General features: G+C 42.9%; 1 protein-coding gene and 1 long non-coding RNA gene across 5 annotated transcripts; one reads left to right on the top strand and one right to left on the bottom strand.

Moving 5' to 3' along the window:
- Positions 1 to 49,171: 49,171 nt before the first annotated feature.
- LOC141983268 (uncharacterized) lies at positions 49,172 to 121,990 on the bottom strand. 4 transcript variants are annotated; one of them, XR_012638332.1, is made up of 3 exons: positions 121,741 to 121,990; positions 72,675 to 72,877; positions 49,172 to 52,648 (listed from the first exon to the last, which is right to left on the bottom strand). It is a non-coding gene; the product is annotated as an uncharacterized LOC141983268 (long non-coding RNA). The 4 variants fall into 4 exon arrangements; XR_012638334.1 differs by lacking the exon at positions 121,741 to 121,990 and adding an exon at positions 108,585 to 108,636; XR_012638333.1 differs by lacking the exon at positions 121,741 to 121,990 and adding an exon at positions 91,272 to 91,383.
- Positions 121,991 to 137,348: 15,358 nt separating this feature from the next.
- On the top strand, positions 137,349 to 143,556 carry FZD8 (frizzled class receptor 8). Its single transcript, XM_074946228.1, has one exon. It carries the CDS (start codon positions 138,105 to 138,107, stop codon positions 140,112 to 140,114), a length of 2,010 nt encoding a protein of 669 aa, XP_074802329.1. The 5' UTR covers positions 137,349 to 138,104; the 3' UTR covers positions 140,115 to 143,556.
- The last annotated feature ends 623 nt before the right edge of the window (positions 143,557 to 144,179 follow it).

Below are 144,179 nucleotides of genomic sequence, written 5' to 3'. Positions count from 1 at the left end.
AGTGGATGTGGACTAGTAATTAGGGTGGGCCAAAACCTGTTCTTCAACCAAAAAAAGGGGAGTTTTCAACAAGACAAAATATTTTCTGCAAAAAATATCTGCTTTAAATGGAAATTTTCAAGTTTTTGTCAAAAAACAGAATTCCCAGAAGCTGAAATATTTAATTTGAAATCTATTTTTTTAAAAATTGGATATACTGCTGCAGTGCCTCATGGGAGTTGTAGTTTAGTTGTCTCGTGTCCCCATTCTCCTCTATGGGCTATGCTCTTCAGCCAAACTACACCTCCCATGAAGCACTATAGCTAGGGACTGCCACAGATTCACAGTACAATAGAGGGTTCCTGATGATGAGAATTGGCTAAGTTAACCAGGACTAAAATAGTTCATGAGCAATATCTGCATTCATGCCGCCTATGTAGTCATAATGACACCTGGGCCCACATTGACCAAGTCAAATGGAATCTTATGTTAAATTTTTGATTATTCACTTATCCCCAGGACCCAAAAATGTTAACATCGATTTTTCTATGTTTAGGTCTGCATGAACAGATGAAATCCACATGTATATAAGAAGCAGCCTTGCTCAAGTCTGGCAAATAGATCTGAAATTTTGCCAGTTTCCAGTTTTGAGAACTTACAAGGCTACAGATGGGAGCATGGGGAAGAATAGTCTGGAGGAGCTAATATGGGGATGGGCTGTAGCTCAGGCTCCTGCTGCTGCATAGCAGCATTGGCTGTGACTCAGCCCTGCCGGAGCATCACAGCCCAGAGTCAGCTGCAGGGGAAGGAAGGAAAGGGACTTCTTCAGATGAAAAATATTAGTGTTTTAATATTTAAACAAAAAATGTTACTATTTATGTAGTAACATTCTCCTGGAGTTCAACTAGTATTACTGGCCTGATGACTCACACACTAAGTACATGACAAAAACCACATGCACAGCATGTTGTCTTATACAAAATGCCGATGCATAGGGTAGCCATGGTATTTTTCAATCAGCTGTGCCAGCTGTGTAATAGCAGGTGCATTTTTTACCAAAAAAGGAATGTCGTTTTCTACCCTGCACTGCAGCCCTCGACCACGGTATTCACAAATGATGTCACCTTTCAACAGGACTTCACAGCAAGCAGCAGCTCCAAAAATCAACCTAATTTTAATTCCAATCAGTTTGTTTTTATCAGTGTACTATCCCATTGTTCTTTAGACCAAACTCAAAGGGTGCACGGTATTTTGTGGAGACAGCAATTACCAACAGAAAAGGGAACAGAGCTTGGAAGGCAGGAGCACTCCAAGTGCCAGGCCTAACTCTGCCACTGACTTGTTGTAAGACCCTGGGAAAATACTTAGGGTTTCTCAAAAGTGTGTAAATGACTTAGGAACCCAAGTTCCATTTTTAAAAGTGGCTTAGGCTCAGACTGTTAAAGGTACTTAGGCAGCTAACATCCATTGATTTCAATGGGAGTTAGGCACCTAAATACATTTAAAAATCTAGGCCCAAATCTTGTTGAAAGTCAGTGGAATTTAGGCTTCTTAAGGGCCAGATTCTCAAGGGTATTTAGGCATCTAATGATGCACATAGGTACATAGTGTGGTTTTCAAAATCACCTAACTCCTATTGAAATCAATGGGAAATAAAGTCTGATCTCAGTTACACAGGCATAAATCTGGTGTTAAGTGCATTGAAGTAAATACTCACTCCAGAATTACATTGGGGTAAATGATACTCGACTCTGCCCAGAGGATTTTAATATCCCTACTGGTATGCCATTTTAACCATACAGATTTTGGGGTCTCTGAGTGATATTGGTTGCTCATCAACCAATATATTCTATACTTTGAGACAAAGAAAAAGACAGAACTGTCCATGTTAAAACCAGTGCTGGAAAACAGAACTTCCTTAGTAATGCTCAGTGTCGGGAATCAAAGCTCAAAGAAACTCCATAGCTAGGTTGTAACTAATCTTCCATTATAAGTTTGAATCCTGCTCTAATGTCCTCTTAAAAATCTACTTCCCATCTGAAATTGCTCATGCACGTTCCATAACCAGAGAAATGTTTGTTTGGTTTGTTTTTTCTGCAAACTCTGATATGAGCTGGACAAGATATCTTACTATAAATTCTGAAAATGTTTAAAATTAATTGGTATGTATTAATAACCTTAATCCTTTCTTAAAGGATTTATTTTGGTTTTGGTCTGAAAAGCTATAGTTTGTGGAAAACCACTTTAAAAAAATACCTATTAATTGTAGTTAAAGTTTATAGAAACATTTCTTCAGACCCTTGAATGAAAGCTGTTACAGGAGGGCAAAGAATTGTTATTTACTATTAAATATTATTGGGAGAATAAAATAGAAATATAAGACAATATGGTGAAAAGATCTGGTTAGTTATAGGGAAGGGTATAAAAAAAACAGATCTGTACAAATCTCAGCTGGAAGAGTATACATTTGTAGCTTCTTTAAAAGAACCATTGTGCTTCAATATCTTATGCTGTAGTCTAATCTTACTTACAGTAAAGTAACACTATTGATTTCAGTGGAGTTACTCCTGAGTTACACCAAGATAAGCAAGATCAAAATTAGATCCATACTTTCTACACCATGTAGGTTTGAGTAACTCCTCTGGGTATATTTAGGTTAGGAAGAGAAGGGAAGAGCTCCATAGCCAGTGCACAAAGTGGCTGGGGTTAACACGTGACAAACCCACTAGCCCAAGGGAGTGCTTAGCTTGAACTATATGGTATGACAGCTACCACTCCTCTGACAAAGCTGCTGCCTGATATTTAGGAATCCTTACAGTTCAGGAATTAGCACATTTCTCTTCCATGGAGGAAACATAAAGCCAGTGCTTAGGTCTGCATTAAAGTGTAGTTGTGATCAGAAATGTATCCATGTAAAAATGGCACCTTCTTACTCATTATATTTGCTTCCTGTGTGTCTGAGTCATATCTGCTTACTTTACTGACAAAATCAAGTTTTCAATAGTTGGTTGCAAGTTGTCAGTGCTCCAGGGCCAAAAGGTGGATTTTATTCTGCCTCATACATCATCAACAATGTGCTCAGTTAAGTTTAATTTGCAGGCTCTTTGTTACATGTGACAGGGCATGGGACAGAAAGACCTAACTTGATTTTCTGGCACATCTGCAACACTTTCCCATTAGAAAAATCATATGAGCATATATGATGTGGAAGTTATTGAAAAATAAATATGGAACTCTGCAATATCATTGTTAGAGTAACTTCAAAGTACAGTCAATGTCAGACAATGCAGCAGCTATTCTTTAGCTGTGCAGAACAGCAAGTTAGTGTGGGGAGTAAGAGTAGGAAAGTTTAGAAGGGCGTTTACAGCACACCCAGATTCATTGTCTGACACCTCTTGCATGTTAGCATTTAAGCTGCGTTTTTAAAATAGATATTCATTTAATTATCATTATTAACAATGATCTGATTGAATTAAAGCAACATGTAAAGGCCCCAACAGAGATTGGCACCCCACGTGGTAGGCACTGAACACACAGTAAGAGGTAGCCCCTGCTCTGATATGTTCATAATTGAAACAGACAAGACAAAGGGTGGGGAGAAAGAAGTATTATTACTCCAGTTGCACAGGTGGGAAATTGAGGCACAGATGTAAAGTGGCTTGCCCAAAAATCACACATGAATCTGTGGCAGAGCCAGGCATTGAATCTAGATCACTTAAGTCCCAGTTCAGTGCTCTAATTTCATTCCTCACCAAAGACTGGCACTGGATTAACACGTACTATTAAAGGCATCAATTTTTTCCATTTTTCCTTATTTGTCAAAAACTAGGAGATACATTTTTGGCATCTTTACTTGATGCAGCAAAGCAAAATTTGGCAGACAATACTATTTTACTCACTCTTCAGTTCTGCTCCCAAATTCTGCAACATTGACCCTAAGTCCTGTGCCAGTAAGACATGTCCACAAGGAATTCATTAGAACCAGTGAAATATCATCAGTGGAGGCAGAGAGAGTAGAATAAACCCCAGTCTAGGATTCTATTTTCATCACATAGTTTCCATTTACTCTAACTGGAATTAATCACCCACCCTGAGAAGGAAGCACACCCCTTTGTCTCCACATTTTTCTTTTGGTTGCAAATGTAATAAGTTAAGTTAATTTGGGGTCATGTGAAAAATACTCAGATGACTACCCCAGAAGATGGAAGTGCTCTCAATCCACCGGACAGCAGTGCAAGCTTCCCCACATGCCATCCAACCTCTGTCTCATGGCCATGGTCTGCAGGGACACATTTCAGGGCTTGTCTACACTGACAATTTACAGCACTGCAACTTTCTCGCTCAGGGATGTGAAAAAAACACCCCCCTGAGCGCTGCAAGTTTCAGCGCTGTAAAGTGCCGGTGTAGACAGTGCACCAGCGCTAGGGGCTCCCAGTGCAGGTAGCTATGCCCCTCACGGAGGTGGGTTTTTTATAGCTCTGGGAGAGCTCTGCACCACGACTACGCAGCCACACTAAAGCACTGCCGTGGCAGCGCTTTAACATTGCTACTGAAAACATGCCCTCCAATTGAGGATAGTTTCGTTTCCATGCCGTTAGTCTGTCTGCCAACGTTACTATTTAGTGCAGACTCTGGTAGTGGTTTGTAATGTGGACATAGGCCATTAACAGGTCATCAGATGATTCATCAGTTCATAGATTATAGAGGCCAAAGGGGACAATTGTGATCAAATAGTCGGATCTCTTGTATAATGCAGGCCATCTGACTTTCCTGAATTAATTCCTTCTTGCACTAGAGCAGATCTTTTAGAAAAACCATCCTACCTTGATCCAATCCAATGCTCCAATACAATTGGTGTACAGGCAATTAAAGAATTTCCTCTCTTCCTGTACCTTGGTGCCTTGATTAGATTTGTTCTCAGCATAGTGATTTTGTTCTAAATGAGTGTCCTTTGTTCCCTCTTTTCATGCTCCCTTTTGGTTGTTAAATGCACTTCTAACGACTCTAGCCAGCCTGACCCTAGAAGATTGTCTTCCCCTCTACTGAGATGGACATCATCCAAACTGGCCCCTCTCCATGGGCAGCAGATATCACAGGCTGGAGGAGGCTGTGCCTCCCCAAACAGCCACGCGTGACCCTGCCCATGCTCTGCCCCCAGGCCTCTTCCTGCTTCCTGCTCTGACTCTTCCCAGTTCCCCTGTGCTGTGGCCCCAACTCGAGCCTGGGGCCACACCACCCGCGCCCTCCCAACACTCTATTGTGCTATACAAAGCACTCGGGATCTTTATAGGTAAGAAGGCAGCATGCCGCATTTATTTAGAATACAACAGTTAGCATATGCTTTTCAATCTCTCTCTCTCTCTCTCACACACACACACACACACACACACAGTACTGCCAGTTAATGTTTATAGTTACCAGTCCAGAGTCTGGATCAATCTAGTGGCCAGCCAGATTGGTCGCAGAGAGGAGCAGGGCTCTGTCGGTCGCGATCCGATGCTCCTGGAGTGTGGCAAGACGAATCCAAAGTACAATGGCCAAGCACCCTGGTCTTATAGTCTTTTTTTCTCTGTTGAAGTCTATGGATTTTGCTGTGTCAGTTTGTGACCGGTTACTCCTTAAGTGGTGTATCTTTTGTCGTTAACATTCCAAAAACACCTTTGAGAGGGTCGTCCTGTCCTGGTTTCGATGTAATCAATTGTTTTTAGGGGTGCCAGCTTCCACCTCAGGGTCATCAATTTGCCCTTCCTCAATCATGGATACGTTGATGGTTCTTTGACATCAACAAATCTCGATAAATGTCTTCGCTCCTCCTTTCTTGACCATCTGGTTAACAATGGCCTTCACACCTTATCTTTTCCTGATGCATACATTCCTCATTCACACAAACAGTCTTTTTACAAAGACCTTTGAGAATACAAACAGTGTCAGTTTATTCTGAATCTCCTTAACATAGACACAATACAAGATCCTGTCTTTTACTTACCAAACCTTAAAACAAAGAAATAAAGAGGGCCCAATTTGTAATGCATATAGGAAAACAGAATCTCATAGTCCCAGAGGATCATTTCTTTTTGCTATTTAAAAAGGGTGGCTAGCAGGATGAAATTAAATCATACATTAGTACCTTTATTCTTATAGTACAATTATAAAATCCGGCTCCTACGACTCCGGGTCCTGCGGCCGTGCCACCCGCCCTCCCAACACTCCGGGGGCTGGGGCCACGCCGGGGCAGGGGGCACTCTGAGGCTGGAAGCACTAGCCTGGTGCGACCTGGGGCGGGGTCCGGCAGCCACCATGGGAGGGCTCTGGGCTCCAGCGGGGGGGAGTGGAAGGGGCAGGGCCTCGGGTGGAAGGGGAAGGGATGGGGCTAGCATCCCCGAGCCGGTGGTCCACACACTGCCCATGCCCCTCTCCCCATAACAGTGAACCAATGTTCCACAAAACAAAAACCTTATACCCCTTACCTAGCCATCTCTACACTGCCAGAATCTTCTGCCTTCTGTCTTTCTTTGCTCATAGTATAGGACAGATCTCTGAAAAGATCACTTGGATGTTCTTCTTCAGCACCCTTCAGAGTTCCCTGTAGCTGTCTATAATCTGTGAGGTACCCAATAAAGAAGTATCTTTAGTACCAATATACACCATCACCAGTAGATCGTTGCCTTTAAACTTCAGAAGCCTATCCGATCTTAGGGTCACATCTCGTATCTTGACTCTAGGAAGACAGAACACTATCCTATTGTCCACCTCTGTATGGAAGGATGTTCTGTTCATTCTCAGTATGGAATCCCCAGCAAGGATAATCTGTTTCCCTTGGGTGGATGGATATCTCTTTGTGGGCACATTTGTGGAATCATCTTACAGGATGAGCTGAGCAGCCATCCACTGGCATGTCCCATCCAGCTCTGTATTTCATTCAACCAACTGAATCTTCAGAGATTTTTTCGCTGTTTCCACACTGAGAATATGGTAATCATTGGATAACTCTAGCTGCATGACAGGTTTCAGAGTAGCAGCCGTGTTAGTCTGTATTCGCAAAAAGAAAAGGAGTACTTGTGGCACCTTAGAGACTAACCAATTTATTTGAGCATAAGCATTTCATGCATACTATGAAGTGAGCTGTAGCTCACGAAAGCTTATGCTCAAATAAATTGGTTAGTCTCTAAGGTGCCACAAGTACTCCTTTTCTTTCTAGCTGCATGGAATTTCTCCTGGTCCTCTTCTCTCTGGTAGTCAACAGCCTGCCCAACCTTGTGTACCTGCAGCCATAGAGAAGGCCACCTGTTCCTCTTGCTTCTTGTGGTTATGAACCACCAAGCCTCCTCTCTCTGGTTTCTTGGTGGCCAATTCCCTTCTTTCTTGAAGCTGGGTGATGATGTTCCTGAATCTGGTTCTCCAAGAACTCCTCAGCCTCTGATGCTCGGTACTGTCCGTACTTGTCCATTCATTTACTACTCCTCATTTCATGCACCTGACTTTCATTCACTGCTCTCATACTCTGCTGAGCCAGAACCATTATGGTGACCTTGGGAGGAAAACACTGTCTCCCAGTCTCCTAATTCACCCAAATCCATTGTAATTTCCATTTTTTTGACATTTTTCCTGTGGATGCAAATTCGTATCTGCACAGATATTCAAGTCAAACCACACATCTTATTCACTATTAATAATATGTTTCTCTTACTCCTAAAACTGTGATAGTCGGCCGGATTCTGACCACACTTACTTCACTGTAACTCCATTGATTTAAATGGGTTTACTCCTGATTTATGCTGATGTCAGAGCCCACAGTTTCTTAGCACAGCTGCTCACCTTAGCTAAAAGTTTCTTTTATGTTGAAAGAGACAGACACTTTGGTTCTGACCTAGATAAGATTCTTTCTTCCCTCCCCCCGCCCAGAGAACTATGAAAGTGAGATTGTAAATCTCCTATAGTGAAGAGACTTGGACAAATCAATAATTTATGTAATGATTTTGAGAGACTTTCACCTTGGAGGAAGTACCAGCCCGATCATAATTCTGTAGATCTAGTTTGAAAATGTTTTCCATTACTAATCGAGAGAATTTTTTTCCTTATTATTTATACAAGACTCCTTTGATTTCCTGCGTGTGACACTTCAGAATGAAAATGGTGACTGCATTAATTAAAAGCAAAGATGAGAACTCTTATTCCCCCCCTCACCCTTCACTTAAAATCCAAGTAAAGTGCTGGCAGGCAGAGCTCAGCATGTAGTGCTCCACTTCCAACTACGAACCCGGTTTATAGGTTTCTGTCATTCTCGCTGCTCCTGGCTAAAATCAGTGCTTAGAACAGTAACTTGGAAAGAAAAATGAGCCGTTTCAGGCAGTTAAGAACAAAAGTGGAGCCGGGGGCGGGGGGGGGACAGGTACAAGTGGCATTTGAATAAGCCCTCCACAAATCTCAGACCAATACTATGTCTGTCAGTACTTTGTGAATGAGACCCTTGCACTGCAAGATTCATGCCAAGGTCTTTGGGAAAGAGAAGCAAGTGGGTCTGGGCTTAGTCATCCCCCCCATCTACCTTCAGAACTGTGTCTTACAACCCCTCACATGCCTGCAGCCCACTTTTCCCAGTCTCCCATTTTGTCATGCAATCCTGATAATGACTAGTAGCAAGTGACTTGTAGCAGCATGTTAGAACTGCTTGTTTTCTCCTGCAGGACCTTTTGGAGATTAGAGCAGATTATTTATGAGCAGAGATTCCTGCCAGCTGCAGCAAAAGTACAAGAGACGCCATTGTTATACAACCATCAACTTACTGCTCCCTGTCCATGTTTTATCTCGCTCCAGAGATGGCCAATGATCTCTTGACCTTAGAGAATGGAGACAGAGGTGCTTGCTGTCCCCTCTCACTTTCCCAGGAAAAAGAATCACTAAGTACTTGCTCTGGTACTTCCAGACACTTTCAGGGGGAACCTAGCGTGAGATGTTCCAAAGGTCTGAGGGTCTGTCAGGAGGAAAAGTTACATCACTAATAAAGCCTGGGAAAGCATCCATCTGCAAACAATTCATCGAGGCTGGGTTTTTCAAAGGGGCCTAAGAGAATTAGGAAACCCAGAGTCCATTGACTTTCAATTACAGCCTTGATGAATTCAGCCCTGCTCTTGGTTTGGAATTATCCACCCACACACTTTGGTGCTTACGGATTTGTTTTGTTATTTGAAATTATTCAATGAATGGTTTATGCAAATATATGTCTGTGGCTTGCTCACAATGTGTTCACCACTACCACTTCAAGTATCCTGTTCCTAATTCACTATTCCTGCTACGTGACTAGTCATCCACATTACATAGTATTATTTCTGCTCCCTGAATGGCTGACTTTCAAGGAATATCTTTCAAGGTGGCTGAGCAGACATCAACAATGCAAATTGACCCTGGTATTTGCCACACTTCATCATCCTCTGACCATTCTTGAAAACAAAAGTTTGCTCGTTCAAATGCTTGCCGAGCACAAATAAAAGCAGTAGTAAATACCACAGAAGAAATCATATGGTTTAAATCAAACAAATGTTTGCTGATCCTTTTTTGCCATCTTCACCCAGCTCTGGCCACTTCCTGATGCAGCAAGCAAACACTCCACTTCAATTCTAAAGACATAACCCGTTGTATCTTCCTCAAACTTCCCCAGGCTTAAATGTGATTGTGATAATGTTTTACGTTCCTGACATATCGGGGCATGACAACAAGCATGACAGCTGGGCTAAGAAAATCCAGAAACGTTATGTTTGACCCTAAAAGCATGTGTTCACTTCAAAAAAATGTTGCATAACTATTGTAATATAAATAATGGGTGTAAGCAAAGGGCCCTAAAGCACACTACAAACTATATACTTCTTTATCAGCCCTCAATGAAATATGGTCACATCTGGGGCAGAACACAACAGCTGCTTAACACAGTACAGCAATGCTACCCAACAGTTTGGAAGAGGAAGTACAACTCTTAGCCCATGTGTTCTTAATAACAGTTAGCACAATTATTTTTGCCCTTACCTCACACCCTCCTATTCATTGCTTTTCCTGCCACAGCCTCATAAACCATCCCACTCTTCAGCACATAGGATCCACACTGATTGTGCATACTTCCCAGATGTCAAAACAGGTTACACTATTTGTAGGTTACACTATTTGACTACTTACGCTCATCCTTTGATCAGTACAAGATTATCTGAACCCTACCTTCAGGTTGAGGAAGTGTTTTGCCTAAGAATCCCCAGAAATTTTTAAATATGATCAAGAATTGCCCAGGCGTCTCAGACTTTGCAAGCCACACAGGGATCCTGACAGACACTGTTAGCCATGTTGAGATAGAACATGCACACTTTACAAGACATTCATGCCCACTGTGTGACTCAGAATGGTGCATGTGGATAACGTGCTCTGAAAGAATGCCTGTGTATTGCACACGTGCATCAGTGTGAAAAACATGGTCATCTGTGTTTCAGTATTTATGGAATGCCTATAAATAGCTCAATATTTGCAACATCAGCCATCTAAAAACCAGGGAAAGGTGCTTCTGCTCGTAAAGGGCAGCAGAGTAAATCATCTGAGTTTTGAAAACTAAGCTGTTCTGGAGTTGTGACTAGACAAGAAAATTTAGGATTTATTCCCCCAAATTAATCAAAACAGTTAATCCAATGTGAAATCTCTACATCTGCAAAATGCCTCCAAACCATTACCCTGGGATGAGATTGGCATTTGAAATTTTAGGGGGACTGGTATGATTTTGGTGAAGTATGGGGTGGTGTTAAAAATCTGACATAAGACTGAAGCTAGCTTCAATCTTAACGGGATAGAGACTAGAGCCCCTTCTTAATATTCTATTAAATGTATGTGATTATTACTATAGTATTTCATTGATGGTTTCTGGAGCTGAATGAATATTGCAAATACTTAGAAGATCCTAAATTGCATGTTAGTTCACCTGTACTTGCACCACTTTCTAATTCACTAATCCACAAACTTTCATGCAAATAACTTTTGTTCACATGATTGCGGAAGAGCTTTTATTTGTGCCAATGAGATGACAAATGAGTAATATCTGAATTGCTCACTCAGGGCTTGTCTTCACTACTGTGCTAAATTGACATCAAATGCAGTGATCCCAATTAAGCGCATCTGATGAAGATGTGCTATGTCCACGGGAGAGCACTCTCCCATTGATGTAATTACTCCACCTAAACGAAAGGCAGAAGCTATGTTGGCGGGAGAGCGTCTCCCGCCAACATAGTATGGCGTAGACACTGCTCTAAGTTGGTGCAAGTTACGTCGCTCAGGGGGATGGTTTTTTCACACCCCTGAGTGACGTAACTTACATTACTTAAGTGGTAGTGTAGACAAGCCCTAAGACATCCTACGTGTATTATTGCCTTTGTGGCCTTAGATGTGATGGGGGTCAGAGGCAGAGAGAGGAGGTACAAGTGCTGAGTTCTAAAACCCCAAAATCAGGGAACATTAACAATACCACGTGATTTGGGAGCTCCACCCAGAGATTCAATAGTGTTTATGAATATCAAACAAGAGATGGAACACTTGATACTAAGTCCATTATGAAAACAGCCCATCAGGAAACTTGTATGCATGAAAATTTGTCAAACAATTTTGAACAGCGGACACCTTAGTAAAAAGCACAATCTGTGTGGGGAGAGTTCACAAATACAACAGGGCTAACACTTCAATAAATACCTTTTTCCCAACTAATAATTCAACCAGCTGTAGTAATTTCATCTGCATTTTCATCAGTTCTTATGTTTTTCACTTGGGTCATTTCTTACCCATGTGAAAGCTCTGTTTTGCTGTTTGTCTTCAGCCATCTGAGACCTTTACAGAAATTATTAATACTATGAAGGAAGCAGAGGATGATAAAAACAAGAGAAAACTGTTTCTTTCCCTCTGGGCCACATAGGGCTGTTAAAGTCAGCACACACACAGTGTTATTCTTTTTTTAAAAAAAGCCTATTTAATATTTAGCAGATGTTGGATTCTACCTCAACAGTCGGGTTTGGGAATAAAAATATCCCACAGGGTGCCATATACAGATCCATAGATAGAAATCCAAACTATTGTACAACACCACATTTCTTGCAAAGTGAAGTAGACACAAGGAGCTGTGATTCCCTATATATACACATACACACAGAGACATGCTCTGAGCTGATGCCTGTCAAACCAACCCTTGGTTAAGTGGCAAACGTAATGCAGCTTCCTCTCCCTAGAGGTAACTGTCCTCATTATTGAGGCGAATGAACCCCTGGGTGTATAATAGAATCTTCTTTAAAATATTCATCATATGACAGCTGATAGTTCAGCCATATTTGGCCTGAACACTTCATTTTGGGGAATGCTGGGACTCTGTAGTTAATTAACTTGATATTTTGCTCACCATATTTTTTTTTAAACACAGATCATTAAACATTGATGATAGTAGGTAGTTTTTTACTCTCCTAAAGTAACAAGCAGGATGTGCAGACAAGGTTTCCTCTACTGTCGTAATGTCCAGTAGCACATCTGTGCTAGCAGGCTGAAACTTTCCGCTTTCACTCAGCAGGAAAATGCCGATTTCTCCAAAGTGAGTCACATCACCCACCATGGTTCAGCTCCCTTCACACTCTTCAGAATTAACATTACAGTCTCCTACAGCCTTTATGGCAACAGGGCTTGGGCAGGTCACGTAGCCTGGGAAGAAACAGAGGCCAGACTATTTCATCGCTTCTTAGGAAAGAAAAGCTATGAAAAAAAAAGAGTGGGGGTCGGGGGGAGGAATACACACACAGAGTAAGATGGATTTTTCTATCATGGGGCAGTGTCTTTTTAGGCAGGAGATTACATTTTATTTCAAAATGTTGCTGTCAACTTGAATTGATTTTTTTCTTCATTTCAAGTTTCCAGTGCAACACCCTTTAACTAATATGTCTTAAAAACAGATTCCTTTTAAAACAGATTTTACTAAGGGTTTTCCGGGCCTTTGTTTTTCTAACAGGGGTCTTCTAGGGAGCCACAACAGACTTGGCCTTCCCTTGCCCCAGCCCCCAGTGCAAGTACCTGCTGCTGCTTCAGTTTCACTGCTACTGTTACTGGCACACACCTTGATGCAGAGCACATGGAGTTGTGTGTGAGTGGTGTTGACACGCACAGCTCTCCAGGAAGCTTGCACAGTGCCTGCAAACTTTCATGAGATCAGATTTGTCAACACCAAATTCAAATTCACCATCACTGAAGTGATTCCTCAGCTGAGTAAAATTTACTCTCATTTGCCATATTTCATCCCAACAGCAGTAGCACAAGTTTCACCACAACATCTGTCATCGCAGTCATTGTTTAGTTTTAGTCTTTCACTTGGTCTTAATCACCTGAAATCCTCTGAATCTGCTGATCTCATTATCCAGCTTTAATTAAAATAGATTTGCTGATGAATATTGTCAAGAATGCTACAGTTGGCTAAATTAACACTGGGTTAGGCTTAGCCTTTTTATCAGCTTAACCCTGCAATACTGATTGATGAGCTTTTAAAGGCAGGAATTTCTTTCTTGAGGTCAGGAGCGTAACGGGAAGAGCTGGGAATTTAGAATCTGATACATCAACAAGTATAACTGGACGAAAGTCTGATACAACCTTACAAACCGCAGGTCAAATTCAGCTCTGGAATAAAACTCCACTGAAAGCAAGGGAGTTTCACCAAAGATGAATTTGGCCCAGTCTGTTTAAGCAGCAGGAGCAAAACTAAGGTTCTTGATCTAAAATTCCTGATATAAGCAACATGTCTAATTGTTTGACTTATTTATTTACTTTTTTGGCATAAATTCAGTGTTTCTAGACCGCCAGTACTCCTAACGACAAAAATTAATTGCAAGATTCATCACCATATATGTCTAAATGATAGGGATGCTGGAGTGTTTTACAATGAAAACACATCCAATTTTAATGAAGTTCAAAAGAAGAAATATTTATTTATGGAATAAAGTATACAAAGATCTACTGCTCATAGCTGCTGAAATACTGACAGCTTTTTAAAAAAAAGAGAGAGAGAAAGCAAGAGAAGGAAAGACTTCACATCTTGTAGTCAGATATGGTGAGTGGCTCAATGTTCCAGGCAGACAGGTAGAAAGCTCCTGGGTCTTTTGACACCAGTTGTGAACAGATGATATACAGCTGAAGTCTGAAGAAGCTAGAGGTTGCCTCTGGTGAAAGGGTGGAGATTTTGTGTATCAGCCCATCACAGCTGCAGGGGGAATGCTTCAACATGTCTTGGGAAAGATAGCATATTTCTCCCTTTGGGGCTCTGTTTTATTAGCTGTTCAAGTTCAATGACATCATTTTAAAACTCCTGAAGTTGCTGAGGAGCAGACTGTTGGGATCCAAGTTATAAAAGCAGCCAGGAGAGATTTTTTCCCCTTTTTTCAGCATATTTAGTAGTTTCTTAGGGTAAAAAGAGCATAAAGATAAAGGTCAATCTTTTCAAAACTGGATGCCTAAAATTAAGCCTGGAATCCATATTTAAGCACCTAATAAATAGAACTACTTGATTTGTAGGGGTGTTGAGCACCCACAGTGGAAAAATAAAAGAAATATGAAACTAAGCACCAAGGGAGAAAAGAATCTCTAGGATGCTCTCGTAGTGCGGTCTCAGCACTGTCCTCACTGCTAGCTTCAGTAGTCCTCAAATGATGCTTTGAATTTGAACTAGCAACACGTATTCAGGATGCTCCTACAGCTGAGGGTGCTCAAGGTTACAATCCAGCCCTTAATTTTAAAGCAATTCATTATCTAACAAAGGAGGAAAGCCACTCTCACAACCCCAACAACTTGAAGTAGGAAAGTAGAGGGGTGGGTTGACCCGGCCCAAGTCCCCATGAGAGGTCCATTTTGAGTTTTCACTGTCCATACAGCTTGATGGATCTATGAATGTGACTACAGGACAGGGTTGCCTGTGATATCAGGGGTATGGGTTTGATGACACAGGAGGTCAGTCCCATCCTTCAAGGCCAGAAAGGACCACTGTGATTGTCTAGTCTGACCTGAAAAACACAGCCCATAGAACCTTCATAACATAATTCCCACAACATATCTGTTAGAAAAACATCCAATCTGGATTTAAATATTATCAATAATGGAGAATCCACCACAACCCTTGGTAAATTGTTCCAGTGGTTAATTCCTCCACTGTGAAAAGTTTATGCCTTATTTCCATTCTGAATTTGTCTAGCTTCAGCTTCCAGCCATTGGATCGTGTTATACTTTTCTCTGCTATGCTGAAGAGCCCATTGTTAAATATTTGTTTAATTAAGTAATTAAGTCATTCATTCACATTCCCTTTGTTAAACTAAATAGATTGAGCTCCTTGGGTCTCTCACTATAAGGCAAGTTTTTTTAATTCTTTAATCATTCTTGTGGCTCTTCTCTGAACCCTCTCCAATTTATCAACAGCCTTCTTGCAGTGCTGACACCAGAACTGGAGAAAGTATTCCAGCAATGGTTGCACCAATGCCAAATATTTCCCTGTTTATCCATCCCAGGATCACATTAGTTGTTTTGGCCACAGTGTCACACTGGGAGCCCATGTTCAGCTGGCCAGACTAGTAATATATACACTTAGTGCTTTAATAAGGTGAATTTTACAAAGCTGAGAAAACCTGAAATTGATAGGGGAAGCCAAGGGACACAAGAATAAATCCATGACCAGCAGAATTAAGGACAATAAAAAGGAGGTTTTTTACTGTATTGGGGAAAAAAATAATCCTGACAATAGTATTGATCCATTACTATATTCCCTTGTTCCACCATTTCACTACTGGGGCTTGTTTTAAAGAAGAGGATTAGTTTCTTTAAACCGCACAAGCAGCTGTGTGATGGAATGCCAATTTTTTAAAAAGGCTCTATGGGCAATTACAGGCCAGTAAACCTAACTTCAGTACCAAGCAAATTGGGTGAAAGAACAGAATTAACAGACACATAGATGAACATGCTGTGTTGGGAACGAGTCAAAACAGCTTTTATAAAAGGAAATCATGGCTCATCATCTATTCAAATTCCTTGAGGATGTCAACATGCATGTGAACAAGGGCAATCCAGTTGATATAGTGTACTTGTACTTTCAGAAAGTCTTTGACAAGGTCCCACGCCAAAGGCTCTTAAGCAAAGTAAGCAGTCATGGGATAAGAGGGAAGGTCCTCTCAGGAATAAGTAACTGGTTAAAAATAGGAAACAAAGGGTAGGAATAAACAGTCAGTTTTCACACTGGAGAGAGATAAATAGGGTGTTTCCCAAGGATCTGTACTGGGACAAGTACTGTTCAACATATTCATAAAAAGATTTGGAAATGGGGTGTGAGCTGGTGCATCAATACAACAGCACCCCTTTTGGCCAGGCAGGTCTTGCATCAGAGTTCACTCAGTCCGGCAGGGCGTTCAGTCAAGTCCCCTTGCTTGAGTCCCACTGGTGTGAGTGGGTTTCCCCCTTATCCTGGGAGGGGTCAGCTGGTCCTGGTGCGCAAGGGGTCTGGAAACCCTCTCAATTCTTAAGTCTCTGAGGGATTCTTAACTCTCTCAGGGGAGTTCTTAAGTCTCTCACTGAGTTCCATCTCAGGGTCCTTAAGCCAGACAGGCAGAATCAGGACTCAACTACTCCTGCTGTGCACTGAGCTCCTTCCTACTTCCCTTGGTTTCTGTAGGTTTTTCAGCCTCTTGGTCCAGTCATCTCTTCTCAGGGTGCTGTCTCTGCATGGCTTCTCAGCAGCTTGCTGGCAGGAGTTCCCTTCTCCAGCCTGCTTGCTGCCCTGCCCCTCTGCTTCCCAGCTCTTTTATTCTCCTAGCTGTTGGGAGGCTGCCAATCTGCATTGGCTGGCAGTACCTGCATTAACCCCTTGTTTGCTGGGCCAGCATGAGGTATATACGTCCCATGACAGGGGGTAAACAGTGAAGTGGCAAAGTTTGCAGATAGAAAATTACTGAAAATAGTTAAGTCCATCTTGGATAACTCACTTTTAAGGTGCTGTATGATCACAACACCTCGCTTCGTTCTCCATCCACAGAGTTAAGGACAAGATCGGCCCTTAGTTGTAGTGTTGAAAACATTGCTCTGGTCTTGGAGTACGAGTAGCTTTTCATGGTTGGGAAAGTGCCCGTTATATCTATGGTGTAGATGTAATTAGCTCAATGTTTAGGAGTTAACTCAAAGGGTTAATGCAAGGCATCCTTATGTGGATTGCTTTCTAAAATATTTACCTGATTTCAAAGTACATTTGACATCTATCACATCAAACCTGCTTGTGCTAATGTACAGTGGGTGGATTACTGACCTTTGCCTGCAAGGGTTTTATTACCACCTTCTTTCTGCTGCCACAGCTATTTCCTTTGACATCCCTGACAGAATCCCATCATCGCTTCTGGGAGAAATCATGGCGTGACACCCAAGAAAACTGAAAGGGGGAGTTCAAAAATGACAGCCATGGAAATCAAAATTGTCACAGCAGCCAGAGAAGAATATAACTGTGGTGGCAAAGGATGAAGCAATTATCAGAACTCCGCCTTCTTTGTTGTAATGGCACATGCACCTGTTGTTGTTCCATTCTCAGAATTAAAGTCATTGGTTTTTTGTTTTTCTTTACAGCCCGCGGAAAGGTTCAGAGCTGCATGCCGCCGGTGACCTCCATCTCATCAACAGCAGAATATGGTGGGTGGACACCCTCACACAGATGTCTGGCCAAGCTGTCAAAAGTTAAAAAGCAGCTGAGAAATTATCTCCAAAGACGGAATGTCTCAGAGCACTGGTTATAGGACACAGAGCTTTTCAGCTATACATTGCCAGCTCAAATTCACTGGTAATCAGCAGTCATTACTAGCTGATGGCTGCTTGACGGCCTATGTGAAATGATCTGGTGATTGCAGTCTACTTCTAGTGAGTATCCATCCCCTTCATAATTACCACCATGTTTGGCATCAATTGGCATTCTTATTGGCTGTCTCATAAGACAGGCCAATGATCCAAAAGAAATGAAGATTTAGTTGCCATTTCACCCCATCGGAAAAGGAGTAGGACTAAGGTACGTTGGCAGAGCAGTATGGAAAGGCGTGCATGAACTGCCTCTGTGATGAGCAGAAACACAGGGCTTATGTCTGCGAGTCTGTCCCCTTCCACAAGCATAATATTCATGGAGGTTGGGGGTGGGGGAGTGGAGTAGGGTTGCCAACAGTCCCTTATTACAAGGGACGTCCCTTATTTTTCCATCTCTGTATAACAAGATCAGGAGTTGCTGAGTGCTGCAAAATGTAGCAAGAAATCCCCCTGGCAAAAGTAGGTGAGTACTACTTATTATCATTAATATTAATAATTAATTAATGATTATTAATTATAATGATGATAATAATATCAGGAGGAAGGGTGTTGTGGGTGCTAAGAAAACAGTCCCTTGTTTTGGAAATACAATGTTGGCAGGATTAAAAGAACACCTCCACCTTTCTCAGCTCCTTGTGGGCCCCATCCTGGCTCCCCTTCGCTTCTGTGATGTCCCGTCCCTCTAAATGTGTGAGCACTCCTCCTTCCCCAGTGAAAAGCTTCACTTCCTGTTAGTTTCAGTTTTTCTGGCAAACAATAGTCTGCAAGTCTGTGTTTCAATCAGCTTCCTCTGTGTCTGTCTATCTTCTTCTCTTCTTGGTCCACATATAACATATTGGCAACGAGGGATTTAGATCAGACATGCGAAACCCTCAAAAAAGATGCAGAAATTGGGCTTAATTGGCTTGTGAGTTGCTTGTTGGCTAGTTTTTAGCTTGTAGTTTGCTACTTGTTTGGCTTGTAGTTTGTTGCTTATTTTCTTTGATAGGTTCCCGGCAAGCAGGGAAAGGAGGGAAAAGCAGGGGCAAGGCAGGGAGAAAGTCGGGTTGCACGGCGGGCCCACCACAGTCCAGGACTGCACACCAGGGGGAGCTAGTCACATCAAGTTTTGGGGTTCTTAGGGATTGGCTTGTTTTGAAATGGGATTAGCTTGATTTTTGGCTCATTGTGAAAGTCGGGATGCTTATTTACCACATGAAAGTTGGCGGCTGTGATTTATATCCCACAAGCATCCAGGCTCCTATTGCCTGAACAAGGAGAAGAAAAGGTAAGCAGTTTTTTAAAGGGGGGTGGGGGGGACTGCTGCATTTTGTTTCAAGTACAGCCAGCTAGCCAGAGAGGGGAAGTGTGCAAATAATGATGGAACAAAGGGAAAGGGTTTTGCAGTTACTACTGGAGCTGTTCATACAAAGCAGTGAGGGGGAAGCAAGCAGCCATCTTGGCTGACCACATGCAAGTGGGCAGAGAAACGGCCTGTAGCCTGCACTGATGGTCTGCACCCAGTAGGGGGAGCCCAAGTGCAGCCAAAAGAAGAAGAATTTGGTAGTGTAGACACAGCTAGCAGAGAGAAATTAGGCGCAGGTAGTGTACTGTGAAGGAAAAAAAATTCCCCTGTGGCAGAGAAGCTGTCCAGGAAACAAAAAGTCCAACAGGAGAGCAGTAGAATAGCAACTTTTGGGGCAATGCTGGTGAACTCAATGACAACCACGAATCCTGGGTGATGTACCTCGACCATTTAGAGCAATTTCAGTTTTGCCAACAGTGGTGGGTCTGAAGGCATATATGGAACTGCCACATATGCCAGACTTACTACAGCAATGCAAGAACATTCTTCTCCTACCCCATCAATGATAGCAACATGATATTGGCTCCACCGGTGACATCAGGAAAGCTGAGTGTCAGTAGCACAGTTTGTTGCTGCTCTCAGGAAGTTGTTAGAGCATTAACAGTTTGGACAAACTTTATGTAATGCCCTGCTTGACCAATTTGTCTACAAAACGATGAAATCTCGAAAAAGTTACTGACTGTATCAGCGCCTACATTCAAGAAGGCTGTTGAAATATCTATCACCATGGAGACCACAGAAAGGATTCCTTGGACTTTAATGTGAACCGAGACGCTGACCTCCTGAATCAGCGAGTCAGAGGACACTGGGAATGTAAGGAATTTCCATGTGGCTGTTGTGCACAGATTATGCAGAGAAGGACTGCTGGGCTTGCCATGTTATCTGCAGGAAGTGCCAGAAGACAGGACACATCACCATGATCTGTCACATAGTTCAGCAACCAGCAACAGAGTAACTATGCGTCCAAGAAGACCCATAGATCCAAGACATAGATCTATGAAGACAGAAGTCAGGAATTCATAATGTGGAAGAAGACAAGAACTCCAGTGACACTGATCAAAACCTACCACCACACATGTTATTGGAAGCTGGAGTAAGAAATTGCATCTGGGTAACACACTTCATTGGAGTGCCTACAAGAATGGAACTTGATACTGGAGCTGCAGTTTCACTGATTTCTGAATCTATCTATCACCAGACATTGTCACAATTTCCTCTGGAAGAAATGACCATGTATTGAAGACTTCTACCAGAGAAAAGTGAGTCCCAAAAGAGACTCCAGGTTCAACTAGATAGACAATTAGTTGCTTTATCCTTGTATGTGATTGAAAGAAAATATCCACCATTATTTGGCAGATCTTGGCTTGGGAAGCTCAAGGTGAATTGGACTGAGAGCAAGGTGATCATGAAATCTTCAAGAAATACTGCACACATACTCCAAAGTTTTTGAAAAAGAGCTTGGACAGATAAGCAATATGTCAGTGAAGCTCACGGTCAAGTCTCACAGCCAGCCAAAATATTGCAAACCTAGGGCTATACCTTATGCTCTGAAACCTCCAGCAGAAGCTGATTTGGACCATTTACTGAACTCTGGAATCTTGTCACCAGTTTCACACAGTGAGTGGGCTACACCCATCATACCAGTTATCAAGAAGGATGACTCTGTTCAAATTTGTGCAGATTTCTAAGTGACTCTTAATCCAGTTTTATATGCAAGCCAGTATCCACTACCTTGTATTGAATAATTGTTTGCTTCTTTTAATAGAGGACAGTAAACTGGATTTGCTCAATGCATACCTACAAATGGAGACTGATCTGGCATCTCACAAATATCTCAAAATCAACATGCAAAAAGGCTTATTTTGTTACAGCAGGCTGCATTTCAGTATCATGTCAGCACCTGTCTTGTTCCAGAAAGCCATGAATGAGATTCTGAAGGGATTGAATGGAGTTCCATTCTATTTGGATGACATTCTTGTTACAGGAAAGGATCAAGACGAACAGCTTCAAAATTAGGACATTGTCTTGCAGTGTTTAGAAGACCATGGACTGAATGTATGTCGAGACAAATATGAGTTTTTCAAACCTTCAGCTGAATACCTTGGACATGTAATTGATGCCACAGGCTTAAGGAAATCACCAAAGAAAGAAAAGTGGCTCTTTAAGCATCCCTGCCAGAGAACATGTCACATTTACATTAATTCTTAGGACTGTTCATCTACTCTGGTAAATTTCTGCCTAATCTGGTGGCAGTATTGGCACCTTTACATGGCCTGTTACAAGCAAAGAAAAAATGGAAATGGACTGAGGACTGTGACTGTGCATTTAAGGAAGCAAAGAAACTGTTGCCATCAGCTGAAGTTCTTATGCACTTTAATTGGCTTGTGATGCTTCACCATATGGAATGGGTGCATTTTTCCGAATGGCATGGAGAAACCAACTGCCATTGCATCACAAACACTCAACACTCCTGAGAAGAACTATGCACAAAACAGAACAAGAAACTCTCAACATTATCTTCAGAATTCACAAGTTCCATATCTATCTGTATGGTGGATGTTTTATCCTTGCTGATGGATCATCATATTTTACTTTCAATTTTTGGAACGAAACATGGAATTCCATCATTAGCTGCTGCAACAACGGGCATCGCTACTTTCACTCATTCCTATACTATTCAACTCAGCATGGCAATGCTGATAGGCTGTCATGCCTAAACTTCCTTCAACCAAAAGAAATTTCAGATGGAGTGTTTTATCTCAATTTGATGGATAGGTTACCCAGTACTAGCACATACATCAACAAAGAAATGGCTAAGAATGATGTGCTTTCTCTTGTGAAGGGATTGGTGCTACAAGGTCAGTATTGGGTCCAAATAATAACCAGTTTACATAATTCATGTCACATCAACATCAATTATCTGTGAACCACAGTTGGATCTTATGGGGAAAGTGAGTGATCATTCCGAAATAACTTCAATCTCAGGTTTTGCAAGCTCTTCACAAAGGTCATTTTGGTATTGTATTGATGAAGACCATACCCCAGAGTCATGTCTGGTGGCTGGGGATTGACAAAGACATTGAGAGGAAGGTGAAGTTCTGCACTGCATCAGCAAATTCAGCACGATCCTGGCCCCGCTCGTCTACACCTTTGGTTATGGCCTCAAAGCCCCTGGACACATATTCATGTGGACTTTGCCAGACCTTTGGGAAGTTACATGGTTTTGGTCATAGTCAATGCCCATTCGAAATTACTAGAAGTTTTCAGAATGACTTTTACTATAATTCCCAAAACCATTGGACATCTTTGTACCTTCTTTAGCCAGTTTGGTTTACCATTACAGTCGGTGAGTGATAATAGACCTTAATTCTATTCTGAAGAATTTCAGAGGTTCCTAGCTTTAAATGCAATTCTATACATACCTTCTGCTCCTTAGCATCTTGCTACAAACAGGCTAGCAGAATGCTTTGTACAGACACTTAAGCATGTCCTAAGAGCTAATAAGTCTATTTTGACTCATCAGCAGAAACTGGACAATTTCTTGTCTATAGGAATACACCATATGCTACTACCCAGGAATCACCTGCAACTCTTATCTTGAAGTGATTTTTGCATACTGTTGGGACCTGCTATGTCCTGATATTGCCTCACATGTGGCCAAATCCCAAGCTAGGAAAATTGATGGATGACATGAGATTTGACATTATTCTTTTCAAATGGAAGGCTTAGTGTGGATTCACAGCTATGGTTGTGAAGTTAAATGGGTACCCGAAGAACTTGTAAAATGCACGGGACCAGTTTCATTCACTAAAACTGTCCAACCATATTTTATGGAAACTGTCATAAATATAAAGGGAAGGGCAACCACCTTTCTGTATACAGAACTATAAAATCCCTCCTGGCCAGAGGCAACATCCTGTTACCTTTAAAGGGTTAAGAAGCCCAGCTAACCTGGCTGGCACCTGACCCAAAGGACCAATAAGGAGACAAGATACTTTCAAACCTTGGGTGGGTGGGGGGGAAGGCTTTTGGTTTTGCTCTTTGTTTACGTGGTTGTTCTCTTGGGACTGAGAGGCCAGACAGAAATCCATCTTCTCCAACCCATCCTAATCCAAGTCTCCAATATTGCAACCAGTATAGGTAAACCAGGCAAGGCGGATTAGTTTATCTTTTGTTTTATGTGAATTTTCCCTGTGTTTTCTGTAACTTTAAGGTTTTGCCCAGAGGGGGATCCTCTGCGTTTTGAATCTGAATACCCTGTAAAGTATTTTCCATCCTGATTTTACAGAGATATTTATGACACGCCCCCCCAAATCACAGATAGGGTGAAACACTGGCTGTGATTTCTTCCTGGAGCTGTATGAGAAAACAGAGTTAATAAGACACATGCATCTCTCAATATACTATTAACTGTATAAAGACTAACAATATTTCCCACATCTTAAGGACAATTTGGACCAGTTGATTCTGGGAAACTTTCATGGGAAAGTACATCAGCCACTTTGTTAGAAGCTCCTGAAATGTGTTGTATGTCGAAATCAAAATCTTGGAGAGCTAAACTCCACCGAATAAGTTTTTTATTTCCCTTGGCAGTATGAAGCCACGGTAGTGCAGCATGGTCGGTTTGCAGGTGGAAACGCCATCCCCAAACATATGGGTGTAGCTTTTCCAGAGCGTAGACAATGGCATAACATTCCTTTTCCCTGATTGACCAGTGGCTTTCCCTCTCAGACAGCTTCTTGCTGAGAAACACTACAGGGTGGAACTTTTGATTCAGTCCTTCCTGCATTAAGACTGCTCCCACACCACACTCAGACGCATCTGTGGTTACTAGGAATGGTTTGTTAAAGTCTGGGGCCCTTAGCACAGGGTCAGACATGAGTGTCACCTTAAGCTGGTTAAAGGCCTTCTGACACTCTTCAGTCCACTGAACTGCATTTGGCTTTGTCTTTTTGGTTAGGTCTGTCAGTGGGGCAGCGATTTGGCTGTATTGCGGTACAAATCGCCTGTAACATCCAGCCAAGCCTAAGAAGGATCGGACCTGTTTCTTTGACTTTGGGACAGGCCACTTTTGGATAGCATCCACTTTGGACTGTAGGGGGTTGATAGTTTCTTGACCCACCTGGTGTCCAAGGTAAGTCACTCTGTTGAGGCCTATTTGACACTTCTTAGCCTTAACAGTTAGTCCTGCCTCCCGTATGCGCTCAAAGACTTTTTATAGATGTTCCAGATGTTCTGCCCAGGAATCAGTAAATATGGCCAGATCGTCAAGGTAGGCAACTGCATATTCTCCCAATCCCGCTAGGAGACCATCTACAAGTTTTTGGAAGGTGGTGGGTGCATTCCGCAGCCCGAAAGGAAGCACATTAAATTCATACAGCCCGACACGTGTGATGAAGGCTGACCTTTCCTTGGCGGATTCATCTAGTGGTACCTGCCAGTACCCCTTGGTCAAGTCCAAGGTAGAGATGAACTGGGCCTGTCCCAGTTTCTCCAATAGTTCATCTGTGCTTTTGGTTCAAAATGATCCCACCTCTCTCTGCCACCATGTCAGGGTTCCTTCCCCACTCTGAACTCTAGGGTACAGATGTGGGGACCCGCATGAAAGACTCCCTAAGCTTATTCTTACCAGCTTAGGTTAAAAACTTCCCCAAGGTACAAACTTTGCCTTGTCCTTGAACAGTATGCTGCCACCACTAAGCGTTTTAAACAAAGAACAGGGAAAGAGACCACTTGGAGACGTCTTCCCCCCAAAATATCCCCCCAAGCCCTACACACCCCCTTTCCTGGGGAGGCTTGAGAATAATATCCTAACCAATTGGTTACAAAATCATTGAAGACCCAAACCCCTGGATCTTGGAACAATGGAAAAATCAGTCAGGTTCTTAAAAGGATTTTATTTAAAAAAAAAGAAAGGTAAAAATCATCTCTGTAAAATCAGGATGGAAAATACTTTACAGGGTATTCAGATTCAAAACACAGAGGATCACCCTCTGGGCAAAACCTTAAAGTTACAGAAGACGGGAATAAACCTCCCTCTTAACATAGGGAAAAGTCACATAAAACAAAAGATAAACTAATCCGCCTTGCCTGGCTTACCTATACTGGTTGCAATATTGGAGACTTGGATTAGGATGGGTTGGAGAAGATGGATTTCTCTCTGGCCTCTCTCAGTCCCAAGAGAGAACAACCACGTAAACAAAGAGCAAAACCAAAAGCCTTCCCCCCCACCCACCCAAGGTTTGAAAGTATCTTGTCCCCTTATTGGTCCTTTGGGTCAGGTGCCAGCCAGGTTAGCTGAGCTTCTTAACCCTTTAAAGGTAACAGGATGTTGCCTCTGGCCAGGAGGGATTTTATAGGACTGTATACAGAAAGGTGGTTACCCTTCCCTTTATATTTATGACAGAAACATATGGACCAGTTGCAGCCTTGACAAGTACCAGAGTCGGGGGATGTTTCACCAAGACTTTCTATTCCTCCGATCAAACCTCCTTCCGTTACAACTCCTAATTTTGATGACTTGGTGGAAGAAACTTTGCTACCAAATCCAGCTGGTTCCTCACCCCCGACTACTGCTGTTGTTCAGGACACTGTCATTACCATGTTATCCCAAAAGAGTCCATAAATCAGTTGTGCGTCTGAACTTATAAATTGTTTAGTTAGTGAGTTGCTATGCCAGACCAGAATAATCCCTTTTCAACCTGAGAATCTGGGGTAATCCACCCTCAATTTTTAGTTAGGTTATATAGTGTTATATGATAGCTATATAAACAACAATGCATATGTGTTTGGAAAGTATTTTAAAGAAGGGTGGAGGAATGTAATGTCCTGTCCCTTTAAATGAGCACACACTCCCCTCCCCAGTGAAAAGCCTCACTTTTTCTGAAGAACAATAAAGTCCGCACAGCAGACAGCTGTTTCTATCAGCTCCCTCTGGTCTATCCCCTTCTCTGCTGGGTCCCGACTTAACAATCTCCATGAGAGGAAGGCAGCCAAAAATGTGGATCTGGCTGGGGAGGTGAGCCAGGGCAATGCCAGCATTAAGTCATGCTCCCTCCGTTCCTGTCAGCCTCTAGGAAATCACTGTGTAGGATCTATATTTGGAGGCGTGGAGACAGTGGGGGTGTGACAATCACCCTCCACAATATGCTTGCTATCCCCACTATTGCCAAAGGGTGAATCCAATCAAACCAGTATTTTTGCAGAGGTCTCCCTTCCATGCACAGGAATATCACCATCCCATCCCCACCTGCTGAGTCTTTCATGGACAAATCTCTCTTCCTGACACAATCCCAGTTGAGGGAAGATCATGTCAGCATGGTTCCTATGGAAGAGCTATGGTCTCCAGAGCTCCAAGGAAACAGGTAGCAGTGCAGAGGCAAGGGCCTTTGGACAGATGCCCCTTCCCTCCTGTGGCTTTCCCCAGGATCTGGGACTTTAAAGCTTGAACTTTTTGTCTCTTCCACATGTGCATGCACACACAGCATACCAACAGAATTCCAAGAAAACGCCGCTGATTTAAAATTCCATTTCCCTACCCAAGAATAACCTGTGTAGTCAAAGAATGGCAATCCATATTATTTTCTCATTTTCCTCTCTTCTGCAGGTTACAAGGCCACTGTGCAAAGTGTAGCCGTGCTCATACCGAACAGAATACAGCTAAAAACCACCTCAAAAAGCTATTTGTCTCTACATAATGTTGCTAGAAATCAGAGTTATTTAGAACTGGTCTGCCTAAGCATCCAACATGCTGAATGCCACACCTAAATTTATTTAATATTTAATTTGCTAGGATTAGCAAAGGGGGCCGTCTCCTCTGGCCTGTCACTGAAGCTACACCTGCTTTTTAGTTAGTTAGTTAGTTAGTTAGTTGGTTAGTTAACCTCCTACAGTCTTTACAAAATGTAATATAGACAGGGCAGTTATCGTCCAAGGGGAGAATGTTATCTCAGTAAAGTCTGAGGCTGTTATTCTGGAGTCTCCTTCTGACTTTAGGATTTCAGATTAGTCTCAGACAAGTCTATTCTCCTATTGATTCTGTGCACAGCACCCAAGCGTTACACATGCATGCTGAGGCTGAGACCAGAACAGCGTCTGACCAGTACATTGCCATTGCAACAGCAGAGAGTGTAACAAAGGCTAGACAGGTAGGGTTACCACCTGGCCAGTATTTGACCCACCTGGAAAAAAATTTTGTGGATTTGCCAGTTGCCAGAAAATAATTTAATCTGCCAAGATTTTTTTCACTTGGGTCTAGAGATTTGCATTATTATCACAATACATTGGGACATCTAATGTTGAAAGTTTCTGTGTCCAGCTAAAGATTCTGCAGTGTTCCTACCTCCACAGTTTAAAAAAGTGTTGAAAATACAGCAGCTGTCTGCCCACCAACACGCAAGCACACCACGTGTGTGCGTGAAAGAGGGTTTGAGTCACACAAGAGTAAGGAGACGTGCAATGTTATCAGTCTTATCTATATGTGTTATCTCTCTAGATACTACAAATGGCTGTTGAAGGGTTGCCTTGTGGTTGGGGTTGCAGTGGGCTTGCCTTGTGCGGGGAGGGTTGCCGATTTTTTTGCATTTCAAAGGTGGTAACCCTATATACAGGTTAAGTACAAAGCAAAGGGCAAAAATCAATTTAATCCACTAATGTTAGCTGAGTGCTGCTATTGAGGACCTGGTCCTGCTGACCTAATATAAACCATTTGCCAATGGACCATTTGTGTTAAAGAATGCTATTCACTCTAAGTAAAGGTGGCTGGATCAGGCCTATAATAAGCATTTAAATTTAGGTCCTAAGCCTGCAACTTCTTGATGAGGGCAGAGTGCTGTACTGAAGTCAATGGGACCACAGGGGTGCAACAGTCAGTTCACATGCAAGAAGTTGCAGGATTGGGGGGTCAGACTCTTTTGAGAGGACCCTGTGTCTCCGTGGATCCACCCAGACTCTACTGCTTTTAGGGACGAAGCCAAATGCTACTTCTGCCTGGGGCAAACCATGCTCCTTTCCCTACACCCCAGTAGAATAATTTATAGCAAATACCTGTCACCGTTGTAAGAGTAGCCCATGCGGAAGATAAAAGAGTCCAGAGCCTAACATAAATAACACCCTCTTATGCCTGTAAAATAAAGTATGTCCCATAATGTGCCTCCAATATATATTGCAAATGGATTGTGTGCTATTTGACATTCTTCTGATGATATTAGGAATGTGATATTTGATTTATTTGTTGTTTAAAAAAATTAATCGATATAAGTTCTAAAGGAAAACCAAAGAGAAGAAAGAAACAAATCAATCAATGAGAAGGCAGGAAGGAAGGAACCATGGTACAAAGTACACTTCTTCCACCAACACTGGAAATAAAGGGCTAATAGTCAACGGTAAACTACTCATTTGAACTAGATATTTCAGGAGAGTTGTCAGTTTAGCCCTGAAATTAAACAGCACTGATAAGGTGACTTTCAATTTTAGCACATGCACAGGCTTGACCTTTCCTGTTCTTTACCTTTGAAGTATATTAACGTTTATCATAAAATGAATCCTTGCATCACTGAAGAGAAATAAAAAATCTGATTCCTGCTAGTCAATTTCAAATTATGGATAACCTGGCTTACTAATGGAAGCCTGCCTTTTAGCCATCCAACAATTAAAATAAATTTTGTCTTCTTAGGTTAGGCCAAACATTAAAAGGTTGGGTTTTGTTTTGTTTTTGCAGGGGTTAGGCGTTTTACGAAACTCAACAGGACAAAAGCTTTTGTGAATTATTTTCCAAAGGAAAGGGTTTTGGGGTTTTTGTGTTATTTTGATGGCAAGGAGAAGGAATTTGAAATCTCCTCCACTCTTGGAACCAAAACACAACTGCACAGTGCATGAGTACAGGCAATCGAAATGGATTGTCACCACAAGGTTAGTCAAATGTCAAGAAGAACACAAAAAATAAACCTGAGCAGCTCTAACAAAAAATTTGGAGAACAGGTGAATGGAAAAAAGCATGTGGAATTTATGGTAAGAAGAGATACAGGGTGAGTGAATCAGAGAGAGAAGATGAATACAGTATACCTGGTTATAGAACTGCCAAATAGCTCTGCATTGGATACACCATAGCAGATGGTAGAAAGCCACCATAGAGAATGCAGATTACATTTTTGGGGGGAAATTGCCACAGCATTCCCAGTTACAAAGCTCCTAACATTTGACCATAGCAGTGCTGTGAAGGAAGTTCTATCCCATTGCTACCACATCCTAGGAAGGAGCAGCTCACTAAAATTATTATCATAGTAGAGCTGGGAGACTTTTTTGGATGAACAGTTTATTCGCTGAAAACTACCATTTCAGGCAACCCAAAATGATTCACGAATTTGACACATAGTTTCAGTCATCCATGGAGGTTGCAGTGGTGCTGCCTTCCCCTAACTCCAGTGGTTAGTAAACTCATCTGGGATGTGAAAGATCCAAGTTCATATCCCCTCTCTGAAACAGACTTTCAGTTGACTGAAAATTCAAAAGAAAAAAAGATTTTTGTTCAACCCAACACAAATTTTCTTGAATTTTTCAGAACTGCCACCAGACCAAAAACTCAATTATTTGCCCAGCTCTAACTCAAAACTCAGTATTCGTTTTGGAAGTGAATTTCAGAGCTTCAGTAACCTCAAGGAGCATAAGAATGGTAGCAGACTGAAGCCAAGTTAGCTTGTTTAGGTGCAAATTGGCACTTCTCATCAAAGATATTGGTCATACGCTGCATTTTTAAAAGTCCAGCTCAATAGAGTCGGTGTTGATGAAGTGAAAATGAAAAATGAGCTTCCTTTCCATGCACCCAGCCCTCTCATAATTCATGGCCAAGACTATATTGAGACCTTTAGAACTGCCATTGAGAAATCTTATGATGGAGCTGATGATACAGAAGAGGACGGGTCTGCCTGGTCACTTTGGTCAACAAACTGAATTGTGACTCAGCCACAGGGGATTTCTGAGTTAAAGGAAGTGAAAAACAACCCAAACAAAAAGAGAGAGAAGAAAAAGAGAGAAGGAAAAAAAGACCAGTCTATAGTCACAGAGAAGAGAGGCAAGATTAGTATAAAGCTAAAGTGCTAGTCTGGAAACAAAGGGAAGACAAAGGGAAAGCCTAAAGTCAAAGGAAAGGAAACTGCACAATAGAAAGCCAGTAGACTGTGAAACAGAATAATCTTTTCATCTTGTAGTAGTGTTCAGGTGGTCTGCCCCTGTTCTAAGGCCTCGATGAAGTTCTCAGTATTAATAAATGTTTCTGAATCTAAAAGGGGACATGCACCGGCCAACAATTTAGGGGTTAGTACGGTAGGTCAAACTGCACTCAGAAGACTGTTGCCTCTGTCATTGCTGCGTTATCTGCTAATAAAACACTTCTGTAAGCAAAGTTGCTTCTCTGTGCTCCTTCCTCTTGCCTACACTAAGTGAGCCCTTTGCAAACTCACTCCCCACCTCCAAGAACCAGGAGACTGACACTTCTCAGGGCACCCAGGGCTGTGAGTCCTCTTGTTATCACCTACCTCCAGTGTCAGGGAGTCTTGCTTGTACTAAGTCCCTAACATAACCAGCCTGTCAGCCACTCCAGTGCTCTCCTCTGGGCTATACCAGCCCTGCCTTTGCCCTGCAGGCTGACAACTGATGCACCCCAGCCGAGTCATTCCAAAGCATCCCCCTGAGGTATCCAGTCCCTGATGACTGGATGCCCACAAAAATCCCAGATCTGTTCCCAAAGGAACTGTGTACCCCAGTTTAACCATAGACCCCTCCACTCCTGTAGTATGCACAGTGCTTGAGTTCAGTGATAGAACAAAAGGAAATGTATTTAAGAAAGATTCAAATGAAAGAAACAGTGTAAGAAATGGGAACAAATGGTTACATATAAAACAAAAACATAACATGCTTTTTAAAGCCTAAATTTAACAAGTTACCTTCCTGGCCAAAGAAGCTTGTCTCACCCAAAGTTCTCTCCAGCTTTTTCAGCCACGCCTGCTTGTGAGGCTTTTTTCCATGAAGCAAACTTGCTGTTTACTTCCTAGGTGAAGGATGCCAGGGTGTTTCTTTGCACCCCTAAATATATGAGAACAGACCTTTGATGTGCACCTCAAGACAGAGTCCCTCACCCCATCCCAGCTGCTTACCTCTTCTTGTTAGTTTCCTTCTCAAGTCTCCACCAGCTCTTCGTTAGCGTTTGGCTTAAAATGCTAATAGTGTGGGCAGTTTGGCAATACAATACACAATCTCGCACCCCCTACCTGGAGGAGTTTGTCTGAGGACGTTACCTTTGAGTGACCTGCTTTTTAACAGACCATAATTTTTAGGATGTATATACACACATAACTCATCATGTATTCTCATCACCATGGTTATGAAGATCAGTGTGACAGGCCTTCATTAGCAACCTCACATAACATTCTTTTGGTGAACCCAGGGGATCTCTATACTTTCTATACCCCAGGGCTCTCTATCAGTTGGCATCCAGAGGTTTTTGAGTCACAGAGACAAAGCTCCCCTACCACCCTCCATGGATGGAACTCTTCTAAGCTTTGTGTATGGTCTTCCCTCAGCTTTGGTTTCCTATTGCTTGCTTCAGAGCTGGCACAGTGAGTGTTGGGGTTCAGAGAGAAATCACTGTGGAAGGAAATACTGGTTCTTCACAAGGTTACTCAAAACTCACTACAGGCAGGAGTCCCTAGCTAGCCCTGAATCCCGATGCCCAGGAACGTTCCTTCACCTGAGCATAACCCCCTCTGGCTCTCCAGAAATCTATGTCTGATAGGAAACCAGCTTATCCCACCTGGTGATTAAGAATTCATGGTGTCATTTTATTGATCTTTAGCTGGTGTAATGTTTGGGTGGGTTTTTGTTTTGGGAGGTTTCGTTTTTTCCTCTATGAAGGACCGAACCCAGAATAAAAAATGTATCTGGACAGAGGCACTGACTTTCTGATTTCTCAGGGGGGGCTCTGCCCCAGGTCCCACCCCCACTCTACCCAAGGCCCCACCCCCACCCTGCCTCTTCCTGCCCCAGCTCCTCCCCCTCACCTCCAGCGCCTCCTGCACGCCACTGAACAGCTGATCGCGGCAGGCAGGAGGGAAAGGAGCTGATCAGTGGGGCTGCCAGTGGATTTGGAGCACCCACGGAGTCAGCACCTATGCATCTAGATTCCCGAGCACTGAAAATTATGTAAGCTGATTTTTTTTAATGGCTTCCACTGCCTTCCAATGGCACAAAACCCAGGAGGAAATTGGGCATAAAGCAAGGCCAAATTCTCTCCACCTGTGTGGTTAGAGTAAATGCACTACAGAGTTAATTCTTATTTTTTATTAACAAATACTCTTACATTCATTCTCATGTAAAAATTCTTTCCAGGTTCTAAGAGAAGAAGAGACATACATTATCTGTAGCAGCAGTTTTTATCCTAACTTCACTGAGATAACAAGAAAGCAACACACACTGAAGTGTAAGGACTTACTTGGAGATGGGTTCTGAAAGAAATTTGTTCACATTTTCAAGTGGATTTATCTAGCAGTGAAGAGCAGTTTCATTTTGAACTTCAAAAGATAAGAGGTATGTCTACTGATTCAAGTAGAAGACACTCAACTTGAGAGATGTTATAATTGGAGTTGAATTCAATTTAGTACTAAAGATTTTTTTTTCCCCAATACTTTCTACTACACCATTATATTAGATTTATTTATTTTTGGTTGCTGTCTAGTAGAGGCCCATTCCTGAAAATGCTTACTCTGAAGCACCTGGCATGGGCCACTGTCAGAAGACAGGATACTGGGCTAGATGGACCTTTGGTCTGACCCAGTATGGCCATTCTTATGTTACCTTTACTTGCCTGAGTAGTCAGTTTCTTCACAAAGGAAGGTCAATCTCATTATCTCCATTTTACAGATGGGGAAACTGAGGCACAGGACGGTGAAATGACTTTCCTGAGATCACCCAGCGGATCAATGACACAGGCAGGAATGGATCCCACTTCCTCTCACTCCCAAGTCCAGTGTTCTAGCCCTCCAACCGCCTGGCTTCCCATGTAGTCTATCATCTCTGCATATGCTAAATGGTCTGCGTAACCAGGGCTAGCCCTAGGCATGTGGCTGCACAGGATCCCATGATTTCAGATGCTAGCACTCACCCTACCCCTCTCCAGTGAGCTGCATCTGCCATATTTTGTGGCCTTTCATGACAGTCATAACTCACCATCTGTGATGCAGCACAGGACTATCTGGTCCAGAACAGGGCTGTCTGAAAAAGTGATAGCTTACTGCCGTGTCATAGCTCAAAGTGAAAGATATTTACATCTGCAGTGCTAATCCCAGCAAAAATATCAGATTTACAGTTAATTACAGGATTTGGTGTTTGACTGGTGGTTTTGTTTTTTCCACAGCCTCTACCAGTGTAGGTGAAAATACAGCAAATGAAGTGGAAGCAAGGTTTAATTCAATGCATTAATTTTGGGGCCCAATTCTCATCTACACTGAGACCTATCCTGGCAGTGTAAAAAGGCCATAAAGGGGTTTAGTATATATGTAACAGTAGGATAATAGGAGTAATAGTATATACGCCAATTGTGGGGGATTTCTGCACCACTGCATGCATGCAGAATTCATGTCCTCTGAAGATTTCTTCACTTCCCCACAGAAAATCACAGGGAAGCTGCAAGAGAGATCACATGCCCCTCCCCAGCACTATGGGCGCACGGTTTCTGGCACCTGGAGCAGCTGGTGGAGAACTAAATCATCAGGTGGGGGATGTCCATGAGTGTTGTTTGGTGGAGCAGAAGGGGCATTGTCCCCCCCAAACAGAGATAAGGCATGTGGGTGCATGCAGAGTCATATGCCACTGCCCCCTACCCCCATTTCTGCAAGCACAGAGCTGTCCAGGAGAGGGAGGGTGCTGCTCTGGCTAGCTGACTCTGCAGCTGGATGCTGCCTCCTCGGTCCTAGTGCCGCCTGTGCTCCCGTTCTGTGTGTGCTGGGAGCCAGCCTGTTTTCTGTCCGGGGTAGGGTAGGGCAAGGAGGGTGGGAACATTAGGGGAAGAAGCAGTGGAGAAGGAAGGGGGATGAGATAAGACAAGGAGAATGGAATGTAGGAGTAAGAGGAAGGGGGCTGGGCAGGGGACAGTGGTTAGAGGAAGGGGGTGGAGCAGGATGGCAGTGGGGAAGGGATGGGGAACAGAAGGGGATAGGAGAATGGGGGGAGCAGGAGCCCAGCATGTGGTTTTCCCTCAGCAGCAGCTGGAGCTGACCCATTAAGTAGGTCCATTGAACCCCCACCCCAATGAGCCCCCCCCACGTGGACCACCCTGATGAGCCTCCCTCCCCCCCAACCCAGAACTCCACCCTACTGAGCCCCAACCAGCTGCACCCAGATCCCCAGCCCACTCCACCAAGCCCACTCCCTCCCAGCCAGACCATCATGCCAAGCCTCATCCCCACACAGCCAGCTTCCTGCCCCCTGCCGAGCCCCAACCACCTTCAACTGGACCCCCTGCAGAGTCCCATTGCCCTTGGGCCTGGACCCCCCCAATGAGCCCTTGTGCATTCAGATCCCCCACTGAGCCACCTGCAGCCAGATTGCCCCACACAGAAACCTCTCACCCCACACCTGAATGCCCCACATTAAGCCCCTCCACACTTGCTCCTGCTAGGCTGCACCTGCCTGCCCGCACCTGGTGCGCCTGGCACGGAGGCGCAGGGCCCCGGGATGTTTCTGTGGCAGGCCCATCCTTTGTGCTGTGTCAGAGTTGGGTGCAGCTTCACCAACGAGTCCCTGCCCGGGGAGGGGGATCTGCAGGGTGAGCTCCCACCTGTGCAGCCAGTGGCCTGTGAAGTCCAGTGCCATGCTAGAGCCATTTATTTATTGACAAATAAAATTTGCAGAATTTTACAATATTGTGCACAGAATTATTTATTTTTTTGGGGGGGGGGCACAGAATTCCCGCAGGAGTAATATGAATACCCGGCCATTTATGTCAGTTTCACAGAAACTGTCTGTAAGGGTGTGAGACTCACCCCTGCGGGCCTCCTGCTGGCTGTCCAGGAATTAGCTCTTTTTACCAGCTCCAGAGCGCCCTCTGCCAGTGTCCCTCCCGGACCCCGGTGCTCCTTTATCTGGGGGTTCTGCCCCAGCACTATCCCCCCACTCTCAGGGTCTCCCCTCCCCGGGAAATCCCCAACCCCCTAATCCCACCTTGCCTCAGCGGCTACTGCCAGTCATCATCTAGCTCCTGCTCCCTGGGGCCGACTGCAGTGTAAGAGCCAGTCATCACAGGCAAGGGGGGTAGGATCTACTGCCTCTACCTAGCCCTGGGCTGCCCCAGAACCTGTTTTGGCTGCGCACAAGGCCCTGCAGCCTGGGGAGTTTACAGGCGGGAGCTCCCCAGCTCCTTTTGCCTTCCCCCCGCACTACTCTACTCAGGTAGCTTGCTCAGTCCCCAGGCAGCCAGGTCCTTCCCTCTCTACAGTCAGAGAGAGACTACCTGAACTCCTGGCTCACAGCCTTTTATAGGGTCCAGCAGCAGCCGTCTCACAGCCCCAGCCCTCTCCCACGGATGGTTTCAAGCCCTTTCAGCCCCGGAGCGGGTCACCACCCCGCTACACAGTCTTATCAGACTTTTGGCAGAATATCTATTTTTCTTCCATTGTCAACACAAATACTCCACTGCTGAAGGTGCACCTCAGGCAAATATCGTTTAGAGTGAACATCCTATACAGGAACTAAAATTAACAGAACATATCATATATCTTCATTAGAAAACCACAGATTCTATTAAATGCAGAGATCACCAAAACCAGAACCTTTGCTCTGAATCCTCTTTCTTCCTGAACTTCATTAGCTGAAATAAAACAGAATCCAAGACCCAAATCTCACCAGGTTTTGGTTTAGGTTTTGCAGAACCCAAACCTGACTGGCAAGGTTTTTCAAAACCAAAACTCATCCTCCTCAGCCCATTTCTAATTAAATGTAATTACATCCCCTGCAGCTTGAAATAAAGGGTTGCTCAAAATGAAAGCAGCTTCTGTTAAATGGAATTACTTTCCCCTCCAGCTTGTATGATAAAAGTGCAGGGAATCAAGGGAAGCTTCTAAACAAACACAAAGGTAGTTTGTTTTATACTTTGCACTTCTGTAGTGTTTTTCATCCAACATTCCTAAAGAGCAGTAGAAATATCAATTAATCAAGGCTCTTAACACACCCATGATGGAGGTATTATTATTAATTAATATTATTATTAAGCTACAACTGAAGAACCTGAAGCATAGGGAAGCCAACACTTTCAAAAATGGCCATTGATTTTAGCTGCCTGTGTTTATGGTTGCCCATCTTGTCCCTGATTTTCAGAAGTGCTGAAAACCCTGAAATTCCAGGTAAGTTAGTGGGAGCTTCAGGTATTCAGCGTGTCTAAAAACTAGGAACAATATATTACACCTGAGCACCCAGACCCAAATTTAGAAGCTACATATGAAAGCGTTGTGTGACCTTGACCACATTGCTTGGGCAAACAATTTTGTGATAGAGTCAGGAAAAGCCTGCAGACCTCTGGACTCCATCCTATGCTTTAACCATGTGACTAGGACATGTTTTCTCTCTTGTAGGTTTCTGGTTTAATCTACCGTACCTTCATCGTGCAGGGCATTCTTCATGCCAAAAGGGCCAAATCTCAGTCCCAAAGCTCGGTCCCACTGAAGTAAATGGGAGTTTTGACTACAATGAGGTCAAGACTTAGGCCTCAATGAAGAAAACAAGCTGGCTTTTTTTACTATTCTTCAGGTACTGTAATAGTATTTGTCAGATTTCCCTGCAAGGCGTCACTCGTACATATGAGTCATTTTATAATGAATGCTGCATTGTTGTTGAGCTGGACGGGGATGGTGATTTGTGGTTTTGTAAGTGTTTTGTTTAAGATTTGTGTCACACACACTCAGCTTCTTTTAGGTGTGGGGGACCGTTCTGGAGATCCCTTAATTGTATCTGGAAAAGTAGGAAATATATTAAACCGCAAAACCTTTTATAACCTAACACACAGGTTCTGACTTCAGCCCACAAGAACTTGCAAATGGATTTAGCTATGGAAAAATATTCTGGATTGACAAAACACTATGTTCTGAAACTTATAGATCACTGGCAGCTCTTTAAAAATAATACCCAGACAGGGAGTGCAGCATGAGATCCAGCTGAGAATTTTAGCCTCGACTCTAAATTCCTGACTTTTGTGAGATGACATGAAAATCTTGTTTCTTACTTTAAACTATTTTATAGTTTAAATCTCCCTTTTGGTACGGTTTAAGCAGAGGTCTTCGGGAGGTACATCAGCTCGTCTAGATATTTGCTTAGTTTTACAACAGGCTACATAAAAAGCACTAGCGAAGTCAGTACAAACTAAAATTTCATACAGACAATGACTTGTTTATACTGCTCTATATACTATATTATATGGTAACGTAACGTGTGTGTATACACACAGTATTAGACATGCTGTTTATGTCATTTATGGATACATGCAAGCATGTTAATGAGATTGAAGTTGTCGTGGTATGTATGCGGTTGCGATTAAAAATGGATGGGTTTTTAAAACGAGGAGTTGGAAGCAGCAATAATTTTGACAGTGAAAATTGTAAGAAATTCAGAATGACTGGCAAAAAAGCTATCGTCGGTTCTGTGAGGAATATATTGCTTTTGGATTCACATCTATAAATAGCGATCCACCCCAAGCTTTGTGTTTCCTGTGTGGAGAAACTGTTGAATAACAGTGTGAAGCCAGAGCATTTGCAATGACATTTGAAGACAAAACAACGTGTGCATGCTTTGCATTCCAGACTTGCTAGCTTAAAATGAAAAAAAGCTTTTGTAAACACCATACCATCTGCAAGTCGTTTTTAAGTGAAGTGAACCTTGGGGTACACAAGATAAATCAGACTCCTGAAAGGGATACAGTAGTCTGGACAAGTTGAGAACCACTGGTTTAAGCAACCTGCCATCAGAACCTGTGCTATATAACCAGAGTTGTGAGGCAGCCCTGGATAATGTGGAAGACTAATGCGGGTTGATCACTCCTTTCCCACTGGCTGCGACCCCCTCTTGTTTCCCAGTTACTGATCTTGACCTGGCACCCTCTTGCCCAGTGTGAATTGCTACCACACTTGCCACAAAAATCACGTCTTTCAGTTGATTCTTCCCATTAGCAGTTTTGGCAGAATTTCTGCAGCATTTGTCCTTTCTGGATTGTATAATTTGGGGAACTACTACAGGTCTTCCCTGAACTCATGGTTTTTGTGAAAGCAGCCATTTCAATTGCTAGTTACCGGATTGCTTCATTTTTCTGTTCCACCTGAATAACTAACAGTTTATGGCTGACAGTGATGAGATCTTTCATTTCTCCTTTCAAAACAGATTGCATAGCATTTATTTGTAATGGTCTTGGATGCCCTGAGGCTCTTAATTTTTGCTTGTGCTCCATTTCAATGCTACAGGCAGTATTCAATTTTTCCCAATACAATTTCATCAGCTACATTTAAATCCTCTAAGTACAGGTTTTAGGTCAGTTTTAATATTCTCATTGTGCAACCCAGTCCAGATAGACTATAGAAACTGACTTGGACCAGTTCAGGCTGATGTTTTAATGTAGACTGTCTTCTCTGCCACAAAGATAATTTTTTGATGGAGATCTACTGCACACACAGGGAAATCTGCCTTAGTTAAGTTTTGATAGCAATCAATGGCATTTGCTTCAAAATAATGTGTTTGTGGGATCTGCCTTAGTTTGGGCAATGTGAGATCACTCTTGCCCTCCAGGTAACTTCAGAGTTTTAATCCTGGGCTGCCTGCACCAATCACACGGTCTATAACGTCTTTCTCTGACTAACCCTTCTTTAATCCAGTTTCAGTTTTGTGTTCCAGACTACTACATTTACTTGTTCTTTTGTGTGACACCACCAGTCTGCTCTCTAATTGTGACATCTTTCCTAACTACTGATAGCAGGTGTGGATGGAGCTGAAGCAGTGTTCCATTATTACTTTCAGTCATTGCTCTGATTCCATTTTCAGCAGCTTAGCTCTAAATTGCCCTCTTTTTTGTTGCTGCAGCACTATCTGTTCCATGTTCTTACAAAGTAGCAAAGCTTGTCTCCACCCCGGAGTGAGGTTTTCCTGTTTAACCTTTTCTGACTCTGGTTTGACCTTCCTTTTCTGAATCAGATCCTAGATTTGATCATTCAGATGGAGTAACAGGCACATGCCCTCATCCTCCACTGAACAGATACATGCTCTAAATGCTGCAGAATATACTTGATCAACCTCTGCTGCTTGTGTACCTTACATTTGCTTGACTGTGCTCTGCAATTTGCATCTGTTCTGTACCGCTCAGGAGATCCTGCTCTGCTAGGAGAGACAGACAGCTTTCAGTCCCACACAGCAAATTTTCACTCTCTACTATTTTGTAAACTGCTCAACTGCACTCCTGCAAAAGGGCCCTGAACAAACAGATCCAGTGAACCTCCTAATCTGTTCCACCCTTCATCATGAGCCTCAGCTTTTCAAAAAGAGACCATTGGTTATACTGGGATTCAAAGCTCTGGCTTTAGGAGCTTCTTGCGGACAGAGACCTCCTTGGTGCACAGCTACAGGCCAACCTCTTCCTGCAGCAGCAGCCGCCCCACTTTAAACACCTCTGGCCCCTGCAATGACTCACTCAGTGGCCCCCCCCCACCCTATTCTTAAATGGGCAGCTCCCATTTTTTATGGGAAAGTCCCCTTCTTCACCTCTGTCCCGGATGTCACAGCGTTTTTGGCAAAACTGGGCATTTGTCCCATTTGCTCTAGCCCTCGAGGGGCACAGAGGAATGTTCAGGCAAGAGCAAATGGGACAAATGCCCAGTTTTGCCAAAAAAGTTGTGACATCCAGGACGTCAGCTCGGACAAGCAGCAACGCCAGGCGGCTCTGACTGTCAGCCCCACACAGAAGGGCTAGGGCAAGCAGCGATGCCTGAACCACCTGAGATTGCCGCTTAATCAGTGTCCTGTTTTCAATTTAGAGAAATATGGTTACCCTATTTATATCTTTAACAAAAACAGATACAATCCTGAATATTTAAAATTCCTACTAAATATAAACAATATGAATCTATTTCTAAAATGCCTATTTCAGCAACCTCCCTTTACACAGCTCTTCTGTTGACTGTCTTCATGATGCTATGACACACATGTCCCTTTGTAAAGCTGGCCCTGTCTTATAAAAATTAACACAGTTAACTACTAGTGCTCTTTCAGAGCCAGCATGCCTAGCAGTGTAAATCTAGTCACCCATCACATCCTTTGTATGTACTCTTATTTAAGCTGTTTTTAAATATGCACTGTGTACTCCACAGATTATAAGTGTGGTTTGAAACTAATGGACCCTGGCTACCAATTATTCGGAGTGAATTTCACTGTAAGTGTTATGAGGGTGAAAGAGCTGTTATGGCTCAGGAAGCAGGTGTGCACTTAAGACAAACAATCCTGAGTTACAAAATCTGGATGTAGATTTCTCCAGGGATAGTGCTGGATCTGGGAGAGATTGGGTCAGGCCTGTTGCTAATATAGGCACATAAAAATCATTAGGCAATATCTACCTTTGTAGAAACCAGTGTTTATATTTCATTATTGATGACATTTATTAATTATTCAGCAAATCCACCAATTAAACAATATTATGGATTTATTTTCTCTGGGAATGTAGTAGCACTTATGAAAGATACTGGACTGATGGCCCTGGAGAATGAAGTCCTCTGTGATAGATATGGCATGAGTAGCAGGGCTGCTTCTCCAGTCCCACCAACACAAGTCAGCCCTTATTATCAGAGCCCAGGGGATGGTTTAGGATTATGATTATTCAATACTTGGTCTCTCTGATGAGACGGCTAACACAGGTGTCACTTGTAGCCAAGTGTGGTGTGGGTGCCTGTCCAGTAGGAAGAGGAATGACATGACAAACTCATTCCACTGCATAGCTGTGAGTTAATAATGATGTTCACAGTGACCGGTGACTTGAACCACATTGGAACCAGTGACATAGAGCTCCATGTTCCAGTAGTTTATCTATCCATTACCTCTATCTATTATTCCATCCTTGACTTGAGCTCAGCTTTTTATTTCACATATATCAGTAAACAGACGGTTAGATGGTACTTTCTATGGATATGTGCAAGATTTGAACTGGTAACTTGATTAAGTTCCTGGAAAGAGTAAATGGCAGGACACTTACCTCCAGAAGGCGAAAACATGACCATGAAGCGAGCACTAGATAGAAGCCAACTTCCCCAGCAACTGCAATGGAATATACAGACAAGCAGCCATAGGTCCGGTCTCCAGGGTGAATTCCCAAAACTCTCCTTCTTGCAGGATGAATATTGTGGAAACTCCACCTGGACTCAAGTGCACTTTATCCCCAACAGGAGATCATGTAGTCTCAATTCTTGGATCAGATAAACATGATTTAGATGAATACCATTTGTAAGGCAGGAAAGGATTGTACCAAATTGTTACCCAGCTGATAAGCATTTACTGTTTTGATGCTCTCCCTCCCGCCCTTCGATAGATGATTAAACGTCTTTTGTAACTGCTCTATTAAAAATTAAGAGCCCAATTCAAAGTCTATTGAAGGGAATGAAAAGAATCCCATTGGACTTCAGTGGGCTTCGGATTGGGCCCTTAGTGTCAGAGGGATTGCATGCCAAATTCCAGCCTCAAGCGCTTTGTTCAAGTTGAGTCATTATAATCATGTCACCAATAATAACAGGTTTCTAGAGCTGCGAGAAAAATGGGGCCCAGTCAGCAACACCACAAGGACTTTTTTATTTTGAATGGCTTCACAAACACCAAAGTGTTTTACAGCTTCTGTTCAAGGATTCAACCCTGCAGCCCTTATGCTCAGCAGTGCTTACCCCCAGGAGTCAATGGAGCCAATCACATAACTGAGACTGAGCAGGAAGGAGGCCCCTCATGCAGAGTCAGGTCCCAAATGGTTTGCTGCTTTTCCACACCCAAAAAAAAAATTCATAGACAAAAAAACAAATGCTGATTCACAGCAAAAGTGGTGATGTTTCTCTGCAAAAAAGTCTATTTTAACAAGGGGCAAATATATGAAAAATATGCACTCTGATTGAAATTCACTATGAAAACACTACTCATTTGAAGCGATGGAGGAACTTTGCTCTTACCAAATTCTTGTGCAGGGATGGGGAGAAATCCATTAAAGCTTCTATTTTTGCAAGTAAAATGAAAATGACAACTTTGTGCCACTGTAGACCTTGACGCACTTCTCCCTGAGGGCCTGATCTAAAGGCCATTGATTCTGTCCATTCAATTCAGTGGACTTTAGATCAGGCTCTTAGACCAACTTTATGTGGTATCATGTTTAAGTTTCAAGGACACTTCTGATTGGCACAAGGGTAGTAAGTAGAATCAGTTCCTACCTGCTTTCTAGCATAAATGCTGTCACACCTTTAAGGAGCTGATCCCATATAATATGGTAAGTTATGTTTTAAATATGATCATAGTTTAGCAAATTCCTACTGCTTGCACATTTCCTTTCCTGTTACTGCCACTTGTCCAAAATATGTACTTAATAAGGTTTTGATCATATATTTGTAATGTTTGCCTGAGTATTGTAGGCCAGGAGCTCTTATGTTGTAGTCATTCACATTGCAAGGTTTAACTACAGCAGTTAGATCTCTACTGTAAGAGACCAAAATACAGAGTAAGGAGTCTAAATACTCAAAAGTGACCAGAAAATGTATGAGTTCAAGAAGAGATACTGGATCAAGATGCAATTGTATTTAGCAAGGATTAACTAATAGGTCATCCACATTTTATTATATTATCTAAAATGTATTTAATTAAAAAAAAACAGATTCCAAATGACTAACATGCAATAACTGTTTTATTGAAGCCAACATAATGGCATATTTGAGAACTTGTTTGAAGTGTTCACTCTGGAACAAGATCATCTCTGAAGACATCAGAGATGCGCTGCATCTGAGAGTGCTAAAGGAGTTGGCGGACGTGATTGCAGAGCCACTGGCCATTATCTTTGAAAACTCATGGTGATCTGGGGAAGCCCCGGAAAACTGGAAAAAGGCTAATGTAGTGCCCATCTTTAAAAAAGGGAAGAAGGAGGATCCTGGGAACTACAGGCCAGTCAGCCTCACCTCAGTCCCTGGAAAAATCATGGAGCAGGTCCTCAAGGAATCAATTCTGAAGCACTTAGAGGAGAGGAAAGTGATCAGGAACAGTCAGCATGGATTCACCAAGGGCAAGTCATGCCTGACTAATCTAATTGCCTTCTATGACGAGATAACTGGCTCTGTGGATGAGGGGAAAGCGGTGGACGTGTTGTTCCTTGACTTTACCAAAGCTTTTGACACGGTCTCCCGCAGTATTCTTGCCAGCAAGTTAAAGAAGTATGGGCTGGATGAATAGATTATATGGTGGATAGAAAGCTGGCTAGATCGTCGGGCTCAACGGGTAGTGATCAATGGCTCCATGTCTAGTTGGCAGCCGGTATCAAGTGGAGTGCCCCAAGGGTCGGTCCTCGGGCCAGTTTTGTTCAATTTCTTCATAAATGATCTGGAGGATGGCGTGGACTGCACCCTCAGCAAGTTTGCAGATGACACTAAACTGGGAGGAGAGGTAGATACGCTGGAGGGTAGGGATAGGATACAGAGGGACCTAGACAAATTGGAGGATTGGGCCAAAAGAAATCTGATGAGGTTCAACAAGGACAAGTGCAGAGTCCTGCACTTAGGACGGAAGAATCCCATGCACCGCTACAGACTAGGGACCGAATGGCTAGGCAGCAGTTCTGCAGAAAAGGACCTAGGGGTTACAGTGGACGAGAAGCTGGATATGAGTCACCAGTGTGCCCTTGTTGCCAAGAAGGCCAATGGCATTTTGGGATGTATCAGTAGGGGCATTGCCAGCAGATTGAGGGACGTGATCGTTCCCCTCTATTCGACATTGGTGAGGCCTCATCTGGAGTACTGTGTCCAGTTTTGGGCCCCACACTACGAGAAGGATGTGGAAAAATTGGAAAACGTCCAGCGGAAGGCAACAAATATGATTAGGGGACTGGAACACATGACTTATGAGGAGAGGCTGAGGGAACTGGGATTGTTTAGTCTGCGGAAGAGAAGGATGAGGGGGGATTTGATAGCGGCTTTCAACTACCTGAAAGGGGGTTCCAAAGAGGATGGATCTAGACTGTTCTCAGTGGTAGCTGATGACAGAACAAGGAGTAATGGTCTCAAGTTGCAGTGGGGGAGGTTTAGGTTGGATATTAGGAAAAACTTTTTCACTAGGAGGGTGGTGAAACACTGGAATGCGTTACCTAGGGAGGTGGTGGAATCTCCTTCCTTAGATATTTTTAAGGTCAGGCTTGACAAAGCCCTGGCTGGGATGATTTAGTTGGGGATTGGTCCTGCTTTGAGTAGGGGGTTGGACTAGATGACCTCCTGAGGTCCGTTCCAACCCTGATATTCTATGACCTGGTTTCAAACCTCTTCCTACTGGTTTAGCCTGCTGTCGCTGGCATTTTTGGACCAATTTTGTATTTGTCCATGTGGAAAAGGAGATGAAATTAAGGAAATATTCTGATCCCTCTTCCTTATATTTAAAAATCCTCTTTTAAAGTGCAAAGAGAACATTTTGTTCAATTTATTTTTGAGTGTCATTGCTTTACTAATTCTAAGACAGTTATGAGATGAGATGGGGATGCTGTTAAGTATTGTTTTGCAGAATCCACTGTTGTGCACCTTGTCATTATCTGTTCTGTGGGACACTTTTAGGACTAGAACTTTGTACTGCCCCCCTCAGGTCTTGCACAGAGTACAGCTAGGACAGGTTAGACATTGACTTCTATGGCACTTCTCACAGCAGTAGGTGCATAGGGCCAGACCTGCAGTCAGGTCAGAGTGGACCTACACACCCACGCAAATCACATTGAAATCAACGGAGCTCAGCAGGGATGCAAAGGATTTGTTTATAAGACTGGGATCTAAACCAAAGAGAAAAAGTTTGCAGGCTCAGGCCTTGGTTTACAGGTAGGGCAGTTAACAGATTTGGGGGCAGCTTCAAAATTACTATAGATTATTTTCTTCTTTAAATTAAATGGGAATTCCAGTAGAGATGTTAAGGACATTAACATTAGGGCCTGATCTAAAGGAATTACAAACCAGTCAGTTGAACTTCAGCACCCAGAAAGATAATGGAGCAAATAGTCAAGCAATCATTTTGCAAACACCTAGAAGATAAGGTGATAAGCAACAGTCAACATGGATTTCTCAAGAACAAATCATGTCAAACCAACCTAATAGCTTTCTTTGACAGGATAACAAGCCTGGTGGATAGGGAGGAAGCCACAGATGTGGTTTGTTTTGACTTTAGTGAGGCTTTCGATACTGTCTCACATGACCTTCTCATAAACTAACTAGGATGAAGCTACTATAAGGTGGATGCATGACTGGTTGGAAAACCATTCCCAGAGAAAAAGAAAGGAGGACTTGTGACACCTTAGAGACTAACAAATTTATTTGAGCATAAGCTTTCGTGAGCTACATCTCACTTCATCGGATGCTTATGCTCAAATAAATTTGTTAGTCTCTAAGGTGCCACAAGTCCTCCTTTCTTTTTGCGGATACAGACTAACACAGCTGCTACTCTGAAACCTGTCATTCCCAGAGAATAATTATCAGTGATTCACAGTCAAGCTGGAAGGGCATACTGAGTGGGGTCCCACAGGGATTGGTGCTGGGTCCGGTTCTGTTAAATATCTTTAGAAGTGATTTAGATAGCGGCATAGAGAGTACACTTACAGAGTTTGTGGATGATACCAAGCTGGGAGGGGTTGCAAGTGCTTTGGAGGATAGAATTAAAATTCAAAATGATCTGGACAAGGTGGAGAAATGGTCTGAAATAAATAAGATGAAATTCAATAAAGACTAATGCAAAGTACTATACTTAGGAAGGAACAATCCGTTGCACACATACAAAATGGGAAATGATTGCCTAGGAAGGAGTACTGCAAAAAGGGATCTGGATCACAAGCTAAATATGAATCAACAGTGTGACACTGTTGCAAAAAAAGCAAACATAATTCTGGGATGTGTCAGCAGGAGTGTTGTAAACAGGACACAACAAGTAATTCTTCCACTCTATTCTGATAAGGCCTCAACTGGAATATTGTGTCCAGTTCTGGGTGCCATATTTCAGGAAGGATGTGGACAAACTGGACCAAGTCCAGAGGAGAGCAACAAAAATGATTAAAGGTCTAGAGAACTTGGCTCTGAGGGAGGATTGAAAAAATTGGGCTTGTTTAGTCTGCAGAAGGGAAGACTGAGTGGGGACATAATTTTCAAGCACATAAAAGGTTTTTACAAGGAGGAGGGAAAAAATTGTTCTCTTTAACCTCCAAGGATAGCACAAGAAGCAATGGGCTTAAACTGCAGCAAGGGAGGTTTAGACTGGACATTAGGAAAAAATTTCCTAACTATCAGGGTGGTTAAGGACTAGAATAAATTACCTTGGGAGGTTGTGGAATCACCATCATTCTCTAACCCGCTCTTAAAAATCACCAAACACCTGTCAGGGATGGTCTAGATAATACTTACTCCTGCCTTGAGTGTGAGGGACTGGACTAGATAACCTATTGAGATCCCTTCCAGTCCTATAATTCTATGAATATTTCAAACACACTTACCATAAATTGCTTGTACCAGAAATGTATTCCTTTTACTGTTTTTCTGATGATTTTTTCCCATGAAAAGTTCTAACATGATACTGCCAAATTATGCATTCATTCCAAACCTGTTTTATCTCTGGATTATATGATCAATTTTAAATCATGGAGTTGGACAAACTCGAAGTTAATTAACTGATTTGTAAAACTGACCTGGACAAGGAACCAAATTTGATCCTTGAGAAGAAAGCGCCTTTTGTGCATATGGAAGGAAAATACCATCATTAATTAGAGCTTCATTCAAGGTGAATTGCATGTACCTGTTTACAGATGACCCGCACAAATCTTTGAAAACCCATTCCAGACTTTTAAAGCTCTTGTGAATACATGATAGGCATCTAGTATACCTGAAGTAAAAGTGGCCCCAAAAAGTCTCAAGCTTTTCAGAGACTTTAACAAGCTGCTTGTACTTTTTACTGACTTACTGAAGGAAATAGAAGGTAGAGGAAAATTCCAGTAAAACTGTATGCAAGCCAAAGGTTTGTTTTTGTTTGTGTGGATTAGCATTCACACATTTCCTGATACTAGACTTCCTATTAGTGATGTCTAACTTTAACCACAGATTCAGAGTTGAGGAATAACTCCCAAAGCCAATTTCCTGATTAAGCTGGGAAAGATCAAAGGTTAATTTCACAGCCTTATGGATAGACTGCCAACAGCTACCACATAGCCATGTTTTAACTGGAACATGTAAATTTATTACAAATATTAATTAAGGGAGGTAGTGTGATCTAGCAATTACATCAAAATGGTGGAAGACAAGGTTTGTGGGGTTCAAATGTGGGTTTAGTTCCCTCTGGGTGAAATGTACCTACATATAGCCTGTGTGAATGATAGGATCACCCACTGGCGTGGTATATGGCAGTCCTGAAGCCAGGGTCCCTGACATCCCCTTACACAAGGGTTTGTGACCACTGATTGTGCATTGTCACAAGCCAAGTATCCAAGACACCTTCCTCTACACCCGATATCCTGTTGCAGACCTCTTATGCACACTCACTCCATAGGAATAGGAGCAGGCAGTACGAGACAGACAGGTAAGACTACATGTACTAGAAAACCCACTGTCTCAAACTCAAAATATTTTTGAACTTTTTTTGGGGGGGGGACGGGACTCTTTTTTTAGTTGGTAGTTAACATGGAGGATGAATATGCAAATAGTACTGAACTAGATACTGCTACAGTACCACAGTCAGCATACACTGACAGCTCTGTCTTTCCATTTAACTGTCATACAGGACAATCCTCAGGACCGATGCTGTATTGTAAATAAAAGAATAAATAGCTGAACGGTATCAGTGGGCTTGTTGTCAGGAGGACTGTTTTAAAAAGTAAAAAAAAAAAAAATGTAAAAATAGAGTTTGACACATACTAACAATAGACAGGATACCCAGACTTAAGGCTGACACTCCATGTTCAATTTACACTGCTCTGCCTTTCCCTCCCCCATCAAGCCTTATCTACACTTGGAGGTTGCACTGATTAGTTTCAGCTAAACTAACTAATTCAGAAACTGGCTTCCCTAAATCAGTGCAACCCTCTCGTATGGATCTTCTTAAATTGGTTCAAGAGTAGAGCTGGTTGGAACCAGTTAAAGTTTGGGTATTTTTGAAATTGCTTTTGTTCTCTTCGGATTTACCAAAATTTCTCAGCAAAACCAGCAATCCTCAAATATTTCTTTTCAAAAACACCAAAATATAATGTTTCTGAAATGAAAAGGAAATAGACATTCTTGTCAATTGCTGTTCAGTGATTAGCAACTGTGAAACTGACAAGAATGTCAGTTGCAAAGTTATTGCCCCTGTGTCCGTCCCAGTATAGGAGAGAGATGAGGTAAGTGAGATAATATCTTATTGGACCAACTTCTTTCTGTTGGTGGAAGATACAAGCTTTCAAACTGTGTACCTCGAGCAGTGTAGCTTGAAAGCTTGTACCATCCACCACCAGAAGCTGGTCCAGTGAAAGATATTTCCTCACCTATCCTGTGTCTCTCAAGAATGCCAGTACCACTTAGCAGCTCTACAGCAGGGAGCCTACCAGCTCCAGGAAAACCAGCTCCAGCCAGGGTTCCCAGGGCTGCTGCTGTGGTGTGGGGAGCCTGTTACACAAACCATTATCTGGGGTTGTGTTGGCTAAGTAGAGAAGGAGAACAGACGATTAGAGAGAATTCTGCTTAGGACCAAAATATTCTTTTTATTACTCTTCAGGCTTGTCTGCAATTGTGAACAACTTATACTTTGGAACTGGACCTTGTTTCTGTTCATAAGCGGTCTGCAAAGAAGTGATGATTTAATGTGAGCATTATTCATACTTTTTTAATGAACAGTTTTTACAAACATATTTGAGACAGATGAGTTTATCATGAGTGTTCATTTGAATACCGGATATTTGGAATTCACTTTTCAGCCTGGGTGACTGGTCACTGTCACAGTGTGCTCCACTCACCACTTGTCTGGCACCTCCTCCTGGTCACTCTGGGAATTCTCTGAAGGCTGACACCCCTTCCTGGGGTCGCACGCCATCACACCATCTATCTCTCAGGTCTCCAGCTCCTCTCTCATTCCAGGAACCACAGCATCTTCTTTGTGACTCAGCTCTCCAGCTAGGTCACTCAGTGTTCCCACCGCTTCTGGAGTATATCCAAGTCTTTCCATTCAGAGCCACTCTTCAGGGCTGGTAGGGGAACCCAGGCCCATCCTCTACTCCAGATTCCAGTCTAGGGACCCTCACCCCAGAAGCTCTTGACTTTACTGTCCCAGCCCTCACTGCTCCTTCCCCAGAATGCTTCCTACTCTTCTGGTTCCCCCTCCTTCAGCTCCAAACCCTCCTCCCTCTTCCCAGGGAGTGAGTGCTGCCAGAGTCTGTTGCCAGCTTCCTGGCTTTATAGGCCTTGCCTTCTCTTGCCCAGCTGAGCCTGCTTGCAATCAATCCTTACTCCCTGGCTCTTCCTCCAGGTGCAGCCTGTGGAGTTAATAGGCTGACCTGGCCACCTTAACCCCTTACAGTCCTGTGTGAGGTGGACACCGCTTCACAGTTACCCAAGCCACATTATGTGATTTCTGTTCCCTGATTTGATGCTCTAACCTTTATAAATAGGTGCAATGTTTGAACAACTCACCAAGGCATTGAATCCCTAAGGCCCAGAAATGCACTAGGACAGGAAAAAAATCGAATCAATTTTTGGACATTTAAAAATCTCTTCCTTCCTTTTTTCCACAGAAAGGTATTTGTATTTGGCTATGATTGTGGACCCCTGGTTTAAAAATACTTTGTTTCCTTCCTGCCTCAGGAAGAGATCAAACAGATTTATGGACTGCTAGCAGGCTTTACATTCAGTTTTCTCCTGTCACATTCACGGCCTATGCCTGTGCAATGTGTAGTGATGGCTCAATAAGGCCATCCCCTGGTGCTCATCCTCGTGCCTCGGCATCTGGCTGCACAGCAGATATCTTCCTCCATGTTCTAGAGCTGGAAGATTATCAAAGTGTCTCCTTTCTGCTGCTGAAGTATCCCTCCGCCTATGTGCTTCTGCCCTCTCTTCCACCTCTACTGCTAGTGCTGATGATCAGGTATCATACAATGCTGTTGTATTTTTGAAAATCACTCGATTTGTCAGGCTTCTTCTGCCTTACTGCTCCCAAAACCCACACACAAAACCAGTATGTATAGGGTGGCTCAATGAACATTTCTGATACAAATACACAAATCTGGGCACAATAAAGTGTAACACACTAATAGAGAGAGTGTGTGCCAAATCTCCCTCTAGTGCTCCGCAAAGAGGATTACAGCCTACCACAACGATCCGCTAACGGAGTTGCTCCTGTAGCCCAAGTGATATCACTCTATGCTTTGCTCATGAAGGTCCTGGATTTGAGTCATGCCAACATTCTGTGCTGGGAGGTCACAGCATGCGCTCATTCATGTGTAAGCCAGTGGTGTGAGGGCTGGAGGTGAACACACCTGAATGTGCCTGTGGACTCTGGAACTTCGCTGATCTCTAAAAATAAACTGTGAGTAGGGTGCAGCCAGGGGTCCCTCAGTGTGAAGGGACAGTTGTCCATTAGACTTTCACAAGTTGAAAAACCAAGGCAAAGGACACTAGGCAAGATACTGTGGGATGGGTGTCTTACTTATTATTTGCATGCTTTTCAGTTATTATTACTGTGGTCCCAAATTAATGCTATGTTCCCTCTCCCCTCAATTAAAAAAAGTTTTCTTTTTGTTATACACAGAGTCAGTGCTTGAGAGTGGGCAATCATTGCCTATTACGAACATTCAGGGTTGGTATTTCATTTACCTAGGTTTCTGAGTGAGTGTTCGAGCTGATTTTGTTTTGAAATGTTAAGAGCAACCCTTAGATATTTAATCTGGCTCTTGCTTCTGCCGGCACCAGCTGGCAGAATGCATATAAGAGTTCTTCTCTAAATATTCATGCAAACAAAATCCTGTCACAGGAGCATTCACCAGAGACCAAATGAGTGTGAACATGGTCAGATCATATCACAATTTGGAATTCCCTAACAGGTTTGTTTGATCAGATCAGAATTCCCTAATGTGTTTGTGCATCGTTTTCCCCACTGTTTCTCCAGCTCTAGCTACACCTGGATAAACCCAGCGTTATGCCACGGAAGCCAGTGGCATTGCTCCGCATTTACAGTAGTGCATTGATAGAAAATATCTGGCCAAGTTTTGCTAATGAGTGGCTATTTTATCTGTTTAGTGCATGCTGTCTTTTTAATTAAACTAAAACAGAAAAACAAAAGTCCTCCTAAAGAGACCAAAAGAAACACATATGTATTTCTTTCTAAGCATTATGAATATTTTTGATCTATGGATTTCCATAGTGTTTATTTACTTTGTTCAATATTTTGAGTTGCTAGAATACATAATAAACAGTGCAACAAAAAGAAATGGAAAGTAAGTTGTCAGTGAATAATAGCTTTTGTCATTTTCCCCGTATAACACACAGCCTATGAATATACCTACTATCAATTCACTGCAACGAAATTTGGTCCTAAGCACCACAATGTCCATTTGGATTGATCCCAAAGCCAAGGTTTCAGACAGTACAAGCTTGATATGAATGCTGGTCATATGCAGCGATAAAAAGCAACTGCAAGACCCAACATTCATAATCAACAGCTAGCCACATTGTGGATATTCCTGGACTAAGAAGTAAATAGTCTGTACTCAGTAAACTCAACTCAGCTAACTAGCATGCATGTGAAGGGGATCACTCATTGCTGGCACCGCCTAGTGGTCAGGCAGGGCATAGCAGGCTCTCTTCCTTCCCTGGTGACCCCTGTTGACAGCTACTCTAGCCCTGCAACAGTTGGCACCTTTCTGTGACTCAGACCTCTGGCCAGGCCATGAATCGGGCCCACCCTTTTCAGGGTATACAGAGAGTCCAATAAAGGATAGCCCTGCTGTCGGGCAAGGGGTCCCAGGCCCCACCAGGCCGAGGTTCCAGAGTCATGGCCCTCCAAGTTATATGATCTTCCAATCCAAAGTCCCCTGTATCTGAGGTAGGTTTTCACCTTCAGCCCCAACCAGATGTTGTACGAGAATCTTGGCTCACCCTCTCCGCCAGGTGCCAATCCAGGGCCGTGTGGTGGGCAGCAAGTTTCTGCACCCCCAAAAAGTGCTGCATCACTGCTCCTCTGGATTGTTTTCTCCCAGTCTCCCTACAGAAAAGGGCAAAGACATAGAAACAAAATAAATTAAAGGACAAAGCCCAGACCATGCAAACATCCAGAGTCCTTTTTTCCCTGAGCAGATCAGGTAGATTCTCAATTGTCAGGAACCCCAGGCAGCTGAACCTCCCATAAAGCTCTCTCTGAATCATGAGGCCCATAGATCTGTTCACCTCCACAAGCTGCCTGCTAGTGAGCTGCTCCACTTCCCTTTCAAGCTCCTCCTCCAGGCTGTGCATGCTTTTCAGATGTGCTGGGGTGGGGTTGCCTTGGCCCAAAGTAGCTCTTTAACCCCTTCCTTTCCAGGGTGGGGTTTGTACACCCCATCACAAGGTGGGTTTCTTTTTTCTAGTGTCTGAAGTCACTCCATTTTTAATACAGTCTCTAAGTGCTAAGGTTTTTTTTAAAACTCCATATTAATATTTAGCATGGAATCTTGACATGTCACCTTCCTGGTTTTTTCCTCTTGGTTCAACAGTGGTAGATTTTTATTTGCATTTAGGTTATTTGTTGTTTACCAACACTAGCCTTCTTCTTTCAGGTGACAGTAGACTAGGAAATATTGGTGATGAGCTGTTTGCTTAGGAAAGGTGTAGCGTGCTTGACTGTCCACTCATCAATCTCTGTTGTGCTTTTCAGCACAAAATGCACAGGAGCATAAATCATACTACTTGACTCTGGAGGCCATACCTAAATGCTGCTCTCCACTTTCAATGGGCCTCAGTAGTAAGGCAAAGTGAAAGCTCTCTTTGTTACTATAGTCTATGGGATCCGAATGGTGACAAAAACAACAGCAGATTATTGATTTGGAGCAGTTGGGGAATGGAATTCTTCCTCAGACTCCTCCCTGCCATCCAACAATGAAAAATAAAGTTATTTTTGTCAGTCTTAACTAATAGCTAAGCCAATATTTAACGTGCACCCCTAATTTGCTTTCAGGCAATTTCCATGTTTTCCCCTAAACTTCTGAGTCTTTTTGCTTCAGCATGAAACCTCACCACTTTTCACTTGATTTCTCAGAGTTCTTAATTGCCTCCAGTAGGGTGTTACATCTTAAGGTCTTAAGTGGATTTACTTGGTATCTTTATAATTCAGCAACTCAACGCTGGGCCAAAATATGTTATCTAAAAATTCAGTGGTTTCAAAATTTGCGAATATTTATTTCTGAGGGAAATATAATTTCTCTTTTTTACTACAACCACCACATAAACTCATCAGGAAGATTATGAGTTTGGAATATTCATGACACACTAAATATTTTACACTTTTCCAAAAGACTTTACAAACATTAGGAGTCAGATCCTGCCACCTTTACTCACAATGAATGGTAATGAATAGTGAAATAAATGGAACTACTCAAAGAGCAAGTTATTACTCAACATAAATAAGGGTAGGAAAATCTGGTTCTAAGTCATTAACCGTCACAACATCTCATCAAAGCTGTTTTCATTGTATATATTCTACAGATGGAAAAACCAAAGAACAGCCATTAAGGCACTTCTCCAAGGTCACACAACAAAATGGCAGGGCCAAGACAAAAAGCCCAAGAGTCCTGACTTCCGGTCCCCCATTTAGGGTGGATGTAGCCCATTCCCAACAGTTGACAGTTCACCCCTTCTTGTCAACTGTTGGGAATGGGCTACATCCACCGTAATTGAATTGGCCTCGTTAGCACTGATCCCCCACTTGGTAAGGCAACTTCCATCTTTTCGTGTACTGTATATTTATACCTGCTTACTATATTTTCCACTCCGTGCATCTGATGAAGTGGGTTATATCCCACAAAAGCTTATGGCCAGATAAATGTGTTAGTCTCTCAGGTGCCACAAGGACTCCTCGTTGTTTTTAATGGCACAAAGGGCATTCAGCCACCAAGCAACCATTGAAAAATCAATGGGAGTTGGGCACTTAACGCCCATTTTTCCTTTGAAAAATCTCCCTCTTACCCTCTACACAATAAGCACAAGTTATGAATAGTAACAACATTATGGTTTGGACAGGACACCTTTTTATTCATGCATTGGTCAAATATCTGATGACACACCTGTATGCAGAAGACAGGAAAAATTAATTAAGAATGAGTGAATTCACAACATCCAAAAGCTTGAAATATTTCAGCTGTACCCTTCACACAGCAAAAGAGCTCGGTATTTACTCAAACTACTCACTTTACAAAGGCATCGAATAGCACTCAATGTAATTAGTCTCTTCTATATTAAACTTTTACCCTACAGAAGAGCAGATACTGAATATGGTACATCTACTTAAATTAGCTAAAGTATTAACAGAAATACTAGCCAAGCCCCTGTAGACTCAAGGTTGAGTTGTAAACTCAAAATGCATTAGCTGTTTACAGAAACTACATATTCACCAGAGCAGTGAGCAAATATAAAAGCTCAAAATATATTTTTATTCCATTCAGAAACCCTCAGTTAGGTTGTTGGAATAGTGTCAAATCATATTTTAGTAGTTTTGAAAGACCAGCATATATTCATGATTTCCACAAACTAGGCAAGTGCTTAAAATATTGGTCTTGCCTGAATTTCCACTGGAAAGTAATTCTCAGAGGAAATTATTTGTTATGTTACTTCCAATCTGGAGATCTAAACACAGTCTTTCCTCTAGCCTATGGCACAACCCATAGTAATTGGACCATAGGAGAGAGCAATAAAAAAAGTGAAACAAGATTCATGCCAAGCATCCCTATTTGCTCAATGACTTGCTTTATCATACCCTCCCCTCAGGTAAAAAACACCAGGTATAACCAGAATACTAACTATTAGAACAAGTGTATAAAGATAACTGACAGATGTCATCCTTGGGTCTCCTGATGACTAGATTAGTCATGCAGATGCACTATAATAAGAAGGAGCCACTCACCTGTATGCACTCATTATGATACAGAGTATAGTTACTGATCATGCGCTTGGAGAAGATGACAACCAGATCTAGCTAATAATAACGTAGAAATATTTCATGTGACCTGCAATATCTTATGAATATCTTATTTCAGAACCTTCTAAGTGCAATCAGTCTGGGTTGGGTTTTGACCTACTGTAGGATAAGCATGATATAGGTCTTGAGAGTAACTGCTTTATTTCAGATGTGCAAGCTTGATTGCTGTTGATTACCTACTCTCATCTATGATAATTTCCCTTTGACAGTAACACTCTGTATGGTTTTCTGATGGGCTGCAGCTTTTGAGAGTTGTTTTTCTGTTTTGAGAGATGAGGATGTATTCCAATTACCCTGCATCATTAGGGCAGAGGAGTGTATTCATGCCTAATACTGGGTCAGAGGACTCATTCCAAAACTCACTAGAGTAATCATGAAGCAAATTCTTCTTGAAAAGACGGGGGGGGGGGGGCATTGTTAATTGAGGAAGTTATTTTTTTTCACCTATGAAGGGGGAAAAAATCACTTAAATATATAAAATACTACCAGCTATTGATATCCTGTCTGGCTCGTGTCAGGCTAGAGTGAATTTTTATGGTTCCATTTCTAGCTGCTAAAATTAATGAATTTGAACCAAAATATCACCAGCTGATCCTTAAGTATGATGACATGGTGTACCTGACCTTTCAAATAGTAAAGCCATATTTTTTCAGTGTAGTGTTGTCATTAACAATATTGTCTGCCTTTTATAAGTGCCTTTCTAATGAGGTTTAACCCCACATAAAAATCCTGTTCCCTTTTTATGTTTTCATTGAACAGTGAACGGCAGGTTTGTTCAATTATTATGCATGAACTCTGGAATAGCTTCACAATTCGGTCTGGTGAAAAAATTTCCATCAAAACTGGTTTTCAGTGGAAAATTGGATTTTTGATTAATCTTTTTCACTATAAGTCTCTGCTTCCTGCAGAAAATATTGACTGTTCAATGAAAAACCAAATACCTAAAAAATAAAAATTGGAAATATTACCACACTGAATCATGGGATCTGTAGTTTGGATGCCTCAGGCCCACATTTCCGATATGAACCAGGCTCCCCAGCCCGACTATATCTCCCATGATGCGTCACAGCAGCTCAGCAAGAGGGGAGATCCTGGTGCATCATGGAAGATGTAGTCTAGCCAACAAACCCAGCTTATAAATGAGAATGGAGGCAAGAGGCACCTGAACTATAGTTCCCATGGGGCACCACAGCGGCATTTCCAAATCAAAATGTTCCATTTTACAATTTTCCCAGAAAGGTCAAATTTTCTGCAGAAATTTTTTTTCCAACCAGGTGTATTCACAGTGTTCCTTTGAAGTCCCAGACACCACAGGGACTGCTAGTCATAATCAAGACAGAAACCAACACACCAAACCACAGTGTCCGTGAATGATTTAATCCACCAGATACTGAGCATTTTGTAAAGTTACTACAATAGCTTCTCCTGGAAAATGGCCACAGTTAAGATCTAACATGTTTTGTTTTTGTTAAATGGAGAAGCCCTTTGGTTGGATTTGTGTATCTCTTGTATTATATTAAAACAGATTATAAAACATTTTTTCTTAAGACAAAGTACCCTAATTCTCCAAAGAGAAGATGAGGCTTTTGTTTTATTTTCTTGACAGTAAATCTCTGGCCTGTTTCTTAGCAGCCAAATAGCAAAAACAAGGAAATCTTCAGTCAAAATGAATTATGTAGCAGCAGGTTGACATCATATTAATTACAGAATGGAAATAAGAGCAGAACTGATGATTTCAAAACCCTACACCAATTTGTTGCCCACAGATGTTTTCAAAATAGAGATGGCCAATTTTGGATTTCTTGGTATGAGAGAATGAAGTGGTCTTTAAAAAAAAACACCAAAACCCTGAATGTAGTGATTTTGAGAGGTGCTATACAGGCAGTCCTGGAAACTAAGGCCAAATTTTTCAAACTTGAGTGCCTTAAGTTAGGCTCCTAAACCTATATTTATGTTCCCTTAATAAGAGGCCTCAGGTGATGAGCTCCTACGATTGCCCTTGAAGTTAATGGAAGCTGCAGGTGCTCTGTGCCTTTAAAAAATCAGGTCACTTATTTAGGGGGGCTAATTAGAGATGATGGGAACTAACTCTAGGCACTCACATTTGAAAATACTTTTTAGAAGTTTTAATTATTTTTTAAAATGTATTTTTTATAATTAAACTCTTTCTGTCTTTTGTCACCTGACTGATTTAAATGCATCTATGACCCACAATTTTCATGTCACAACTGGAGTCTGATACTCATCTTTACCTATTTCATTTTAATGCACAAGTTTTTAGCATGCTTTTGTGGGGCTCACCTCCTACATGGAAAGAAGGAAATGCCAGAGATACTCTTCAAGATCCCAGCTGTACAGCTTTAAGGCAGCCATTTCACGGACCAAACAAACAAAGAGGGTCATATTCTGCCCTCAGTTACCCTCATGCACTCCACTAACATCAGTGGAGCTGCATGTCCATGAATCAGAGGATAATTTGGCCTCCTATTGCTTGAGCTTTAATGCTAAAATGTTAGTTTTGGTCAGTTATTCTAGTATTTTGGTAGCTTTTTTTTAAAATCTCAGAGTTGATCCACAGGGCATTGTCATTATGTTGCTGTCTCACCTTTCAGCTGATAGACAGATTTCCTGCTGGAGAGACATAATTATTTAACCGGATCCACTCATCCTGCCACTGATTTGTTTTACTTTTGTTCTTGGCAACAAGCAGCAACTTCAGGTAATTGTTTCGTTTCTCATTTGGCTAATTCTTTCAAAACACTTTAGCAAATTGACCCATGTAGTTCACTTCTAGTAAACACAGGATCTCCTGAAAGGATTAACAAAACCAAAGTACCTCAGATTTTTCAGACAATCTTTGTTTTGCTTTGGTTTTGTCCTGTGCATACTTATAGAAAAGGCTCAGGAAACAAGCTGGATTTTGTAATTCGTCATCAGCCAGGAGTTGAAAGCAGATAATGAGAGAATCAAAGTTGAGGGGTTCCTTTTATAGAAGTCACAGATTAAGACAAACAATATTGTACCTCTGTCTTTGGACTAAATAATAAAAGAAAAATTATCAGGCAATGACCTGTTTTTACTACAACTGTCTCCTCGCATTAAAGATTACGTATTGGACACTGATCCATCTGGAAATGGTCTCCCATCTGACAGACTCCATTTTAGCTCTAACTGGGTTAGAGTTTAAACTCTATCTTTATTTAAACCACAGTATCACCTGCTCAGTGGGATTTAAACAGTATACCTTAGAGCCCTCTCCACAATGCCATTAATTGAGTTTATACTAAGGTACAGTACACGACATGCTATTACTCAAGCAGAAGTTATGAGCATGAGGCAGGAATCACGCAGTAAAAACCTATGGCCTTTGTTATGCAGGTCATCAGATTAGATGATCATAATGGTTCCTTCTGGACTTAAAATCTATGAATGAAGTGTATTCAAAAAGAAAGAGTTCAAGCGATACCTTCCCTCAGTTAAGCAGGGTTCAAAAACTACCCTCCAAAGTGGCAGTAAAACAGTTTTAAAACTTTGTGAGGTGGGCCCAAACCACATTAACTGTTCTGAAATTGCATTAAGGGCCTAATCTAAGGTTCATTGTAATCAGTGGACAGATTCCCATTGACTTCAATGGGTTTTGGATCAGGGCCTAAATTGTAGAGTGACAAGTTAGCTAATAACTCTCTTCACAAATACATATTTTCAGTGTTCTAACTGGAACTGAAACTTAGTTTTTTTCAATTATGTCTATGCTCCACATACAATATGGGTTGAGTTAACTAGTGATGCTAAACAATCTGTTCCACCTTGTATTTAGTTGTGACACTCTGACTACCTTTCCCAGACCTGGAAAGAGCTCTGTGTAGCTGAAAAGTTTGTCTCTCTCACCAACAGAAGCAGGTCCAATAAAAGATATTACCTCACCCACCTTGGCCCCATCTACACTGGCAAGTTTCTGCGCAGTAAAGCAGCATTCTGCACTGTAACTCCCGAGGTGTTTCTCTATGTGACTCTCTATGTTCCACATGAGAAATCTTTATTACTCTTAATAAGATGTGCCAGTTGTATCTCCATAATACAATCAAGTCTGTAGGATATCATTACATATAACACAACATCCTTCCAATGGTAAAGAAATAACTACATCTGTGTGAATACTGCAATAACTAAGTATTCGTGATTGTTCACTCAGATCAAAATTGCAGATATCCTTCTAAACTGTGATCCTTTTTATTCATTTTCTGCAACCATTCTTCATTTCTGCAAATATGTTCATGTAACCAAAAGTCTTGAGAAAAAGTGTGTTCACACACAGTCTCATGCTGGAAGTGTTTGCACAACCATAATCCAGACCACACCACATGATCCATTGTCTACAGCAAAGCTCTACGATACAACGGCATTTGCTCCAACCCCTCAGACAGAGACAAAACACCAGAAGATCTCTATCAACCATTCTTACAACTACAGTACCCACCTGCTGAAGTGAAGAAACAGATTGACAGAGCCAGAAGAGTACCCAGAAGTCACCTACTACAGGATAGGCCCAACAAAGAAAATAACAGAACGCCACTAGCCATCACCTTCAGCCCCCAACTAAAACCTCTCCAACGCATCAAGGATCTACAACCTATCCTGAAGGACGACCCATCACTCTCACAGATCTTGGGAGACAGGCCAGTCCTTACTTACAGACAGCCCCCCAACCTGAAGCAAATACTCACCAGCAACCACACACCACACAGCAGAACCACTAACCCAGGAACCTATCCTTGCAACAAAGCCCGTTGCCAACTGTGCCCACATATCTATTCAGGAGACACCATCATGGGGCCTAATCACATCAGCCACACTATCAGAGGCTCATTCACCTGCACATCTACCAATGTGATATATGCCATCATGTGCCAGCAATGCCCCTCTGCCATGAACATTGGTCACACTGGACAGTCTCTACGTAAAAGAATAAATGGACACAAATCAGACGTCAAGAATTATAACATTCAAAAACCAGTTGGAGAACACTTCAATCTCTTTGGTCACTTGATTACAGACCTAAAAGTTGCAATTCTTCAACAAAAAAACTTCAAAACCAGACTCCAACGAGAGACTGCTGAATTGGAATTAATTTGCAAACTGGATACAATTAACTTAGGCTTGAATAGAGACTGGGAGTGGATGGGTCATTACACAAAGTAAAACTATTTCCCCATGTTTATTCCCCCCCTCCACTCCCACTGTTCCTCAGACGGTCTTGTCAGCTGCTGGAAATGGCCCACCTTGATTATCACTACAAAAGGTTTTTTCCCTCCCGCTCCCCTGCTGGTAATAGCTCACCTTAAGTGATCTCTCTCATTACAGTGTGTTTGGTAACACCCATTGTTTCATGTTCTCTATGTATATAAATCTCCCCACTGTATTTTCCACTGAATGCATCCGATGAAGTGAGCTGTAGCTCACGAAAGCTTATGCTCAAATAAATTTGTTAGTCTCTAAGGTGCCACAAGTACTCCTTTTCTTTTTGGTTTACTGTGTATAGATATTTCCGTCATCTTGAGAGAAAGAAGAAATAATTCCATATACTTTAGGCAGGTAATCATAGAACTGGAAAAGACCTCGAGCGGTCACCTAGTCCAGTCCCCTGCACTTGTGACAGAACTAATTATCTTCTAGACCATTCCTGACAGGTGTTTGTCTAACCTGCTCTTAAAAATCTCCAGTGATGCAGCTTCCACAACCTCCCTAGGCAATTTATTCCAGTGCTTAACCACCCTGACAGTTAGGAAGTTTTTCCTAATGTCCAACCTAAACCTCCCTTGCTGCAATTTAAGCCCATTGCTTCTTGTCCTATCCTCAGAGGTTAAGAAAAACAATTTGTCTTCCTCCTCCTTGTAACAACCTTTTACATACTTGAAAACTGTTATCATGTCCCTCTCAGTCTTCTCTTTTCCAGACTAAACAAACCCAATTTTTTTCAATCTTCCCTCATAGGTCACGTTTTCTAGACCTTTCATCATTTTTGTTGCTCTTCTCTGGACTCTCTCCAATTTGTCCACATCCTTCCTGAAATGTGACGCCCAGAACTGGACACAGTACTCCAGCTGAGGCCTAACCAGAGCAGAGCAGAGCAGAGCAGAAAAATTACTTCTCGTGTCTTGTTTACAACACTCCTGCTAATACATCACAGAGTGATGTTTGCTTTTTTTGCAACAGTGTTACATTCTTGACTCATATTTAGCTTGTGATCCACTATGACCCCCAGATACCTTTCTGCAATGCTCCTTCCTAGGCAGTCATATCCCCTTTTGTATGTGTGCAACTGATTGTTCCCGCCTAAGTGGAGTACTCTGCATTTGTCCTTCTTGACTTTAATCCTAATTACTTCAGACCATTTCTCCAGTTTATCCAGATCATTCTGAATTTTAATCCCATCCTCCAAAGCACTTGCAATACCTCCCAGCTTGGTATCATCATCAGTGTACTCTCTATGCCATTATCTAAATCATTGACTAACATATTGAATAGAACCAGACCCAGAACTGATCCCTGCAGGACCCCACTCGTTATGCCCTTCCAGCCTGACTGAACCGCTGATAACTACTCTCTGGGAACAGTTTCCCAACCAGTTTTTCATCCTTTATAGTAGCTCCATCTAGGTTGCATTTCCCTAGTTTGTTTATGAGAAGGTCATGTGAGACAGTATCAAAAGCTTTACTAACATCAAGATATACCACGTCTACCACTTTCCCTCTGTCAAAGAAAGCTATCAGGTTGGTTTGATTTGATTTGTTTTTGACAAATCCATGCTGCTGTTACTTATCACCTTAATATCTTCTAGATGTTTGCAAATTGATTGCTTAATTATTTGCTCCATTATCTTTCTGGGTACAGAAGCTAAGATGACTGGTCTGTAATTTCCTGGTTGTCTTTATTTCCCTTTTTATAGATTGGCACTATATTTGCCCTTTTCCAGTCTTCTGGAATCTCTCCCGTTTTCCATGACTTTTCAAAGATAATCGCTAATGGCTTAGATATCTCTTCAGTCAGCTCCTTGTGTGTTCTAGGATGCATTTCATCAGGCCCTGGTGAATTGAAGACATCTAATTTGTCCAAGTAATTTTTAACTTGTTCTTTCCCTATTTTAGCCTCTTCTGATCCTACCTCATTTTCACTGACATTCACTATGTTACCAATCACCACTAACCTTCTTGGTGAAAACCGAAACAAAGAAATCATTAAGCACCTCTGCCATTTCCAGATTTTCTGTTATTTCCCTCCCCCCATTTCCTCATTGGGTAACGGGCCTACCCTGTCCTTGGTCTTCCTCTTGCTTCTAATGTATTTGTATTGTTTTCTTGTTACCCTTTATGTCTCTAGCTAGTTTGATCTCATTTTGTGCCTTGGCCTTTTCAATTTTGTCCCTATATACTTGTGTTATTTGTTTATATTCATCCTTTGTAATTAGACCTTCTTTCCACTTTTTGTAGGACTCTTTTTTGATTTTTAGATCATTGAAGATCTCCTGGTAAAGCCAGGGTGGTCTCTTTCCATACTTCCTATCTTTCCTACGCAGTGGGATAGTTTCCTCTTGTGCCCTTAATAATGTCTCTTTGAAAAACTGCCAACTGTCTTCTACTGTTTTTCCTCTTAGACTTGCTTACCATGGGATCTTACCTACCAACTCCCTGAGTTTGCTAAAGTCTGCCTTCTTGAAATTCGTTTTCTTTATTTTGCTGTTTATTTGCTGATAATCACATATCTAAAATGATTAATAGTTAGTAGCCAAAAACATAGCCAAAGAGAATACTTTTTGAACACCCACAGAGTGAAATATGTTGACATAAAAAGTGTTTGAACAATTTCAGATAACTAAATAGTTCATAAAAATCAGCATGTGTTTTCAGGCTATTTATGAACTGAATAAAGTGCTAAATAAGTTGAATAAATTATTTACTATTAATCATTTGTCCAGCTCTAAAGGTCCCTAGCTGTCCACCAGAAGCTGGGAACGGGCAACAGAAGATGGATCACTTGATAATTACCTGTTCTGCTCATTCCCTCTGAAGCACCTGGCATTGGAGACTATTAGAAGACAGGATACTGGGCTAGATGGACCATTGGTCTGACCCAGTAAGGCTGTTCTCATGTGATAGTCTTGCACACTAGTACAGTGGAGACTTGTGAACTTGTTACTGTCTGAACAGGTGGTCACCAGATCTTGAAAAATGAACTGTTTAGCCACTGGGGAGAGTTTATGAGAAGCCATGGAAGTGCAGTGCTCATATTTCACCTTTTTTTTTTAATGCCCTCTTCATCTTGCCCCCACCTCAAATACTTCAAGTATCATACAGAGTGACCATGCATGAGACTACATTATCTACCATGCTGATAAATTCAATAATTACTATCAGTGTTGTGCTTGCTAGAAGAAAATAGAAGCAATAGCCCCAGAATAGAAAGGGGAAAGGACAAACCTTCGCATGTAGACCAGAACTAATGGTTACTCTCATTTCTGGAGACGTAGTAATTTTCAACGTGTTTATCCAGAACCTAGAACAATGGGGCCCTGACCTAGCTGGCTACACAATATAAGCATTAAATAATAAGAGGTTCACATTTTGACACAAGTCACAAATAAAAATGAGTTTGATGGCCTCACCCTAAAATATGTCACAATATGTCCACCCCCCGTGAGTGGGCGTAATAGGGAACAACTGGCAGCCTTTATTCAGAAAGGACTCAATCCTGCAGTGGGGTAGAAGAGGATGCTAAGAGACAGAGATTATTTGTTGGTAGGTACATAGAACATGGTGTTTTGTGACTAGAGGTGATCAAAAATGGGTGGGAAATGTTCCACCAAAAAAGCGTTAACGTGTTTGTCAGACTTTGTCAGGAATTACTCACACAGCTCTCTACTTTGCTCCTTGTGGTCCAGTAATATGACGTGTGGGCAGATGGGAGCAAGCACATTGTGTTAACAGGCTAGCAGGAACATTGTGCCCAGCAGAGGCCAGGAGGCCTGAAGCCGATGGCTGAGGGAGACAGAAGGTTTCACAGAAGCCTTCAGAGACAGATCACTCAGTGACTGGCTCTGATACCAGTTTCTTCTAAACATGCTCAAATAAGCCCCAACCCCACGATAGCAGAGGAACAATTGCAAATCCTAAAAGCAATCACTGCATAGACCCTTTGCATTCATTGGATTGTATTTAAGCAACTATTGCAGCTCCCGGGTCGTGCCCCACACACTCACCAGTGCTCTGTTCTGCGTGGACATAGAGGTTGCTCACGTTGCTTAGCAATGTATATGTTTCTCTGAACTATGCTCAAGCTCTCTTCACTGACCCTGAGCAAACCCAGCATGAGGAACACCAGCACTTTGGGAAATCCAAGCCAAAATGTACAGTACTGAAACACAGCCAGGCTCCAGGCCAAGGCTGGTACATAGAGGCTGGTACATAGGTAACGCTGTGCAGGGGAGCCTGCACAACAATGGCCTACGCTCTCTAAGTAGTTCAGCCCAGTGCCAATTGCCCCTTACTTTATAGAGCCACTAAAGTCACACAGGGTTGTTTTGTTTTTTCCTTTTAACTTTATGTCAGTATATTAAAAATGTGAACATGTGAGGTGAATAACTTTTGACTTCAACTCCCAGATGCAGTGGGATCAATTTCCTAATTATGTATATATATATAAAATCATTTTCCCCTCAGCAAGAAAACAAATTAATGAGCTGAGCACAGCCATTATAACATCACCACCTCCCCGACACTTATTTATAATGAAGTCAGGACACCAGAACCAGAATGGTTTGCAGTAACAGTTTTCAAGAAAGTATAAACTTGAATTTCCTCCACTTTCAGTCTTCCTGCACAGTAACAATTACTGAACTTCCAGCCAAAGCTGCCCTGAAGGAGAAAGAGCTGAATTGCCAGCACAGAGGCTTAGAAAGCCAGTTAATAATTTAGTAGCAGCAAGCAATCAGGCTATTCCAGTACGAATTCCTCCCTCTCCCCACAGAAATGTCTTCCTCATGAGGGACTTTCTTTGGGAGATTTTTGCTAGAGAGGAACGCAGACAGTTCTGTCTGTAAGCAAATGCAGATTCCAGACTCCAAGAATGAATCTGGAAATAGTGCAGGGTTTTTGTTTTTTTTTGTTTTGTTTTTCAAATAATGGTGCTTACATTTTTCTTTAAGAATATTAAATCTTTTATGCAGCCCCTCTTCAAAAGGTCTCTTTTCTGCTACACTATAGCATTTTATTTATTGTCTCTTTCATTTGAAAATAATCTAGTTCTTGCACCTGTGCAAGTCCATCAAGTATGCTTTGTAAAATACTTAAAGAAAAAAGTGTAATGAATCTCTTCGGAATCTACAATTTTAGGTTTAGATGGAGAGAGAGAGAAAGTGAGTAACTTGTGCACCCAAATCTTAACCGCACACTTTGGATTTAATCTGATCTAAGAAGAATACACTGGTACTCTTTGTCATTTGTGTGTGTGTATTACTGTGCATTATCATTGCCTGCTGGTTATTCCTGAAATCATTCAGATCTACATAGCTGCCAATGAATGTACGTACAGTGGTATTATTCTTTATTTTCCTGAAAGAAAGGGAATACTAAGCAGATGGAGTTTTGTCAGGGTTTTCTACAGAAGACATCTATTACAGTCCATGTTTAACAATATATTTATTGAAAATTCCAAATGCACCTCTCCAGAGTTTAAGTACATGTTCAAAAATAGTTACGTTACAAATCAAAATAAACCAAAAGGAAAAATTAGACTCTGCCTTTTGACCAATGAATTCAGCAACATCATTGCTAGCAGAATTTGGCCAGATGTGAGGAGAAACTCATAAAATCATGATTTTAACCACTGACTCGCATCATTAAGAATATTACACCTTTCTCTTAATCTTACAAAGGCCCTTATTTCCCCTGTATGGACTATTGCCACATACGGGAGAGGAAATTGAACAGGTTTTAACTCACTGAGGTTCCTAGGAATTCTTCCAATGAGAGGTTGCTGGTCCCTTTTCATCCCTATCCCCTGAAGAAGCTTGAGGTTCTCCTCAAGCACCCATGGGACATAGCTTCTCTCTGCCACCTTGCCCAGGCCTTTGGAAACACTGTCCTTACAGGTGCCATGCCTCCAGGGACACCACCTAATGCAGCTGCCTCAGACCGTATTTGCTTTTTCTTGATTCCCCTGGAGGTTTGAAGAGAAGAATCCAGAGGTCCCCAGCTGGCTCCCCTGAACTTCAGTCAGCCATCTCCAGACTCCTCCCTCCATTTCCATATCACTGGAACACCATGGAACTACCACAAAGTGAGATTCCCCAGGCTAAGGTGAAAGAGGTCAATAGGCCACAAGCACGTATCTCCACCCTTCCAAACATGCAGATCCCCCCGCCCCCTGTGCATGGATGCAGCAGGCAGTATGGGGCCCAGCAAGACTTTATATATCCATGTCACTGTAAACAGACTGCACCTGTGTTTACATTACCAACTCACATGTGTCCTGGCTTCTTTAGGGCCATACATTTACTGTGCCACTTCAGTCAAAGAACATACTGGAGACAACCATCCTATGTTGATCCCCAAAGGTGCATGTGCTTCCAAATGGAAAAGTGTTCTCAACATAACTACTGTACCCACCCATTAAGACCTCCTACACCCCAAACCAGTAGCAGCACTACTACAAGCCATGCAACCACAGGGGGGCCCTCTGGGCATCACCTGCTCCATCCAGCTTTCTGCTGGAGGCTTATTTGTAAGGACAGCGCCGCTATCCAGCTCCAGCCCGGCCGCAGGCTCCCAGCAACTGTGGCACCTGTGCTCTGCTGCCTGGTTCTGGCTGCAGCGTTCTCATGCTGATCCACCTCTGTGCGCTGCCCCTCACCAGCTTGGAGGATGCTCTGCAAGTGGGCAGGAAAGGGGCCAGTTGGCAGCCAGAGAGCACAAGGGCCGGAGCTGATAGGAGCCCAGGGCCACCTGGACCTGGGTGGTGAGGCTACCTTTACAGTGGCGCCCCCAGCAGGGATCAGGAAGGAACAGCTGACACCTGACCAGCCAGACAGAAGGCCCTCGCTGGCAGCTCCAGCCCCTATGCTTCCCTGCCAGGAGGCCCATTTACCTCCCCTGTGCTGGGCCCAGGCAGGGGGTGAGTGCTCAGAGGCAGGTCAACACAGGGACATTGCAGCCCAGGACCAGGCAGGGGAGTGCAGGGGCTGGAGCTGCTGGGAGCCCAGGGTTGACCCACAGGCAGAACCACAGCTGTGTAGTGGAGCCAGGCATAGGCAGAGGGAACCAGAGATGAGATGGGAGCAGTCTCCCCCTGCTTCCCTGGGCATCTCACAGCTCACCCACAGCCCCCATCTTCCCCCCAGTACCAAATAGAGGCCCCAGAAATGAGCTCTGGACAAACCCCAGCACTGACCCAAACCCCTAGGAGAGTCTGACTTGGGAAGAGCATGGAGCAGGGTGGTCACAAAGGATCACACTTGGTATCAGAGACATAAATATTCATATAACCAATACATTGGAGTACACATTTACTACCCTTCACCTTCAAACTACACAAATACAGCAGCCTTGCAAACCCCCATTCTGAGTCTCGTGAACTCGGTCAAGTCATATATTCTTTTTCAAAGTAGATACAAAGGATATATTGAGGGCAAGTCTACACGACAGTGCTACATGGCGCAGCTGCACCAATGCAACTGTGCTGCTGTAGCACGTCTAGCGAAGATGCACTATGCCGACGGGAGAACGGTCTCCCGTCGGCATAATTACCTTGTCGAGAAGTGGAAGCTATGTTGGTGGGAGAGTGTCTCCTGCCGACATAGCACCTGTGTGGACAGCACGAAACTTGCATCACTCAGGGGGCGGGGGACTCTTTCACACCTCTGAGCAACCTAAGTTAGATCAGTGTAGGCTGTAGTATAGACCTGCCCTGAGAGGAACATGGAGAGTTGACAGTGGTACGGCCGCAGAGTTAAGATGGTTTAAGAAATATTAACTGTGAATTTTTGGATTTCTAAAGATAGTTTTTGAACAAACTATATTCAATTAAGGGTCTTTTCCTGAAGTAACAAAATGTTTTGACTCAAAAGGTGACCCGCAAAGTGGGGGGAAATGGATTTCTTGCTACTTTATGCTATACACAGAAGACCTACAAGGAATTTTTTTTTTTTAAATCAAAAAAGGATTTTGGGGGGCTTTTTGGTGGAGAGTGGGGAGAAAGGGATTGTTTGTTCTTAAACACATTCAGAATTCAAATCTTTTCTACACCACCACATTCTACAGTGACTGGAACACTTGAGAAAGTAGAATATTAGAGGCAAGAGACTGAAAAAGAGAGCAATTGAAGAGATTTTTTATTCAGATTAGCTAAAGCTCTTTGATCAAGATTTTCAAAACTGACCAGTGATCTTGACTGCCAAACTTGAGTTACCTTAAGAAGGACTGATTTCCAAAGGGTACTGAGCACCTTCCCTCTCAAAATCAGGCCTCTATAAGGTATATCTAGTTGGGAACCTAAAAATCACAAGTAATCACCTGTTGAACTCCAGTGACTGAAGAACTCTTGGTTGAAATAAGATCATTGTTAAAGGTTAAAAACGGCCATCAATGTCTGTGTATATAATGTCTTCTGCAGTTTCCACAGTATGCATCCAATGAAGTGAGCTGTAGCTCACAAAAGCTCATGCTCAAATAAATTGGTTAGTCTCTAAGGTGCCACAAGTACTCCTTTTCTTTTATCAATTCAATTAAGATGTAACAGCTCACAATAAGCATCCCTGAGATTGTCCAGAGATCCTTGATCAAAATTAAGGAAGACTAAACTTGACATTTCTGATATTTCTGTAAGGTTAAAAAAACAAAAAACCCTTTCAGGCCTCTTACTACAGCATAAAGAAGCCAAAAAAAATCCTACAATTTAAAAGATTCCTTTGCAGGTCACCTTTTACTCAATATTAATGAAGTTTTTTTTCTTGTAGTTTACTATCAGTTTAATTTACTATATTAACATTGCTACAAATAAATTATAATTATTTTACAATAGCATTTTTGCAGAAACAATAGGATTATTTGTGCTACTAGGGTTTCCAACAGTCTCTTATTACAAGGGACGTCCCTGACTTCCTCATCTCTGTACAACAAGATCAGGAGTTGCTGAGTGCTGCAAAAAGCAGCAAAAAATACTCCTGGCGAATGAAGGTGAGTAGTGCTTGTTATCATTTTGCTGTTATTTATTTATTTATTTATTGAGGATGATAATAATTAATAATAATAATAATATCAAGAGGAGGCGTGGGGCTGGGGTGCTAAGGAAACAGTCCCTTATTTTTGAAATACAATGTTGGTAACCCTACAGAAGTCAATAGGTCTGATAGTCATTTACATTAAGGCCCCTCTACAGCAATGAAAATCAGACCCAGATGGACTACTCACATGAACAAAAATCAGCAAATGCATCACTCTTTGCAGGAAAAGTATCTTACACATGTAGCATCGAATTCACTACAGGTCAAATATCACAATATTTATTATAGGCCCCTGCAATACGTACTGTAGTGCACACTCGCTATTGCTATCGTTTATATAGCAGTTTTTACCATCATTGTGGTTTCTGACTTCACTGGGAATTGAGGGCACTCAGCAATTTACCAGGCAAATACAGCCCCTTAAAGTAGTGGTTCTCAACTGGAGGTATGTGTTCCTCTGGGGGTACGCAGAGGTCTTCCAGGGGTTACATCAGCTCATCTAGATATTTGCCTAGTTTTACAACAGGCTATGTAAAAAGCACTAGCACAGTCAGTACAAACTAAAATTTCATACAAACAATGACTTGTTTATACAGCTCTATATACTGAAATGTCAGTATAATATTTATATTCCAATTGATGTATCTTATAATTATATGGTGAAAAAGAGAAAGTCCGCAATTTTTCAGTAAAAGTGTGCTGTGACACATTTGTATTTTTAGGTCTCATTTTGTAAGCAACTAGTTTTTAAGTGAGGTGAAACTTGGGGTATGCAAGACAAATCAAACTCCTGAAAGGGGTACAGTAGTTTGAAAAGGTTGAGAGCCACTGTCTTATAGGATCAGTCCCCTAAATAATGATACTACATATGTTGTTTGACACAGGTTGTTCACACTAAAGATCCATTACACAATGTGAAGCGCCCACCTGTCAAATTACTGTGAATGGTGCCATACCGGTCATCTGTTTGGAAGATAAGAAAATATGCTGTATATATAAATTAAGTCATTAAAAATTGCACCCTTGAATTCCTTTTTCAGATAAAAAAAAAGTGTGAGGATACTGGTTTATCACTTTAACTACGTGTTGCTTTGAACATACCAGTGCTTTAAAGTAAACAGCAATGCCAGTTTGTTATGACTACTAAAAGCAAAACATCTCTCCAAACTAATCTGTACGTTGGTGGGAATAGCCTTTGATTCAGTATTGTAATTAGCTATGGATACTGAAGAAAAAAAAATACTAGAAGAACATCAGCCATTTCAAATGGAGTTAACAGTCTGGTTAATCAACCCCAAGGCTGTCAGCCAATACATTCAGTGGCTTTGTTCAGATCACCAAGGGGTTTTTTCTTCTTTAAGTGCCACAAATTCCATCAGCCAACCAAATTTCACAAGATTAAAAAAAGGAGCAAGGACTCCAGCTCCTGCAGTTTTTGGTGGCTGATGTGGAAAGATAGGTGTAGTTTGACTAACAATGGAAGAGCTTTGCTTTCCCATAGCCAAGTTCTTTAGTACTAAAAGGGAAGATTCTTAATAAGGGCCATATTCTGCCTGGCTTTTATGTGGGTGCACAGTAGAAGTGGGGAGGGTGCAAGGAAATTTTCTGCTCTTGCGAGGCTCACAGCAAGATCAGGCAGGACATGTAGTGATCATCTTGTACCTGTTGACCTGGATGCACAAGGGGAGGTCGGCCAAAGTTCTGAATGACACAAGAGGTAGCAAAAAACTGTAAGATCTATTCTTTATTGGCTTAGCTTTCAGAGGCACTTACCCCTCACTGCTCACACTGAAATTAATGAGGGCTGCAGGTGCTCAGACCGTAAATGTCCACATTTGAATCACTTTCCCTGTTTCCTCAAAAGTGCCGTCAGGTCAGCATTTTATTTTTCTAGTACTTGTGGCACCTTAGAGACTAACCAATTTATTTGAGCATGAGCTTTCGTGAGCTACAGCTCACTTCATCGGATACATCGGATGCTGTAGCTCACGAAAGCTCATGCTCAAATAAATTGGTTAGTCTCTAAGGTGCCACAAGTACTCCTTTTCTTTTTGCGAATACAGACTAACACGGCTGTTACTCTGAAACCTATTTTTCTAGTATATAGCAGGGAGTTTGGAGATCGCCCTGCTGCTCTGTAATTTGTGTCACGGGAGGACTGATGCTTTGCTGTGCGATTTTTGGATTAGAAGCACTGTGTAATGTGCTTTGTAAACAATTAATTAAGCCTCTTAACATCCCTATGAGGTAAGCAAGTGCCTCTGAATCCCCTTCATCCTTTTGATAAATTGAGGGATGTAGACAATAAGTGATTTGCTCAAGTTCACACAGAAAGTCTGTGGAAGAGGAAAAAACAGAATCCAGGTATCCAGACTCTGAATCGCCTGTTCTAAACACTGGACCTCACTACAGACAACACAGCCAGCTTAATCCTCAGGAGGTTAAAAAAGCAAGTTGCATATGAAAGGCCATGTGAGTGCTTTAATATTATACCATCGGAACAAAATATATGAAGGAACTGTGATATCATCATACTATAAAAGCCATTCATCTCTAGAGTCGCTGTGGAGAGTATCAACGTCATGTCACAACACATAGCATTGTTTTGTGCTGGTGGGTGTAACCAAATTGGAGATACTGAAACTAAGGATTGCCTTTTAAAATAAAGTGCTTCTAAATGGATCCAGAACATGTATTTAGCAGGCAATAGAGATCATGTGACATCACTAGACTACAAAATGTTCTTTAGATTTTAGTTTATGAATTGTGAAGAGAAGGAATTTGGGTTACCGGTGAATAGCAGAAGACTCTGCCAGGCTCCTTAGATGCCTGGGGAGATTTCAGATGGAAGCTCAAAAAGACGGAAAGATCTCCTTCTTTCTACAGTGCTAACTACTCCTGATGAGGATTAGAGGCAATTAGGCAAAGTTGTGCATGCTTCAAAATCAAAGTTTTCATCCTCTGGACTTCACAGCTGTTATGCATCCTGATGTCTGTAAAACATAAAAGTAAAGCAACAGAGATTTTTTTCTCACCCGTTATTATTAGACACAGAAAGATTTTACCTATGACAAATTCAGCTATTTTGAATGTGTTAAACAATATCAAGAAGCAGCTGTATGCTTCTGGGAATATGCCCATTTTCAAAAGACTGATACTAAATGCATGTCCTTTTCAGTGTCTCTGATCGGGAGCCCACTTCCAGCATGGCGAGGAAGGATAAAATGGAATTATGCCAAATGTACCAACATAAAACCTCTGAATTCACAGCAGACAATTAAAATGAATGGGGAAAGGGACCATTTCCATCTTAAATGGCAGCAAAGGAGAAGCTTGAAGAAACAAAACCCACCACCCTGTACACCAAAGATCTTTCAATCACAAGTCAGTGCACAGCCTGCATAATATCTAGGGACGTGTGACCAAACAAAAATATGCCTTGTAAATGGTGTTTTGAAAAATTGATACGTTCTTGGCTCCATTCCAAGTCTGTTTTTGACGGTCATTCATTTAGGATTAAAATGAAAGTTGTAACGCCTTCAGTCATAAAACACTTTCGACCTAAAATACACATTATTCGATACCAACATTTTAAATTACATTATTTACCAGGGATGGATGTGTTTATAAGTCCATTACAGGTCTGAGGATTCTGCAGGAGGTTTTGATTCAATTTTCGTACATTTTAATTTTTGACATTGACACGTGAAGAGGTTGAGATTGAGAAGCATGAGGATATAGCCCTCCCTGCCTTCAAAATGCATAAAAGCATGAAAAGTAAGTCGATGTAAGAACAACAAAATCATTATCTGTGTGCATGTTAAGAATGAAGCCAAAATTATGGGATTTAGGAAGCCATAGGCTCATGGTAAATGTACTTTTTGTTGGTTATAGTGGCATTTAAACAAAAGTTTCAGAAAAAATTCACAGGTATTGGCTAAATTGTTACACTATTTCTAGAAGAAATACTGCTAGAAGAATTACCAATTCAGGTCAAAAACTAGTCGGAGACGAACCAAACTGATTTCTGACATTTGGATCAAATAAATCATGAGAAGTACGGCTGCTTATCCACCCCCTGAAGTCTCTCTCCTCTTTTCTTTCACAGTCTTTGTCTCTCAATCTTCCACCTCATTCATACATCCCTTTGCCCTCCCAGTACCTACCTTCCTTCCTTCCTAAAACATGCACCAGAAATTCCACAACACCCTTTTCTCTTGACCATTGTCAAGGTTCCTTCCCCACTCTGAACTCTAGGGTGCAGATGTGGGGACCTGCATGAAAGACCCCCTAAGCTTATTTTTACCAGCCTAGGTTAAAAACTTCCCCAAGGTACAAACTTTGCCTTGTCCTTGAACAGTATGCTGCCACCACCAAGCGGTTTAAACAAAGAACAGGGAAAGAGACCACTTGTCTTTCCCCAAAATATCCCCTCAAGCCCTACACCCCTTTTCCTGGGGAAGGCTTGATAAAAACCCTCACCAATTTGTACAGGTGAACACAGACCCAAACCCTTGGATCTTAAGAACAATGAAAAATCAATCAGGTTCTTAAAAGAAGAATTTTAATTAAAGAAAAGGTAAAAGAATCACCTCTGTAAAATCAGGATGGTAAATACCTTACAGGGTAATCAGATTCAAAACACAGAGAATCCCTCTAGGCAAAACCTTAAGTTACAAAAAAACACAAAAGCAGGAATATACATTCCATTTAGCACAGCTTATTTTACCAGCCATTAAACAAAAGGAAATCTAACGCATTTCTAGCTAGATTACTTACTAACTAACAGAAGTTCTGAGACTCCATTCCTGATCTGTTCCCAGCAAAAGCATCACACAGACAGACAGACCCTTTGTTTCCCCACCTCCAGCTTTGAAAGTATCTTGTCTCCTCATTGGTCATTTTGGTCAGGTGCCAGCGAGGTTATCTTAGCTTCTTAACCCTTTACAGGTGAAAGGGTTTTGCCTCTGGTCAGGAGGGATTTTATAGCACTGTATACAGAAAGGTGGTTACCCTTCCCTTTATTTTTATGGCAATCATAAATAGGTGTCACATATTGGGTCTTTGGAAGAGAGAAGTGGCACTGCATTCAGGAGAGTGGGGCCCCTCTAAGCTCTTGAACCTTGTCTATGCTGGACTGAATTCTAGTTTAACATGCATTAGAGTTTCTACAAGCCAGAGATGCTCAATTAACCCAGCCCCAGCCTTTGGAGATGCTCTAGAATCAAAGAAGGATCCAGGCAACAAAAATTCAGAGCCACCTCTGAATCTGAACTTTCTCAAATGTTTAAATTGCTTGGATCTGGAGTTTTGTTTCAGGCTGGAATTCTACCTGGAATTCACATGATTTGAGGATAGAATTGACAACAGATATCTATCATAATGATTCATTTGCATCTGGTATTTCTTAATGTGGAAGAGTAGCGATTTCCTCCTACCAAACCAATTATCTGATTTGCAGGATAGATGGTTCAGCAGATAATAATGAGCTGTTGCGGGATCCTTTCATCTCTTCACATTTAGTCCATGTTGGTTGTAACTGAGGTCCTGTTTTCAAAATTGGGCACCAAATAATCAGCACCTAAATCCATAAGACACTTTAAATGTTTCACACACTGAAGCTGATTTAAGCATCTGGATACTGGAGTTGGTCAAAAAGTTCTCACTGGAACAGTTTTCTGTCCAAAAATACAGTTTCATTCAAATTTAAATGTTTCATGGGAAGGTGTCAATTTAGACAAAATTTTAGACAGGAAAGTATCAAAATGAATCATTTCAACTTTCTCATTTTGTTCTGATAAGGTGAGATTTCATTTCTACTTTATCATTTTGTCTTAAATTATATTAAATATAATATTAAATTTAATAGTTCGATCATTTGTGTATTGTATTTGATAATATATTTTGACATCAAAAACAAAACAATATAATGGTTTCAGAATTTCCATTCTGCATGAAATCTGACTTTTCATTCAGATTAAATATAAAAACAAATTTCACGTCATAATTTCCCACAGAATGGAAATTCTATTTTTTGACCAGCTGTACTAAATACCTACTTAGAAGTGTAATTGAGCAGATTTAATTTGATGCAAAAATACCTAACAGTAGATTTAAGTCACATTTGGGGAAGAGCTCAGCATACATTAGCTCCATTGAGAATAAGGGGAGATGTTGGGTACTGATCTCTGGCCATCTCATTTGAGCCAAACCATAAGCTCAGCTTTTTCTGAAAATCTGGTCCCAGTTGAGAGTGATGATATGTTTGGAAAATCTGTCTCATTAGGAACAGAGTTTTGAATCTGGTACCTGTTTAGTGACTTACATAACATGAGGAGGCCTTCTCAGTCCAGTTCCTAATGGAAAGTTATCCCTACCATAGAAGCATAATCAACATTAGCATTCTTGTTAGGTAATCTCATCATGGAACCGCAGGGATGAAAAAGACATGAAAATTGACCTATCCTATTATCCTTAGGCCTTGTCTACACAGCTAGACTGACTAGCATGACTATAGTAGAATAAACTCACACAGTGCAGTAAATGTTCCAGAATAAAATCATTTTTTACTCCAGAATAAAAAGTATCCACATTGGAAACTATTCTAGAATAGCTACAGTGAAATAGCTTATTCTGCTATAGCTGTGCTGGTCAATTTCCCAGTGTACACAAGGCCTTACAGGTGTCCCTTCTAGCCAAGTGGAGGTAGAGCAGTGCACTGCCAATAGCCATGGTGTACCTAACCCTGCTGTCAGGCCAGCTCCTTGCGCCAGCACAAAATTCACTTAAACTAAAAAGAAAAAAAATGCTTGTCACCTTCCATACTTGTCTAATGCACTGTCATTGACTAGGCAAGTGCCTGCAATGAAGGACAGTATGGAGATGTTAAGACTATTCAGTGACCCAAGACCTCGTATTTGCTGTGGAAGATGTTCACTGGGTTAAAAATTGCTCCTGATCTGATGTAGCACAACTTAATCATCACCTCTCAGTAATTTGATTGATGAAACAGATTCCAAATGCCTTTGAAAAGATTATTTATTTATCCTGAAGCCCAGCTCCACTTAAATCTGCTTTAAAAACTCATTTTTTATCTTGTGCATTAAAATATATTTCCTCACCATTTGCAAGAATTTGTAGGAGTCTGGCCCATTTCCTTCAGAAGTCATCAGGGTGCAATAAACAGAAACCATACACAGTGTGTCATTGTGATTCTAATTCCATTAACAACTTTATTTCAACAGAATCTCTGGCCCTCCATATACGAGTTTTTAGATTCTGGGTTTTTCTGTCTGGCATTATTATTAAATATGTGCTCTTATAACAATTCAGAATTATAGCATTCAAAGGGGGAAAAACTTCAGTGGAAGAAGTTGTAATCAGCAACATTCCAGAAAAAAGGGAGAAGGCAGGAGTATTTTAATAGCTTTTTCATATTGGTACTTGCTGTATCTTCAGAACAAACATATATGGAAATTTAATCAAGACTTTTTCAGACTTCCTGCTTCCTTTGCAACATTCTCTCCTTTTTAGGCCTGGGTACTGGAGAATACATTTAGCTCCCTGTTAATTTTCCATCTTAGATCACGCTATCCAAAGGGCATTTGAAGGACAATTGTGCCAGTTTAGCTCAGCCCAGCAGTACAAAATTGTATGGAGTAAGCAGCTCAGTGAATAAACTGTGACAGGTATTGTTACACTTTTAATTATAGCCGGCATTTCTGAGTTTAGAGCTGGAGGCACCAACTGAAGGGCAACTGTACCATCTTGGTGAAAAGTAATGTTATTTGTGACGTTACCATGAAAGGCCAATACCAATGGAAGTCTGTGTCTATAATTAAAAGTTGCTGTGTTTGATGCCAGCTTTTCCTTCTACCTATCTTAGTGTCTGGCTACCTATCCCAGGCCCACCTAAAACTGATGTTAGAGCGTTGTTGCATTTGTGCAGACAGGACCAACCATGTTCACCCTCTGTTGTATTGTATAATAGTGTTGCCGACCTCTCTTAGAACTAGGGTTTGACCATGCTCGCTTACAATCAGATTTGAACTCACCTGGCCCTTTCTCCAAGTGGAACAACCATTTTCAGCAGTGACTGGAGCCATGAGGCAGCTGTACCTGACAATGGGTGTCAAAAAGGGTACTGTTTCCTAGTGCAGTCATGGCCAAAGAGACAATAAACTAGTGTCAACCTTGATTTAATAATGGTTATGAATCATAAACTGAGTGCTAATATTTAAACAAAAGTGTTAGCTTCTTCCCTCTGAACAGCAGCTTGGAATCTAGTTGACACACACTTCTGCAAATAACGTCACCAGCTATTCAGATATGACTGGATATAAATAGCTATGATGACTGGGTAGTTTAGACAGATTAGATAAACTTTCAGAAAAATCACTACTTCACCTAGACTCAATCGTTGTTCTTCGTATTACAGCAGCGCCTACAGGCGTCAACCAAGATCAGGGCTTCATTGTACTAGGGGCTTTACCCATCATGTTAAGAGACAGTTTCTGCTCCAAAGAATTCACAATATAAGTAAACAAGACAGACAGAGTGGAAAGACAGATGGACAGAAAAGAAGTACAACTATCACTATCAGTTTACTGACGTGGAACTGAGGCACAAAGCAATTGAGTCACATAGGAAGCAGGGGTGCCAGAACGAGGGTGGGGAGAGAGGAGAGGGGCAAGGGGCCATGGCCCTCCCACTTTTGAAAGTGGACAGGCCTCACCCGTCCGCTTTTCGCCACAGACCCAGCACCCTGCCCCTCCTCTTCAGCCCCCAAAGCCCCATCCCACCCGGCTAGGCTGGAAGCTGGAGCCTGGCCCAAGTAAGAGCTGCCCGGAGAGCCCTGGAAGCTGTGGGGAGCCGTGGACATCCTACTTGGCCCCGGGTGGAGGAGCCTGAGAGCAGCCCCTGGCTCATATCCTCGCCTCCCGGGTGCCCCATCCCAGGGCAGGTGGAAGGTCTGCAGCTCCCCACTGTTGCCTGTGTGGCTCTTACCATTGCCCAGCTACAGGTCTTTGGCCCCCAAGGCCCCACCCTCAGGCCAGGCCGGAAGCCAGAGCAGGGTCAGGGTAATAGACACATGGGCAACTGTGGGGAGCTGTGGACCCTCCACCTGCCCCTGGCAGGGAGTCGGGGGGGCAGGGACAATGGCCAGGGGCTGCTCCTGGCCTCCCCTACCCTGGGCAGGTGGAGGGTCCTGGGGTTCCCGGCCCAGCTCTGGCTTTTGGCTTGGCCGGGTTGCAGGGCCTCGGGGGGAAGAGGGCGGGCAGGGGCAGGGCCATGAAGGAGCGGGGCCTTATGGCCTCCCTACTTTTAGGAAGAATCCATCGCCCCATAGGAAGTCTGTGACAGAGCAGAGACTTGTACCCAGACCTGGAATCTCCTGTGCCTTAAGCACAAAAAACTCAGTCCTCTTAATAATGCCAATTAATTACATGTTTAATGCATTATACATTTTACTCCTGCTGAGAAGTGCTTATTATGTTGTGAACTTCCATATTTCTGGCCTAAATAATATGGAGTAGAACAATATGCCTTTAAAAATGTAGCCTAACCCTGAAAAATAGACCTTTAAAATTAACCCCAGTCCTAGTTTTTATTTATCCTCATTCAGGGCTCAATCCTACAAGATCCTGAGCATCTCTTGAGGGTTCAGAGCACCTCCCATGACCAGACCTTCCTTGCAGTGTGTGTGGCTGGGTTTGCAGAATTAAAGGATTCAGATCATCCCAAAGTCCCTGTTCTAGGCAGTGTGCATAAGGGTGAGAGGAAGACATGTTTTGAAATTCATATAATAAATTATGTTCAACCTAAAAAGCATATCTTGCTTAAGTGTTCATGCTGCCGAATGACATTTGTACAGGCACATTTTCAAGAAATAAATCTCTAGGTCACAAATCTAGCAAAGGATGGCATCAATGTTTTAATTTTACTTGCTGTTTTAAGCTGCAAAGACCCTGACAGTTTGTCCATAACAGAAGCCAAAAGAATAGAAACTTTTTACACTATGTTCACAGGATGGGTGCAGCTACATTATCAGCATAAAAAGAAAAAGGCAAATTAGGCCATAGCAGGCAAACACATTTTTTAACATTATAGTCACAATGAGCTAAATTGTCACAAGTGGCTGGGCAGTGAGGTTAGCCTGTGCACTTAATTAATTATGATGATAGATTCTGGGCACAAAGCACACAAGATATTTTTGAACAACTAGACACACGTTCAAGTTGAGAGAAACTTGGTACAAATACACTCATTAATTTACCAGGTTCACATGTGCATTTTTAGTGCCCTTTTCCAAAAGAAACAAACTGTGCAAACTCTCAGCACTTCTAAGCACAATCCATATTTGCTGCTCATACGGCATATATTCTACCCCAGTGGTTTTCAACATTTTTCATTTGTGGACCCCTAAAAAATTTCAAATGGAGGTGTGGACCCCTTTGGAAATCTTAGACATAGTCTGTGGACTCCCAGGGGTCCATGGACCACAGATTGAAAACCACTGTTCTATGGTAATGACAACCTTTCGCGGACCCCTTAGGCATAGTCTATGGCCCATAGGCCCACTGTTCTACCCAGTCGGTCATATGTGTCCAATGTCAAAAAATGACATATCTCGGAGAATGTCAACACACACAAGGAATTAATTGCCACCTAGAGAACTCTGCTATTGCCATTATGCGCACACCACTGCCACTTGGTACATCAGGGCAGCAGTAAGACAGAACTCAAATCTTTATCCTGCAAAATCATAGGACCCTCTCACTGGAGCTAGAGAATAATGCTGGGTTGCTCTCTGCAGCATATTCTCCATTGTTTTTGTTCAACAATAACCCCCAGGATTAACGTGAGCCACCAAGGAAATGAAAGGGATGCAACAGTCACCAGGGCAAGCAGAAAAAAAGAAGAAAGGAAGCCACCAGGGAAAGGATTCTAACAAATGGGGTAGGAGTAAAGTTATACCACTGTCTCACTGCGAGTACTGTGCTGGAGGGCACGCTGCTACCTCTTGGATGAGATGCAAGAATAACATTTTGGTTATATAATGCATCTTTTTCAGGGGCCTGGCCAAATTCTACCGTGGGTAATTATGTTTTGCTTACTTAAAATTTCCCCAGGAATTTCAACTGAAGAATTTCCTGATTTAGAAACTATTTAGTACTGAGGGCACAAAATGGCATCCCAAGAAGTGACTACACGAAAATTAAGATATACATTTATTTGTTCAGAAAAAATACAAAGCTACTTATATACACACAGCATGGTCTGATCTGGATAGGTGGAAATGAACAGTCCATTATGGGGCAAGAAGTCTAGAGTACATTGATAGAGGACTTCAGTATTCACAAGTTCACCCAACTTCGACAGGTTCAATATCCTATCATTTTGTAATAGTTTCCGGAAGAGACAAGCTTATCATGGCTCACCTGGTAGAGTTGCTGCCTAAGGATAAAGAGTTCCTGGCTCACGTGCTTACTTTGTTAATATGCATGGGGAAGACAGACAAAGAGAGAGAGCCCTTTCACGTTCAGTCACCAATGGACATGTCTGCTCTAGTGTCTGGCTAACAACTGGCAGACACAGTAGCATATGATTCAGAATTGTAACTAATCTCCTGATTATTCAGCCAATGTCTCATTTAAAATGCTAAAAGTGGATCGTTATCCAAAGTAAGCAGCCTGCTGCCATTAAATATTTCCTTATGCAAACTAAAGAATTCGTACTACAGAAGGAATTCAAAAGGGCATCATAATAATCAATTTAAAAGTCAGCAAATTTTTATTTAAAAAAGCACAAGGCTAGCTGCTGTTTATGATCAATATTCGACATGTTTGGGCCTCTCCTGCATTTCTGGGCTTGTTCCAGGAAATAAACTATTTGAGACCTTTCAGTCTCTATTCTAGTCCAAAGTATTGCGTTACATGAGCAAACAAATGAAACACAGCAATTAAAGTGGGGAAGAGGTGTTTGTGATTCTTGGTATCCTGAAATGGAATTAAGTTAGCAGTGGCACTCATGTATCCAACATATTATCATCGCTGGATATTTACTTAGCAACATTGTGGGGCCTCAAATCCCTTAAGTTTAATTTCTGTGGCTGTTTTAAAATATTGAATCAGTAGTGTACACACCAGTGTTGTCTGAAATGTGTCTAGTTAGCTGGATTGAATGATCAAAACAAGCTGGCACTTATTTTTATGATGAAGGGCAGTGATCTGTTCAGTTACATATGCAAATACTATAACAAGATGGGCAAGTTATAAAGATACTGGCCCCAGTACTCCTCTCACACAGGCAGAAGTCAGGAACAACACCACTGAAGCTAATGGAATTACACTGTGTGAAAACAATATAAGCAAAAGGAGAATCAGACCCACTCATATTCTGTGCAAAAGGGACTCCAAAAATAAATATATTTTAGAGATGCCTAATTGGGACTATATTAATGATTTCAGGTTGTTACATGACAGTGTACTGAGAGGGAATGCCACACTCCCAGTAATTTAAGCTTTTTTAAAAATTCTGGTAAACAAAATATTACCACTTGGTAAAGGCCATAAAACTTCTGCACATTAGGGAGGCACAATGTGATTCCAGACAAAAGCAAAAGAAGCATGTGCTAGGCAGATTTTTCCTTTTCAACATTCTGATAACCCACTGCTGCAGCAAAGACAGCACTTCTTGCCCTGCCACTGACTGAAGGAAGAGCCTAGACTATATTAAAGATAACAGTTTTGGTTATGCAAAAATGTCTGCATGATCCGTATTCTGATGGACCAATGAGATTACCAGGCCGTGGAGACATCTACCATTCATTAGGTCCACAAACTGGAAAGTAGATACCTCAAATCAAAAGGATGTTCTAGAGTGAGACAATACATCTATAATGTTATAAGGAAGTGTTTTTAAAATGCAGAAAGAATGAAAGCTGGTCAAACTGCCCAGTTATGTTTGCTATTTTACTACAGTAATATTCAGATTCCTTATTTTGAATGTCAATCCACCATAAAAGTTGCTCCATGACTTTTGCATATTAGGTATCTAAATAACTGTAGCTGAACCAAATGCAATCTTCCACTCTTGCTTTCAATATATTCTTTTTAAAGTAACTAATCAGTATCCCTTTATCTGATAGCAATTGATGTTTTTCCATGATGTAAGATGATACATACTGTTTGTGAAATGAAAGATTCTGGTACAAGCTGTATTCAGCTTTCAGATCCTTATGGTATGATAAAGGAAGATTGCTTACCAGCAACTCTTTGAGAGTGTCACCTCTGCATGTTTTTCTTGAGGCAAATAAGACATAATGGGCCAGACTCTGGTCTATTTCTCCATACTGAAGTCAAGGGACTACTCCAAATTTACACCCACATAATTGAGATCAGAATCTGGCCCATTATATTCAAAGCAGAAAAGCTGCTTAAAAAAACTATAAGAGAATTGCTTTTGTCCATGCAAACACAGACCTCTGGGGTGAAACTGATCACTAGGAATTCTTTGAAAAGGAGAAGTGTACGCTGGGCAAATTAGTTTGGCATGATATAAGAACTGACCTTCAGAAGTAATTTAAGGGTAAGCATAATCCAATTATCCAAAATGGAATTTTGCCAGGACACTCAAATTAACACTAGAACTAGTCGGGAATTTGTTTGACAAAAAACGTTTTCCTGTTGGAATGTGCTGATTTGTCAAAACCGAACCTTTCTGTGGAAATATATCAGTTTTGACAAAACTTTCATTGGGAAGGTTTCTCCTCAAGTCCAGGATGGAATTTGTGGTCAAAATGAGAAAGACCAATTCCCCAGACTATTCAATTGTCCAGTAGTTAGGGTACTCACATGGGATACCCAGGTTCAAATCCCTGCTCCAACTCAGGTTATTCGCTATTCCGGGGTGGATACAGTTCCTCTCTCTGAAAAAATCTGAAAGGTCTTGGTTTTGTTCCACATCAAAAGGAAACCAAATACTGAAACTGACATTTTTTTGTGAAAATGAAATTCCACTGTTGACCAGCTTTTGTTAATGCCCAGAATCTTCTGAAAAATTAAGTGGGCTCTCCAACAACCACATACAGTTCACATGTTGCTTTCGGGCCTGATGTAGACTTAAAAGTTTTCCTGGCACAGCTATGTCAGTTAGGAGTGTGACCAAAAAAGAAAAGAATCGCATCACTAACTGGCATAGCTGTGCCAGCAAATGCCCTAGTGCATACAAACAGTTATATTCCTTTTGTTGGCATAGTTTATTTTGCCTGGGGAACCGGTATAAGGTTCCTAACAGCATGTGGGGCATAGGTTTAGTGCTGATTTAGTGAGAAAAACCAAGGCCCTATGTACACTGGGGCAATCTAAACCTGAACGATAAATGTCCATGGATTCTGCAACACTATAGTGGGACAAACTTGAAATTATGAGACAGCATCATCTACATTGAAATATTGAGGTTTTTAATTAATTAGATTGTAAACTCTTTCGGCAAGGGCCATCTTTATATTATGTCCATGCAGTGCCTAGCACAATGGTGTCCTGGTCCATGAGTAGAGCTACAAATTCAGGGATGGCAGAAAGCTGCCTAACAGTTGGGGGGCCACCAGCACCTGAACTGTGGCTCCACCCCCTGCGCCGCCCCTTCCCCGCAAGGCCCTGCCCCTGCACTGGCCCTTCTCCCTGAGTCCCTGCTCCACCTCTTCCCCCCAAGACCCTGCCCCCTGCTTGCTCTTATCCCCCCTGCTCCCCTCACTCACCCTTACGGCCGATAAAAAGTGGGAGGGCATAGCCTTTTAAAAGTGGGGGGAACATGGCCCCCTGCCCCCCATTCCAGTGCTCCTGTACTAAGTACAACCACAGTACAAATAAACAACAATACTACAATCAGTAGACTAGCCCATGTGTTCTTTATTTCATGTAATTAGGACTGGGATAAAAACATACCCTGAAAGTTTCTGCTAAAATTATCATCACTGAAATAGCTAAGAGGGTTGATATTTGAGGACTAGATTTTCAGAAAAGCTCACTACCCAAGAGCTCCCATTTAAGTACTGAAATATATTGGCCAGATTTTCAAGAGCTCGGTCCCATAAGGTGCTAGGCATTCTGACCCTGATCCAGCAATACATATAATGATCCCATTAAAGTCTGTAATGCTACTCATATGTTTAAAATTACTCTCTTGCTCAAAGGCTTTGCTAGGTCAGGGCCAGGGTGTTCACCACATTATAGGATTGAGCCCAAAACAAGCTGTTGTGGGGATGAACTCTTGAAAATCTGCCCTAGCAACTGCTCAGGAGCCTCCAAGCTTGTCTAGATCAGGGAAAATTGCACTAGTGTGACGGGTAAATTCTACCAGCTCAAGCCCCTGTTGCACCAATGCACTGTGCTTACATTGGGGGTTTGCACTGCTGTAACTATATTAATGAAGTTACAACAGTGCCAGTTTCCTTAATCTAGACAATCCCTCCATGAAGTTTGCATACACACATTAATTATTACCATTCCCTCCCCTTGCTTCTTTGGCCTGAGCAGTTAGCCAATATTTGGGGCCTTGCCGGGTTCTTTCCGCTATAAGACTAAATTAACTATACAAGTCAAGTATTTCTTTGGTGCTATCCCATTTACTTACAAAGAATGCACACAAAGTCCTGTTTCCCTGAACACAGTAGAAACAAACAGAAGTCCAAGTCTGCCTTTCCAGAGAGTACTGTGCTTATAAGAAGCTCTTACTCTCAGCTTCTTCCTGGGACCACATTCACCAGTGCTTCTCTTGCTTTCTACTTGCTTCCACCCCCCAAACCCCCCATCTGTTTCTCTCTTGCTGTCTTACACACACACCCTTTTTTCCTGTGTTTACGGTCAATCCCAAGAAAATCCCTCAGCCTTCATGGCTTGGCTTCTGATTGGCTTTATCATGCAACTCACCCAAAGTACCTACATTTATTCATTCTGTTTGAAGGAAGAAAGAGCTAAACTGAAAAGAGTACAGAATAAGGAAGTTAGGAGGCTGTATGTAAGTGCCACACCACTCCATTTAAAGAGAAGCTGAGGGCAGATTGGATTCAATGAATTATTTGCATTGACCTATATAGTCCACTAATTTTTTCTGTTTGTGAGTTATCCGTGAACACAGTTCGATACACTGTCTGCTATTGGAAATTATTCCACGAATGGTCCCTGCAAATATACTTTGGCCCACAGGTTGCCTTAGAAACTAGTCATCAGAATGTTTCTTGGAGTACTCACTCTCTGTAATTTGCTGGGTTCGCTGTGTGCTTTGCCACCTACATTACATGGTGATGTTTTAGTTCCCTGATTTCCAGGTGAAGAGTTCTGGGTGAAATCCTGACCCTACTGAACTCAATGGGAGTTTCTCCATGGACTTCAATAAAGTCCTGGTGCACATTCACATGCAAATACAGAATCACATAAGTACTGGCATCACTTTCTCTTTCCCGAAACATTTTTACAAACCTTCATTCAGAGGAATGTTTGCAGAAACTGGAAAAAGGTGACTCATATACCGAGTAAACAAATATATGGTTCTTATGCAAACAACTGTCACAGTTACCATGCTGAAGATCGGTAAAGGGTACCTGCCAAGGGGGAAAAAATCGGATTGTGCCCTTTATTGCTTATATATATGCTTAATAAAGATGACCTAAAAATATTTTTGTAAAATAAAACTAAAAAATGTTTTCTTATTTATTTTTGACATTAGAAATTCAAGTCTTGTCAATCCTAAAAAGCCACTATAGCAGGGTATCAAACTAATTTGATGCTAAGGACTGAATTCAATGTTAATTTAGGTTTTTGTAGGCCAGAGGAAAAAAATTAGGACTCAATACTCCCCTCAATCCACAGCAATCGCCCGCTGATGTCATTGGGAGGTTTCCAGACAGATCAAGGAGAGAATAATATAGCAATTAAACTTTTAGGTGTTATTTACTCAGTACCTTTTTGTCAGATTCAGCAGCACTCTTAGAAAAATATGTTCCCCTTTATCGCCACCACTGCTTCTGCTGTTTACTTCTTTTCCTTCATAGTTTTGCAGAGCTTAAGGCCAGAAAGGACCATTAGAGCCTCTTGTCTGACCTCCTGTAGATCACAGGCTATTCATTTCCACCCAATTCCTCTACACTGAGCCCCACAACTTCAGTTAAACCAAAGCATTTTAGTCCTCCCTGCCTCCTTTTTCCATTTCCCTGCCTCTTTCTTGTCTGTTTCCTGGGTTCTTTCCTCTTCACTTCCTTCCCTGCAGCAACTCCCACCTCCCTGTGGGCTTCACTCGCACCTGCTCCCCGATTCTAGCCATTAAAATGATCAGCATTCAACTAGCTAGTTGATAATGAAATATCATTGGATCTTAGAGTGGACACTACAAGGAAATCAACAGGGGAGTTGATTTGCCTGAGTCATTGTCTCAGGCTCTCTGAAGACTCAGGCAAACATAAGATTAGAACATCGGTTTTATGAACGCCAATCTTACCAACAAAAAAAAACCCATTTATACAAACCATTTCCCCACACACACATACAAAAATATCCACAAGAGTAATGTAGACGAAGAACAAGTCAACATCCCTTCATGTTCCGATGCCTTCAGTGCACTGGCAATGGCTTTGTAGTGGTTTGAAAGACAAGAAGAAAGTGATGCAGCGCACCATACTGCAACGTATGCACGGGGCCTACTGTCATTTTGAGATGTTCAGTTTTATGAACTCCTCAATCCCCAATTAGTTAATGCGATAGGGGTTCTACTGTACTCAGTTCACATTTGGAAGCTTTTTTCTTCAGAACAACAAGAACTAGCAATGTACCTTTTAAAAAAATAAAGATGAAATTCTGAACAATCTGAATATGTCCTTCAGGTCACATACATACATCAAGCTGACCATAAGGTGAACAGCTCTGCTCTTTGATGATGAAATACTTGGTGCAACTGTGGCATCAGGAGGGTAAAAACTGAGCAACTGAGCGGAGAAGGAATTTCTAGGTATGCTATTTAAAACTCTTTGGGTCAAGGTTGTGCTACAGCCTCTTTGCACCAGCTTGGGGTGGTGGGCAGAGACTAACACTGGAACAGATAGCCGCTGCAGATGTCCCAGAGCTAACTCTGCCAGCTCTGTGCCAGCTCTGCAGCAACCATGGACACAGGGAGTCATGGGAGGTGGGGAAGGCAGCTGGGGCACACTAAAGGAGGGAGGGGCATAGGAGGAAGTGAGGAGGTGTAGCTGCAACAAACCTGCAACCCGGTGATTCTGTGACTCTGGCAAGCCCTATAGCGACATATTTTGGGGCCTCCCTCAAGGATTACATAATTAAATCTTGTTACCTAGTTGAAGTTTATTGACAGGTAAGAACTAGGGGGCATAAAAAGAAAGACCATTTATAAGAAGAACGTAAGGACGTGCTATTTTACCAAGTGAACTCAACTTCCAGTTGAAGTGGGGAAATCAAGTGTTATTAATGTATTTAAGCAACAATTGGATAGCTACATGGGAGTAAGGGCTCATCTACCCTTACAGCGCTGCAGCGTAGCTGCACTGGTGAACTGCAGTCCTTAGTGAAGAAGCTCTCCCATTGGCGTAGGTACTCCACTTCCCCGAGAAGCGATAGCTACATTGACTGGAGAAGCCCTCCTGTCAACACAGTGCTCTCTACGCCTGGGCTTAGGTCAATACAACAGTGTGAGCAACATCGTTATACTGACGTATGTTTGTAGTGTAGACCAGTACTTAGTAAGATCAAGGAGTATTAGTTTTGTGCTTGTAGGAACCCATCCACCTTTCAGGAAGTCCAAAGAAAATTTTTTGCTGGTCGTGGTTTTCTTCCCCCAGACTAGCTATATATTTTGCTTTCTGGTTTTACAGGCGAGCTTTCTAGTCCATCTCTGGCACAAATTGTTTTAGAAGTTTACATAATGTAGGTGAAAGATTGTCAAACATTCCCAGACAAGAAAAGCACCTGGACTGTCCCTGGGTCTACAGTACATTAGGCCAAATGGTGCTGTCCTTATTAGAGATGTGTTCCATTGAAGCTAATGAGAAATTTGTTCAAGAAAGCACAGCAGAATATGGCCTTATGTAACTATAGCTCTAAACCTGCAATTAAATCCATACAAAGAAAAGGAGTACTTGTGGCACCTTAGAGACTAACAAATTTATTTGAGCATAAGCTTTCGTGAGCTACAGCTCACTTCATCAGTGACTCCTTATGTCTGCACAGACTTGAAGTAAAGGGGAGCTCTGGACAGGTGCAGAGGTCTGCATTCATGGATCCATTCCTAGCACTGAGGCCTTTGTAAGCATTAGCTAGTTTATTTCTCTGAAAATGCAGGATAGTACCCTACAGTGTATTTTCTAATGCTTCCTCCAGTCAACTTAGAAAGGCCTCAAATGATGGAACTTCCAGCTCTTCTCCTGGAAGATAATGCAGTGTGACAATGAAAATTATGATTTTCTCTAGCCTTGGGAAAGTAAACTTGTTGAATTACTCATATATAGACACAGCTGGCACTTATTATGGATCGGGAAAGTAAACAGAACCAAAGGGGAAAAAAAGCTATTTTATTCTTAAAACTGGTTGTATTTTTGTTGTTTTCAGTTTTTTATACCATAAACTTTATGTATAATTTATTAATACTGGCTGAAATGTATCTTTGGCTATTTGGAGAGGGGAGAACGGGAGGTGATGTGATTAATTACAATTAATAAAATATTTGTTAAAAATAGAAAAGTTGTGGGGTTTTTTAATGCTGAGGCCAGTATGTGATCGTTTACCCCACTGCAGCATGATTTCATTATTCCTACACTATCTCTAATAGACAAGTGTTTTGTCTAGTCTTCAATATTTCCAGGGATATTGGTTACAAAACTTTCCTTGGCAGCTTGTTCTATTGCCTAACTGCTCTGATTAGGGGTGGGTGAAGTCTGTGGAATTAGATGCTCTATGCTAGTGTCTCAACCAGTTTTGGGGAGGTTCACAAAACTAGTCTGAATTTGTGATCCAGTTTGTTTGTTTTTTTAACTTAAACCAATTGCACCTCTGTATTCTCCACCCAGTGGCTAGAAGCTTCTGCTATGTGTTAGGGATAGAAGAACCCCCCAAAAGCTAGACTGCCGTAACTTGGTGCCCATTATATAGTATACATGCTATATTTTTGCTGTGAAAATTCTCCCCCTCTTCCTCAGCCTCTGTGTTTTTAATCTGCCACTCTGCTTCTCTTTTGTTCCCAGAGCCTCTCCAATACAAAATGCAAACAAAGACTGAACCTTCAGTCCTACAATGTGTTCAGAAATTAGGCAAGACAAGTTTGCCTATCCTTACTTCTCAACAATGGAGTTAAAGGCTTGCTGATTCAGGCCTCGAATAATTTTTTTCCTTATGAAGCTTAAGACCAACTTCCCTTGTTCTACCCTAGCTGAACAATAAAAATAATTGATCACTGTAATTCATATATGTTCCTTTGCATATCTGAAGAATTTAGCATCCAGTGACTGTACACATAAAATTCTATTTGGAGCCTCGTATTAGTTCAAAATATATAATTTTTGTGAGATATGTTTCACATTACATTTGGAATAAACATTCCTCATACTAGAAAAGGATAGTGCTATCAATTAAGTATTTTGTACTGAGAACAGTTAGCCAATTAAACAGCAAGATGCATCAGAGGGTGTGGCTTAAGCAAATACCACGTTTGGGGCAGCATGAGGCAAAAGAAACCATTGCCCCCTAGAAACTCCCTGGCTGCTGTTATGAAATTTATTTCAGTTTTACCCATAAGTTATTTCAGTCATTTACTTTGATTGCTGGAAATTGTCAATTAGCGTTATAATGTTTTAACGCCAAGGTTCACAAAGAAGCACTTTACCACTTTGGAATATTAAACAACCTGACCCAGGCTCAGCTGCTTTCTGTAACTTATAGAATATGACAGTGGATAAATGTTTTAGAATGTTTTGTTGGCAAGCATCAGTCAGCATTGTTAACAAGGCGCAGTGGGTAAAGTTCCACACAAAGAATATTTCTGTTCCTATGAGCCAACATTATTTCTCCTTATAAATATATGGAAATACCTTCAAATACCTGACTACACAGTCTCCAAAGAAGGCTTTTTACCTTTGCAATTAACATCACCCTTCACTAGTTGTTAGAGAAATCTTTCTTCTTCTACATTTTCTAATGGCGCAAGCTGTCAATGTGCAATTTAATGCTCTGATCAGCTCTGGTCACATATTGTGTTTTAACAAGAACGATTCAAGGACATTTCTCACAAATTAATACGAAATATATCCTAAATGCTTAAATCTGCTTCAACGTTTAATGTCAAACACTTGGAGATGTAATTATTCAATCTACAACAACAAAAAATTACCTTTGAATTAATTCCATGCTCCAGTGCAGTGAAAGTCAAACAAACAAGTTATAGTTCAAGGCATTGTTTTTTGAGTGTTTTGGTTTTTTTCCCCCATCTGATTGAATGCTTAACCAAGGCGCTCACTTTCTCAGTTCAAATGTAGCACAGAGTTCACCTACTGACAACTCATGTTAATATTTAACTTGGACTGGTAGAATGGAGAATTCCCTGCACGGTTGGAGGAATCAGTGCACAGTGACTGGAAGAGCTAGCCCTGACAATACATTCACTTAGAATAAGGCCAGAACTTTCCAGCGTATCAGTCTTTCTATTAAAATGAAGGCCGCTGGTTTTCCAGTTTAAACTAAACATTGCCCTGACAGTCAGTTAGAAGTCAAGCTTGGCTAATAAATGCTTATTCTTGGCACAATTTTTATCACACACTCCAAGCATGTGTGTCTACACTGTGATCTGAGATGGAGTGGTTTGTTTAGACACACCTGTGCTAGCATGGCTAAAAATAGCAGTGTAGATGCAGAGGTGGCACAGGCTTCAGCAACACAATGAGGCGCGCTGGGTCTCTAGCGTGCTTGTACAGCCTCTGCCAAGGTACAAAAGTGGGACGACCGGGGGACACTGCCCCCGAGGCCCCGCCCTCAGCCAAGCCGGAAGCCGGAGTGGGGTCGGGGGCTAAAAGCAGCCCCCTGCCCACCCACCCAGGGCAGGTGGAGGGACGCAGGCTCCCCACAGCTGCCAGTGCAGTTCTCCCCAGTCTGGCTCTGGCTGGCGGTGGGGCCCTTGGAGCAACAGCCCGGCCATGATAAGAGCCATGCAGGCAACTGTAGGGAGCCACGGTGGACCCTCCACCTGCCTTCGGCGGGGGTCAAGCAGCCCCCGGCCCATGTCCCTGCCCCCTGGATCTCTCGCCCAGGGCAGGAGGAGGGTCTGCGCCACAGTTCCTCACAGCTGCCCATGCAGCTCTTACCTTGGCCAGGCTGTGGCTCCGAGGTGCCCCTCCCTCTCCAGCCAGAGCCTGGTTGGGGAGACCCACACAGGCAGGTATGGAGAGCCAGCACAGAGTCATGGACCCTCCACCTGCCCTCAGCAGGGCGGGGAGCCCAGGGGGTGGGGAGATGAGCTGGGGGCTGCTCTCAGCCCTCCCGCACCCTGGGTAGGTGGAGGGTTCACCGCGGCTCCCCACAGGCTGGGCTGCATGCTGGCCTGGTCAGGGGGTGGGGCCTCAGGGAGAAGAAAAGGGGAAGGAGTGGGTCCACCCTAGTGAAAAGTGATGGGCCAGGCCCCCCACACTTTCAAAAAGTGGGAGGGCCCTAGCCACTCCCCTCCCCCCGGTTCTGTCACCCTGGCCTGTGCTGCCACATCTACACTGCTATTTTTAGCTTTGCTAGCACAGGTATATCTATCGGAGGTGCAATTATACTTCAGACTGCAGTGTAGACATACCCTAGGTCTACATCCCCAGTAAGTAGCTTCCATCTGCTGCACATCCATGTAATGCTGTGGGTTGATTTGATGGACTGAGGCCAAGTTTTCCCATTTCTGAAGCCCTGATTGAGATTGCCTGGTGCTGTGCCCCCCTTCTTCCAATCACCATTTCCAAAATCCTGAATTTCATTATAACTTGGGTACCTAGGTCAGGTATAAATGCAAAGAAGCCATTGCAATGAGGTAGCTGAAACAGTTAAGCAGCCTCCACACCAAACACCGGCCCATGTCTCCTGCCAAAAGGTCGGTACATCCAAAGCCACTCAGAAGTTTGAACTATGCAGGCAGGGGCTTGGCTGGGTATTGCGTGGGTGTGTGAGTGAATCAGGACATCAAGAGAGAAGCACTGAGAAAACCAAACTGACAGGGACAGAAGCACTGGTAATGTGGCCCTGAAAGAAAGAGAGAAAGCTTTTCAGCACAGAGTGCACACTGGACGAGCAGGCTTGTAACCGTGAGCTTTCTCCTGCTGTTTCATTCCCACTGTGTTCAGGGAACCAGGACTTTATGTATAATCTTCGTAAATAAACAAGACTCTATCAAAGGAAATACTTATCATCCGTTTCTATCTCCTAACTGGAACAATCAACAATATCCCCAATCTAACTAACTGCCCAGCTCAAACAGGATAAACACTTTCCTCCCTCTTCCTCCTTGTTTCAATTAGGTGAAAGCCTACTTCTGCTCCCACTGAAGTCAATAGAATATTTGTTATTCATTACGGGGAACAGGGTTAAGCCCCAAATCACCAAACTTCAGAATACTCAAATTATAAACAAACATTCTGGTAGCTAAAGAAATTCAGCCAGGTTTTCGTCTCTTTTGGTCAAGTGTAAATTACAGAGAAATCTCCAAATGAAAGCAAAGACCGACGATGAAAACCTGATCAATTGCTATCAATTCAGTTTAGATGAAAAGTCGCTCCCTTTTCAGCTCTGCCTGGTGCCCAGAAGAGAGGAGGTTAACAAATAAATCAGAAAACAAATCTAAACAAAAAACCTCCCAGATTTTACAGTTCTAGTAAGTATCCACAATTAATCCTACCATGTAATTCAGGCTCCCAGCAGTGGGTAAATAGAATTTCCAGAAGGGCTGGGCTAGAAAAGGAGTTGTCTCCACTGTTGAACCTTAATAGGAACCTTAATACAGTTTATCTGCAATTAAAAGTGGATTTCATGTTAATCTGACTATTTGCTGAATTTGTGGCCCCGTCTACAATGGATCTTGGAACCATGCTTGAAACCTGTTTGGAATTTGGTTACAGGCAAACGTGTTTTATACACCATGTCCACACTATTCCTAATCAAACTTTAGAACCATGCTATAATGCATTGTTCTAGCTCTATTTAAGACTTAAGTTATAAAGTAGCCGTGGCACAATCAATTTACTCCAAAGCCCTCTCTCTACTCTAAAAAAGTTCAAAATCCTCCCCCCATTGCTAGCATCAGTTCAGCTCTATTAGTATTAGCCGCATGATAGTAGATGGACCACCAATATTGTTAACACTGTTGTGTAACCTTGCTCCTCTTGAACCAGATTCTGAGGCCCTTAGTCAGGTTGGGTACAGCTTACTCCACAAAGTAGTGCCATAAGACAGTAGTCAGTTACTAGCCAGACTGATAGCTCCATCTGTTAAGTTTGCCCAGCACTTCCCATTATAAAGACCCTCCTTTCAGCTGCTTATAACTTTGCCAGACTAACTGTCCAGGCTGAAATTTTCCATGCTGGGTGTTTGCTTCCTCCTAAATTATTTTTGAAAATTTCAGCTAAAATAGTTCAGCCATTTCTGAGAAGGCGGCTAAGGGAAAATACATTGTTTCTCTGTGTTAAAAAAAAATAATTCCTGGTGGCCTTTTCTTTGGAAAGATCTAGTGCCCCATATTTTGGAGCAAGGAATTCAAATTTGGAAGAAGGGTGGCCTTTGTGTCAAGGATGCTTGAACAATTGCATTTTAATTTGCCCATGCCCAGTAGAGACTTGTTAGCACTTAAAAGAGCAACTAAGCATGTTCCATCCCCTACAGCTCCTAGTTTTAATGGGTTGCAGTTGCCCCGTCCCTTCACAGCTCCTGGACTGCACAGAGCAACAGAGCATGCTCCCTCCAGCTCAGGGCTACAGGGGCAAAGGTGGACTTTCCCTGTAATGGCTGCTCCAGGCAAGGGTGGGGCTGGGCACAAGAACTGAGCGGGGAGCCTGTCTTTCCTGTGCTCTCAGTGTCCTTGCCCCTGCTGGCATTCAGGCAGTGTGGAGGAGGTAGCCATCTGAATCAAATGCAGAGAGGTGTGGTGTTTAGCTGCTGCTTGTAATTATTAGAACTGGGAGCACTGGCTGTTGGGAGTCTGAAAGGACAGGAAACAGGAAGGGGGGCGGGGGAAGTTGAGGAGGCTGAGTGAGAGCTACCGAGCGTGCAGCAGCAGCACCTTGGTAAAGAGGTTTCCACTTTAAAAATAAAGTCCTGTTGAAGTTTGTTAGTACCTTGCCTGGTTGCTATAACAAGAGGACAAGAGAAGAGCCTGGGGCAGAGACTGGGACTGGAGGCTGACAGGGGTGGAGACTGGGAAAGGAGACTAGGTCTGAAAGCCAGGAAAAGAAACAGATTGAGACAGGGAGACAGTGGTGGGACTGAGATCTGAGGAGGAGCCAGGGGGAGACTGTGACTGGCAAGGCAAGGAGACTGGGACTGGAAGTCAGTGGGGTAGTGGGAAGGAGGTGGGGTGTGGGGAGGGAACTGGGACTGTCTGGGCAAAGAGAGTGGGACAAGGAGCCAGAGGAGGCAAAGACACTAAGACTGAATGAGGAGTCTGGTGAAGACTGGGCCTGGGAGCCAGTGGGGTAAGGAAATGTGTATGTGTGGGGGGGTGCAACTGGAAGACAGGAAGAAGGAAGAGACAGAGATTGGGAAGTGGGTGAGGGAAGTAGGACTGGTTGGGCACAGAGACTCAGGACAAGGAGCTGGGCGTTGAGGAGAGCCTGGGAATGGTTTGGCAAGGAGAATGGGAGCAGGAATGGGGGGTGGTCACTGAAGAAGTGAGATTAGGATTTACTGGACTAGGAATCTGGGACCAGGATCTGAAGCCAGAGCAGTGGAGACTGGAACAAGGAGCCAGTGGTGGGGTAGAAATAGAACTGAGACAGAGACAGGAGAGGGGACAGGGCAAAATAGGTCAAGCTTGGGGAAAATAAGTGAGCGTGTCCACTGGAGCACACTCCTCTCAGGAGCCCAGAATGGAACACAAGATTCATGAGTCTCACTGTTCCTTTGCTATCAGCAAGTATTTGTGAAACCCACTGCCAAAGGTCCCATCCCCCTCTAGTGCTGATCCTATAGAGGATAACAATCAAGGACTACTATTAGTTATTCCATCAGTTAAAGTGGCAGAGATCTGAGTGGTAGATTTAAAGGTTCCAGCCCTGCTGATGAACCAGGCAGAAATCAATATGATGCCAAATTTCAGTTTTGTTTTGTTTTAAAACTAGGAAATTGAACACATACAAAACTACATTAAAACAAGCATTAAGGTTGCAAAGTCGAACACTCAAAAATTAGGAAATATCAGATTTAAGATTTCTTGTGCAACCTTAATTCGGCTCTTTGGGCACATGCATGGTGATAGTCTCTTTAGGTACATTATTGCATACTATTTTTCTACAGGATCCCTATTTCATTGGATGGATCTGCTCTGGGGATGAATCAGAGTTGCGTAGTGAAGGAGGCTGTTCTCTGTGGGACCCCAGCCTTATTTGTTGCAGAAGTTAGTAGCAGTGTAGTGAATGAGGCATCGGACTGCGGGAAGAGAAAAGATAGTATTATGGTTAAGGAGAATTAGATTCTATCCCCACCTCTGCCAGACAGTTCCTTTATGATGCTGAACAAGTCACTTAAACTAAACTTTTCAGAGGTGGTCACTAACTGTGTTTCCCCATTTTCCGGATATGTGACCTGAAACCCTTGGGTCTGATTTGCAGAAATGCTGACAACTTACAGCTGCAACAGAAGTCAATGGGAGATGTGTTTGAATATATAAAGTGCTGTATGATAAGGGCTTCTGGGGGGTTTTATTTAATTTTTCAGGATTTATTTTTAGCCATTTGAGTTTTAAGTAGAAGTCCAACAATCGGGGTGGGGTGGGGATTGGTGACTGTCTTCGGGTATGCACCACAGAACCTTTTTAGTGCACGCCAGTAGGGTCTACAGAGACCAATTAATGTGCATCATGTTACTGCACTTTAGAAAATCACACCCCTCTAGTTTGCATTTCTGCTCCATATTGACAACCACTTAGATACAAGTAACTATTTTGGGTATTGTTCCAGTGTTTATTGGATAAACGCCATTTTGTTTTGGTTTTTAAAATCAGTAGTGTTTTATCAGGGTTTATACCTTAAAACCAAAAATCAGAAGCCCTATATAAAATGTTAGGTCCGAGGCGTCTCTGATTGGGGACCCAAAATTAGCAGATACTTTGACCTTAATTTCTTTGAGCAGCAGCTCCCCATCTGTAAAATGGGGATTACACCATTCCCTCACCTCACAGGAGTGTTTTCAAGTTAAAATTATTAATATTTGTGAAGTGCTCTGATACTATACCGAGAAGCACCATAAAAACGCCTTTGCGGAAGTTAACAATTCTGTCTTCAGAGCAGGGTTTGATGAATGTGTGGTAGTTAAAGCATTGGGCCACACTCTGAACAATGAGAAGAAAACAACATATTGAATAGCTGCTCATTAAGTGAGCATCATCCATTCTGTATACTGAATGAGGTAGGGGCCTGTGGAAAAAAAATAGCACATGATCATGCAATTTAAGCCTGTACCGTAATGTGCACACACAAGAGAGCTGTGCAACCTTACTTCTGGAATTTCCTAGCTTTTGAGTGCTTGACTTTGCAACCTTAATAATGTTCTCTTAAGATATTTTTTGTATGCAACATAATCAGGGTATTGGAATCTAGCCCATAGGGATAAAGAAAGAAGAGAGTGCTTGTTAAGGAAGAAGACTTCCCTTTTATTTCATGAGTATTGCATTCCCACTGGATGGAAGTGTCTCCGAATGGTAGAAAGAAAAGGAGTACTAGTGGCACCTTAGAGACTAACCAGTTTATTTGAGCATAAGCGCATGAAAGCTTATGCTCAAATAAATTGGTTAGTCTCTAAGGTGCCACTAGTACTCCTTTTCTTTTTGCGAATACAGACTAACACGGCTGCTACTCTGAAACCTGTCAGAATGGTAGAAGTTGTCCATAAAACCTCAACCGCTTTCTTAAAACATTGGTGAATAAAACTTAATTTATTCTACACATTCTGAGTGTGGCCCCAATACACAGAAACTCAGACACTAATAATATTGCTCAGCAGGTAGGATCTGCACTGAATGAAGTATTTTAGTGATGACAATAACTAATCCTAGATTTGATCTTTCTTCTGTCACAAGTTGCCACCACACCAAATCAGACACCCACTGATCTATGTGGGCAACCTCCTATGCTCTTACAGAACCCCATCATTAGCCACAACCTGTGAAGATTAAAATGGCAGATTGAGCAGTGCTCCTGTAGTGAGGTAGGAAGAGATCAGATGTCCCGTCCTAACACTGCACCACTTTAGTTGCTGGTAGGAGAAGGAAACACTGAGACCAACATTGAATCAATAACCTACAGAGGCAAAAGAAAAATATCGCAAGAAGGAGCACTCCTTCCAAGATCACCTACAGCAGCTGCTGGACAAAGAGGATGGCAGTTCAATAATACTGATTGTTTCCACAAACCGTGAGACATCGTGATAAACCCTGAGGAACATCATCTTGCCACTAAAGCAGCTAAGTTAAGTGACCCACTGTCAGTGCACAATGGCTGCAGGGGACTGAACCTACTTATATCTGCAAGCTAAGTCTACACTATTTACAATGGCTAGGAGTATCCAACATACCACTCAAGAAGACCGTTGCTGGTGTCCCCTGAAGGTGTAACAGATGGAGCCCAGGGAGGAAGAAAGGAGAACTATGAGACAAGACTCCTCAAACAAAGGCTGTAATCAAACACATGGCAGGCCAAAAGGGGCAGAGGGAAGGCAGGATGCAGCTTAACTGATGGAGCCTTTCCTAAGCTAGGGCTATGCTGGTGCAGCTGCTCCGGTGGTAGCACTAGTGGGAATTTGGTACGCCTGCCCCTTCTGAAATCAAGGGCGCACATACAAGAGTCTCACTATGAATTGACAATGACATCTAATGGAATAAATGCCACCACCAGTTAATTATGTGAGTGTGCGCAGAATTCTGGGATTTCTTCAGGTTATAAATGTTTGAGCTATCACTCTTTACTGCTGTGTATTACTTTTACATAGCCAATTTTTAAGTGCCCAGAGTTACAAATGTCAGCATTTGATCGATCAGCGTGGTTTTGCTGTCTTACCCACTCTGTTGATTTGAACAATTCATTCGTTAATATAGTAAAACACATGTTCAAGATTTCAAATTGTTTAACGAGTTTTGACAAACAATTCCCTTGGTGGTCTTGAAGTTTCTGAGAAGCAGATGGATGAGGTACAATTTTATAGATTCTCTCTCCTATCTGGGTAAAGCTGCGAGGTCTGAAGTAGGCTTTAGTGCAAACAGGGGACAATGTCAGACAATAAAGAGACAATTGCCTGTGTTAGCACAACAATTAATTTTGTTTGCTGAGCACCAATCTGTCTATTTGTTACCAGGAATGTGCTAATTATTCCTGCTAATTACATGCAAAACATTCATTATCACCTATATGTGGAAGAGGACCCCTCAGGTTTCAGTGACAAATTAATTACTGTGTTTTCCTTCTGAACATACTTAGACTGTCCCTGTTGTTATCTACAAAGTAAATTGGTTAGCAGGAAGCTTGTCTCTCAGACATGTTCTGCAAACTGAAAAGTAGATGTACAAATATTGTTAACTAGTTACTATTCCCCCTTTTTTTTTCAGGCAGCTATTTTCTGAAACTCTCATAACTATAATGTTAATTTACAAACTCTTAATTCTCATAAAGTATATTGTGTACTGTGCTATGTTCCATTATGTAACTGCTTTGAAAAATCAGAGCTTTATAGGAATCTACAGTACAGAACAATGGAGACAGACAGGATGTATTCAGCCAAAAGAAAGAATATAGCTGACACAAACCCAATGGTCAAATACTCCACAGCCAAATAAAATTCAAATGTGAAATAAACAGGAGGATGTAAGTGCCTGTAGCCATATAGATTTTCATAATCAAATCTCCTGAGTTAGGACTGGTTTACCTACCTGTATGATTATTTTCAGTTAATTTTAGTTAGATGTCGGAATGATGTTTTTGGTTGGTTGTCTTCGTCCTCCCCATTCCCCCCCCCCCCCCCCGTAAGTACATCAGTCAACCTCTAATGTCGACACAGTTATACCAGTATTTATAGGTTGCAATTTTGGTTGGATGTATTCCTGGAGATTTCATCACATGACATAATCTTTAATTAAAGATTAATCTTTAATTCCTGGAGACTCCAAGCCAATCCTGGAGGGTTGGCAACCCTAAGTATAAATGTGCCCTCTACCACGGTAGCTCACTCCCCTTCCTACATAGGAATAGCTATAAGGACTTTTATTCCCTCATTTAGCTGCATCCACACTGAGGGGGTGTATCACTTTAATTATGCCAGTATAATTAAAGTGGTACAAATTCTGTGTATAGACAGGGCCTTAGGGATGGGGAGAAGTTACAATGCCAGGAGCCTTCACAGAGGGTGTACACTACCTGGATGCTCAAAACTTAGCTCTGTGGGGGCTACCAGCATAGCCATACCCAGCCAGTCACTGAGAGAGGAAGGATGAGGAGGGGCAAGCAAGGTCAGAAGATCTACCACTAAACAGATTCTCCAGTCCTTAACACATGCAATCCTTAATCCCCATGCACAGAGTGGGATACCAGTCCCATGGTTCCTACTCATTGTCCATTCTGCAGCCTAGGGAGGGAAAATTCCATGCACTCACAGCAATTCCCATTGCCATTTTAAGTGTCTGGGCTGGTTTCTGTGGGCAGTTTTTTGGGCCTTGTCTACATGACAAAAATATGCTATGTTTGAACAGGGGTAGGTGCATTCAAGTTAGCTGACATGATGTTGAAAACGACAGTTCCTGGGCTACACTGACTGGAAAGTTGTGGGCAGCATGGTGTGAGCTACCGCAAGTACTTCCAGTTGTAGTCAAACAATAATGTTCGGCAATGTCAACAAACACTGAAAGGTTTAGTAAAATGAACTTAATATGGAAGTATGAAAGAGCTGACATTGAAAAAACAAAGGACCATAATCATAGCTAGAAACCTGTATCAGATGACACAGAATTATTCAAACTACTGTAATATATTAATCATTTCTCTTCCAAAATAGTAGGCATGACCTTTTCTGTGATCACATCTTCCCCTTCTAACCCTTTCTGGTCTACCACTTGAAAAGTATTGGCATTATAGTTTTATTGCAATTATTATGGCCTCATTTTCCACTGTAGGTTCCTTTGGTTAGGCACCTAAACCTGTTCTGAGGCACCTAAATATAAGTAGCCTGACAGTCAGAGGTGCTGAGTACCCACAATCCCTCCTGAAGTCAGCTTTGCTATTACTTAGGTCTCCAGATATAGGTTCAGGTGCCAAAGTTTAAAAGTTTTGGCCTAAATCATGAACATAATATTACTGGAATTTATTTTTTAAAGAACCAATATATTTTATGATATGCACAGTGTAATTCTAGATAATCAAAATCTATATACAGTAAAAGCCAAACTAATGCAAAGTCTGCATTTATCAAAGTTGATTTAAATCCTAAATGTTTCCCTAACATTTACCTTCAAGTTTCTTAATACTCATGCATACAGGACTCCTGGAACAATATTGTATTTGCTCATACAATAGTTCTTAAACACAGATACGTATTTCCTGGCTATAGAGAAAATAAGGCTATAGAGAAAATATTCAGTATCACATAACTTATCATTCCCAGGCAAGATTTTAGAAAGGGACCAGCCATAACTTGTTGTGCATAATCAGCACTGGAAGCTAAATAAATGACTATATCATTTGATTATCCACATAATTTTAAAACAGTTTGAGTGGTAGTTGGCGTATTTCCTGCTAAATGGGATTATGATTGCACAACGAGTATGTTTTAAACAGAAACAATATGTTTCTGGAGGCACAAAGCTCCTGGAATTTTGGTTTAGTTATTTTTTTCCTTGGACTATGTACCTACCCCAAGCTCTCCCTGCTCTCTAGAAGAGTGGCTCAAATGAACCATTCCCTGTTGGGGCTTATACAGCCAGCAGCTACCCTGGAGACACACTCCAACATTTCCTTCCACATAAATGAGCAGTTAACTGATAGGTTAAATACATTAAGAATAAATAGTGAATAAATGAAGGGGAAGTAAATTTGTAGATGACTTGAGCAGATTGTTTCTTGCAGATGTTGTGGAAGAAGTGGATCTTGAGGAGGAATTCAAACAGGGAGAGAAAGAAGGGGGGTGGGAGGGGACTTTGCATTCCAGCTCATGGGAAAGAGCTCCACATACAGGGAGCTGCATGGAAGAAAGTGAGGAGGCTGTTGTGGGAGAAGTGGACAAATAGGTCATCAAAGCTTGCCTCACTGGTCAAGCGAGGGTGGGGGCAGCACAGTAACACAAAGTGGATAAGTAGGGAACACAGAATTATGTGGAGCCTCAAAGGCAATCACAAGAATCTTGAAATTGATGCAGTGGAGTGGAGAAGGAGTGAGCCAGTGGAGACATTCAAAGAAACAGGACATGGGGGAATATTATGGTTAGGACAACAGGGAAGAAAGGGAATTTTAGTTGCTGCCTTATGCATGAACTGAGTTAGAACATAAGAACAGCCATACTGGGTCAGACCAAAAGTCCATCTACCCCAGTATCCTGTCTTCTGACAGTGGCCAATGCCAGGTGCTCCAGAGGGAATGAACAGAACAGATAATCATCAAGTGATCCATCCAGTCACTCATTCCCAGCTTCTGGCATAGGCTAGGGACACCATCCCTACCCATCCTGGCTATTAGCCATTGATGGACCTATCCTCCGTGAACTTATCTAGTTCTTTTTTGAACCCTATTATAGTCTTGGCCTTCACAACAGCCTCTGGCAAGGAGTTCCACAGGTTGATTGTGCATTGTGTGAAAAAATACTTCCTTTTTTGTTTGTTTTAAATCTGCTGCCTATTAATTTCATTTGGTGACCCCTAGTTCTTGTGTTATGAGAAGGAGTAAATAACACTTCCTTATTTACTTTCTCCACACCAGTCACAATTTTATAGACCTCTATCATATCCCCCCTTAGTCATCTCTTTTCCAAGCTGAAAAGTCTCAGTCTTATTAATCAGTCTTCATATGGAAGCCATTCCATACCCCTAATCATTTTTGTTGCCCTTTTCTGAACCTTTTCCAATTGCAGCATATCTTTTTTGAGATGGGGCAACCACATCTGCATGCAGTATTCAAGATGTGGGCGTACCATGGATTTATATAGAGACAATATGATATTTTCTGTCTTATTATTTATCTCTTTCTTAATGATTCCCAACATTTTGTTTGCTTTTTTGACTGCCACTGCATATTGAGTGGATATTTTCAGAGAACTATCCACAATTACTCCAAGATCTCTTTCTTGAGTGGTAACAGCTAATTTAGACTCCATTATTTTATATGTACAGTTGGGATCTTTTCAAATGTGCATTACTTTGCATTTATCAACATTGAATTTCATCTGCCATTTTGTTGCCCAGTCACCCAGTTTTGAGAGATCCTTTTGTAGCTCTTAGCAGTCTGCCTGGGACTTAACTATCTTGAGCAATTTTGTATCATCTGCAAGTTTTGCCACCTCACTGCTTACCCCTTTTTCCAGATCATTTATGAATATGTTGAATAGGACTGGTCCCAGTACAAACCCCTGGGGGACACAACTATTTACCTCTCTCCATTCTGAAAACTGACCATTTATTCCCTACCCTTTGTTTCCTATCTTTTAACCAGTTACCAATCCATGAGAGGACCTTCCCTCTTATCCCATGACAGCTTACTTTGCTTAAGAGCCTTTATGAGGGATTTTGTCAAAGGCTTTCTGAACATCTAAGTACACTATATGCACTGGATCCCCCTTGTCCACATGCTTGTTGATCCCTGTCACAGAGTGTGGGGGCCCTGTACCCCACTCTTCCTGCAATTCCCCGTGGCTCTCAGCCAGCCAGTAAAATGGAAGGTTTATTAGATGACAGGAACACAGTCCAAACAGAGCTTGTAGGTACAAACAGGACCCCTCAGTCAGGTCCCTCTGGGGGGCAGGGAGCTTAGACCCCAGCCTTGGGGATACCTCCGTTTCCCCAGACCGCTCCAAACTGAAACCCCCTCCAGCAGTCTCACCCAGCCTCCCCCCGGCTCCTCCTCCAGCCTTTGTCCAGTTTCCCAGGCAAAGGTGTCACCTGGCCCCAACCCCCCTCCTGGCTCAGGTTACAGGCTCAGGTATAATCCTTCAAATGAAGTCACCCCCTGCAACAACCATGTAAAAGAAGCAGTGAGAGATAAAAAGGCATTTTTTAAAAAGTGGAAGTCAAATCCTAGTGAGGTAAATAGAAAGGAGCATAAACACTGCCAAATTAAGTGTAAAAATGTAATAAGAAAAGCCAAAAAGGAGTTTGAAGAACAGATAGCCAAAAACTCAAAAGGTAATAACAAAATGTTTTTTAAGTACATCAGAAGCAGGAAGCCTGCTAAACAACCAGTGGGGCCCCAGGACCATCGAGATACAAAAGGAGCACTTAAAGACGATAAAGTCATCGCAGAGAAACTGAATGAATTCTTTGCTTCAGTCTTCACGGCTGAGGATGTTAGGGAGATTCCCAAACCTGAGCCGTTCTTTGTAGGTGACAAATCTGAGGAATTGTCACAGATTGAAGTGTCACTAGAGGAGGTTTTGGAATTAATGGATAAACTTAACAGTAACAGGTCACCGAGACCAGATGGCATTCACCCAAGAGTTCTGAAAGAACTCAAATGTGAAATTGCGGAACGATTAACTACGGTTTGTAACCTGTCCTTTAAATCAGCTTCTGAACCCAATGACTGGAAGATAGCTAATGTAACGCCAATATTTAAGGAGGGCTCTAGAGGTGATCCCGGCAATTACAGACCAGTAAGTCTCACGTCAGCACCGGGCAAATTAGTTGAAACAATAGTAAAGAATAAAATTGTCAGACATATAGAAGAAAATAAATTGTTGGGCAAAAGTCAACATGGTTTCTGTAAAGGGAGATCATGTCTTACTAATCTATTAGAGTTCTTTGGAGGGGTCAAAAAACATGTGGACAAGGGGGATCCAGTGGACATAGTGTATTTAGATTTCCAGAAAGCCTTTGACAAGGTCCCTCACCAAAGGCTCTTATGTAAATGAAGTTGTCATGGGATAAGAGGGAAGATCCTTTCATGGATTGAGAACTAGTTAAAAGACAGGGAACAAAGGGTAGGAATAAATGGTAAATTTTCAGAATGGAGAGGGGTAACTAGTGGTGTTCCCCAAGGGTCAGTCCTAGGACCAATCCTATTCAACTTATTCATAAATGATCTGGAGAACGGGGTAAACAGTGAGGTGGCAAAATTTTCAGACGATACTAAACTGCTCAAGATAGTTAAGACCAAAGCAGACTGTAAGAACTTCAAAAAGAGCTCACAAAACTAAGTGATTGAGCAACAAAATGGCAAATGAAATTTAATGTGGATAAATGTAAAGTAATGCACATTGGAAAAAATAACCCCAACTACACATACAATATGATGGGGGCTAATTTAGCTACAACTAATCAGGAGAAAGATCTTGGAGTCATCGTGGATAGTTCTCTGAAGATGTCCACATAATGTGCAGCGGCAGTAAAAAAAAGCAAACGGGATGTTACGAATCATTAAAAAGGGATAGAGAATAAGATGGAGAATATCTTATTGCCCTTATATAAAACCATGGTATGCCCACATCTTGAATACTGCATACAGATGTGGTCTCCTCATCTCAAAAAAGATAAACTGGCATTAGAAAAGGTTCAGAAAAGGGCAACTAAAATGATTAGGGGTTTGGAATGGGTCCCATATGAGGAGAGATTAAAGAGGCTAGGACTTTTCATCTTGGAAAAGAGGAGACTAAGGGGGGATATGCTAGAGGTATATAAAATCATGAGAGGTGTGGAGAAAGTGAATAAGGAAAAGTTATTTACTTGTTCCCATAATATAAGTAGGGGCCACCAAATGAAATTAATGGGCAGCAGGTTTAAAACAAATAAAAGGACATTCTTCTTCACACAGGGCACAGTCAACCTGTGGAACTCCTTGCCTGAGGAGGTTGTGAAGGCTAGAACTATAACAGGGTTTAAAAGAGAACTGGATAAATTCATGGAGGTTACGTCCATTAATGGCTATTAGCCAGGATGGGTAAGGAATGGTGTCCCTAGCCTCTGTTTGTCAGAGGGTGGAGATGGATGACAGGAGAGAGATCACTTGATCATTACCTGTTAGGTTCACTCCCTCTGGGGCACCTGGCATTGGCCACTGTCGGCAGACAGGATACTGGGCTGGATGGACCTTTGGTCTGACCCAGTATGGCCATTCTTATGTTCTTATTTCTGCATCCCGTCCTGAGGTGACATGTACTCAGTCAATATGGGGATAGTTGAAATCCGCCATTATTATTGTAGCATTTCACAGTCACTATCGCCATCCTGGTCAGGTGGTCAGTAATATATCCCTACCGCTATATTCTTATTATTAGAGCATGGAATTACTTTCCATAGAGGTTCTATGGTAGAGTTTGATTCATTTAAGACTTTTACTTCATTTGTTTCTACGCTTTCTTTCACTTATAGTGCCACTTCCCCACCAGCACAATCTGTTCTGTCCTTCCGATATATTTTGTACCCTGGTATTACAGTGTCCCATTGATTATCCTCATTCCACCAAGTTTCTGTGATGCCTATTATATCAATATCCTCATTTAATACGAGGCACTCTAGTTCACCCATCTTATTATTTAGACTTCTAGCATTGGTATATAGGCACTTTAAAAACTTGTCACTTTTTAGCTGTCTGCCATTACTTGATGAAATTGAATGGGACTCTTTCATTTGACTGTTTCTCATCAGATCCTACCCATATTTCACCATATTCCATCCTCTCATCTTTACTAGGACATAGAGAATCTCCATTAATAGATCCTCACCTAAGGGATGTCTCTGTCCGAACGACGTGTTCCTCTGCACCTCTCGGCTTTCCCCAGCCCTTAGTTTAAAAACTGCTCTATGACCTTTTTAAGTGCCAGCAAACTCGTTCCATTTTGGTTTAGGTGGAGCCCATCCTTCCTGTATAGGCTCCCCCTTTCCCAAAAGTTTCCCCAGTTCCTAATAAATCTAAACCCCTCCTCACTATACCTTCGTCTCATCCACGCATTGAGTCCCCGCAGTTCTGCCTGTCTAATTGGCCCTGCGCATGGAACTAGAAGTGGACCTGGAAGCATTTCAGAGTTGCGGGATGAGTCCTATTAGATCCTTCACTGCTCCTAGACATTCAAGTAGCAATGATGACAAGAAATGTCTTCTTTCAGCACAGATCATGAGAAAGGCTGCCTTTTGTTCTCAGAAGAAGGCCTAGCTATGTTGATCCATGCTCTTGTCACCATCAGGTTGGACTGCTGCAATGCAAAGTATACGAAAAGTAACATTTACATAGCAATTGCAGCTAGTGAATATGCAGTGGCCCGCGTCCTAAGTAGGACATGCTTCAAACACCACATAACACTTCACTGTCCACATCCCACAACTGCTCACCTTACTGATTCTCAATCCAAGTCAAGGCACCCGTTCTTACCTTCAAAGACATCAATAGACTAGACCTATCCTCTTTCTATGGTGGCCTTTCTTTCCACAGAGTGCTGAAGTAGCTACAATCAACTGGGACAGTGTGACCAAAAGCACACATACAAAAAAATCAGAGAATGGATCAAGGCACTTTTAGTGGAAGTCCCAAGTCAAGCCATTTACCACCAAGAATCAGGCTGAGCTTGTGCTGAATTTTGGACATAATGCAAGATGTATTTCTCTAAGCATGCTTCTTCCCACCAAATAAGAGTAGTAGAAACACCTACCAAGCAATGGTCTCCTCCGAGACAGGTACCAATCAACTAAAATAAGGGTGGTGTAGAGCATTTAGACCCATCTTCAGACAGAAATCATTGTGTATGTTAAGTTTCAGAGTAACAGCCGTGTTAGTCTGTATTCGCAAAAAGAAAAGGAGGACTTGTGGCACCTTAGAGACTAACCAATTTATTTGAGCATGAGCTTTCGTGAGCTACAGCTCACTTCATCGGATGCAATGAAGTGAGCTGTAGCTCACGAAAGCTCATGCTCAAATAAATTGGTTAGTCTCTAAGGTGCCACAAGTCCTCCTTTTCTTTTTGTGTATGTTAGTTGTGTAAATGGCACCTAAGCAGCATGGAGATGGGTGCAGAAGATGGGTGCATTTTATATCAGTTAATATCAATGCTAATATTATCTTAATATGATCTAACAAAAATGTTTTCCATTTCCATAGATCCTCCAAAGCATCTCCATTGTTTTACTCTCATATATTGCTGCATGTTATTGAAGTAAACAGCAGTATTTAGGAATAATGAGCAAATTCATCCGTCATCATCCATGAATCAACAGACTTACAATGGAATCATAAATAGACCTACACCAAGGATTAATGCTGTTCAGATTTTCTAGAGTCAGGCAAAGTAACTGTCTACTCACAGATAACTAAAATGTTACACTCCTAACAGTAGCATATGCTCTCATGTTCGCTGCCATAAGCCTCATGTAAGCTGGTAAACTGCAGCATCTGCGGGAGGAGAGAGAGATTTTCATTTTTAAAAAAGGACAATTTTTAGCATTTTAAATAGGCAGGGAGAGAATATAGCTCTAAAAATGTTATTCAGTCGTATGCTGACTTGACAAAAATTGGAGAACTTATCTCTCTCTCTCTCTCTCGAACACACACACACACACAGAATCTGGTTCTCAGTCAGAGTGAATGCCATCACAGCCAGGGCAAAGAGAGGCCTGCTAGCTTGGTTCTTATGAGTTATTCTGTTTTATACTATTCTATATAGGTTTTTATACTGCATTCCTCACTGTAGAGTTTGAGCCCTTAGTGCATTAGCAATGTGACTAATATCCATCACGTGTTTGTTCATGTCTAAATCAATCAATGCCTAGTGGGATTTTCAAAACCACCTAGACACCTATTAGCATCATTATGCTCTTAAATACATTTAAAAATCTGTCCCTAAGGTCTTTGGGGAAGGGATTAGCTTTTCATTTTTGTGTTTACAGGCCTAACACAATGGGGACCACCTGATCCCCAGATTGGGGCCTCTCGCCAAAACTGCTATACAAATAAGTGAAAATAAAAGTTTGGAATTACTTTCAGTACATGCCTATGAGAGTCACACTGCTATTACTTTAGCAATGGAATTGGGGAAGTTTGCAACAGGCATTCTCGGAAACTAATATGACTACAAATATAGTGAAAGACAAGGTGGGTGAGGTAATTTATTTTACCGGAACAAATTCTGTTGATGAGAGAGACAAGCCTGAAGAAGAGCTCTGTGTAAGCTTGAAAGCTTGTCTCTTTCACCAACAGAAGTTGGTCCAGTAAAAGATATTACCTCACCCACCTTGTCTCTCTAATATCTGAACCAACAAGGCTATAACAACACTGCATTCAGATCCAGTGACAGTTACATTTTTAGTCATTTGTGTATTTTCTCTGCTTTTGGAATCTTACAGTCTTAATTTTCAGCAAAACCACTGGTCTGTGTTCCTGATACCATCCATATATCCCTGTCTATATTCTCACAAAGGAAAAAAAGTCAACCAGCCATCCAGCACCTGGAAAGCAATCTACCCCGATAGATCTAACTATCATTCTGCCTTGACAGACTGTCAGTCAGACTGCAACAGATTGGTTCTAGCTGCTTAAGAAAATGAAGGTTTTTATTTTAAAACTGTTCAAAGAGCTCTGATCTCTCTTTACACATCACATAGTATTACACATTTGTGTTATAATATACACAGTTGTAACATCACACATTTTTTGAAGATCACCCATTAATCTGTTGCCTCCACAAGTAACATTTCAGTGTCTTTGGAGTTATTCATGCCCTTCTGCAGGTCACTCAACTGATGTGACTGAACCTAGGTTTCAAAACGCATACCAATTTTTTTTTATTGCTTGCCTTGCGTGTAAAGAATACCCTATTTATTAGTAACAACTCAAGTGGCAACTTCTCTGGTGGCATCAAATACCACATGAGAAATCCCAAACTTGCTTGCAAGCTGCTTACGTTTGGATCAAAAGGAGAGATATGTCAGGTTCAGAAATTGGAAGTGGGATTATTTCTTCAATGTACAGAGCGGATCAGTCCTGTTTCCTTAACGCAAGGCTCAGCAATGGGAAATGTGACCTTGGAGAGATTTCCTGCAGATTTAACTGAACACCAATATTCCCAAGATTCTATAGTCCTTAAATGCTGCATAAACAGTTGCAGAAGAATGAGATTTCAGACTAGTGGCAATGTTTGTCTTGAACAAAATACCTTGAATTTCACTCAAGTATTTTATATTCAAGGCACAAGTTATGACCCACATATTTCATTAAATCTATTTAATTTATACCAAACTCCATTGCCTTTTTGTGTTTCAAAATTAATATTTCGTATGGGAATAAAATCCAAAGAAGAAGAAGAGAGACAGATTTAGGCTTAATCTTTCTTATTATTTGATAAGAAGGATTTTCTGAGTAAAGGTACAAGTCATTTGTAGTTCTGATCACTCTAGTATGCTGTTCCTTACCTCAGAGTAGAAAATGTTTTAAATATTTAACAAATCAGACTAATTATATAGGATAATTGAATCCTTAGTATAAAGCCTGAGAGATTTCATTTTTCAAATGTTATTTGCTGCTGATGTGAATACCAGGTGGAGAGATAAAAACTACAGACCTGTTAATACTAAGAAGACAGAAAAAAATACTTTTAGTTTTGAGGAAAACATTTGACTCAGGATATAAGTTAATTATTAAGTTACATTCCTCTCTCCACCCCTGCAAAAGTTATTTTAATTGCTACTTTATGCCAAATGTGTGTTTTACTTAAGAGCAGGAATGACATTCTATTTGAAGCAATACTTAATAGAACTAAGAGTTATTCAAGGGGAGTGTTTTATTAATAAAGCATTTTCTGGTAGAATCATCATATCACATATATAATATTTCACAGGATTCCTGAGGTAACCTTCAAGTAATTTTACAGAGAGAAGGAACAATTGGAACTTCTAATCCAAAGTGTTAAAAAAATCTAATGTTGGGATAACTTTTGTTTTTTAAATGCTAAGTGATTTTATTCAAGCTGGTGGAGACGGGGGAGGGGGGGAGAATTAGTAAGAGCTATTTGTTACCATGAGAGCTGCCATTTTTAAACTATTATGAATATTTGCATACATTTACATGCATTGAAAGCAAACCATTCAGAACAAACAAGGTTCACTTTATGAAGACAAACTTGCAACGTATGATTGAGTGACAGCACAATGGCTGATTTAAACTTTATTAGTCTCCTCCATTCATTGACTATTTTCTGATGACAAAGGGTCATAAAGGATGTCTTAGGTCTCTCTGGCCAGTTTTATTTTATTTATTTTTTTGATAAACCCTGTGGCTGCCATTGTTGAGTGAGAGAATGTACTGAGCAACTCTACCAAAACCTCAGATGCGGTCTCTGATCTTTAATAGGCAATGCTGTATCAAGCTTTCCAAAATACTGGAATAAGCAGGAAAACTGGTTTAGCAAAAAGACTTACATAGTTCTGATAACCAGTTCAACATTAAGACATGTCTGCATGCATTCCTAGTGCCTATGACAATAGCAACACTTCCTTTCAGACTAATAGGTCCTGAGCCCCATCCTTTGTCTGCTGATTAACTGCTCTATTCATTGACCAGACCACTAATTGCATGCTTCTTATAGTTACCCTACATTACTGTAAGAATTAATGAGACACAATTACAGCTCCCAGAAATCTCAGGCCTAGCCAACTGCAAAGCACTCCAACTGAATAAGAACTCCCCAAGAATAAAGAGAAAAATTCAGTCCATTGTTCACAGGAAGCAGAATGTTTTTTGTTAAAAAATTGTATTTATTTGAAGCTGTTTCATAATTAGGCCCTGGAGAAAAAAGAGAGAGAGAGAGAGAGACTAGAGAAAGGACTTGGGAACCAGCATTCATTGAGAAATCACAGTTCATGCTCAGAGACACACAGACACTTCACATATGAGAAAAAACACGAGGAATGTAGTGCATGAAAAATTAGTGTTATGAATAATACAAACATATACAGCGAATCAGTTGTTTAAACAGAGCATGGGGAAAAGTAAGTGAATAATTTCCAATCCTACATTTGTCCAAGGTACCTGAAATATGTGCAATTTAAACAAAAATGTGACAGGTCACAGCACTCGTGTTTACACTTAAGGGCTGTTTTTATTATCCCAGCCTACAATCTAGCAGGCACCAAGACCTAAGGTCATTAGCCATGAAATAAAGTCAGGTGGAAGCACTGGCTCAGTTGAGCATTGTACATGTGGACTCTTCTCCTAAATGTTGTCAGGTCTTGAAAAGATGGACATGACTATTAAAGAAACTCTGGGCACCTTTAATTTGTATAGTCAACAGCAAGAGATATTCAAGGTCTTGATGCCCTGGCATGTGTTACATAAGGATTATATTCATGCACATTAATGGTTCTTGAACAACTTCTCCAATACACTAGGAACAATCAGTATTTTTCTCAATGTTACGCTAATGATGTCTTCTCCTTCCACCAATTTATCTTCAACATATTTTCATAAGATTATCTTGAAGTTATATTTATAAAGTTCCCTTATTCCAAAGTCACTGGATGTTTAAGATATAGCTTAAATATAAACACTAAAATTTTAAAAGCCCCAGTAAATGCCTCTCAACATACAATGCATAACAACCACCCAGAGATCACAAACAAAGAAGGATGTTCTATGCTGCCTTGTTCCAGAATTACAACCTTGGTCAGAGAGCATGCTGTCCCCTCCCTCGTAGAACTGTACAGAAGAATACCCACCAGTTACAACCCCATTAATTGTAGTGGTGGCTTAGATTTGTGACAAAAAGGGTGTTCTGATGCCATCACATATTAATATCACCACAAAACTCTTTCTTCGTGAAGCAGATTGTTCTCACCATGGAGTACTGAATCATGAGTGGGAAACATGGTACCAATATTAGTGGAGCATCTTCATGGCTACTGTATAAAGGTCTGCAGTACCTCTGTCTCAGGATGGGAGTCATTATTCTCTGACTCAGAGAGCTATGATTACACTAGAGGCAAGCTGTGTTATACCGCATCCCTGGTGGGGCCATTGGCAACAAGGATCAAACCTGAAAGCATGAGCCTCTATTGCTTCAGTTAAAAGACCCAGCTGTATTACCCTAGGCTGTAGCTGGCACATCAACCTCAGTGTGGCCCAACCACCAATAGAGGGGGACAGAATGCCACACTGAAAGGGTGTGAGTAGCCTGCAGCTGCAAGTTTGACAGCATTATTTTAAATGGGTCTTTTTGGAGGGCTCACCCTAGTGGTAGAAGAGAAGTCCCATGTCCATATACTGTATTACTATCTCCTTGGTCCACACCTCTCTGCCTTTCAGGACCCAAATACAGGACAAGGATAAGGGACAGAAGAAATGTGTTCCTGCAGAAGGCTCGAAGTGATGTGAGGTTCCTTCCTTTAGCACAAATAACATTTTCTGTTACCTCAACTTCAGCAGTCATCATTTTTGATGCAAATAGTATAAGAGTAATAGTAAGCTAACACAAACTTTGTGTGGGCTTAAGGCAAGACTGATTTTTAGTGAGGATCAGCTTCCATACTGAGAAATATTGTGGAGACAATCCTGTCTGCTAGGACGGCTACTAAATGCCAAATTTAAGGCAGTGGGTTAGACATTTTGAGAACGTAATTCCATCCACCTAAGACTGACCTAGAACATCTTGAAGAATGATTTTTAAAGATACTTGTGCATGCTGCAACTTGAGGCCAGAAAAGGTCTCCTAGGCCTGATTCTATCTCATTTACACCACTTTCACATTGGTGCAGTTTTCACTTAACTGGGGTTACTCCTGATTTACATTGCTGTATGTCAGCCAGATCAGAATCAGCCATAAAACTGCAAAGCAATGGGGCAAAAAATGCTCCTGATCCTGCAACTAATGGTGTGTGAGCTTAACTTTCTGCACACAGCTGATTCAGTTAAATTCAATAGACTACCCATGTGTGTAAAGTTAAGCACATGTGTTAGTGCTTGCAGGATTAGAGCCTATTTCCTAGTAAACTATTGATCTAATCCAAGAATTTATCTACACTAGAAAGCATTCCACCAAACCCTTTCTAATGTAGATACATTCCTGAATAGATTAGTAGTCTACAATGAAATGGACCCTGAGCCTGCATACACTAACACCCACAGTTAACTGGTGTATTTATACCAGGAAACCCTTCTTGTGAAGAGCAATCTTATACGAGTAAAAGTTGCCAGTATAGCGTATATCTGTTCCTCGAGTGAAATAAACCATACTGGCAAGAGGACTTTTGTTGACATAACTGTGTCTACACTAGATCTTTTGCTGGCATAGCTGGTCACAAAAAATCATATCCCTAACCTTCATTGTTATGCCAGCCAAGCTTAAGTATAGACCAGGCCAAAGTGTTTCAGCTATGAGAAATCAAGTTCTGTACTAGTCATGAAAGTGAGTCTGCACTCTACAGCCCCTCATGACCTGAGAAACCCTAAGCTTTCTAAAAGATCAAATCACATCATCATGTTTTCACCTAGTGTAATCTCTCACCAGCACTGAGGTTAGTATATACTATTTTTACCACTTATAGAGCAGGTGGAAATACCAAGGCAATCTGCAAGCCAGTTCTAGACCACATTCACAGCTAAGTAGGATCATTTATACTCCAACAAAATTATAAAAAGTGAAAGTATTGGAAACCCCAGAATTTTCCATTTTAATGTATGGTAGTTTTTGGATTAGACTAAAAACCAATTCTGAATATGTAACTATTGAACAGTTTCTCATTTTAAATCAGCTATGGTTGACTTTCGCAAGGATGACTAGATAAATAGATTCCCTTTATTTAGTTCTATTAGGTGCCTGATATCATGCCACTTTTGAAGGAAAATAAGCAGACTGATTGATACAATATGGAATTTTTAAACCTTGCTAGAGCTGTAAGGTGGAAGTTACTGTTATACATTGGCTTCAGAGACCAGATTGTTTTTAAATACAAGATTTGCATGTATATTCACAGGGCTAGAGTGTGGCATTTAGCAACAACCATATGGCTGAGTAGCAGCCTGGGCAGAGCCTCAGCACAAGATCTACAGGAGATTATACCTCAGAAGACACAATCCTCCCACATAGACCCAGAGACTGCGGACAATGCTGTGCAGTTCTTTAAACCAATCCAATGTAATCCTCTCTTATCTTCACTTCAGGATTCTATAAAGGTAGGGAAGGGACATGGTGCTACCTCCTTCCTACCCCCTTTGAGGTGATTTATGGAGCACAGGGATTACAGCTGTCCTTAGGCCTTACATGGAGTGTGCAGTTGGGTGAGGTAGAGGGAAAGCTCCTTAACCACCTTTCCCTTCTTTCTTCCTTGTGCCATACAAGGCCTGTGCATAATCTGGCACATGTCCTTCAGCAGTAGCCTGGTCTTTTGGATGGTGCCCGAAGGCTTCATGAGCTAGGACTCAAGACTAAGCAGCATGTTTTGTAATCAGAATAACAATAATCATGAAAACAACGAGGAGTCTGGTGGCGCCTTAAAGACTAACAGATTTATTTGGGCATAAGCTTTTGTGGGTAAAAAACCCACTTCGTCAGATGCATGGAGTGAAAATTACACATGCAGGCACCAAGACATCAGTACATCAAGAGTTTCCCTGGTGCTACTGCCTAAGATCTGTGGCACACAAAGGTGGAAGCACCATAGTGGCCCGTGATGCAGGATTAATGCACTTGCAGAGTTTCCATCCCACATAACCTACAACTATGGCCAATAGATGAGACTTTCAAAAAGATACTCTAGTGTAGAATTTGAATTTAAAATCCACAGTATATCAGAAAAGTAGGAGCAATAGTGAAACAAATCTCAGGACTATCTAAAACTCAGAGTTTTAGTGTGAGGATATCTTCCACGTTTACTTCTACAAGACTCCCAGTCTTTCTCCACACACAAAATGGTATATACATCAGCAAATGGGAAGGGAGAGTCATAAAACCCAAAGATGGCTTGGGCCACAGTACTCTTGACGTAATGTATTTCCATGTTATTGATTTGTTCTGAATAATTCCAAATGAATTCTGCCTATTGTAGAAGTACCATAAGAGAACACGTTTCAACTATAGCAAAACAGCTTAAGAAACTTTGGGCATACCAATAGCAGAATTAAGATTATTACAGGGCTTAGCAATGCACAAATTACAAATCAAGTTGCAGTGAAATTTATTTCGTGATACTGTGTATTTCCCTATAACATAGTTCCACTGTACATCTACTATAAAAAAATTATTCCAGGTCACTGAACTCTAAAAACAAAAATGGTGGAATGACAAACCTCATGACGGAAATCCACTATCTGCAGAACTTTCCTGAATTGAGATTATGTTCATGCATAAGTCTATAATATATGCTCCTCCGAGCAGCAAGTTGACCTTTCCACTCTAGATCCCATTTCATATTTGCCATCCTTAGAATAAAAAAACCTCAGAATATACCATATTCGTTTAGTAGCACAAGAAGTTTGTACTTGTTGGACACAGGTGATACTGCTAAATTTATATTATAGTTGGTGCTAGAGTTCAATAGAGAAGCTTCCAGCTGAAACAGACAAACTATACAGGAAATATTTTATTTTGAACCCTAAATTCCATTTTATCTTACCTCACAGGAAAATCAGTAGTTAACACAGGAATCCATGACACTGGTTTTTGGAATTTGCCATTTATTTGCAGTCTCTACTTTCACACTGTCTAGTACTTAACTGTCAAATACTACATGAGTTTAAAAAAGTTAGACGTTCTTGTCTTATCACAGAAATGTAAAAGTAAACAGTATAAAATTATATTTCCGCTAGTTAAAATTGTAACAAAAAAAATTAGGGCTCTGCCTTATTTTACTTTTCCCCAGAATATATAAACTCTTGTGATTAAACTTTTCACCTTTCCAAGTAGCTGACTGTGTATTCCTGCACAGTGGGTGGTTTTCTCGGCAGACATATTGACTTGGAACAATATACAAAGCAGAAATCCCTGAATGGAATTTATGGCTAAATTTAACCATGCATATTTTTTAATAAAATTTGCATATCTCTCTTGCAACATTAAGAGAGAAAAAAAGTCTAAATTCAGTTAATTGTAACACCATATTGCTTTGTCAGAGAGAAATAATATGAGATTTGAAGTTATAATTTCCATATTTATTGATGATGTGTGTGAAGGGAAATCTGTGCAAATATTCCTTGTCCTGCCTTAAAGAGATTTCAAGAATAAGAGCATATTAACCTTTCACATGGAGCTTAGATATGGAAAAGGAGCTTCTTCTACTCAAAAATGACTTAGAGGACAATTATAAAAGTGTTGATGGAGAGCCTCTGGAGTTCTGGGAAACGACAGCTCTAACCACTTCATCCCAGAACCACCAGATTATATTAATAAAAAGTTAACTTGTTTTGAAAAAAATGTTTTTTTAAACCTTTCAGGCTAGTGTTGAATGAAAAGCCTTTCCCACAAACAGGTTAATCAGTGTCAATTTCTTGACACCAGGTTTTTCTTTGATACATTGCCACAGCACCTCTCTACATTTTATTCTTGAAAGCAATTTAGCAGACAGTAATCAGTAGCACAAAAATTCTCTCCTTCTCCCCCCCCCCTTTCTTACTGTTTGCTGTGTTTTAAATAGGGCTCTTCCTATGCACCAACTGACCATCCTTTAAAGCCTTCAAAATGAAATTTGTAGTTCTACCAACATAAATGTGCTTAATATCAGGCGTGGTCTACACATAAAATTTAGGTCAACATAGCTACGTCAGTCTGGGAAGGAAGTGAAAGATACACATGCCTGAGAAATGTACCTATGCCAACCTAACCCCCAGCATAGGCACAGCTAGGCTGACAGAAAACTGCTTCTACCGACCTTGTTGCCATCACTCAGGGAGGTGGTGTCCCTACACCAACAGAGAAAAAACTCTTCCATCAGTGTAGGCTGCATCTACACTATGGGGCTATGCCAGTATATCTACGGCATTGTAGCTATGCCTCTACAGTTTCCTTAGTGTAGACATAATCTCAGCACAGCTATTCCCACATAAGAAGAGGAATAAGGCACTTTTATACCAGTATAACTGTGGACAGACCAGAGCTTGTACTGGTATAACTTCTTTGGTTAAAAAAAAGTCATCCACCCATCAACAGTTATATCTGTACAGAAACTGTATTTAGACCCAGCCTTAACTCTTCACTGCTGATCTCCGCTCCAACATTGTCTGCTCTCTCCAGCCTGGTCTACACTTAAAGACTACGGCCAACATACCTATGGTGCTCAAGGGTGTGAAAAACTCCACACCCCTAAGCACCATTGCTATGCCAACCAGACCCATGGTGTAGACGCAGATAGGTCAATGAAAGAATGTTTCCTTCAACCCATTGCTCAGGGACATGGAGTTCCTGTAGTAATGGAAAAACCTCTTCCATCACTGTAGTCTGAGTCGAGACCAGGGTTCTCGCAACAAATTTTTGGGTGGCCTCAGAGTGCAGTCACCAACTCTTACTGGTGGCCGCACTGACACCTTTTTCCTAAAATACTTGATTAACTTTAGGGGGGGGAATTAAATATACACAGATTCACATCCAAATCATTGTAAAGTATATTTGTAAGGTTTTTCCTCAGACTCAACAAAAATAATGCTGGCTTTCTGCTTCTTCCCCCCCAATCCAGAACTTCGTAGGTCAACTTAGAGAGAATCAAACAGGTTTTAGACCACTGAGATAATGTACAGACCATATTGTTACCTGGGAGGCTGTGAAAAGTGATAAGTGATATTAACAAACATACAAGTATCACTTTTCACAGATAGCTAGTAAGTCTGCTGTGAAAAGTGATACTTGCATGTTTGTTAATATCACTTTTTTCAGCAAGCCCCAGGACTCATTAAGCCTTAGATGTGGGGGCTGAAGGAGGAGGCAGCGGGGGCCAGAAGCGATGGTGGGATGGATGCAGGGCCTGGGAAGGCAGCGGGGGCCCAGGGCAATGTGGGGGATGGATGCAGGGCCAGCATAGGTGCAGGAAGTAGAGATGAAGGGGGTGCTGCAGCACCCCCAGGTTTTATGCGGGGCTGCTGGCCCCGCACCAGGACTCCACTCCGCAGCTCGGGTCCTGGGGGCTGGCCCCATGTCCTGCTCCCCAGCCATTTGCTCTGCGCCCAGGGCCCTGCTCCCAGCCCTCCGCCTGGGACTTCGCTCCCCAGCTGCTGGACCCATGCCCCGCACTCCGCTCCCCAACCCCGCACCTGGGGCTTGTGTCCTGGCTGCTGGCCCCACTCCTCAGCCGCTGGCCCTGGGCCTGTGCCGCCAGCACCACTCCCCAGCTATTAGCCCAGGGCCACATTCCCAGCCCCATGCCTGGGGCTCTGCTCCTGGGGCCCCAGCTGCCAGCCCCACTCCCCAGCCACTGGCCCCTGTCCAGGGCCCCGTGCCCAGACCCCCACTCCCAGGGCTCCACTCCCGGGTTCCCATGCCTGGTCCTCTGCTCCTGGCCCCATGCCCACCCCTAGCTGTGGCGACAGCCTCAGCCCCCTTACCGTGTCCGGATCCGCCCCCTCCCGGAGACACAGCCCTGCTTCCAGCCTCAGCTCGCGGGGTGGGGCACAGACAGGGGTAAGGGGACTGGTTTTCGGCACCCCCACTACTAAAAGTGTTCCAGTGCTACTGGGGGGCCAGTGGAGTCAGCAGGGGCCCGGGGCAATTGGGGGGATGCATGCAGGGCTGGGGGAGGCAGAAGGATCATGGAGTGAGGGAATGGATCCAGGGCCACAAGAGGTAGTGGGGCAGGGACGATGGGTGATGAGTCCCACTGTGTGGCGGAGCCAGGGATCAGAGCCTGCTGCCATGCAGCCAGAGCTGTGGGTCAGCGCCCAGGGCTAGTGCCTGCTGCCACACGGCCAGAGCCCGGAGCTGGGCGCCAGAGCCCAGGAGCGCGTGGCTGGAGCCAGGAGTCAGCGCCTGCTGCTGCATGGCCAGAGCCAAGGATCGGCGCCCGGGGCCAGCTCCTGTCACCACGTGGTCGGAGCCCAGGAACAGAACTGTGGGTTAGGGCCCACTGTTGTGCAGCTGCAGCAGGGGATAAGCGCCAGGGCTAGGGCCGTGTGGCTGGAGCTCAGGGCCAGCGCCTGCCACCGCACGGCCAGAACTGGGGGCTGACGGAGGAGGCAGCAGGGGCCAGAGGTGATGGTGGGATGGATGCGGGGCCTGGGGAGGCAGCGGGGGCCGACTGAAGCTCTGTGGTCAGAGCCAGGGGTCAGCACCTGCTGCCCCAGGGCCAGAGCCAGGGGTTGGCGTCCAAAGCCCTGTGCTTGGAGCCCACTGCTGTGCGACTGGGGTTGGCGCCTGTGACCAGCGCCAGGGCGAGTCAGTACCCACTGCCACACGGTTGGAGCCCAGGGCCGCACAGCCAGGTTCCTGAAGTCCCACCGTTGGTCTAGACTGTGGGGTCAAACTGTAGCTATTTCACTATAGCACCAGTAGTTTAGACATGACTTCCCACTGCTTAGCTGTTTTACTGTTTGCCAAAATTAGACCTAATCCTGCAACAGGATGTGTGTAGACAGGACTCACATTGAGGAAGTGGAAGATTGTGGTACACTTTTAAGCTCCAGCCACAAAATAAGCTCCATTCACGTGGATCATCAAAATGAGACATTGCTCTCAGCAGATTGTGCAGATGTTCAAAGTGTGTGCGTGCCTTTGTTCATTTGTTATGTGAGCTCCACAAGTTTGGCTTCCCCTTGATTGAGCATCAAGGTACTCATGGACTCTGCTTGGGCTTAGCTCTTTCTGGACTAAGGAAAAGAAAAGTGTCAGTATGTGCCAAATGCCACCCATCTGAGTAATCAAAATAGCATATCATTCCCAGTAAATTGTGCAGTTTTGTGACCCACCTTCTCCTGTCTTATGTGAAGAACTGAAATAATCAACAATGTTGACATTTAAATTATCATTATTGGACATCTCAGTTAACATCTCATGCAGATGAATGGGGCAGCTCAAACCTCTCAGAGTTGTTGTTCAAAACATCCTGCAGACTCGCGGACATCTCTGCATCTGTTAACCTAAAATGTGAACCAAGTGTTTCTTCACAACTATAACCACTATGGATTTATTAAAAAATGAAAGGTGAGATTATGGAGAACAAGGTGTCATCTCTCTCCAGATGCAAGGCATCATATGAATCCAAACCCAGCTGCAAGCAGAATCTACCATCTGTGCCGTCCTACTGAAGCCAGTGAGATTCCATACAGACATAAGAATCTTCCCACGTAGGTTCCACTGCAAGATCAGAACCTTACACTGTTACAGGAGGGATTTTTGCCAAGCACCATAGACACATAAGGCGCTACACAGATAACCAAAGGTAGAAAGTCATTTTATTCTGCAAAAGTGCAAAAAAAATTTAGTGTGCAATCTCAGCAATACAGTGCATTTAAGTGGAGGTCACCATGAAAATCATGTGTGCTTAGATCTTGCCTTACCAAGGTAGCTCTCCTTCTTAAGAAAAAAGTTAAGTATGGTAACCGACAAGGATCCAATTAATCAAGGTGCTGAGAGCCTCTCGAGATGTGCTTAGTGCCCCTCTGCTCACATTGAAGTCAATGGATGTTGGGGCCCTCAGCTCAGGGTTTGGCCATAGATCTCCAAACATCAATTCCTAAGTAGAAAATGAACCGAGCAGTTGGTCATTCAAATCATAAGCTCTATGTACGGACAGTAATGAGTTAAAGATTAATTGACTTACTAGGTGTGTACATGGTCACTTCATGGGGCCACAGTCAGGAAGACAACAGATCTTCTTAGAGGATCTTGGTCCACCTGAAGCTACGTAGCAGGTATGTTGAATGTCAATAAAAGCAGGAGGTGGTAAATGGAAGAAGATGGGAAGTTATACAGAGCTTCAAACTGATGCTTTGTGTCAATAAATGCGAATAAACTGCTGTCTTTCAGTGAACTAGTTTAGAACACATGTACAGATGGGCTGATTTTTTTCTAAAATATTTAACTCCAGCTATCAGGGTGGAGGGCTGGGGTGAGGAGTGTTGTTTCTTTCTTTTTCTTTCAAGGACCTGATCCTGCAACTTTTATTCATGCAAGTTGTCCCTTTGAAGTCATTGGAACTACTGGCATTAGTAAGGATTAATCACATATGTTAGGGTTTGTAGGATCAAACTCTCTATTTTTTACTTTAAATTTCAGTAGTGACAGAAAGTTACTAACCCATCTGATCTATGCGAGATGAGTTGGTTAGTCCCAGTCCAGTTACTAGTGAACAGATGCTCACATTATAATCAACTACCTTGTCCACAATCCTTGCAAGAGATGGAAAGGACTGGACAGACCTGGAAACCTAACTTCCCTCTCACCTCTTGACATTATCCCTCCAAGTCAGGGTTACGGCACATAAGGGATGTGAGGAATGTTGCACTGCTATTGACCGTGCTGTATCTGTTCTCTAGGTTTGGATCTCTATTGTCCGGAAACTCAGAATTTAATGTTAAGATGTATTTACATTTTAAATTATTTTAAGGACCTGTAAACACCATTTAGTCTTTTGTCTTTCAACCTGACAGATTTTATGTACTCTAATTTTTCCATAAACAATTATTACCTTGAATAAATATCTCAGTGCATAGATGCAAGCCACCGAGAAGATATAGACCCACTACACAATTAACTGCCATTTCAAGACTGTTATCAGAAAACCTCACTCTTACAAGTAGTCTGTTAGGAGAATGAGGAATTCCTTTTTAAGCCATACTTCCTCCAAATTGCAAGGGCTTGGTGTCCTGCTAGAACTACTTATCTGGAATTTTGCCTGACGATGATCCTTCCCTACAATTATTATAAGAAAGTATAAAGTAGTACTAGGAAAGGAGGACTATTAAAATAGTTTCTAGTCACATTGGGCAGTAATCATTCAATACATTATAGTTTAGAATTTGAAAGAGAATAGATACAAGCATAAGCTCTCCTTCTTAAATCTCATGATAACAGCACCAAGTCTCCTCATGCTATAGAAAGTGTGGTCTCTAGGTAATGGATGTATTTATTTCAAGTTATGAGAAACACTTCTAAAAGGTTTAAGTATAAAACATTTAGTTCCATGCGCCAACATGTAAGCACAGGCATAGCTTTACTTACACGTGTGGACCAAAACGGGACGATGAGGCTACTCAAGGGCAGAACCTCACTTTTAAGATTGCCAATCTTATGAACAGTTAAACCAGGGGTCTCCAAGTCCCGGCCCACCTGAGGCCTGAGAACCTCCCCAATGTGGCCTATGGGGCTGCAGCAATTTTGGGGCTGGGTCTCTCCCTTAGCCCTGCCTGCTGCCCCCAGGTACCCCCTCCCCCTCCCACGCACGTCCCCCAGGCGATTTAAAATGGCCCGGGGCCCTGCCCACCATCGGCAGCGCAGTGGAGCTGAGCAGCTTCCTGTGTGCTTCCTCCACGTGGCTGCCAGCCCCTCCCTGCGGCCCTGGGGCAGGGCCGTGCCTCCACGTGCTGCCCCCGCCCTGAGCGCCCTGCGGCCAATGGGAAGTTGTGGAGGCGGTGCCTGGGGGCAGCAGCACGTGGAGGCCCCCCAGCCCGCCCCGCCTTGGAGCCCCAGGTAAGCACCGTGCCCCCGACCCCCTCCCAGAGCCTGCACCCCCATCTCCTCCCCACATACCCCTTCCCAAACTCCCTCCCAGAGCCTGCATCCTCTCCCCCTTCCCACATACACCCCCAAGCCCCAAACTCCCTCCCATAGCCTGTACCCCCTCCCCTTCCCACACACACCCTCTCACCCCCAAACTCCTTCCCAGAGCCTACACCCCTACCCCCTGCCCCAGCCCAGAGCCTGCACCCAGCACCCAAAATCCATCCCAGAGCCTGCAGCCCAGATCCCTTCCCCCACCTCCACCCAAACTCCCTCCCAGGGCCTTAGGAAGGTGGTGGGCGGAGTTTGGGGGGGGTGGGTTCTGGGTAGCATGAGTGACATTATTAGCCCACTGGGAGGATTTGAGGACTGGCACTGGCCCTAAGGTAAATTGAGTTTGAGAACCCTGAGTTAAACCATTTTTCCTGAAGGGGACTGGGGAGGGGAGAAATAGTCAGATAATGGAAATGATGTTGATGAGGAAGTTGATATCCCCCTACCAATGCCTTGGTTCATTGAAAATCACTTTGCAATGGTTTGAAGGACAAAAAAAAAAGCAATGCATTGCACCATACTGCAATTTATGCACCGTACCTAATGGAATTTTGAGATGTTCCATTTCTGAACTCCTCAATCCCGAATTACTTCATAAAATAGGGAGCTCTACTGTGTGTATATATAAAGCTTTACTTACATTGTTGTTTGTAGGTTTGGGGCCTTAAATGCTTGCAGAAGGGTACAAGCATGGTATTGCTAATGAAACAAGAACAGAGAGCTACAAGTATGTTGTGTTTGTGACACAGTAACGGTGATCCTCTAAGAGGATGAGATGAAAAACAACTCAGAGGATCACAATGATCTTGCATTGAAGAAATGACACATGCTTCTGGTTCCTTTGATAATACTGGACAGAGTCTGCTGTAAAAAGAAAAACTGAACTGATATTACATCACTCAATCCTCCTTGCACGTTGACATTAGCATAGTTTTGTTTTCTTTGGTTAGGGCCTGATCCAAAGCCCACTGAAGTCAGAGGGAGTGATTCCGTTGACTCCAATGGGCTTTAGATCATAGTCATAATTATATATTAATACATGTAGTAGGTTTTTAGACATTGTAACTAAAGTTGCAAGATTTCTGTAACAGTGAAAAGAAACAGTGAACAAGATACTTGAGATACAAGATTTGCAATAGTTTATATTCATTAGAACCAACTATATTCACTACGTTATCATTCTTGTGAGGTTTATGCCTTCCTCAAAAGCATGTAGTTTTCATGCTGGGGGGATTAGGAACATTAGCTAGATCAGGAACCTCTGTTTCTGAAGATTTAATTCTGCTAAATATCGATGAATAATTCGTTGCCAAATCCTGGATTAAATCTTTGTCTCATACACCACTCTGCTTGGCCATGGGACAGAACTACATTTATGTTGCTGATATTATCTGTTACCTATATCCATTATTCAATCAGTGCAATAGCTTATATTTGGTATCTGAACCCATTCAAAAAAGCAAAATTGTCACATCCCTTGAAACAGATGTGTTGGTAATGCACACATCACCAGTCAAAGTTCGGCCAATTGGGAACTAGCATTTTGAGATTTGTAAAATGCTGCAATGGCAAGGAGAAGTACAACAAAGTTGAATGTAGCTGGAAACGGAGGCAGATGTCATATCAGTGAAAACTAAACAGATACCCTAACAAAGGAAGAAACCCCCTACAGGCTCACTCAGACAATCTGAGTCTGTGGAATTAAGAAGATAAAATATAGGGCTGGCCAAAAATTTTTGGTTGAAACTGTTTTTTTTTTTTTAATGGAAAATTTGGTTTTCAGCTAAACAAAATTTTTCAGGAAAAGTGTCTACTTGCTAAAGAATGTTTATTTTTAATCAAAAAAGCCAAACACCAATAAGCTGAAATATTTTGGCTGAAAACGGACCTAGTTCAATTTAGAAATACTGCTGCAGTACATCATGGGAATTGTAGTTTGTTTGCTTCATGTACCCAGTTTTCTCAGTGGACTGAGCTGTTCAGCTGGGTAACATCCCCATGATGCAACACAGTTAGGAACTCCTCCAATGTACTACCTGCCCTCTGCAAGAGAGGAGACCATGGAACATCATCATGGGAGATGTGATCAGACCAGGGATCCTGGCCTTTGGAGAAGGGGAGGCATCTAAATTATAACTCCCAGGAGGGACTGCACAGCATTTCCAAAGGGAGATTTTTAAAATTCCAACAGAAGTTTTCAGTATTCCAGTTTCCACCAAAAAATGTAAGTTTTCCATGGAAATTTAGAAAAAGTTCAAGTTTCATTTTCATCAAAATTTTCTGTAGAAAAAATGATTTTGACCAGCTCTGGTAAAATCCCTTTCACATTGACATTCAGGCTTTAGGATCTACTACAATAGCTCTCTCCACCTGCGTGGATTTCCAATCACTTTGCGGCCTGATTCAGGAAAACAGTGCCGCTTAGAAGTTTTAGGTACCCCATGCCTGCACACACAGAAAGGTGGTGGTAACATGAAAACAGAACATTTGTATGCTGTGACTTAACTTCCAACTTAATTTAGGCCTTGTGAGGGCTGCACAGGTCTTTTAGCATCCCCTGTGGGAATCCTGAAGCCCTACTACACCATACCCAAGGGGCATCCCTAAGTGGAGGTGAAACCAAGCCAGGCAAGAGCCTGAGCTTCTGGGAGTTAATACCCAGCCAAAACTAAGGGCTTGGCTACACTTGCGAGTTACAGTGCAATAAAGGAGCCCCGGGAGCACTAGCTCACTTCCTCTCCACACTGGCAAGTCATGTAGAGCGCTCTGAATCCATGGCTACAGCGCTGCTGGTACTCCACCTCGGCGAGTGGAATAACGTTTGCTGCGCCCCCACTGGAGCACCGCAGCACCAGTGTGGACGAGGTGTTGAATTATTGCACTCTGATCAGCCTCCAGAAACGTCCCATAATCCCCTTAAGTCAAGTGGCCACTCTTCTCATTGTTTTTGAATCACTGTAGGAATGCGGATATGCCCTTTGAAAGCTCCGTTTCTGACAGCCAGCTGCTTATCTGCTCCGAGACAAAGCAACCATTAGTGTGGAATGCTGTGTGTGTGAGAGAGAGGCGGGGGGAGGGGGGGTTGCTGCTGTCTGAATTTACAAGACAGCATGCTGACATGCTCTCAGCCCCCCAAAAACCCCACTCTCTCTCCCCCCACATACACACTCCACTCCCCCCCCCCATTTGAAAAGCCTGTTACAGTCACTTGCACGCTGGGATAGCTGCCCATAATGCACCGCGCCCAATGCTGCTGCAAGTGCCGCAGATGTGGTCATGCCAGTGCGCTCAAAGCTCTCAGTGTGGATAGACGGCAGCGCTTTCCCTGCTGCACTCTATGAAGGCTGGCTTAACTCAAAGTGCTCTACATCTGCAAGTGTAGCCATGCCCTAAGAGAAAACTCAGGGAGGCACTAGCATTTGGGAGCTAGTTAAATTCAGGTGAGCCTATTTAGGCTTCATTGGTGGGAAAGAGGTGAGGATTATGCTAAACAGAGACTATGAGCCCTGAGGGAAACAGACTGTGTCCCATACGATCTGTTCTTTATTATTTAAGTTTACTGTTTTTAGACTCAGTGTATTGAAAATAGCTAGAGACTTGACAAATTACTGTTAGTTTGGATTAATCCAGAAGCCCTGCACTGTCTTTCCTCATTATTCCACCTTGGCCTTGGAATAGGCTGCAGTTTAGATTTTGTTAAAGCTTCTGCAAAGTTTGATAAGAGAAACTGTATTTTAAGGGTTAATAAAAAGTTTTAAACATTCCCCCACAGTGTTGGCACCACCATTGTGCTAGAGCTAGAGAGCCAAAGGCTGAGAACAATTAGTGTCCAGATCAGCAATCCTGCTCATGTTTAGTAGCTCCTTACTCCACAAATTATCCCAATTAAAGCAGTAAGACTACTTATGGTTCTACTCAGTTTAAGCATAGTGGTAGGATCAGGTCCTCAGAGATCATGTTTCTTTTTCCAAGATAAGTGGAATACAAAGAGTAAATAAGCTGGATGAACGATAAGAGGTGTAATTAGAAACTTGGGTAAGGATTTTCTTTAAATGTGATTTTTATCATTCTGTATTAACAAATTATTGCCATTGTGCATCCTGTATCTAAGCAGCAATTAGGAACAATAAACAAGTTAAAATGCATGCACATCAAACACTTAACAGGAGTAAAACCCATTGCTTTAAATGATACAGGCTCACTAACAGCTCAATGTGCTTCAGGAAAAAAAACCCACTAAACATAGTACCACAATTTAAAACAATTTTGTATTCCTCAAGGTTCTAACACTATTACAAGTTTCTCCTGATGCAGCTAGCTGAACTAATTTGCTTTCTAAATATTGCTCTATTTCACATTATCAAGTCAATTGGATAAATGATGTGAAGCATCACCTTTCTTTTTGTTCATGTTAATGGCATGTTTCCTCCTGTTAAATGCTTGTTGGTCAGTTAATGTTCTCAAGATAAGGTGGGTGAGGTAATCTCTTTTATTAGACCAGCTTCTATTGGTGAGAGAGAGGAGCTTACACAGAGCTCTTCTTCAGGTCTGGGAAAGGTACTCAGGGTGTCACAGCTAAATACAGTGTGGAACAGATTATTTAGCATAAGTAGTTAGCACATTTCAAGGGGCCATTCAAAGGTGAAGTGGCCAGTTAACACCTCTCCAGTCATAGGGGGAAATGGGGGCCAGGGGGAGAGAAAAGGCTGGGGGAGGAAGAATTTGTGGGTTATAGCTTGTTTTAATAACCCATAAATCCACTGTGTCTATTCAGTCCATGATTTTTAGTATCTAGCAAAGTTATGAATTTAAGCTCTCAGGCTTGTCGCTTAAAAGTGTCGTGCAGCTTTCCCTTGAGGATGAGGACGGAGGCCTTGTCTACACTGCCACTTTACAGCACTGACACTTTCTCGCTCAGGGGCGTGAAAAAACACACCCCTGAGCAATGCAAGCTTCAGTGCTGTACAGTGGCAGCGTAGACGGTACACCAGCACTGGGAGCCGCACTCCCAGCACTGGGAGCTACTCCCCTCGTGGGGGTGGGTTTTTTACAGCGCTGGGAGAGCTCTTTTCCAGCACTGGTGCAGCGACTAAACCGCCGCGGCAGCACTTTAATGTTGGTAGTGAAGACATACCCTGAGAGGGCACATATAGAATGATCCCTTTGTGACAGAGTGTTCACCCATAGGTGATGGTGTGTGTCTCTTATCATTTTCCTGTATGAGTTCATTCAATAGCACAGCAATTGTCTCATTCAGGGCTATAACCAGGGCAAACGAGGCAGCCACCCAGGGTGCAAAGCCACTTGGGCTGGTGGGGCTCAGGGAGGGAGTGCCACCTCCAGTCCCTGACTCACCTCAGCGAGTCACCCAGGCATGTAGTGCACTGGATGAGCTACACCAGCAATTCTCAACCAGGAATCAGGGCCCCCAGGGGGCCACGAGCAGGTTTTAGGGGGGCTATCAAGCAGGGCTAGTATTAGACTCACTAGGGCTTGGGGCAGAAAGCTGAAGCCCCACCATGCAAGGCTGAAACCCGGGGCCCCACCAACCGGGACTGAAGCTAAAGCCTGAACAAATTAGCTTCATGGGGCCCCAGTGATATGGGACCCTAGGCAATTGACCTGCTTGCTACCCCATAATGCTGGCCTTGGCTTTTATTGCAGAAAAGTAATCATGGCACAGGTGGGCTGTGGAGTTTTTCTAGTGTAGAGGGGCAACTGCCCCACTCCTGGAGAACAGGGGTTAAAAGCAGCCAACCTAGCCTGATTGGGGAAACAGCCATAGCTGTGGCCAGCTCAATTAGGGTCCAGCTGGCCCTGATAAGAGGACTGTGGGCCAGGAGCTGAGGGAGTCTCTCTCCAGCTCTAGAGGGAGAAGGGCTAGCTGCCTGAGAGGAAAGTACGTGAACTGGAGCAGTGATGGGGAATAGGGTAAGGGAGCTGGGGAACTCCAGCCTGGTAAAACCCCAGGTTACAAGCCTTGGTGAAGGCCTACAGAGGTACTGGGGCTGTAGAGACACAGCCTGGGAAGAGGCAAAGGCAGCAGGTCCTAACCCCTTGCTAATGATGAGTGACCATTATACTGTAGTTTGCCCCAGTGAGTGGGGGCTAGATGATGACTGGCAGTAGCTACTAAGGCAAGGTGGGTTTAGAGGATTGGGGGTTTCCCTGGGAAAGGAGACCCAGAATGAGGGGGCACTGTTGGGGCAGAACCCCCAAGGTAAAGGGCACTGGGGTCCAGGAGGGACACAGGGCTAGTAGCAGGCAAGAGACTGGCCAGCAGAAGATGCTCCAAAGCTGGGGAAGAGTTAATTCCCAAGATGACCAGCAGGAGGTGCCGCACTGGTGAGTCTTTGCCTTGCTCCATATAGCATGTTGGGGGGAGGATGGGACCTCAGAAAGAATAAGATTGAAACCCCCTGAGCTACAGCACATGTTGTGATAGACCTGTGTAGGGCCCAGGGAACTTGAAAAGTGTGTTGCAGGGGGTGTTTGTCATCACAGAAATGGAGATATGTCTTCAGGTTTTGCATCTGTTGTTCTGGTAGTGCCTGGTGCCGCTTTGGGTTGGTGTCTAATGGCCTATGGCAGGGGTGGGCAAACTTTCTAGCCTGAGGGCCACAGCTGGGTATAAAATTGTATGGCGGGCCATGAATGCTCACAAAATTGGACGTTGGGGTGAGGGCTCTGGTTGAGGGTGTGGGCTCTGGGGTGGAGCTGAAGAGTGTACTCTGGGCTGGGACCAAGCGGTTTAGAGGGTGGGAAGGGGATCAGGGCTGGGGTTGGGGCAATGGGGGGAGGGAGGGGTGCAGGCTCTAGGCAGCATTTACCTCAAGTATCTCCTGGAAGCAGCGGCATGTCCCTTCTCCAGCTCCTATGTGGAGATGCAGCTAGGGGGCTCTGTGTGCTGCCCTGTCTAGCAGGCACCACCCCTGCAGCTCCTATTGGCTGTGGTTCCCAGCCAATGGGAGCTGCGGGGGGTAGCACTTGGGGCAGGGGCAGCAGGCGGAGAGCCCCCTGGCTGCCCCTACGTGTAGGAGCTGGAGTGGAGACATGCTGCTGCTTCAGGGAGCTGCACGGTAAGCCCCTGACCCGGCTCGCCCTGCTCTGGTGCTCCAGCTGGGAAGCCTCTGACCCCACTTCCTGGCAGAAGCTCAAGGGCTGGATTAAAAGGCCTGACAGGCCAAACATGGCCCACAGGCCGTAGTTTGCCCACCCTGGTCTATGGGGACCTTGCTTCTGACTCTGAGTTTGGGGAGCTAGGGAGGTTGTTTGAAGGCCAGAAGAGGGAGTTCAGGAAAGATGTCTTTCAGGTTGGCGTCTCCCTTGACTATGGGTTGTAACTTTTCAATGATACCTAGTATGGGTTCCAGTGTGGGGTGGCGGGTTAACATTTGCAGCCTATTAGAGCATTACACTTCATTTGTATAAACTGTCAACTAGCCCCTCAAGGTTGTGTCTGCACTAGACTCTTCTGCACTGGTAGCAGATATGAATTATAGTGTACAGCAGATGTTGTCATTTTAGCCACCATGTCAACTAATCCTGCCCAAAGCAGGTCAAATCATCATAATTAATGGCAACTATTGCCAGTGGCCTGCCTACATTAGTACCCCCACCAGTAGAGCTGTGCAATTAGTAAATGTTAAGGATATTCCCCTGTAAGCGAGGCCCAAAGGAACTGAGAAGACCAGCAAGATAAGTATTTGCTATTAACAGACCCAAGCCCTTGACAACGTATAGCAATTGATTGATTTTACCAGTTGAGTCTTGAGTAGCCCACGCTACCCATCCTAAAACAGTGTAAAGTTTGCACAATCCAAGTGGGACATCTGCCAACTGTCAGAGGACAGCTTCAACTGGCAAAACTCGTTAGTCTGCCAACAGAGTGCACTCTTTGGCAACCACTCTCCTCCACCACCACAACGTGGTATATCGCCTGACCTTGCAGGGTCATTGTCAAGTAATCCTTTCTGACCCATGTTCCTGCTTTGCTGTTTCTCAGCCAGCAAGCAGTAGTCACTAACAGACTGCAATCTCTCCCTTTCTGCCCTCCCTCCCCCAAGAGTATCCCCCACAGGACACGTTTTCTCATCCTCAGACTGAGGTACTAATCAACAGGAAGATGACAATACTGGAAGAGGTCATGAAGGGGGCAGGGACTGGCAATCCACAGCTAGATTATTGCTTGAGGAGCTGCAGAGCAGGAGCTGAGGGGCACTGTAGGGGAAATGGGGAGATCTCCTATGGGGGAAGAGTGAGGGAGGCCTTCAGCTAGCTAACTACCTTGTGCACTGGCTGAGCAAGCTGTCAGAGTTGACAGCACCCAGGCCAGCACACAGTGACTGAACAAATGAAAAGATCCAATAGCTGGAACTTGAGTCTAAACAAGTTGATTGGAAATAAGATGAATACTTTAAAAAGTATTGAACAGTTTACCTACAGAAGTGGTAGATTACCCATCACTTGAAGTCTTCTAATCAAACCTGGATATTTTTCAAAAAGAGTCTCTAGCTCAGCTGTAAGTGATTTGATGCAGGAATCATGGGATGTAATTCTATGGCCACTATTATGCAAGAGGTCACTCTCTAGAATCTAGATGATCATAAGGGTCTCTTCTGAACTTAGTCTATGAATTTCAGTGGAGGCTTTATTCCTATAAATTTTGGGATAACTATCCTAAATTGATTGTGGCCTCCCTATCAAAGCGAGTGTGTGGCTGTAAATGCATTTCAATTAACTGATCTCACTAATGTAGAAAATGTCATACTAAAGTATAGTACAGCACATTAAACAGGAATTTAAAAGACCATCTTGCTGCCCTCCTGGATATCGTGGAAGTGTCTCAGCTAATAAAGAGAATTAGTCAAAATACACTTTTAAAGATCAGATTATTTCAGTTGAGGCTGTTGAGATTTTTTCCCTTCAAAGAATATTCAGGAAACAATTACTAGGATGTGATATTAAAACGCCTGTATCTTTGGTTATTTGGTTGCTATCCGGTAACATTCAGGGCACAAGGTTATGTCTAATAAGTTACTTTATGGACATTTTAGAGGTAATATTAGACAATCCCTTGAGAATTATTCAAATCCTTGGGCACATCAAACTATCAAGAATTTGCTTTCCTAAAGTAACGGAATACCTGTGACAGTTGGGGCATGGGCATCTACTTGCTAATCAATACTGTTGCAAAAGATTATACTATCTGTAACTGTTCCTTGCCTTCATCTGCTGGCTTTATACTTGTGCATGATTTGATGACTGGACATCTGTTCTGAAATTGCTCTAAGTTATTTACCTTACTATAGTGAAGCGTAATTTTTCAGAAAGCAGCTGCTTTTTTTTCCTGAGGAAAACACACACACAGTTAAAACCTGATCCTGCATTCCTTGTATACCTCAAAATGTCCATTGTCTTTAGGGGAAGGATTAGGTACACAAGAAATGCAGATTGAGCCTATTTCCATTGCTTTGAATCAATCCAAACCTTTCTTCAGCTGACTGCACAAGTATCCTCATTTACTCTATTTCTTTATTTTTTTACAGGGAGATAGTAACTGGGATTGTCAAAACAGACTTCAGGGGCTTTAGACACCTTTCATTAATAAGCCAAAGGAATGATCAAGTTCTGAATTTATAACATGCTACAAGCTTATTCTATGACTAAGTTTATGCTGCTTTTGCTTAGAAAACTTCAATATGGAATTCTGTTATTGAATGGCTTCTGATTCTTTGTAGTGGGGTTACATCTCTTTTCATAAAATATAAAAAAGCAGGAAACATAACTGAGTGACAGTAAAACTTAAGCCACACCTAGTACTGGGAAACTCCGTGATTTCCCACCCCTCTCCCCCTGCATTTCTAACAGAGTAATTCTAAACTGTAGCATTCAACACATCTCCTGAGTTTCCAGGCTGAAATACAGCAATGTAAACTTTACAGCATCTGTTGCTTTTGGAAACAGTCACTTCACATCTGTTGTCTCGGCAGTGCAGTGTCTAAGCAGGGTGTAAAAAGGTACTTTATAACAACCAGTAGTGTTCCTGTTAGAGTGGTAATTTACAGATTCGGACTGGGTTTCCTCATTTTTACACCCTGTAGAAAGTTTTAATTGAGGTACTTTTTGAAGTAGGCACCAAAGCAGCAACACCTAATATTATCATCAGATCCAGATCCAGGACCTGGAAGAGGTTTTCCAAATGATTAAGGGACGAAGTTATCAAAGGTGGAAAGTTCTCAGAGTTCCTTTTCCCTGTATTTTCAACATTACTGGGCCCATACGATTGTGCTTAAATTATCAATATTTCTGAAAGGGGAGATTTCAGACCCTTTAGCAGACGTTTTGTCAAACTCAAAACTAAACAGGAAAACTCCTCTAAGAGGAGTTTTGTGACCTGAAATCGCTATAACACAAAATGGTAAAGCATAGTATTTAAATGCGGATCTGCGATGTTTTGCTTGTAATTATCGGGTTTCCCTTGGGTGGAGGGCGAGGGAAGGAGAATTTGAGTGTTTGGCAAGTTACCGAAATGATTACATAGGAAACTTGTTTATTGCCTCATTACTACCCATTTCCTTCCAACTAGATAATCTATGTATTCATTTAAATCAAAAAGGAAGGGAGAGGAGCCTGTGAGCAGAAGCAGCATAACAACTGCTCGCTCTGGTTTTGTGCCACGTGTTTAATTTCCTACAAATTCTCATTTAATAGCTTGACCGCCAGCTTCTGATGAAGATTTACATTCTTTCCCCCAACAACTTAATTTCCTAACACTAGATTTTTCTGGTTCGAAACCTGACAAGTCACAAAATTTGCCACTACCAAAAATAAATCCCACTGCATTGCCACCCTCCTGGCTCACTGAAACGCTTGTTCCTGCGATTACAGTAATTACAGCCCCAGCGTGAGCTCCATACAAGCGCTAAATGAAACAGCACATCAATTAAAAAATAAACACTCCATTCTAGGAGTAAGACAACCCCCTGGGATGTCCTAACAAGCGTAAATGAACCTGCCAGGCTGCCGGCCTCCCCGCCGCCTCCCTAGCCTCTCTCGTTTAAGGTGGTTTGGAAAGTGAGGGGGAAGGGTTAATTGAAGCACTAACAAGTGGCAGATAAAGAAGCCGAAATCCCCACTGCAATCTCGTTTTACCTACATCCTAGAAGTGCAACTTGAAAGCGAGCGATTAGTTCAGAACCCCTGAAACTATTGGAATCAAAAGAGGAACAGGAGATAGAACTAACTAATAAAACCCTCACCCCCCTGCCTAGATATTGTTCCCTGCTGAGTACCTGTTGGAGAGATTTGTCCAATCGACTATTTAAACCACGTTTATTTTACATATCTGCCTTTCGGAGGGAGATGCTGTAGTTTTTGGATTAATTTTCAGTCTATTTTTTATTTTCCCCCTTTCGAAAGGATATTTCCAGGTGTTTCACTGAGCCATTAAATCTCCCTCACTTTCGGGATTCTTGCACTCAACTAGACATCATTTTAGGTTCATCCAAGTAACTACGCTTTGTCTCGTGGGCAGATCCTTCCTGAAATGAGACTTGGAACAATTATTTAGAAGGTGGGTAGCAGTCCAGTGACAAATCCATGGCAGGCTATATTCTTCTCTCCCCCGCCCACCCCCCAGGTCAACTGCTCTGAGTAAAAACTGAGGAAGAAGATGACCCTATATTATCAACAATGTTCTGAAAAGTTTCTGTCAATGCGCCCAAACCCCCCAAAAAACACCAGCTGGTCTGATTAAGACCAGCTTTATCACTAATCCAGCAGAAGGAGACTTTACAAGAAACCGCCAACCACCATGGCAAGCAGTCAGATGAATAGACTTTAAACTTTAAACATTAAGAGTGACACTGTGCCATCACTTATTAAGCAGAAATTCTTCTTAATGTCACTATCTTCTCTCCCCCCTCCCCCCCCAATCACTGAACTCAGCAGAGACTTCTACTTTACAGTTGATACAAAGATCTGGCCCCTAAAGAGGTAACAATTTGGGGGCACAAACATAGGCATTTATATAAACTACTGATGCTCTTTGACCCCCAGGTACCAGTAATGACTGAAAGACTATGTCGGGATTTAGAGGTGGGTCCCCAAGGCCTACATTGTATTCATTCAGAATTGGCTCTGACAGTCTAAGGAATAACTACATCATATGCAGCATATGGAGCTGCGCTCCATCAGCTGCCCTTAATCCTTATCTGTGCTGTTGCAAAACAATTCTCAACAACACTGTAAACTTGCCCTCTCTCCGGGCAAGAGACTGAGGTAAACTTGAACTTATCTATGTTCCACTGCGTAGAATCCAAGCTCCTACTGAAACTTCCATTGCAGGGCGATATGATCCTGCCACCAAGTGTAAACAGTAGCTATTTTAAGCAGCTCTTGGTGAGGAAGCACAGCCTCTCTAAAATGACACACAAAATTTAACCAGCTGTCAGTTTCACTGGGATAACTCAAATTCCATATAAATATCAGCTTAATGAATTGCTCTGCGTGCATTTTTGACTTTTTTTATATCTCTCAGACTAAAATTTTGTTTTATGCTTTATCTACTACATATTCTTGGTGGTAGCTGACATCACTAATAGCTTACCCCCCCCCCTTTTTTTTTTTTGGACAGATGTATTGTATATGGCAGCCTAAAAAGTACAGTGGCTTTAGAGAAGCGCTGATTTTAAAAACCTCAACAAAATATGTAAGACCAGGAGGCTACATCTACCCGAGCACGGTTTTCTGCCACCAGTATTCCCACTTCAGCCAGTGGAGGCTATTCCCAGGATTGTCTGCAGGTCCAACCTCCCCTCTGGTTGGGATTTGGCCTTAATATTTTGTAGTATATTCTAATACAGATAGAGAAACGAATACTTGCAATGTTTTACATTGTTTGCAGAAAGCACTGAAGATCGACGCTCACTGGGAATGCATTCTCAGGAACCCTGACGCTTTGATAAGTAGAGGATTTTAAAACACAGATGAAAACTTATTCTTACTCCTAGGCAAAGCAGTAGCCAGAGGTCTCTGAAACCATACCACGAAAAGGAAAAGAAATGCCCCCAAACTAGAAGGGAGTCTCCTCTTCCTTGTTTAAGCAATTCTCATCACTACTTGTCTGCCAGGAAACATTTACAACTAATAAACCGCACCTTAAAGGAACAGACATCGCTCCTAGAAAATCCTGAGGGAGAACGAGCACAGCGGATTTCGCAAACAAGGTGCGGAGGGCAGGGCGCTGAGTCCGTTCCACCTTAACGGAGGTTGCGGGCCGGCTTCCCTGCTCCCCGCCCGGAGCCCGCGTGATAGGTGGCTGGGGCGCGAGGGGCGGGGCCCGGCAGCGCTCGGTATAAATATTCATGAGAGCGCGGTGCCCGGCCTGGCGCTGCCGGGGCCCGAGAGCGAGAAGTTGTGCAAAGGGCGCTGTGGCTGCCGAGAGCCAGGTGGCTCCGCAGCGGCGCGGGGGGATTACAGCGCCTGCGGCCGGACCGTGCTGCTGCGGGCTCGGGGAAGCTCGCGCGGCTGCAGGGGCACCGGGGACCCCTCCCCCGCTGGTTCGGGCCGGCTGCTGGGGGCCAGGTCCGTGGCTCAGGGAGCCCTCAGCCATCTTGGCTGGGCACCGCAGGGAGTGAAGGCGAAAGTTGCGGCGCCCGGGCGGGAGCGCCGCGGCCGCTGGAGCAGCGGATGCAGCCCCCGAGCCGACAGGAGACGAGACAGCGGCCGCGAAGCCTCCCCCGAGCGGACTGAGCGCGCACGCCCCCCGCGGGCTCTACGCGCCGGTCCCTGGACCCGGAGCGCTGCAGGAGGCACTGACGGGGGCTGTGCGCGGGGCTCCCCGCTGCCCCGGACAGGCGAGAAGAGGCGTCCCCGGGGCTGTTTCCTTCCCGGCCAGGCGAGCCCTGCGGAGGGTGGCAGTGCGTTCCCTGGCACCTGCAGCAGCGAGCCCGGGGGTTCGCCCTGCCTGCGGCGGGCAGAGACTGGACGCGGGGCTGCCGGCAGGGCGATACACCCCGGCGGCGGGGCGCTTGCTCTCCCCGGGGGAGGCTATTCCTCCGGGCCTTTGCGGTGCCCCCGGCGCCTTCCGCTACTAGGGGGCAGAGCGGACTCGGAGCTGCCGGGCGACCGCCTCCTCTCCCCGAGCATGGAGCGGAGTTACCTGCTGGAAATCACCTCGCTGCTCGCTGCCTTCTCCCTGCTGCAGCGCTCCAGCGCCGCCGCCTCCTCCGCTGCCGCCGCCGCCGCCTCGGCCAAGGAGCTGTCGTGCCAGGAGATCACCGTGCCCCTGTGCAAAGGCATCGGCTACAACTACACCTACATGCCCAACCAGTTCAACCACGACACGCAGGACGAGGCGGGGCTGGAGGTGCACCAGTTCTGGCCGCTGGTGGAGATCCAGTGCTCGGCCGACCTGCGCTTCTTCCTCTGCAGCATGTACACCCCCATCTGCCTGGAGGACTATAAGAAGCCGCTGCCGCCCTGCCGCAGCGTCTGCGAGCGGGCCAAGGCCGGCTGCGCCCCGCTCATGCGCCAGTACGGCTTCGCCTGGCCCGACAGGATGCGCTGCGACCGCCTGCCGGAGCAAGGCAACCCGGACACGCTGTGCATGGACTACAACCGCACCGACCTCACCACCGCCGCGCCGCCCCCGGCCAAGCCCCCGCACCGCGGTGGGAAGGCGGGGGGCGCGGCAAGGCCCCCCGCGGCCGCTGCGCCCCCGGCCGAGCTCCCCCGCAAGCCCCGGCCGCCTCCCCCTTGCGAGCCGGGCTGCCAGTGCCGGGCGCCCATGGTGTCGGTGTCCAGCGAGCGCCACCCGCTCTACAACCGGGTGAAGACGGGGCAGATCGCCAACTGCGCGCTGCCCTGCCACAACCCCTACTTCAGCCCGGACGAGCGCGCCTTCACCGCCTTCTGGATCGGCCTGTGGTCCGTGCTCTGCTTCCTCTCCACCTTCGCCACCGTCTCCACCTTCCTCATCGACATGGAGCGGTTCAAGTACCCGGAGCGGCCCATCATCTTCCTGGCCGCCTGCTACCTCTTCGTCTCGCTTGGCTACCTGGTGCGCCTGGTGGCCGGGCACGAGAAGGTGGCGTGCAGCGGCGGGGCAGGAGCCGGCGGAGCCGGGGCCGGAGCGGCGGGGGCCGGCGGGAGCGCCGCGGCGGGGGCTGCGGGCGGGCGGGGCGCGGCAGGGGGCGCGGCGGAGCTGCAGCCGGAGCTGGCGGGGGCCGAGCACGTGCGCTACGAGAGCACGGGCCCGGCGCTGTGCACCGTGGTCTTCCTGCTGGTGTACTTCTTCGGCATGGCCAGCTCCATCTGGTGGGTCATCCTCTCCCTCACCTGGTTCCTGGCCGCCGGCATGAAGTGGGGCAACGAGGCCATCGCCGGCTACGCGCAGTACTTCCACCTGGCCGCCTGGCTGCTGCCCAGCGTCAAGTCCATCGCCGTGCTGGCCCTCAGCTCCGTGGACGGCGACCCCGTGGCCGGCATCTGCTACGTGGGCAACCAGAGCCTGGAGAACCTGCGGGGCTTCGTGCTGGCGCCGCTGCTCATCTACCTGGCCATCGGCTCCATGTTCCTGCTGGCCGGCTTCGTCTCGCTCTTCCGCATCCGCAGCGTGATCAAGCAGCAGGGCGGCCCCACCAAGACGCACAAGCTGGAGAAGCTGATGATCCGCCTGGGGCTCTTCACCGTGCTCTACACCGTGCCGGCAGCCAGCGTGGTGGCCTGCCTCTTCTACGAGCAGCACAACCGGCCCCGCTGGGAGGCCACGCACAACTGCCCCTGCCTCCGCGACCAGCAGCCCGACCAGGCCCGCCGCCCCGACTACGCCGTCTTCATGCTCAAGTACTTCATGTGCCTGGTGGTGGGCATCACCTCCGGCTTCTGGGTCTGGTCCGGGAAGACCCTGGAGTCCTGGAGGGCCCTCTGCACCCGTTGCTGCTGGGCGAGCAAGGGAGCCGCAGGCGCCGGGCCCACGGCGGCAGGGGGTGCGGGGCAGGTAGCTGCCGCGACGGCGGCGGGGGGACTGGGGGGAGGAGGAGGCGGCGGCGGCGGCGGCTCCATGTACAGCGATGTCAGCACTGGCTTAACGTGGAGATCGGGCACCGCCAGTTCGCTGTCCTACCCCAAGCAGATGCCCTTGTCTCAAGTGTGAGAGCTGGAGAGGCCCTTGGTAGGGAGCGGGGGGCGCTGGCCTGTATGAAATGCTCCCTCACTGTTTGGTGCCATTGATGAACCCCCTAATGGTCCCCATTAGCCACGGCTTGTGCAGAACAATTCAGCCGGCAGAGGCCCCAAGCACCAGCCCCCTCCCTCCCCGTCTCCATTCATATGCAGGGAGCATGTACTTCAAGGCGTCAGCTTATTGTTGTGCTGACAGAAAAGGGTGGAGGAGGCTCAGCAGTTTCTGCAGCGAGCAGGACAAGAAGCAGCTTCGGATTCTCTCTCTGGACTTGCAGTAGATCTTCCTTCAGCAGGGGTCCTCCCCACACCCAGTCCAACGGAGGAGGTTGATGGCCTGATGGGACTGCAGGTTTTGGGTATTCTTAATGACCAGGCAAATGCCTTAAACACACACACAAATCATGTCTTAATTATACACCCAAAATAAATACGGGTTTTGCAGTAAACAATGTATTTATATAATTATTTGTTACTTTGTACAAATATGTAAGATATGTATATATCCAAAGCTATACAGTCTGTAAATTTTTTTTGTAAAAAGTTTAGAGGCTCCTCCTGTAAGAGCAAATATTTGAGTATTCTATTTTGTCAATAAAATGACTTTTGATAAATGATTTTTCCAAGCTTCCCCCTCCTCCTACCCTGCTTATTCCAGATGTTGTTAGTAAACTCTGTCACTGAAAGATGTCACTATAAGCTATATTAACAATGCAATCCTTAATGCAGTTACTTATCTAAGTTAAAATGTGAGGGTTTTTTTTTAAAGAAAAACGAATTTTTAGACTGACTTGTTGAATGTCCTAAAACCTGAGGTGCCTTACAATAATTCTTTGCTGCTCTATGCTTTGTAAGCCATCACACTGTATGTAAACTAAAGTTGTAGGAGGCAGTAATCTCCCACATGCCTTGTTATGTATCCTGTAAAATGGATGTTATTTTAGGAATGTGAACACTCACACTACCTTTCATAGCTATTGTCTGTCTTTTTGTAAGCACCTGCCTTTAGAGGGGCTGCATACTGCTAACGTGTAAAGGTTAATGTTTCAAATCCATAGATCATGTTTTACAGTAGAACAGTGAGTTAAGAATTGTTAGATTAGTCTTTCCTTAACAGATTAAACTAACAGGTTAACATCTTAACCTTTCATACTTAACTTTTTGTATGTCAAATATGGTTCTATTTCAAAAGAAAAGGTATTGTTCTTCTGTCAAGACTAAGCTAATTTATTTGAGCAGAAGGCTGTTGAATTAACAGAAGAATGCTTTAGCAATTGTTGAACTTTTTACCTGTCTGCTCAGTGGCTCAGAACATCATTCCTTTAAGAGGAGCTAAATGAATAGGGTTAATCTGTAGGGAACTTGGTCTCTTTTGAGTATGGAAAAACTTTGATCTTTTCTCTTCTCCAAACATGATGTATAGTCTGAAGTTTCTTTCCCTGCTGCTGGGTTCCTCTTGTTGCAGAATTGGCCACCATGGAGCCTTAAAGTTCTTCAATTACAGAGATGTGGGGCTTTTTTTAAAATAAAAAGAGGAAGACTTGTAACAGTTAGTGAACAGCAGAAGGAAAAGGGAGAACAGCCTTTTAAACAGCTTTTTCCCTGCATTGTTAGCCAGTCTGCAGGCAGCAAGGCATGGGATGGAGCAGTATAGAAAAAAGGCATGAATGCCCTACAGGTGGTCTGCTCACATAATCTACCCAATTTAAAGCATTTTCCTTTGCAGGACAATTGCACTACAAAACTCCCTTCTCTTTTTTTACTCCTAATTGAAGCAAATTATAAACTAAAAGTTTTTCTTTTAAAAAAAAAATCCTTTATTGCTGGGAAATTAATGACTAAATTCTGGTATGTTTTCAGAACTAGGATTCTGTAGACCATGAGAAGTAAAAGCTGCAGTAGACAGTTCTTTGCTCCAAAAAGATATTTTTATTCATTCTGCTTATTTTCTGAGAGATTAGTAATAACTTAAAAGCAATTGGTGAGGTTGTGTGTTAGCAATGAAAAGATAGCCCCAGGTCCCTTATTAGCCTGTCAATCAAGATAAGAGATGGGCAGCTGCCCTACTAATGACATAGGCATCAATCATCATTGGTGGGAAAAACTTTGTCCCAGTGAGTTTTGACTTGATTTTGGTGTCCCCTTCAGGAGTTCCCATTACTAAACAGGAACTTCCAGTTTTATAGTTTCAGAGTAGCAGCTGTGTTGGTCTCTAAGGTGCCACAAGTACTCCTTTTCTTTTTTGAGAATATAGACTAACAAATTTATTTGAGCATAAGCTTTAAGTGAGCTGTAGCTCACGAAAGCTTATGCTCAAATAAATTTGTTAGTCTCTAAGGTGCCACAAGTACTTCCTTTTCTTTTTGCAGTTTTATAGTGTTACTTGAATCATAAAGGGGAAGGGGGGTGCACAAAAGGGCTGGCCCTGTTACCTCTGTGTACAAACAATACTTAAGTGGCTCATATTTACAAGGAATACACCTCACTTTAAGACTTCTAGCTAGTCCTATTTATGCAGCATTGTAGCAAAGCCTGTATTAGAATAATATTTTATTTCAATAACAAGCTGAACAAGACTGTTACAGATGTGCCTTTTACTTTAGGTGAGTCAGATTGTGGTTTTAAAAACATACTTCCTACACCATGTGCACCACATATAAAATGAATGGGGTGTTACCTAGCACTTAGGAAAAAAACCTCCATGTGGTTATGGAGGGAGTTTCCTCCTACTAAGGAATGCTTAATAAAGTCATAATTTTAGTATCTATTGCCAGATAAAATGTGGGCTCCTCTACCTACAGTCAACTCTAGAATCAAAGTTTGAAGAAACTTATTCTGAAGTATTTTTACAAGAGTTTGTTGCGTTACGTCTGCATGTGGTTGCTGTAGCAGGACACCCAAGTACTGCCATAAAAGCACTTTTAGCAAAAAGCTGTAACGTGGCTCTGTGGCTTGACCTGCCTAAGCACCAGTTGAGGGAACCTCCTTTGATTATGCGCACAAAGTTTAAAAAGCCATGAAGAGTTCGTAGTAGCTTACCAGCTACTTAATTGTTTGAGAAATATCCTGCCAACTAGTACAATCCTGAGTCGTCGTCCTGCCTCTTCAGCACAGGTACCATTTATTTCACTTCGTTATAACCATTAAGTAGTTTCAAAATTGTCAGTATTATTAGAGATGGAGGTTCACCTCATAGTCATAATAGCTGACTCAAAGCTAGTTAGCAGTTGGCTTTGCTTTTAGCAGTGGGAAAAAGGGTCAGAGCTGAACAATGGTGCAATGCCAATGAAGTGTGTCTGAAGCTAGAAAATCAAAACTCATGTTTGGGCTGGAGAATTTATATGCAATAAGGGCTTTAGAAGAACAAGAGGAAGGTACTAGAAATACAAGAAAAGAGAAATCTGAAACAAACCATACTGCATTGTTTCTCAACTCGACAATGACAAGTCATTCCACCACAATTCATCAGTGTTCAAAATCTGACTCGGTTTCCAGATCAAACTAAGCAATGGGGTACTGTAAATTATTACAGAACAGTTTAATGTGCGATGACAATCTACCATATACCTAAAGTTACAAGACAGTTACTAAAAAATAATCACAGTAGAAACGCATGTAATGCATATTTCTTAAAAATGGACTAAAAACATTGATCAGTAATTTATACTACAGTGCCACCTACTGGCCACATTATAATAGATACATTGGTTACACAAGGAAACAATTAATATGGTAAGTAGTGGTCAGGATATATATGTTTAAACTGAGAGCTGATGCAAAGACTGTGAATTATACAGCTTTCTACATAACTGATTATGTGACAACATTTGAAAAGTTGGATGTCTCGGTGAACTCCCAGGGAGTTAATAGGAGGATCTTATAGCTTAGTATCCAAGCTGAGTTGGGTAAATGGGAAGAACTGTGCTTACTTTATTTCCCCCTCCCTCCCCCCATCTATGGGCCAATGTAGCTCTTAAACTTTCTTTCTCTTATGGTCTTTCAAAAGGAAAATGTGGGTTGTTATCCATAATGCTAATGC

The sequence above is a fragment of the Natator depressus genome, chromosome 2, assembly GCF_965152275.1.
Source record: "Natator depressus isolate rNatDep1 chromosome 2, rNatDep2.hap1, whole genome shotgun sequence".
Taxonomy (NCBI): Eukaryota; Metazoa; Chordata; order Testudines; family Cheloniidae; genus Natator; species Natator depressus.
The sequence above is the reverse complement of the archived record's forward strand: the minus strand, read 5'-3'. Positions and strand labels throughout refer to the sequence as shown.

Coding starts and splice junctions, on each gene's coding strand:
- FZD8 (XM_074946228.1), top strand. CDS start 138,105: ATGGAGCGGAGTTACCTGCTGGAAATCACCTCGCTGCTCGCTGCCTTC.